The sequence below is a fragment of the Sarcophilus harrisii genome, chromosome 1, assembly GCF_902635505.1.
Source record: "Sarcophilus harrisii chromosome 1, mSarHar1.11, whole genome shotgun sequence".
In the NCBI taxonomy this organism is placed as follows: domain Eukaryota; kingdom Metazoa; phylum Chordata; class Mammalia; order Dasyuromorphia; family Dasyuridae; genus Sarcophilus; species Sarcophilus harrisii.
In genome coordinates, this window is record NC_045426.1 from 181,568,775 (window position 1) to 181,712,953 (window position 144,179).

The 144,179-nt window shown below is 33.4% G+C and overlaps 1 long non-coding RNA gene across 2 annotated transcripts; it reads left to right on the plus strand.

The window, feature by feature from the left end:
* The first annotated feature begins 28,789 nt into the window (after window positions 1–28,789).
* Window positions 28,790–81,551, plus strand: LOC116423414. Of its 2 annotated transcripts, XR_004234024.1 has the most exons (7): window positions 28,790–28,917; window positions 44,899–45,287; window positions 47,358–47,491; window positions 69,559–69,675; window positions 70,062–70,204; window positions 80,359–80,415; window positions 81,147–81,551. It is a non-coding gene; the product is annotated as an uncharacterized LOC116423414 (long non-coding RNA). The 2 variants fall into 2 exon arrangements; XR_004234025.1 differs by lacking the exons at window positions 28,790–28,917; window positions 44,899–45,287 and adding an exon at window positions 46,678–46,788.
* The last annotated feature ends 62,628 nt before the right edge of the window (window positions 81,552–144,179 follow it).

The window sequence follows — 144,179 nt, forward strand, 5'->3', positions numbered from 1 at the left end:
GTGAGAATATGGCAGGTGATTTCCCTAAACTGAAGCAGATTGAAGTTTTAAGTGGCATTGGTAAACAGAAATAATATGCTCATGGTTGGTGAATGAATACTCAGAAGGGAATATTTTATTTAAGAATAATATCATTAGAAGTTGGCAAAATTCATTAATTACTAATATGCAAAATCAATCAATGAACAGGATAATCTAATTTCTGGCAAACGGGTGTATGGGTAAATATTGTGTTGTTCAGAAGGAAAATACTCATTTCTGGATAACAATTGAGTTTTGAGAGACCTTTGATAAAGCAGAGTGCTTTCAACCATGCCTTGGTGTGCTGTTTTGATTAAAAAAGTAGCCCCTAAGGTAAAATTTAAATATATTTTTCATTTAGAAAAAACCCACCTTGTTAGTATATTTTCTAGCAAAAGCAAACAGTTCTTAAGAAGCACAGTCAACAATATTAGCAATAATTAGTAATAATGGCTATGAAATATTTATGTGAACAATGAACACAATTATTTCCCTTTAAAATTTACTTTGTAATCAAGCAAACATACTCTAAACCTGATCTTAAATAGTGTACTGGTGAGTGAACATTTTTCCATTTAATATCCTTGTTCGTTCTTCTAGATGCTTATTTGTATATTTCTATCGATGTAATAGTTTGCAAGAAAAAGAGCTCATGTTGCTGCCCGAAGGTGGAAGCTTATGAATATGCAAATAATGTTTTGATGTGATGAAGTTTTTCTTTGGAATGGAGCTGGGCCTTCGTACATACGTTGTACTGAATATTAGCCACGGCTAGGAAGGGCACAAAGCCAATGAAGAGCTAAGTTTTAAAAGAGGAAATATCTGAGAAATAGTTGCTTTTCTGGTTAAAAAATACTGCATTGTTGAAGCTGGTCTTCCTATTTAGATAAATGCTTTGTTGTTTAAAAAAAATAACTGCTATTTAATTTGTATTATACGAAAGGACTAGTGAACCAGCAATGTGAAAAAGTGTATGCATTGTCTGCACTGTTTGTTATAGTGCACTTCTTAAAATGCAAATTCTGGGGCACTTCTTTGAACATTTTTAATTTAACTTGGTGCCTATGTCCTTAGGATTTTAAAATGCTCTCTTGGTGAACTATACAGAATAAGCCAGATTTTTATAATACCAAATCATTTTATATGCTAAATAATAATTTTGTTAAAGATATATATATATATATATATATATATATATATATATATATATATAATAGACAATTAACTTTTACAGTATTAAATGCTGAGAAAATTTTCTAAATTCTTCATGTCACACATACCAGCAAGATACAAATATTTGACAAATAATATGTGATGGCACAGTAGACAGAGCACTGAGTTTGGAGTCAAATGACCTGAGTTTAAAATTGGCTTTAGAAATTTACTAGCTGTGTGAACTTGGGCAAGTCACTTAATCCTATTTGCCTCAATTTTCTCATCCATGGAATGAGCTGGAGATGGAAATGGCAAACCACTGGCAACCAAATGGTAAACCACTCCAATATCTTTGTCAAAAAAACCCCATATGGAGTAATAAAGAGTCAGGTAGGACTGAAAATGACTGAATGTCGACAACAATTGCTATGATACACAGAGAGTACTTACAAAGATTCACTATGCTCTCAGGCTCTTTTTAAGTTCTGGAATCATACTGTGGCTGAAAGAGCTAAATGGAAAACAGGACCTGGAGTCAGAAAGAGTAGATAATTACTTTATGATCTCAAGCAAGCCACTTTACTTCAGTTTCTTTATCTATAAAATGGAGATAATAAAAGAATCTACATTTTTCAAGCCATTGGATATTATGAAGCGCCTTTCTTCAAAGGTTTGTTGTAAAGATCAAATGATATGACATATATAGTGTTCTGCAAACAAAAAAGCGTTATGTAAATTGAATTTTTAAAAAATGTATGGACAGGGAGCAACTAGGTGATGCAATGGACCAGCCCTGAAGTCAGGAGGACCTGAGTTCAAATCTGTACTCAACACTTAACACTTCCAAGCTGTGTGACCCTGGGCAAGTCATTTAACCCCAAGTCTCTCAGAAAAAAATGGACAGGGCCAAAGAATCCATTTCCAAATGACTTTCCTACTTACCATCCTCCATAGAGATGCTCCCCAAAGCCCACAAAACACAGTTTGAATTCCTGCTAAAAATTTCAGCGACTCCCTTTTCCTTGTAAGAAAAGGTACTAGCTATTTAGCCTAATATTTAACATTTTCCATAATCATTCTGTCTTTCTTTACATTAAAATCATGCATTACTACAGTCTCATATAGCTCATTCTCCTCTAGATAATACATATTCTAGACATGATGGCTTATTTGCCATTCCTCAAACTATGATTACATCTCATGCCCCTGCATCTTTGTACAAGCTGTTCTTCATACCTGGAATTCTGTACCTCCTTGCCTTGAGCTTTCTAGAATCCTTAGCTTCATTTGTTACCCATTTCAGGTGCTTCCTTCTTGTGAAACCTTTTTTGGATCTGTTAGTTAATAGTACTCTACCCTTCTGCAAAATTTACACACAGACATAAAGAGATAGACAAAGAGAGATTGATAGATGTATACATACACACACAGATATGTATATCTATTTACATGGTAAATAGCAGCCCCTATTTTTTTAAAAAAAGGGATGCCTTCAATATATGCTTGCTATAGTTATAATACTTTTATCTAAGAGGGAGAGAGAGGAATAAACATTAAGTGCCTACTTTGTGCCAGGCACTTAATAATTCTATTATCATTTGACCCTTACAACAACCATGTAATGTAGATTCTATTATTATGCCTATTTTACAGATTGAAAAATTAAATGACTTATTCAGCATCACATAGGGATTAAATGTCTGAGAACAGACATAAATTCATGAAACTGCATTACTGATGGTATTTCCCACAACAATGAGATCACAAAACCTTTCAAATATTTGAGTCTCCCTTATTGGTCTTTAAACTCCTTCAGGACTGGGATTTTTTTTTCTCTATCCCCACTGCTTAAGAAGAGTTTGCTGAGTTGCGAGTTATATTGGGTTTCTAGGTATAGTAGTGTATTTCATTCTTCTTCCAAACTATAGTCACATTGAGAGAGAGACAGAGACAGAGATAGAGAGACAAAGAGAGAGAGACAGAGAGATAGAGACAGACAGAGACAGAGAGAGAGAGAGACAGAGAGAAGAAAAAAAGAGAAAGGAGTAAAACTCATAAATAAGATAAAGGAATTCTTTAAATGGCTTTTATGCCATATGTAGGGTATCAAGGCAGTTTTCCTTGATGATTTCCTGAAAGATAATGTCTAGGCTCTTTTTTCCATCATGGTTTTCAGGAAGTCCAACAATCTTTGTATTGCCTCTCCTAGAAATCTAGAAATAGATTTCTATTTTCCAGGTCAGTTGTTTTTCCAATGAGGTATTTCATATTTTCTTCTATTTTTTCATATTTTTGGTTTTGTTTGACTGATTCTTGATGTCTCATTGAGTCATTCATTTCCATTTGTTTGGTTCTAATTTTTAGTGAATTATTTTCTTCAGTTACCTTTTTTAACCCCTTTTGTATTTGACCAATTGAATTTTTAAATGAGTTTTGTTTTTTTGTTTGTTCTATGGATTTTTTTTTTCATTTCATTATTTCTGTTTTTCAAGGAGTTGTTTTCTTTTTCCATTTCATCAAATGTATTTTGTAAGGAATTATATGCTTTTTTCCATTTCATCAGATCTATTTTTTTAGGAGTTATTTGCTTTTTTTCTATTTCACTAAATCATTTTTGTAAGGAGTTTTCTTTGGATAATTTCTGTTTCCTTTTCCAAACCCTGTTGCAAAGTTATCATTTCCTTTCCCCATTTCCTTCTAACTCTTTTTTTAAGATCCTTTTTTAATTCTTCCAAGAGAGCCTTGTGAAATGGGAACCAACTCTTATCACCCTTTGGGACTTCATCTGGAAATGATCTGCTTTTAGTTTCCTCAGGGTTTGCAATCTGTTCTTCTCTTTCTTCATACAAACTATTTATGATCATAGCTCTTTTTGCTTTTTTTGCTCATTTTCTTAAAGGTTGAGGTCTGCTTTTAGGGCAAAGGGGAGATTATCCTAGCTTCCTCTATAGGCGACAGTGGCTGTGCTGGGTCAGTGCTGATCAACTTCTGCTGCTGGGTGGGTGTGGCCAGGTCCCTCAATCTTCGGGGTTCAGGAGCTCACTATTGCCTTTTTAAAATTTTTTTTCTATTTGCCTTTTATATTTGTGTTGGAGTTCTCACAGCTAATCTGCTGATCTACTGGCTTGCATCCAGGACAGAGCAGCTGACACTACTGTAGATTCCTCCTAGTAGATTCTTCAGTGCTTAGGGCCCACAATGCCCTGGGTCTCTACACTGCCTGCGCTTGCTGCCTCCCTCTGTGCCTGATTGAAACAGACCTTTTCTGAAGATTTTCCAAATTATCTTCTGCTAGAAATTTGTTACACTCCAAATATTTGTGGGTTCTATGACTCCAAAACCAGTTTGGAGGCATGATTTGCTATTAATTTGAGGGACATTGGGAAGAGCTCAGATAAAGAGTGTGTCCTCACTACTAGTAATCTTGGCTCTGCACCCCATCTTTTCCATTTTTCAACTGAAAAGATTAAAGCCCAGAGTGATTAAATAAATTGTCAAGAATCATTCAGGGTTAAGATTTAAAGTGGTGTGAAACATGCCATCTGGAAAAATCTAGACTCAGAAAAAAAGTTAGGACAGTCATGTATGTGAAAGAAAATAGATGCATAGTCCACATGTAGAGCTGGTAAACACAGAACATTAAAAAAACCAGAGGAAGGCCTGAAGCAGGGTGGGTTTACGAAAGGACATGAACTAAGGTCAGATAAAAAGGTAAGGGTGCATTATGAAACCAGAGATCTATTAAAGCACTGAAAAAGAATATTGGATTGCTTCTTTAGCTGTCACATAAAGCTGCTAAATTGAGATTACAATCCCCTTGTTCCTTTTCACATGAACTACGCTATCTAGTCACATCTTCCCCCATCACATTTTTACAGTTGATTTTTTAATATACTAATTTCATACAACTTTTACTTATCCCTATGAAATTTTAACTTTTTGGGTGTAAAATTTCAGCTTCCTTCACTGAAGTTCTACTCTGATATCTCATTGTATAAGAGATTGCCCTACCAGTTCATCAGTTAATAGAATAGTAGTAGAGCAGCTCATCAAAGGAATTTTTGTGACTTAGTGATGTATTTTCACAGCAACTAATAAAATCATTAACTGTTAATTAACATTTCTGAGTAGATATCTTTCTAATAGACCTCTCAAATTCATCATACCCCAGTTTTTACTCATTATCTTCTCTCCCACCCCAACCCATCTCTTTTCCAAACATCACTGTTTCTTTCAAAGGCACAACTTCTATTCTTCCAATCATCCAGGTTCACAATCCCAGTGCCATCTTCAACTTCACAATCTCACTCATCTCATATATTAATTCATTTGCTAAATCCAATTTTTATCTTTATCACATTCTTTGTATCCATCTCTCTCCACTCACAAAACTCCTATACTTCTTCAGATTTTTATTACTTCTTGACTACACTATTCTGACAGTCACTCTACATCAAACCTCTACTCTCTCTATCCATCTTTTTCACAACCGATTTTTCCCAAAGTTTCCCAAATTTAATGATGTCACTTTCTTAATTAGTAAACTCTAGTAGTGCCTTAGAACTTTTGAATCAAAAAATTCCATTTGACACTTAAAGTCCAAACAGCCTCCTACTCTTCTTGACTTATTTATACACTATTCTCCTCCAAATACATTATGATCCATCCAATTTGGCCTTTTTTTTTAAGCATTTTTTTTTTATGTCAAGTTCCAAATTCTCTCTGTCTCACAAGCCTTCCCTCACCCATTGAGAAGACAAGCAATATAATACCCATTACATATATATATATATATATATATATATATTTAAATCATGCAAAACATATTTTCATATTAGTCTCATTGGAACAAAACCAAGAAACATAAAGAAAATGAAAAAAAAATTATGTTTCAGTCTGTATTCAGAGTTCATCATTTCTTTCTCTGCAGGTAAACAACATTTTTCATTATGGATCCTTTAGAATAGTCTTGGATCATTGTATTGATCAGAGTAGCTAAGACTTTCACAGTTGATCATCATTACAATATTGCTATTACTGTATGTAATATTGTATTGGTTTTGCTCATGTCACTTTGCATGAATTTTTATGTTTTCCCAAGTTTGCTTTGAATTTTATTTTGCTTTGTTTTTGTCTTTTCATTTTTTTGGTAAATTTTTTAGTTTTAAACTTAAAATGAGAAAAGAAAAAAGACATTGCTATGTACACAGCAAACAATAAGAAAAGATTGAATATAAAATAATAAATTTCCATTTCAAGAAAACACATATAATAAATACCATGCATTGCTTTCAAAGCTGCCCAGCTTTTCATTACTTCCTTATTAGTTTTCTTTTGTTTTCGGCTGTGAAGCTTTTACTTTATTTTCTCCTCCCTCACTCCTAAAGAAGGCTACAATTAAGTGTGTAGGTGTGTATGTATGTGTGTGTGTGTATGTATATATACACACACACACATATACATAGATATCTATAAACACACACATACATACTCAGAGGCCTGTGTAAAGACTATGCTCATTTCCTCCTATTATGTTTCTCTGAAGATGGATAGCATCTTCTTTCATAAGTCCAAGTCTTTCAATGTTTTTCTTAAGCAAACAGTTCACCACAGCAATATTCCAGCCCCATCATATTTTATCTGAGAGACTATGAAAAATCCGCCCCCCCAATTTTCTGTATTCCTTCTTGCTGTTCTTGACTACATAGGTTTTATTCAATAATATTTTAATTTAAAACAATTGAAATTATCCTTTTTACATTTCAACAGTGCTCTAGTAGTATAATATATTTTAAGGTCTTATACTGCTGAATCTATTTCCCTTACAGCTTTCCCTCCTACTTTCTTTGAAGTTTCTGATCTTTTGTTCCTCCAAATGAACTTGGTTATTATTTTTTTCTAACTGAATAACATAATTTTTAATAATAGAATTGGGTTAACATTGAATAAACAGATTAGTTAGGTAAACTTTCCATTTAAAAAGGCTTTATCTTTATTGGCTTTATCTACCCATGAAAAATAAATATTACTTCAATTATTTAGATCTGAATTTATCTGTATAAAATATTTTATGTTTATGTTCATATAGTTTCTGTATTTATTTTGTCAGGTACATGCTTAGGTATTTTATACTTCTAGTTATTTTTATATCTCAGTATTTCAAGATGTCCACAATTTTATCTGTGTAGGAGCTCCTTTGACCAGTGAAGTTTGTAAGAATAAAAGTAGAGGTTAAAAATAATAGATTCTACTTTTCAGAGATGTTATAGAGGAATTCCTTTTTCAGATACAGTTTGAATTAAGTGACCCTGAGTTCCCTTCCTATTAAGATGCAGTGAATTTGTCAGTACTATCTTCAATCAATCAGCAAGCATTGATTAAGTACTTACTATGTATCAGAATTCTGTGCTAAGTGTTAAGAGATTTAAAAAGAGAAGCAAAAACATCACCTAGCTTACATTATTCTCCCGAGTTTAATGTTCAGCAAAAGGATAGACTGTATCCTATGGTCAAAGATTATAAAAGAGAAGTTAACCCAAAATAGACAAGAAGTTTTCAAGTACAGAATTAGGAATAAAATAAGGAAGTATAAGGCAATTCTCTTATAACACCAAAATATCTGCAAGAAAAGTCTCAATGAAAAAACATAGATTGGGCATAAATTTAACTAGAATTCCTGGGAGAGATAACACAAGAGTTTAAAAATGTTTCTACAAATTAATTGAGAGCACTAGAATAAAAAAAAAAACGAGACTGTCAAGTATAGAATTATGATTATAATGAGGAGAATAAAAAAATTATCTTATGCTCCAACATCTACAAACATAATGTCCTCAAAGAATAACATAGTTTGGGTACAAATTTATCTAGAATTTCTGGAAAAGATGAATCAAGAGTTTTAAAAAACCCAACAAATTCTGAAGACCAATAACATACCAATTCATCAATAAACTGAGATCTAAAGAATTTAAATAACTTGTCAAAGATCACTGAGGTAGTATCAGAAGAAATAGTTGAATACTAGTCAAATGGGCAGAAATTGGAAGATAATGACCTCTGTCTACCTCGGTTTCTGCTTTTGTAAAATAGGGATAGCAAAAATAGCCACCTCCCAGGGTTATTCTGATGATAAAATGATGTAATATTTCTAAAATACATTGTAATCCTTAAAGTGATTGCAACTACACCTATTATGATTTTAAGGTTTAGAAGATTGAGTTGACTTCTATTCTGAGCCTTTTCGGAAGAAATATGCACTGAAAACCATTAACAAGGCTTCATATTCAGAGACAATTTCTGCTCTAAAGAGTAGGTTCTATAAGATCACAGATTTAGAGCTTGAAGGAATCTTAGAAATCATGGAGATCAAAAGTTTCTAAGCCTAAATTCAAGCCCGGTCCAGGGGTCCTCAAACTTTTTAAATAGGGGGCCAGTTCATTGTCCCTCAGACTGTTGGAGGGCCGGACTATAGTAAAAACAAAAACTTTATTTTGTGGGCCTTTAAATAAAGAAACTTCATAGCCCTGGATGAGGGGGATAATCGTCCTCAGAGGCTGCCGCATCTGGCCCGCGGGCAGTAGTTTGAGGACCCCTGCTTACACCATTGCTTTTTATTCACTATTAAACTTATATAAATTCTACTTTGGTTAAAATTTATTTTTTCATTTTATTTTTTTAAGGATATAAACAGTTATTTTTTAAGGAATCTCTTACGGTTTTCTCCCTTCTTTCACTTGTTTATCCATGTCTGTATCTTTTTTTTTTTTTTTTTTTAATAATTATAACTTTTTATCGACAGAACCCATGCCTGGGTAATTTTTTTACAACATATCCCTTGCATTCACTTCTGTTCCAATTTTTCCCCTCCCTCCCTCCCTCTACCCCATCCCCCAGATGGCAAGCAGTCCTATCTATACATGTTAAATATGTCACAGGATATCCTAGATACAATATATGTGTGCAGAACTGAACAGTTCTCTTGTTGCACAGGAAGAATTGGATTCAGAAGGTAAAAATAACCCGGGAAGAAAAACAAAAATGCAAACAGTTTACATTCATTTCCCAGTGTTCTTTCTTTGGGTGTAACTGCTTCTGAACATTCTTGATCAATTGAAACTGAGTTGGATCTTCTCTTTGTCGAAGAAATCCACTTCCATCAGAATACATCCTCATATAGTATCGTTGTTGAAGTATATAATGATCTCCTGGTTCTGCTCATTTCACTTAGCATCAGTTCATGTAAGTCTCTCCAAGCCTCTCTGTATTCAGCCTGCTGGTCATTTCTTACCGAACAATAATATTCCATAACATTCATATACCATAATTTATTTTGGTTAAAATTTAAATAAACACCATAAATAAACCATCAACTGATAGTGGTTTTGGAGCACAGTAACCCATGACGAATTGTACTTAAGTGGAGAGCCAAAGTGATTATACACACACACACACACACACACACACATAATCTCTTGTTCAGTCTTTTAATATTGCTTAATTCTATGTGATACTATGGATTTTGGTGTTCTTGGCAAGGTACTAGAGAAGTTTGTCATTTCCTTTTCCATTGTGTCCCCATTTTACAAATAAGGAACTGAGGCAAAGAGATGTTAAGTGACTTGTCTAGGATCATACAACTAGCATGTGTTTGAAGCCATATTTGAACTCAGTTCTTCTCAAAATGACAGATTTGGAGCTAGAAACTATCTAATCCCTTCATTTTACAGAAAAGGAAACAACCAAAGAAGTTATGACTTTTCCAAGGTCAAACAAGTAAGTGACAATGAACATTCATTATGCCCTTGAAATCTTATCATCCTACAAGATCATATCAACTTTGAAACTCATATCTCCTCAGCACACCCTGCCTCTGTGGCCTCTTGCCTCTGAATGAAGAGGGAGGAAGATGAACAGTGAAGAGTTCCTTCCAGATCTTCTATTTAAGGAAGGGGCTCAAAGTAGTCATCTCTTCATTTCCCATCAGCTTCACTCATTCACGCTTTCATCATCCTTCCTCTCCATTCTCATTCTCTTCAACTTCTTTTTAAGAATTGTCTTCTCCCATTTACTTGTGAACTCTTTGAAAGTAGACTCTATCTTTTGCCTCTCTTTGTAATCCTAGCACTTAGCACAATGACTGGCAGATAATGGGAACTTAATGTTTATTGCCTTTGTGAAACAAAATACTGAACTCAAAGTCCATTATACCCCACTGCACCTCTTTATCTGACTGTGAGATGAAGCTAATTTCAAATACCACAAAATGTGCCTGTTTATCTGTCTATCTATCTATTTACCTACCTACCTACCTACCTATTTACCCACCTACTTACCTATTTACCTATATACCTACATACCTACGTAGACTGTGAAGTGTAGAAGTTCCTCTCTTCCTCACCCATTTATAGTAAAACTCCTAACTGCTTTGCTCCTCATCATGAAAGAAAAAAGCAGAATCCCACAGCACCTCTTTTGTATCAATACTAGATTAGGCATTATAAGAAGTGATATTAAACATGATCCCCATTCAGTATCATGATTTCAGGTGTCTCATTTGCTATAGGTCCTGTTTGAGGGCAAATCATACAGATAATCAGATTACATTTTTCAGCCTTAAATATTCTCTGATAATGAAGTCAATTAATCTATTGTGTGCCTATGCTAAGAACAGAGGACACCAAGAAAGGCAGGATATAGTCCCTGTTTTCAAGGAGCTCATTGTTTAATTGGGAAGATAATGTGCAAAGTATACACCATCTACAAATGGAATAAATTGGAGATAATCAACAAAGAGAAAGAGTTAAAAGCTGCATCTGATACTCATCCTGGTTTCAACTCCACAAAACAAGATACTCCCAGATTAAGCACCCCTTTTCCTTCCTCCTTTGGTAAACTGTCTTCTTCTATCAGATTGTAAACTTCTTGAGAGTAAGACTATTTGTTAATTGTATCCCCAGTGGTTAGCACAGTGACTGGCACTTAGTAGGCACTTAATAAATGTTTATTGAGTTGGATCAAGGGAGATGAGGATAGGCTTCTGGTAGAAGGTTAGAATTGGGCCAAAATTTGAAGAAAACCAGAGAAGCGATGATATGAGCATTTCAGATATGGGCAAAAATCAGTGAAGATTCCTGAAAGCTGGATACTGAGTGTCATGGCTGAGGAATAATAGATTTAACAGAAGTAGAAGAGATTAAGAAGAGGTAGCAAGAATCTATGAAAAAATATACAAGAAAGATCTTAACTTCATCAATAACCATGATCTATAGCCAAACATCCTGGAAAAAATAAAGTAGACCTTAGAAAACATTGCTAATAATAAGATTGGTAGAGGTGATGGATTCCATCTGAGCTATTTGCAATCCTAAGGTGATGCTGTTAAAGTGCTGTACTCAGTATTCCAGAAAATTTGGAAAACTCAGCAGTGCACTGGATTAGAAAAGATCAGTTTATGTCTCAATCCTAAAGAAAGACAATGCCATCAAATGTTCAAATTACCAAACAACTGTGCTTATTCCACACACCATTAAAGTTATGCATAAAATTCTGCAAAGTAGGCTTTAGCAATACGTGAACCAAAAATTACCAAAAAAGCAGGTTGGTTTTCAAAGAGACAGAGGTAAGAGACACCAAATAACAAAAAATTTCTGCATTATGAAGAAAACAAGGAAGTTCAGAAAAAAAAAAGCATCTACTTTTGCTTCATTGACTACACCAAGCCTTTGACTGTGTGGATCACAACAAAATATGGCAAATCCTCAAAGACATGAGAGCACCAGATCATTTTGCTTGTCTTTTGAGGAACCTGTATGTGGGTCAAATAACAATAGTTAAAATGGAAAGTGGAACAACTGGTTGGTCTAAGATTGGAAAAAGAGTATGAAAAGACTGTATACTGTTAACCTTACTTATATAACTTACACGCATAGTATACCTTGTGAAATGCCAGACTGGATAAATCAAAAGGTTAAATGTAGGCTGCTGAAAGAATATTAACACATATGCAGATAATACCATGTTGGTGGCAAAAAGTGATCAAAATTTATATTCTTTTGGACAGAGCACCCACATGTAAGGGTATGACTTCCTACATAGATGAAGAGAAGGAAGAGGAGGAGAAAGCCTCTAATTGGAGCTGGAACTAGTTTGTTGGCTCTCCTGTGGAGCAGCTACTATTACAGATTGTTGTTTGTCCTTTGTTCTCAGAGGATCATCAACATTAGGAGGGTAATACTTTGACTTGCAAGTGGATTTAAGGGCACACTGTACCTTGATGCTGTCATAGTGATATTTTGGTCCTCTTTGAGCCCAAAAGACAGCAATCAGATAGTAAGTGACAGAATTAGTATTTACACATAGAATTAGTGCTTTCCAAATTGCCTTCTTTACAAAAGCATGTTATAGGGGATAGTGTGCTAAATTTGGAATCAGAAGTTCTGGTTTGAATCCTGATTCTCCAAGTTAGTACATTCATTATTTTGAGCAAATCACAACTTCTCTGGGCCTCAGATCTTCATCTGTAAAATGAGGGAATTTAACTAGATGGCTTCTAAAATCCCTTCTAAATCTAGAAGTAAGATTCTGTGAATATATTGAGAATTGTAATGATTCTATGAATATATTGAGAAATGTAATACAAGCATTATTATATTCATTTAATAGATGAAGAAACTGAAATTCAGATAGACAAAGAAAAAATTTTTTTCAGCTCATATAGCTAGGAAATAGTAGATCTGGGACTTAGATGCATTTCTCTTGACTTCTAATCAAATGTCCTTTTAATAACATCACATTGCTTTATAAAGGTTAAGTGGTTTATATCTCTATATGTGTATCTAACTAAAACAATACTTTGGATTCTATGGGTAGTCCAAATAATTACATTACTAAAGGAATAGTCAAATCTGGTCTATCAGAGAAACATCCTTAATTTTTTCTCAGAGAATTTTGACTCCAAAATCAGTAAATTGACAAAACAATTTTTAATAATGGTTCTTTCCTCTGGGGGAGGTGAAGGAACATTTATTTGTCAATAAATATATGAACTCTGAAAGAAGTAAATGCCTTCTCACTGATTAATTTTCCATGCTTACACTTTGACCTGCACTGGGATGCTTTGAAAGGTTACAATTTAAGGTAGTAATTCTGTACTTTTAAAAAACTGGTACCAAATTATCGTTTGATTGCACAATCAAATCAAAAAGGTATTTGAAAATGTGGGTTGAGATCTAGCTTCAGCCACATCTTTATTTTTTATTTTTTGGTACCTGTCCACAAAGAAATCATCTGAGGCTAAATAAATCTAAACACCTTTATAGATATAATAAGGGTTTTTTATCACACTGTTAGCAACTATTCCCTTAAAAATTGTCCAATAAATTTAGTAAGTTCTGGAGTGGGAATATAATGGGGAAACTTTTTAAAAAATCTTTTTTTTTTTTGCTATTAAACTTCATGTTCAACAATAATGAGTCTAATAAGTTCTAGGTATACTTTACAATTACCTATCCGAATCAATTACTAAATTGTGTTGTTTCTACATTTGCATTTGTCTATTTCAAGCACAGCTATGATGTAGTACAGGTCCTTATCACCTGTAGCCCAGATCACATAATACTCTCCTAATAGCAAAGTGGCACAAAGGAGGCACTTAAAAAATACTTGTTGATTTCACTTAGCTAATTGGGGTTTCTGCTTTTTACCACTCCACACATATCCTATAAACAACTGGCAAAGTAATTTTCCTTAAGCACAGACTGGGCCATGTGACTCCTCTATTTAATCAACTTCAATTGCTTCTGATTCAGCTGGCTCCAACCTAAACCTATCTGTCTTGTTGAGGGGATCCCTATCAATTGAAAAATGGCTGAACAAGTTGTGGTATCTGATATGGAATATTATTATGCTATAAGAAATGTTGAAGACGGTAGCTTCATAAAAACCTGAGAAAACATATAACCTCATATAAAGTGAAGTGAGCAGAACCAGGAGAACATAGTACATAGTACATTACCAGCAATAATGCAAGAATAATTAACTGTTAAGGACCTAGCTACTTCAATTAGTTCAATGATCCAAGACAATTCCAAAGGACCCATGATGAAAAATGCTCTCTACCTCTAGAGAGAGAGTGGATGAATTCTGAATGAAGATTGAAGCATATTTTTCCCTTTCTTTATTTTTCTTGGAGTATTTTGGTTTCTTTTATTTTGCAATAACCCTATTTTGTTAGGGTTACAAATATAGCTAATATGGAAACATTTTTTGCATGACTTTACATGCATAAGCAACATAAAATTGATCGCCTCTATCAGGAGAGACGCAAAGGGCAAGGAGAACAAAAGAATTTGGAACTCAAATTTTAAAAAGAATGAATGATAATTTTTTTTACAGATAATTGAGACATTTTAGCAAAATAAATAGAAACATAATAATAGTTTTATTGGTTCGATTTTTTCAAACCCCTTTATTTTTTATATAAAGTTTCATTTGTTGCTTTGTTTTTGCATTGTAAATATTTCTAGATTAATCACACTTCTTAAGAAATCTCTTGTAACAAAGTAAAACAGTTAAGTAAAACTAATAATAAAATGACCTCATCTAAAAGTACATGAAAAATTGTGCACATGTGGTACTCCCTTCTATTTTTTTAATGAATACAAACCTATTTTCTCTTCTTCTTAACCCTATCTATTGAGAAAGAAAAAAATTCTTGTAAAAACAATATATAGTCAAGTAAAACAAATTCCCCTTAATGGCTATACAGAAAAAAAATATATTGCTCATTCTACATCCTAAGTCCATGACCTCTCTGCAATACAATATCATGTTTCCTCAAGAATCGTGAATGGTCATTGTATTAATCATAGTATTTATAGCTTTCACAGTTGCTTGTTTTTAGTGTTACTGTAAAATTTTTCTGATGGTCCTGCTAATTTCTTTCTTCATCCATTTGTAAAAGTCTTCAAAATTGTTCACTTTTTGTAATACTGATGTTACAATATAAATTGTTTTTCTGGTCCTGCTTATTTTAGCTCATAAATAAAATTTCCATGTCTTTTTGAAACCATTAATCTCTTTATTTCTTACAGAATAATAGTATTCTATAACATCCATACACAACTTGTTTAGTCATTCTGTATTCCTTTATTTTCCTGTTTTTTTTCTACCACAAAAAAAACAGCTATAAATATTTTTGCATATTTCTCCTCTGCCTTTGATAACTCTTTGGGGCATAGGACTAGCAGTAGTATAACTGGGTCAAAGAGCACATATTGTTTAGTAACTTTTGGTGTATAATTCCAAATTGTTTTCTGAAATAGTTGTACCTAATCACAGGTCCACCAGCAGTGCATTAAAGTTCCTGTTTTCCTACATCCCTTTCAACATTTATCATTTTCCATTTTTTGTCACCTTTGCCAATTTGATGGATATGAGATGAAATCTCACAATTGCTTTAATTTGCATTTCTCTAATTAGTAGTATTTTGGAGCATTTTCTCACATTGCTATAGACAGCTCAGGTGTCTTCCCTTGAGAATTGCCTGTTCACATCCTTAGGCCATTTACCAATTGGAGAATATCACTTAGTGGAGAATTTTTATTCTTAAAAATTTTAATCAGTTCCTTCTATGACTTGGAAATGACACCTTTATACATTACGAAAATCAAAGAAGAGGTTAATAAAATTGAAAACAACAACAACAAAACCCATTGAATTAAATAAAACTGGAAGCTATTTAAAAATAAAATAGATGAATCATTAATTAAAAAGAACAGGAAAACCAAATTACCAGTACTAAAAATGAAAAAGAAAATCCCAAAGAAAGGAAGAAGAAATAAAGAATGCTATTAGAAACTATTCTGACCAATTATATGACTATAAAATCATCACATTAAATTAAATAAATGAATATTTCAAAAATACCACATTAACACAAGAAGATATAGAAATTTTAAGCAATTCATTTTCAGAGGAAGAAAATGAATAAGCTATAGATGAAATTGCCAAAGTTGGGGGGGGGGAAGAATCACAAATTAATGCTATTGCAAAAGAATAATTTCAATATTTTATAAGTTATTTTTTGATACTAGCAAAAGAAGTGATCCTACTAAATTCCTTCTATCATATAGATATGATCTTGGTACATAAACCAAGGCGACCTAAACCAGGAAAAGAAAACGACAAATTATGAACATTTATATAACTATCAATGGAAATTTTTTTAAATAAAATATTATCAAAGTCTAAAGCAACATCATAATGATTTATTTGTGAGCAGTTTGGATTCATACTAAAATACAAGATTAATTTAATATTAGATTGTAATTTTAATTAATCATGTTAATAAAAATGAGCAAAAATTATATGATTATATCAATAGATGGAAAAAAAAGCTCAACAAAATACATCAATTTCTGTTTAAAAGAAAAAACCACTAGAAAGCATGAAAAAAGGGACTTTTCCCTAAAATGATAAATAGTTCATCTATAAAACTAAAAGCTACTATTTTTATTAATGGAGACAATAGAATCCTTTCTAAAAAATATCAAGTATGAAAAAAGGATGTCCATTGTCTTATGTATTACTATCATTACCTTCCTATTTCCCACTCACAATTTCTTCCACCTGCAAACAGAAATCATCTCTTGTAGCTAATTGTTAAGCAAAACAAATCCATATCTGGAAATGTAAGTTTTGTGCTACATCTCTAATTCATCATTTAACTACGAAGAGATGGAAATACTCTGCCTCTCCAAATTCATTTCAGCAGCTGAAATAGTCAATACAATGGTGGAATCACTGAACAGAAAATAAATTCCCCTGGTCTTTTTGATCAGGCTTTATGTTAGTACTATTACTTAGTGGATGGCAAGGTAGAAAGTACCAAGTATCAGAAACTAAACAGTTGCCTTGAATTATATTAAATGGAGTATCTCTTACTATATCAAAGTGGCATATTTCATCTTTAGTTCTCAAAAATGTTTTTGGTCATAATACTGATAAGAGTTCCTACTTCTTTCAAAATTGTTTGCCTTTAATATATTGCTGTAATTTTACAAAATGTTCTCTTAGTTCTTTTCACATTCCTTTGCATCAATTCATATAAGTCTTCTCATTTTTCTCTGAAACCATCTTTATCAGGAAGATATTGGCCATGGTGAGCTCCTTTATAATTCTCTAACATTTAAGGGAGGGATCCTTAAGAAAATGACCTTATCATTTCCCATCCAGCTGATCTTCTGGATTTCAGCAAAAAATTATCCTTTTGCAAGATGAATCAACTCTATAACTCAAACCTCCTCAGATCATTTCCCAGTCCTATTGCAGGACTTCAACTTTTCCCACATTACTGGGTATTCTCCTTAAAATTTCCAACTTATTTTTATGTGTTGTCTTTCCACATTAGATTGTGAGCTCCTTGAGAATAGGAGCATCTAATCCCTTTCTTTGTTTCCCCAGCGCTTAAAATAGTATCTGACGTGTAGTAAATACTTAATAAATGTTTGTTGACTACTGATCATTAATTCATTTATTAATTTTATATTTGCTTACTTATATATTAATTTATTCATCTATTTATTTATTTGTTGATTTGTTTTTACAAGTACTTATCTTTCCCTTTCACTGCTACACTCTCCTCCCCCACCCCCCCCAAATGAACAATTATAAATAGCGACAACAATAATGACACAACCCTTCGGTAACTAGCTGGTCCAGTGGATAGAACAACAGCCAGGAGGGAGGAAGACCTGAATTCAAATGACTTCAGACGTTTACTAGTTATATGAGCCTGCAAGCCGTTTAATCCTGTTTGTCTCTCTTTTTTGAATTGTAAAATGAACTGGAGAAGGAAATGGCAAACCACTTCAAGTATCTTTGCCAAGAAAATCCCAAATGGGATCATGAAGAATCAACAACTAAACAACCCCCACCTTTGGAGCAAATATTCAGAGTTAAGCAAAACAAATGCCTATATATATTACTTTGCAATTAAATTCATCACTTCTTTTGGCAGTAGAGGGGTACTATACTTCACGTGGTACTGAGAGTTTATCATCATGCTCATCAGAATTTTACCATTTTATATGCACATTCTATCTCCACAGTACCTAATGCAGCACAATGTAAATAGCAAATGCTCCATAGAAGTTTAATGAATTGAATATTAGGCATCTTTTAATTTTTATATTCTCTTACTTTCACTGTCTTTCACTGACTGATTTTCTACTCCCACCTTGGAAACTTTTTCATATTGTCTTAGACCAGTTAATCAAGGTTCCTGCCACCTTTGCCACTTCAAATTTTTAGGTAAACTTATATTAAATTGACTATTATAAGAAAGAAACCCAAAATGTCATAAATGGAGTTTATTGTACAAGTCTCAACTGAGATACAGTATAAAGGTAATATTAAAGATATAAAGCATATAATTGCAAGGTGTTATCTTTAATGAACAGTGCTTTATATTTCAACTTGCCATCATTCATCCTGAGATCATCTATGTTCTGGGTCAACCTTAAACACACAAAACCAGTACAGGCTGGAAATTCAGAGAATATTCATAACATAAGTAGTGAAAATGGAAAAATTTGAACTATAAGATATCCTACAAGTGATATTGTCTCACCTGTCCTTTCTTTTCCTCCTAATTTTCCTCCTATTTGTTCTCTTCTTCCTTTGGAAAATCCTTGCCCTTGAAGGAGTCTAAGACACAGATATAAAAATAGAACTTGGAAAGTGATGAAGTATTGACTCAGTGGGCAAAGAAGGAGATTGATTATATAACTGTATGGAAAAATATATGAAGACAGAAAAGGAATAAAAAAGTAATACCACTACTTTTTTTTTTTTTATTTAATAGCCTTTTATTTACAGGATATATGCATGGGTAACTTTACAGCATTAACAACTGCCAAACCTCTTGTTCCAATTTTTCACCTCTTCCCCCCCCACTCCCTCCCCTAGATGGCAGGATGACCAGTAGATGTTAAATATATTAAAATATAAATTAGATACACAATAAGTATACATGACCAAAACATTATTTTGCTGTACAAAAAGAATCAGACTCTGAAATATTGTACAATTAGCTTGTGAAGGAAATCAAAAATGCAAGTGTGCATAAATATAGGGATTGGGAATTCAATGTAATGGTTTTTAGTCATCTCCCAGAGTTCTTTTTCTGGGCATAGCTGGTTCAGTTCATTACTGCTCCATTGGAAATGATTTGGTTGATCTCGTTGCTGAGGATGGCCTGGTCCATCAGAACTGGTCATCATATAGTATTGTTGTTGAAGTATATAATGATCTCCTGGTCCTGCTCATTTCACTCAGCATCAGTTCGTGTAAGTCTCTCCAGGCCTTTCTGAAATTATCCTGTTGGTCATTTCTTACAGAACAGTAATATTCCATAATATTCATATACTACAACTTATTCAGCCATTCTCCAACTGATGGACATCCATTCAGTTTCCAGTTTTTAGCCACTACAAAAAGGGATGCCACAAACATTCGTGCACATACAGGTCCCTTTCCCTTCTTTATAATCTCTTTGGGATATAATCCCAGTAGTAACGCTGCTGGATCAAAGGGTATGCACAGTTTGATAACTTTTTGAGCATAGTTTCAAACTACTCTCCAGAATGGTTGGATTCGTTCACAACTCCACCAACAATGCATCAATGTCCCAGTTTTCCTGCATCCCCTCCAACAATCATCATTATTTTTTCCTGTCATCTTAGCCAATCTGACAGGTGTGTAGTGGTATCTTAGAGTTGTCTTAATTTGCATTTCTCTGATTAATAATGATTTGGAGCATCTTTTCATATGACTAGAAATAGTTTCAATTTCTTCATCTGAGAATTGTCTGTTCATATCCTTACTTTGAACAGGAAAAAAAATCTTAACACTTCATTCTTTGCTCTGACTTTTTTTCCTTGCCTGGGCATCTGAATTCCTCAGATACTTTTCTGGATTTCACATCCTTTCTGCCCTTTCATTATTGTTCTTCCTAGCACCACCACTATCCAAAGGAGTTGGTATAGTGGAGGTAAAATAACCTGAATAAAAATGTCATAAGAATGAAGAAATAAATGTATTCCTTATAGTTCTGCCCCTTAATAATGATAGGATCTTGAGTAAACTCTCTCAGTCTCAGTTTTTTCATCCATAAAATAATGGAGATAATATTTATTTTCATTGATGTCACAGGAATATTTGAAAAATAAATGAAACAATCAGTGTTTGGAAAAATGTGAAGTGTTCTTCACTTGTGAGGTATTATTCTTATCTGTACCTGCTTCTCATAACCTTTTTGTTTTTAATCTTTGTCACATGTCTTAGTTCAATTTCTTTGAATCCACGGTCTCATTCTTTTTTGAAGCATGTAGCACAACTTTCTCAACTTCTTTCCCCTTTAAAAAAATCATCTTATTATAATTTACCATTTTTAAACATCCCATCCTTTCCAGGTTTCTTAGTATTTTAGGTGTACTGGCACATATTCCATCAATATCTATAACACCTAAATGAACAGTCAGCGTTTTTCTTAAATACATGTGATATTAAGCATAATTTTGCTGAGAACATATCAGTTTCTAGTATCTCAGTATGTAAAAATATCCTTCAAAAAGAAAAAAAAATCCTTAAATTGAGATTATATTGGGTTTTCTAGAAATTCTGTTAAATTTATTTTAAAAAATCTTAGTTTGAATATTTATTCGAACTTTAAATATTTAAAAAATAAAGTCCACGGCTGAAGTCAGGATTGTGCAGGAGAGGAAGCACTAAAGCTGATCTTTTTCAATTATTTTCCTCCAAACAACTTTAAAATAATGCCACAAATTGGAGCAACAGAGTCAACAAAAGGTTAGAGTAAGACATTCTTCCAGCCCAAGATAATTTAAAAGGTTAGAAGAAGAGATTTGTATCACAGGGATAAAGACTGAACCAGAGACTACATGAATGCAATACTAGTAGTGGATATTGGTGGGGTTGACAACAGCAACAGCAGCTTTGAGAACTCTCGAGCCAGAGGAGATAAAATGATTACAGAAGACCACTGTGCCATCCCTGGGCTCAGGACTTGATGTGTTTGGCAACCACATTACCCATACTGACTTCTACGTCACCGTTAAAAGGCAGAGGAGAGCACTTTCAGTCACAAGGGAGCAGGGGCCCTGTAAAAAAGTATCACTTGTTAACCTAAGGGAATATGGTACCAGCTTAGAATAGAAAAGCAATGATCACACTTCTCTCTAGATGGTATCACCATTAAAGCACCCCAAATTTCCAAACCCTAGAACTGACTCTGAAAACAGCAGTGCAAAAAAGTCTAAAGGATAGTATCCCCTCTCTCACCCTAATGCCAGGAACAGAAAGTTCAAAGCTAAGAAATGGTTTGGGGAAATGAGCAAACAACAACAAAAAGAATCTTACCATAAAAAGTTACTATACTGACAGGGAAGATCAAGACACGAACTCAGGAGAAGACAGTAATGTTTAAACAAATTTAAGCAAAGCCTCAAAGGGAAAAAATGTGATTTGGATTTATAAGCCCAACAAAAATCACTCAAAGATGATTTTTCAAATCAAATAAGAGTAGTAGAAGAAAAAAATGGGTTATAAAATGAGAGTTAGGGGAGAAAAGTGTAAAAAGACAATAGCTTAGTTTTTTTTTAAAGATATAAAAACACTCAAGACCATACCTTAAAGACTAAAATTAGTCAAATAGTAAAAGAGATACAGAAAATTACTGATGAAAATGCTTCTTTAAAAACAAAATTTGCCAAATGGATAAAGAGGTAAAAAAAAAAAAAAATCTACCCACTCTGATTTATTTGTAAATAAAACAATTCTAGAAAACACCACATTTATTTTTCAATTCAACTTATAGTTATTATCATTTAATATGTGACAGGGGCTGTCTTAAGGGTTAGTGTTACAAAGATTTAAGAAAGATAGTCCTTGCCCTCAAGGATCTTACATTCTATTAATTTTGAATATTTGTGCAATTAATTAGAATTAGGAATAAATATTCAAAACTATAGTTTCATATATATACATATATGTATGTATGTATATATGTATATGTGTATATACATATGTGTATGTATATGTGTATATATGTTGTTAATGTTATTTATCTTTTGACTAATTCATGAATTTTCTATTATGCTTCTGCTATAGTAATAATGTGATGTGACAAAATTAATTAGAAAAGTTTTTTAAATGCTTGCACTTTTTTTCTATCAATAATGATTCTATAATGCTTCTAGTATTCTTATAATGTCACCAAGTCTTTTTCTTTCATTTACATGTCCTTTATATAAAGACAAAACCTAAAAAAGGAAGTCCTGTACTAATTATTTTAACAAATCCCCATAGCACTCTTAGGAGTTAAAACACAATTTCCTGTGGGCAGTGGGATCTTAGCATTTGTCCTCTATCATGTTCAATCATCATTCTTGTCTTATTCTTCAAAATTATTTTTAAAGGAAAGTAGATTAAACAAAGCATAGAACCGAATACTTATGATACCAGGGAACTACAGGCAGAGAGGCAGTGTGGTCTGGCGGATTGTATGCTGGATTTGGAATCTGGACACATGTTATAATCCTTTTTTTTCCTGATATTTGCTTAGTTGTGGGCAAGTCATTTAACCTCGATGGACCTCAGTTTTTTTATCTGTAAGCAGAGAAGGTGGGAGCTGGGTGGCAAAGTGAATAGAGTCAGGAAGACTCTAGCCTCAGACACTTACCAGCTGTGTGAGCCTGGGAAAGTCATTTAGCTCTGTTTGCCATAGTTTCCTTATCAGTAAAATGGGTTGAAGAAAATGGCAAATCATTCCACTATCTTTGTCCAAAAAACCCAAAAAATCACGCACCAAATAGAGCACAAAGAATCAGACAGGATTGAAATGATTGAACAATAAAGCAGAGGAGACTAATAGAATAATAAAAGAGAATAAGATTTATTATACCCTGTTGATAAGGTGTTTTGTGATGCTCTATTAATGATTTATTATATGCAATGTACTATTTAAATCAGTAGTTATTATATATTTACTATATCCTTTAGATATGGCACACTTGTTTGCTATTTTACATAAATCTTAACTAAACGTTTGCAGAATAAAATAGAGGTTTTAGCATGTACTATCCTGCTCAGAAAGTTCTGTGGTCTCCCTATTATTGCTGATCTTTTGGACTTATTACATATGACTCTCCTTTATGTATCTTAGGTTGGAACCAGACTGGTATACTCTTTGTAAATACTTTAAAAAATGAATCTAATATTGTTTCTAAGGTAATAGTTTTCCAATCTTCTTTTCATTCATTCAAGAAATATTTATTATGTGCCTATTTGTGTGATGAGACACTGTGTTAACCAAGTGTTGGGAATATAAAGCTATAAGTAAAAATTTACATAATAAGGCAAACTCCCCTCAAGAAACTTATGTTATACTTGGGAAAAATACACAGATATGCAGAAAATTAAAATAAAACATATTCAAAGTAATTTGTGGGGACTGGGAGAGGGGAAGGAATAGAAGCTATGGAAAATAAAGAACATAAAAGGCCTTCTTTAACAGGTGACCCTTCAACTGTTGTGTGTAGCTACTGATATTCAATGAATTTGAGCACATCTTATAAAAGGAAATAGAAATGACTGGATTTGGGCCTTACTTCACTACCAGAACAATTCTGTTGAATTTGACAGTGGGACACCTTGGGTATTAATGCCCTACTTGGAAGAGCTGACATGTTGAAAATGAGATTAACACCTTCCTGTTTTTACATTAACTAAGGCTAAAGTGTCATTTGCCTTATCAGGAGAATAAATTCAAAAGAGAAAAGATGAGTTATGAGCAAGATATGTTTTTTTTTAATGTTAAATATTAAGTACATATCTTTTTTTTTTTTGGTTCTTTGAAGATAAATGCATTATGCAAATGAAAGCCACAATAATCTAGATGAATGAAAAGCTACATAGAAACACATGTAACCTAGCAGTTCTTTTCTGGCCAATGCTAATTGACATTTGGCTCAGTGTAAACAACAAGTAGGAGCATAAAAAAAAAATCTTAAATGAAAACAACATTTCAAAGAGTTTGTGATACTTTCCTGCTTGTTGCCAATTTCTAACTGTTCCAGAAATAGGAAGAAGCTAATACCAATGATTTATTCATTCAGATATAAAATAGCACTTTTTAATTTTCAGACTTCACAAGTCATCTAGTCATGTATTTACTAAAGATGACCATTTACATGAAAAAATATTGAAAATTCCAGAGCAGGTCAGTCAAAATCTAGAATTAAATAAATGGGAAATGATGGGGAGTAGGAAAGGAGGAGTTCAAAGTGGGTTAAGAGAGATGACTACCCTTCTTTAGAGAGGAAAATGATATCTTGACTTTACACAGGCATAGGATGCTGAGTTTCATTTGTCTGCTAGTAAATGTTTAACAACCAGCTCTTTGAAGAAAAAAACAACTGTGCATGGCACACTTTAAAATTTAATCTGCATTATTAATACTTTTAATCACTTTAAATTTGGTTTAGTAACAAAAAATAAATCAAACCCTGATTCTCAGTGTTTGCCAATTTTCATGATATGAAGATTTAACTATTGTCTACTTTATTAGCTGGCTTGAGCAAGCTTCTGCAAACCCTGTTTACCTTAGTCCTCAATTGTCTTCATGGATATGTCTTCTTTATTTTTTCATTTGCATATTGGGAATAACAACAGTCATTCATTTTTAAGAAAAAAAGAATTGCTGATGTATTGTGTTTCGACAATGTACCTGTATATATTTTTGTATATAAGTGATAGTGGAAAGAGCAATGGACTAGTGGGTGAGTTCTGGTTCTACCCTGAGATCTGCCTCCTTGCCAATTCCTTTAACTTCTCTGGATTTCAGCCAGCTTTCTTCTTCTGAAAAATAAGAACAATGGACTAAAGATTTTCAGGGTCCAACCTAGCTCAAAACCCTGTGATATATAAAATATTTCACTACTTCTTAAAGTCTCATCTGAAAGCCAGTATATTTTATATATGTCATATATCTTTGTATGAACTAAAAATACATCTTTTGTGTCTGAGTATTTAGTCATCAATGCCTTACACACAGTAGGCACATAGTAAAATATTTGTTGAATTGAATTAATTGTAGAAAAAGAAACAAAGATAGATGACCACATATAAACTTCCGAATAAAAACAAATTGGTTGATAGTTCTTTATTTAGGTAAGGGCATCTACTCCATTGTTTGTGTAAATAGTCTCCACAAGAAGTTGAAAAAGGGTAAAGGAACTTCAGGTATATCAGTGAGATGAGTTTGAGGGTTCCAGAGATAATTCCAGCCCATGATGTTGAGAAAAGTATGAGGACAAACAGGTTAGAGGGAGCGCAGGGAGGGAAACCTAATGCTTCCCCAAGGAGAAACTGCAGAGGGATATGCCAGTGATAAGAATAGCTATTGCAATAAAAACAATAAAATTGAGTGTGGGGGAGGAAGGAAGGAGAAGAAGGAGGATAGCTTTGGGGTTGGAGAGAGGGTAAAAAAACAACCCTAACAGGTTATCTAGAAAATGATTCTGTAAGCAATGTGAAGAATTAAAATTCTGGAGCTGTGGCATAGGAGAAGGCAACATAACAAGAGACCTCCTAGGAATAATAAAGTGTATGTATTGCATCACCAGGATCCTAGAGACCCTAGCTCACTTGGGATGTCATGTCTTTTTGTATGAGATGTTTTGAAGATGAGGTGAGGTGGGGAGGGTGAAAGAGGAGGAGAATACACGAAGAAGAATTAAGGAGTCTGAAAGGAATGTAAGATTATGAAGATAAATGTTTACCTCTCAGATGTATTGTATCTCTTGAAATGAAACTGTTTATGAATAGTGCTGCATCAGTACTGCAAGAATGTGGGCATTGTCAGCAAATTGACTGTCACAGATGATTTGACACATTCTGATTTCCGTTTAGGAAAATATCTGTTAATCCTATTAGAGAGAAAGAGAAGGAGAGAGTCTTGAGCAGTAGCTGTGAAAGATCGAATCACTCACCGATCTGACTTATTCTCCCAACTTCAATCCCCCTAAGTGTCAATGATTTTCAAGAGTCCCAAAGCCATACTTCTGACCAGCCCAGCATCCTACCTCAGTTGGACTTTAAACATTACACTGGCTTCATTGCTGGATAGAAGCAGGTCAAAATCAAGGGGCTGATCTTTTCTTAATTGAAAGGAAATCTTCTAAAACTCTACATATTTCTTTCCTTAGCTTGTTCATGGGTTTTGCTCTTTCCTACCATCCAGGTTCAGAGTGTTCAATGTATCTGGCAGGAAAAAAAAAAAAAAAAAAAAAAAAAAAAAAAAAAAGCAGTGTTAAATCTCCCCAGCAGTATTTACTGCATCCACTCTTCCCTGTAGAGGAAAAGGGTCTCAAGGCAGTACAGGAAACACCCCACATTTAGAAAAATCAAAATGAAAAAAAAAAAACCAGGATAAAAGAAATAGAAATACTGAATTTCAGATCATCAGGAAAGGACCTAGAATGAATTTAGTTCAATATCTACTTGCAAATTTTACAGATGAGGAAAATGAGGTCTTGAACATTGCACATCTAATAATTGATATCTATTTATATTTTTTTAGAAGACCTTAAGGTTTTTTTTAACCTTTAAGGTTTATTTACTTAAGGTAGTTGTTGACCTGTCTACATAGGGATCTAATACTGTTTGGAAAAATGAAGCTCCTTTATGCATTCAAAACAGTTCTGGAAAGCCATTTTTTCCAACTCAAGATACATATTCTCACCTAGAAAACTATTCTTTCTTAAAGCTTAATGTCACTGTTAAGGTTCCCTTAAAAATGAGAAACTAAAATAAAGAGGATGGGACTAAAGTGGAATAAGAAATCTGCACATGTTTAGGAATTTTTTTTAAAAAAGAAAAAAAAAACAGTATTTTCTTTTCTTTCTTTCTTTCTTTTTTTTCTTTTTTCTTTTTTTTTTTTTTTTTTTTTTAACATTTTTATTGTTATTCAGAGTTGTCCAGATTCTGTGGAGAAACACTTGAGAAAGCATTTGGGCTTTTCATTACTCATAGCATTTTCTATACTTTGGGTAAGAGCAATATGTCAAATGGGAATTTAGTGATAGCATCAAATGATATTCAAATTATGGCAGTTATTTCTGCATTTTCTGTTGTTGTTTCTCTCTATATGCAGAGATATATCCTCTCTGAAAATTCCTTGAAAAAAAATAATCAGTATATTGTTGGTGAGATTTGGTGCCTGCCTAGTAATTATATGGATATTAGTTAGTGTCTGCCCAAGTGTGGGCTTGTCTGAAGTTCACAAGTCCATATCCAAAGAAAGTCCATTTTAAATAAGAATGTTGACCATTTGAATGAGTGGGGAACTTCTTCCTCTTCTTTCTTCTTCGTCTTCTTCTTCTATCTCCTCCTCCTCTTCCTCTTCTTGTTTTGTTTTCTAGAGGTTTGATTTTGAACCGGGGGTGGGGACATTGCAGTTGTCTTGTCACTTAATATGATTTGAAAGTGAGAGTCTGTGTAGTGCTTTAGCCTGCCCTCAGCAATCAGGCTTTACACTCAGGAGGCTTTGATTGTAGGAGTTGCCTTATTTGCATTGATGAGGATGAGCCAGCTGCTAGAGCATACAGAACTGCACCTGACACAATCACGAGTTCAGGATTAGCGCAGGGAATCAGGAATCCACTACGCTATGTGGCAATCTCAGCCCTACATTAGAATCACTCATGCAAAATGACCCAAATTTGCAATGAGCACAATTAGCAATCCAAAGATGCATGTTAATTTGGGGGTCGCATATTTTCTTACATTTTTCCTTATTAAATATAATGATAATATGCACTTTATTAGAATAGCCTGAGCAAGAAAAGGATCCAGAGGATTGTAAAAAATGTTCAGGCTCAGAATCTGTGGGTTACTCAGAATCTGTGTTTTCTTTTGCTTTGTTTTTGAAACTGGATATCTTAAGTTTGGCATTCTGTATGGCAAGGGGTTTTGAGATGTCATCCCCTTTAGGAATAATTGGAAGCCCACCCTTAACAAATAGGAAAATGAGAAAAATGATAATAATGCTGTGTTACTAGAGAGGAATATGGGAATTTCAGATATATACATTGTATATTGCATGGATAATATATGCCATGTTATATATTATATATATTTGTAATACATATAACACTTATAGGGTATTTTGGTGTTTCTCTTCATCTTCCTAAGGTTAGTAAGGATCAGACATAGCCACACACAGAGCTATTTTACAGTTCTTTAAAAGTGCAAATGATTGTGTTGAATTTTGATAAAGATAGTTTATAAATCAAATGACTGAACAAAATCAAACCCTGGATTGTGTTTTTCATATGTTTGCACTCTATAGGTATTGAAATGCTCACCTATACTTTGAAAAAAAAACATTTTGCAAAAATTGAATAAATGATCATTCGAAGCAAAAGCATGCAGTTCAAAAGCTAAACCTCCCATTGGAGAACAGAAAATTTAATGAGCTTTTAATGGAATGCAATGCTCAGAGTAGTAAATTATTTGTTAGTTGACGATGCAATCAGCATGCTGATTAAGGTTGCTTGGTTTTTTACTAAACATTAACTGAATGAAAACGGGTACTGCTTGTTCTGCTTGGGGGGCTTTAAGGAAGCAAATGGACTTTCAGAACAGAGATTGTCAATAAAGGTGAGTGCACTCCAGGTGTCATTTGAATATGATGATAAAATACTTCTGATAAATATTTAAAAGCATTTTAAATCCACAATGTTCGCCTAGTGTATTGTGGACTCTGTTTAAAGAAACAGTGGGCCTTAGCAGGCCTTACAACAATCCTTCTATCTCTCTGTAGTAAGAAATATCTAGATTTGCTTTCTTCTGCTGCAAAGAAAAAAAAAAGTGTGTGTGGGGGGGAGAGAATATAGGCTTTGAAAATACAAGCTAGGTATAGGCTTGGGGACCAGGAATTGTTTGAGAGTTTAAAATGTAAACCGACACTAGACAAAACAAAACAAAAAATTCAAAACAGAGAGAAAAAAAAAATACTGTGACAGCAGAGAAAAAGAGGGATGCCTGTATCTCTGACTAGATTAAGATAAAAAATATAATTAAGTGGGTTTCAGTTTTCCTGTATTAGGAAGTTGTGCCAATAATTGCGATTAAAAAATAACTGTTCATGAATGTATAAAAGATGGCATTGTGGGGCAAGACATATTTTAATAGTGGTGCTACAGTTTGTCTGATTTGGGAGTCCTGTGGGGGTGTAGGAGCACTAGAAGCACAATGAAGAAGGGGGCTTGTGACTGCTTATTTATTATTTTCAGACTGTAAATATTGAATCTACATATGACGACATTAGTCACGTATTCTGCTAATCAATCTGTGTGTTGGTTACATATGTTTCTGTTTAGAAGACAGTGCACAATATTTTGTTCCTAAATCTGTTTAAATTGGTAGATTTATATACAAAAAGGGTGGGGGGATTTTTTTCCCTAAGAATTAAAGAATTATAGGTTCGGGATTTCATTTTGTCTGAACAGCTACAAGTTCTATAAATCCCAATTAGTTTCATCATCGGTGATCCTCTGACAATGATCAGGTACTCTTAAAATCCGATAAATAACTATCTCTCAGTTTTAACTATTCCTGTTTATGACCCAAGAGGTTAAAAGCCTTTGACTGGCATTTGACTTCTGACCTCATATAAATGTTATCTTATCAGTTCTTGCTTGTTAACTTGTATTGAGTGCTTGTCCCTGATGGCTTTTAGATAAAGGGTTTTTTTTTTTTTTTTTTTAATATATTTCCTAGTGGAACTGAACCATTTGCTTTGTTCTTTGCCTGCACCCTAAGCAAAATAACCTGCTAACCAGTTATATTGAATGGTGTAAACTCCCCCAATATAGCTTTATTTATTCAGTATATTCTTTTCGGTTTAGCTTTATGGGTGAAATCTTGTGATTTAAAAAAAATACACTATTATCATAAATAATAGCAGTAATTATTAGCCATCAACCCTTTACTATGTTTGTCAGGGAAACTGAGCCATTGATATTCTATCTTAAAAAAAATAAACCACACACATAAAATTCAATTTTAGCTTTGCATTTTGCACCAGCGTGAGATGAGTTACAGAGATAATTTATGGAAATCTTGTCTCCCCAGACCTCAGAAGTCTGCCTAATGAGAGAGTCATCAGTAAGATATATCTTTAAAAAAAATCAAATCTAGACTATGAGCACTGCATTTTCTAACCTTTGGGGAGGAAGGTAGTGGCCCTGGCATTCTGTTTTGCCCTTCTGTCCTAAGAATTAAGTAGGATTTCTGTCTTTTATTCTGTGTTGCAGCTGTATGTGTGTTTCGCACATGCAAGTTGTATATGTGGGTCTGTTCACTGTGTACACATCTAAATATATTTGAATGTTTGCATTTTAATCTCTCTATACCATGATTATAGTATTGTAGTATTCTAGGCATCTGTGGGTGTCACTTGTGCTACTTCATTTGCAAATGACCTACAATGTGATTTCTAAACAAAATATTACATGAATTTTTATGTGGAAACTGGGGAGTAAGGAGGGAGAAGAAGGAAAGGCAGCCATCTTGGAGTCATTTTGCTTTTTAATCCTTAGTCTTTCTAATCCTAGGTCTCTGTTTATAAAATAGTGTCTTTTGCTTTAATTTGTCCCACCTAAAATAGAGAGGATATAGGAAGAGATGTAAATATAAATATACCTTTATAAAAGTTGTTGTCCATTGTGGGCTATAAATATTAACCGTGGCTAGAGACAGTGTACATATCTTATTTTCTATCTTCTTAAATAAATACACACCTAAAAGAAGCATATGCCACAGATTGGAAGAGACCAGTAAATAACCAATTCAGAGAAATAAATATCTATATGAACTGGTTCTGTATTCCTGTGTACAATTCCAGAATTGTTATTTACCCTCTCTCCCCAGCCCCCAACCTTCATGCCTAGAAATGGCAACATTGCAAACTTTTTTTTTCTTTTTACTCAGTACCCTCCTTCCCCCTTTTCATTTGGAACTAGGATGTTTTAGAAAGAGTGAAGAGATTTGGGAAAGGGGGGTACTAACGGAGGGAGGAAAGGAGGAGGCTTTCTGTGAAGAACTGATCAATCTCCATGATGTCACAGACCTGCTATTCATCAAGCTCATATTCTTGAAACATGTAGGTTTAATGTAATTCATCCTAACTTTACATTTTAGCTATTTCTTTTCTCCAAGTGGCCAAAATTTAAAGACTGCAAAAGCAATAGGGGAAAAAATAATACCACGGATAGGGAAAAACAAACCAACCCCCAAACTGATGCTGGCATTCACTACACTGACACATTCTCAAATGTTTTCTCTGTAGTCATAACACAAAAGCTCTTTCTTTCCTGTTTTGATGTATTAAAGACAGGAAAGAGAGAGAAGATACTTCCAAGTGTTAGAATAAGCAGTTGGAAAGCCTTGTGAAGGCATTTCTTCTTTGAATCTCTTGTGTATTATATTATTATAATATACATATATATACTATTACCATATAGACAACATATAGTTGGGCAGCTGTTAAAAGAAAAAAATTAAAAATTAAAAATTACTTTTGAAATGACTTATGCATTTAAAACTTTTAACTCTTTATGTATTTAAAAAGTAGATGTTAAGATGAATAATCATTCTGCTATCCCAATGAAAACAGTGCTAACAATGATTCTGAGAAGAGAAGACACCTCTGAAAGGGGTGTGAGGAGATCAATAACAAATTATAGTCTGATTCTGACATTTGTTAGAACAAACCTCAAACTTCTGCCTCTTCAATGTCAGAGATCCAGACTAATTTTTTTCTTGCTATATTATGCCCCATTATTATTTGCAGAAAATTAACAAAGGACTTGAATGACAAATAGTGATCTGATTTCTAAATATCTTATCACATCAAAAAATTACCAAGTTACACCCATGTCCTTTTCCCTGCGTAATCAACTACTGTGATTTATCTAAAAACAAGTTTCAGAATTTTTAAACAGAAGAAACTGAGCTTGACAAAAGTTACACTTCTTAGAACAGATCTCATTTCTTGTTAATTTCTAGTGAAGGTGCAAAATACTTGGCATAAATATAGAGAAAGGACATCTGTGATTGAGAAAAAAAAATGATTGCTTAAAAGTCTGTCTGTGCCAAACCACACTCATAGAAAGTCTTTTTTTATGTAGTATTTTAAATGAGTGTAGTCACAGCAGCAGATAGATAAGGGGAAACTAAGGCATTTCAGTTTCTTTGGATAGACTGACTATATTAACAACCTTTACAGAGTTACTTTAAGAATCTATTGAAATAAATATTTGATTTCCCTCCTTCCTATCCCCAACCTACAAACTGAATATCTATTTCTAGGAAAAAAGCCTAGACCCCTCTAAAATCATAGACTTTTTCATGTTTTCCTGAGTGTAGGGTTGGACTACAAAGAAAAAATACAGCAAATATCACTGTCTTCAACTTGTTTTGCAATATTACCATTTTCTGGACTACCCTTGGGAAGACATATCTGGTAGGATTTTTAGTTGTTTTTTTTTTTTTTTTAACTTCTCCCTTTTGCTCCATTTGATTTTCTTTCTTAACATAAGCACATCTTACCCTTGAAAATGGAATATATTTTCTTAGAAGGATGATTAATGTATTTGCAGTCTCCCTCTTACATTTTTCTTTGGGAGGAGTATTTATTTATTTACATAGCATTTTTTTTTTTTTTTTTTTTTTTTTTTTTTTTTTTTTTTTTTTTTAGATTCATTGGATATAAGTCCTCTTTCTGGCCATCCGGACAGATTTAAAGCACCCATCTGAGAGCACAAGTCACGTACAGAGCCTTGTAGCAGCAGCACGAATTTGATCCTAGGGACATGGCCTGAGCATACTATACCCTCTGACTCTCTTTCCTCTGCCCTAGAAAATGAACACACCCATTCTCAAAATTGATGCTTTGAGATGACTAGTGAAATTCTAACAACCAAACTGGGGGTCAACTTTCCCACTGGACAAAGTACACATAAATCGTGGTGGTGTTGCCTGGGTTGAAAGAGTAAGATAGTCTCAAATCAAGAAGGGAAGACATGGATTTAGCACCCCTACCTCCTCCCCCACCCCCAGCTTTGTCTGGAGTAAGGGAAGGGGGTGAGGTCTGGGGTTGAAGCTCCATTCTCAATAACTCCAAGTCTATAGAGTGTTATTAATGCCCTAGCCCCCTGCAGTGGGTGCTAACTTGTGGGCCACTACCACCCTTCCCAAGCACCGGGCAGTTTGGAAAAGTCAAGGATGGCTGAGGCCCTGATTTTCATTTAATAGTCAAAACCAAGATGCATTTGGGCTATTATGATAGGACAGCTCCCTTGAAAAGATTATTTGAACTACAAAGGCATTCATTTAGGGCTAGCGATGTTGCAAAAAGGGCCTGCTAGAAATTAGCAGCCTGTCCTGGTATTTGGAGAGCAAGAGTGACAACTTATTGGAAGTTCTCAAGGAATCATTTATATTTCACACTCCACTAGGCAGCTGATTTGAGATTGTCTGTTAGCATAACAAAGGATCTGAGCCTGTGAACTTCAGAAACCTTTCGACCTCTTAGCTACTGGCATGAATAGCCCCCAGCCCTGCCTATAGAGATCTCCCAAAGCTCCCCTGTTCGTGGCTAAATTGTTAATCAGGGTAATTTAATATAGTTTTCAATATGCCTCATCTCTTATTGGGAAAGGTATTCACAGCTTCCCCCACCCCAGAAAAAAAAAGTTCTTTTATTCAAGTGTGAGAGGGGCAGCTGCAGACAGGCCCCTACCCTTCCCTCCCACCTCCCTCCCCCAGCAATGTTCCAAGCAGCAGCAACCCCAATGAAGAGCAGAAAGAGGAACTAACATCAACAATCCTTTTCCATGCACTCCAACCTGAACCTGAAACTCCAGCCTATTTACCCCCGGAATCTACAAAACAAAAACCTGGGGCCCCAGCCATAACTGAAGCCACCGCGCCAACACATATACGCACGCCATACCTCCCCTTCTCCCCCCTCTACCCCTAGCCTTCCCTGGTCCTGTTCCCCACCCCCATGCGTCTCTCATGGTACCCAACAAAACCCACCAGACACACACAGGCCTGCTAATTTTCATTTCTCTCATTCTCTGTCTCTCTGTCTCTGTCTCTCTCTGTCTCTCTGTCTCTGTCTCTCTCTCTCTTTCTCTCTCTCTCTCTCTCTTTCTCTCTCTCTCTCTCTCTCTCTCTCTCTCTCTCTCTCTCTCTCTCTCTCTCTCTCTCTCTCTCTCTCTCTCTCTCTCTCTCTCTCTCTCTCTCTCTCTCTCTCTCTCTCTCTCTCATTTTTCTCCCCACTTCTCTTTCCCGTAGTCACACTCAGCCTGCACCCCACACCCACTCTTACAGTCACCTACGGTTGCTCTCACACCCTCTCTCTGACACATACTATCAATTCACATGCACATTAGTTAGTTGAAAAGAGCTCTAGCACAAATATATTCATTTTAATCCAGTTAAGACCTAAGAGATCTCATAGGACATTATTCAATAGTTTGAAAATCAAGTATAAAACTCAGATTTTGCAACACTGGTGATCTCAAAGGAACCTTATCCAATGCCTTTCTCTCACTTTCTACCAATGCAGCTCCTAAAAAAGAAGGGGAAAAAAATTAAACAAAACAATCCAGCTTGAGGCAGACACTGTTTGATCACATTATTATATGATAATATGTGGCCTTTTAAATAGTGAATTGTTTCTAGTACACATTAAGCTAACGTAGAAAGCCAGCTTCATTACAAAAAACAACAAAAAACAAAGACAACAGAACAACCTATATTTGTATTTTTGAAATTAAAATAATAAACCACTTATTTTTCACAATTCTTGCCATTTTGGAATTTAAAACTATATTAATCGGGGTTTCTTGGAGTAGTATCTTAAGTTTGGTGATGCTTTGTGTGCTGATGATGTCCCTAAGTTGAATGGAAACCCAGTGGATCTTGCTTGTCAGGGTTTTCCAGGGACGGTTACCTTATTCCTTTCCTGGTTTTCCTTGGTTCCTTTGTGTCCCAGTTTCTGGAAAATGGGCAAAAACCCTACATATAGAGATTTCTTTAATTTTGTTTTCTCTAGCCAAAAGGGTCATTGATGGGGTGGAAGGTGGGGAAAGAGGAATTTCCTCTCTTACTTGGTCTACTAAGCCATCTCCTCAGGTCTGATGGGAGATGATAGAAGACAATTTTCTATTTATAGAAAAAAGAATTTTTCTCCCCAAAATCTGAAGCCCAAATGTTAATCCATATTTAATGAAACAAAACAAAACGGATGCCTTTTCCTAGAACTTCTTTCTCAATGTAATATTTCTTAGGGAGGAAAAGAAGCCAGGGAGAAAAGGGGGGGGAGTCATGATCTAGTTTAATCTCTAAACAATGCAAAGCACAGAGGTGACTTTGAAGTAGGGTGAAAAACATTTCTGATGAATGTATTACATAGAGATCCAAAAATATACCTTTGCATCTTACTTTTTTAGAACTAGTTTGACAGCTTCTATATTAATTCCAATGTTGTGGAAGTTTTGGGATTGTAAATGCTTTGTGGCTAATGTACACAATGATAATATCAAGGAAGTCTCTTTTAATCTGCTTGTTTTATTTTTTTCCTCTTTGTTATTAGAGGTTTGGATTTTTAAAAAATGTCTTATAATACTAGCTTACAGTAAAAAAGCATTAATTGAGAATAAGTAACTGGAAAAATATTTCTATCTATAAAATATAACCTAGAAAATATTTTAAAAATCCATATCTGAATAAAGAGAATTGTAACTCAGGCTAAATTTAATAGAGAAAAATATTATTCCTTTTAAAGCTTGGAGGGTGAAATAACATAATTTACATTTTTCAGTGCTTTTGCTTGTTATCACTTTCCCTTTTTTCATTAGCCTTTTCTTCATTAGAATTTATGATCCATGCCCATCATTATACTTTCACATCTCTGATTTCTGTTAAATTTTCTTTAGAGGTTAATAAATGTAAAAGGAGAAAAGACATATTTGCTTTTATCCAAGGTGCTCAGTATTTTAGGAATGCTTGTATTTGCATTCTAAATTGTTTCCAGGTTTTTAATTAAAATCATTGCAATTTGACCAAAATTAATTCTGGTTTGTAACAGGAGAATTTCCCAGGAATTAAACAGTATGATTTTGCTAAATTGTTATGTTTCCTTGGGGTCAGGTCATCTAGAAGCTCTTTGCAAAGTGGTACAGTTAGTTTGGGCCTCATTTTTGAAGATGAAGAAGGAGAGGGGAGGAAAGGGGGGGTTATAAGAAAGGATGTATCTTTGGAATGGTGTTTGACAGGGGGAATGAACGCAGACACCAGAACAATTATATTACTATCCCATTGGGAATGCCAGCACCAAATTTAGCCAGACTGATGGGGCACTGTCTAGACGGTCCCTTTTGTGTATCAGCTGTTTTTTCTCTGCTTTATTGCCCTGCCTGAATGTGTGAGTTGAACATGCATATGGATCCCCAAACATAACCATCCCTTTACCCATACATTGCTATTAAACATCTTATCATTGAGTGCTATGCTATGTATTTCTACTATATTCCTTTTTAAAAAAAAAAATCAACATTTGGCAATTAAAAATGCAGCTTGATGGAATTAGTGGTTAAGTAGAGGTCAGTAGATAAATTTACAAGGTACCTAGTCTGATTCCTCTTAAGAAAAACGTGGTAGAGAAACAGTTCTATCTCATGTGCCCCACCTCTTCCTAATACAAGAAGGAAAAGAAAGGAAGGGAGAGGGAAAGGAATAAAATAATCAGGTTACATGAAGTCATAGTACATGTAAATTACAACCTTTCATTTTTGAAAAGGGCAAAGGATAAAAGGAAGGAATATTTATTAAATGTTTACAATGTAATTAACAGCAGAGACTTATGCTCTTTTTTTTTTAGCCTAGTAAATCAAATAGAATTCAGTAATCAGAACTGTTTTCAAAGACTTGGAAATAGACAAACAAACTCTTACAAATACTCACTTCTATGTTGGCTTTAGTCTTCTCTGGCAGGTAGCAATTTCCAGTTAAATTTAAGGTACTATGAGCTGTTACTGGCTTTTTGTTTGTTTGTTTTGTTTGTCAAGATGGTGACAGAAAAGAATAACTTATCTATGTAAAATATTGATTATCCAAGAGGGCAAGAATGGAACCAGACAGTGTCCAAACTTTGAGTGAAGGACCCATAATGCTGAATTGTACCAGCAGACTATTGAGAATGAAAAAAAGGGTGGGTGGGGAGACATGTTTCCAATCAAAACATTAGAAATGTTACATGGGGAACATTAGAAATAGGAAAGGACTTTAATGGTAAATAAAACAGGTGTCTTAACCTCTCTGTGCCCCAGCAGAATATGTTTCTGAGAATCTTTCTTCTTACGCCTACCAAAAAGAAAAGGTAAAAAGAGTTAGATTCCACGAGTTCTAAGTCCTAATTATGGGCTGAAAAAATAATTTCACCTTTAGAAAGAACTTGAATCAAACAAGTCTATTGTTTTAAAAAAAAATCCATATCTCACTTCACAGTTCCCTTCCTATCTAAATAGTCATGAACTTTACTTTGGGGAGAGCATTTCTGTTTTCCACTTGCTAGATTTATTTTTATTTTAATGATGGTATAGTTTTGTAAAGTCACAGTTGTAATCAGTGATAAGGAAGAAGACTCAAGGATCTAAAATGAGAACATTTTGGTTTTCCACTTGGTCAGGGTTTAAGAAGAGGACTTTGGGTTTAAAGTCCTGATTATCCATGTCTTCTTTCCACTCCTGGGGTTTAACACAGTACCTCCTGCTGTGGGCAATTACAATTTTATCCATCTTTGGGGGTTAGACAAGATAGGGAATGAGCATGATGGCTAATTTTAATGAACAAGAAAAGATGAGGTGTGATGTTCTATAACTTGGAAATTGAGGGCATATTTACCCCTAGCCCTCCATCCACCCCAAGCCCATGAAGAAGCGCTGGAGAGGTGAATCCAGGCATTTGGTGTTAGATACTTCTCAGGCCTGACTTAGTTATAAGAAGAAAAATAGATCCAGAGAGAGACAAGCATTGTAAAAGAAATTGAGAAACATGGTGGGGGGAGGGGGGTGAATCGAGGAGGAAAGATGGAGGGGGACACGTTTGCTGCTCAGAGAATGAATATTCTAAGCATTGTTTTAATCTAAAGCACAGAAGCTTCCAGGAGAATGAATTTCAATGGAGCTGAGCCAAAAATAATTATAGAGATTTTCTTGTTTTGTTTTGTGAATGAAGAGCATCTCTTTTCTCTGGGGATGCAAGAGTAAAGAGAGCCAGAGCCAAGAGATTGGAGTGATGCCCCTTTGCCCCTTTCCTTCCACATAGCACAGTGGCAGACTTTTTTTTTTTCTCTTTCCTTTTCCGAAAGACATTGGCACATGGAATTGAGCGAGGATGAGAGGAAAGTGGTTGTAGCCTTCAAACTTGACTGGATTGTGTATTCTAACAATAGCTTGGCTCACTTTGATTAAGCTCAAAGTATTAAAATCAAGGGAAGAATTTTTAGGGATGTAGTTTTAAATGATTAGAAATAAAATTTAGTTATTTATAGGCAAAAATTATTTCTGTATCTGAGGGTGATGGTAGCTCTGGTTTCTTTGTGATGTTATTTTATTTTTATATTTGCTTTTCTGTTTCTAGCCATTTGCAAATGCCCTCCATTTTCCTTCAGTTAGTCTATAGTAAATGCATTCGGGAAAACATTCACCTGAAAACTTTTTTTTTTTTTTTTTTTTAAAGGAGGGAATTCTTGAGTTATCACTGGATTTTTGCATATGTATTAAATGCTCTACAAAACCATAGGGGGAAAAATCTTTGTATGTAGCTGAAATCCAGAAAAGTGGGACATCTTAGTAGTGATCAAATTTGGGGAGAAAATACCACGACAAACAGCTCAGTAATAATACACAAACACCCTTACTCACTAAAATCTGCTTGAATACAAAATGATTATGTGAAGTACAGGCTAAGACTCAATGTTCCCTACATCTCATTAACTTAGGAGTTGTGGCATTTGGCATGTGATATGCTAGAAATTCTGTTTCTATCCTTACCATTCACAATTTGTTCTACATGCATTTTAAATATGGAAGACATCTGGGCTACTGTAATTACCTGGGTGACTTCTGTTTTCAGATAACCTACCAAATCTACAAATCAGTTCCTTTCCATCATCTCTGATTTCATATTTTATAAGAAGTAACTTGTTCCCCAAGCCAGTTTACCTGTGTGTTTCAACCTGCTCACATTATTCTTTCTCAAGACCTGGAATAAGTTTGTGGGTTTTGAAAGTGGTAAAAGAAATAGAACATTTTATTAAAATCCAGAAAATTTTTGAAATAGTTTTAGAAACAGACATTTAGGTCATTGTTAATAACCAGATGTAGAAAATAATATCTCAACAAAAGATAAAATTTCAAATTTAACAGTTTCTTCCATAACTTTTGTCCTACTTAAAAAACAAGTTCTATTTTTAAAATACTTGTTTGAAAACAGTTCCCCAGCCCAGATATATAATGGGGACAGTAACAGGTATTTGATTTGCTTCTACAATTTTTTCAAATACTTTGTAAAAAGGAAAATGCTTCAATTTATTCTGATTTTATTTTATTATTGATATTTTATGTGAATCTGTGAAAAATAGTTTTTATATCCTTAACTTAATTAAGCATACCAATTTATTTGACATTTTTCTAAATGAAAAGTCTTCAATTTTTTTAATCTACCAAAAGCAATTCAGTTATACTGTTAGGCTAATTTTTGATGTGGGTTTTTACAAAATCAAATGTATAGTTTTGAAAAAACTTGAATCAAGCTTGGTTTCATTTAACTTAAATGTAACATGTCTTTGGAAATATGGTTGTTCATGTCTGTAATTAAAATTTTTAATATCTATTAAGATTGGTTCAATTGGGTTCTTTCCACTCTTAAAAGAAATAAGGAACACAAATCCAAAATTTATATTCCTTTAAATCAATATTCTCATAATTAATTGTCACAATTAATATACACATATAAGTTTATGAAATTTAACAGTTATCACTTTCCCCTTATACTGGAAAAAATTCTCTTTTAACAAAAATAGTACAAGTTTTAAAATATTTTTCAGTATTTAAACTGTAATAACTCCAATTTAAGAAATTGAATTAGGTTATACCATTTAATTTTTATTTACTTCATTAGAGAAGGTTTCATTCAAAATGATACAGCATTAAAATAAATGTTCTTTTAAAATCTTTCATCATTGCTGGTATCACAGCATTGTAATTTTTCAGGTATTTATCAGCTAACAATCTCTATTAAAAAAGGGATGTATATTTTTTTTAGAGAAAATATTGACAGTAAAATACCACTCCAGAGAAATGATAATAGCCCAATCAAAAATAGTTTGTATTTCCTTGATAAACACTAAGAAGATCTGTATAAATCCAAATTTGTGATACATATCCTTCTTTTTGGTGGAGAGGAGAGCTCCCACCTGTGATTTCCTATGTTAATAGGAGACTCTTGGTGAGAAAACTTCTTCTACCAAGGAACATTTGAAACAGTATATCACATAATTTTAGAGTTACCTGGGGGTTAAAGGTTAAGTGATTTGCCCATGATCACATATGTTGTCTCCTCCATTAGACTGTGAGCTCTGTAAGAGATAGGATTAGCTTTTATCTTTTCTTGTACCCCCAGTGCTTAACACAGTGCCTGGTACATAGTATATACTTAATAAAATGTTTATTGACTGCTGGACAATCCTCATAGGACATCAACCTGTTTTCCTTCCCTCTGTCTGTTTTCTATCTACTATCACATGCTTCCTTTTACACACACACACACACACATATTTCCATGAACATGTATAGATAAATATATATACATGTATAACACATACATGTATATATGTATGCTTATTTTATGTTAGAACTGGAAGGATCTAAGAACTTATCTAAGTCTAACATCCTCATTTCATTCATAGGGTTACAGGCCCAGAGAAATTAAGAGAATTGGTAGTAAGTAGCATTTGGGATTTATACTTATAGTTTTCAATGTTCTTCAAATTATATAACATTTTGCTCTGTGTGTATACTTGCCCACCTGTCCTCCTTTCATTTGTTTCCATTGCTTATATAAAGAGATTAGATTAGTTTTCTGTTTGTTTGTTTTTTAATGGAAAAAACAAGCACCCTCTCCTATTTTCATAAAGTCTGTTTTCACTGTACAATGTTGAACCAATTTTAGACTTTTGTCTGGAAAAGTTACATTTTAGCTAAAACCAACCATAGAATTTCATCTCCCTTCCCAGTACCTAATTTAAGGCTCCAAAGATATTTTTCTTACTTGTTTGTTTATTTGGTTTCTGAAGTAGGTATAGGAGAGCTATATAGGTAGGTATGGAAAAGGAGGTAGCAGCAGGAAGCAAATGAAAATAAAAGATTAGGATGGGAAAGCTTCTGACTTGTTTGCTAGCCACAGATGCCCTTATAGTGGCTAGATAAGATAGGTTTAGTATTAAGACTTTGAAAAGAGCCATCACACCCTGGAAAATTCAGAGTAAAAGCCTTAACTGCCTTTAACCCATATATTTCAATACTTTTGATACAGCAAGGCCAGTTAAAGATAGTTTCATCCTGCTCATATATATGGGTTTTGTCACTTTGTGTCATAACCTCAACATTACTTAAATGTAGTTTTAAAATGTGGTAACAGAAATGCTGATATAAGCTTAAATGTAGCTGTACTTGCTGTCTCTACTCTAAGTTTATTCATCTTAGTAGAGTAAGTTAAAGACCCCCAAATAGTTATGCTTATAGTTAAGGAAACAAAATCCTTTGAGTTTCAATAAGAGGTAGGTGCATGTCAGAGCTGGGTGAACACATAGAAGATATTTAAATAAATCTCTTCTGTGGAAGTCCTCAAATTTCTTTGATCCCTTTAAGAACAGATTCCTATTTTGGATACTATATTTACCAGCAAGGCCATCAGATTTTTGTTTCTTTTAAATGAAAGTCTTTTTTTTTTTTTTATCGGCTCCACATGTAGACTGTGTAGTCATTTTTATGATCAAAATAAGTGACTCCAAATAGGACCTGATAATGATCTTAGGTGTCTATTTAGTCATAATTAAGGTCTATCTAGTAAACATTAAGAGATAATAAATAGTATTCTTGATAAAACATTAGATGAATTGATAAGGAAGAAAATGGTCACTTTGACAAAAAATCAACAGAAAATAGCAGTAATTATATTTGCCATGTATGGCAGGTATACTGTATTATACCCAGGATACAATGTGCTATTATAGATAAGTGTGTTATCTCAGCTTGATGATACTTCTATCCTAAGACGTTGTATAGGCAGGCTTTCTTTCCAGAAAATTCTACATCACTCTCCTAGGTGTCCTAGATGATAATTTTTTTCCTCCTCCCTTTCCTGTTAAAAAATACTGTTTTCGTTGGCCAGGTACATACCTATTTTTCTTTGGCTAACTATGAGGATGAGAGAGAGAGAGAGAGAGAGAGAGAGAGAGAGAGAGAGAGAGAGAGAGAGAGAGAAAGAGAGAGCGCCAGTGTTTTGTATTCCACACTGAAGTTGTTTCTATGTATAAGATGAATGTGAAAAGGAATGTTGATCACATTTATACTCTATGTAGGAAGTAGGATAGAAATTCTTTTCTGCATAAAGACACAAAAATCCATGTTGGTTTGAGTTTAAGCATCATCATTGTTATGTGAGTTTTCTCTCCAGTATAAAACTAGAGATAGCTAGAGACAAGAAACCTCGTGGAAATTACCCAGTGCACAAAGAAATTCCCTCTCATATAGCTATACAATGGGTAACTGAATAAAAAAGGGCTGTTAGAGGGGATTTGTTGATAGTGCCATCATAGAAAAGCCTGGAATCAGTGTTTGTGAGATTTGTCACACCAAAAAACAAACATGGATTTCAGTGCATTCAAAAAATCTAATCATTTTATACCATCCACAAAGCTTCCTCTAAATGAAAATTACGCAGACTCCCTCTTGCCACCCTTCTTTCATCTTCCAGCAGTGCATTTTCTTTCTTTTCCTTCCAACTCCTGTTTGTCTCTGTCTTTCTCCTTTCTTTCAAGTTCTCTTTACTCCTCACTTTCCCATGCCCTGCTCAAGTCCCGTTCACCACCATGCCAACAAAAATAAACAAACAGTCTGTTTAAAACAAATGAGCCAGTGCCAAAAGAGAAGTGCTTATTTTCAATAGCCCTACACCTGTGGCACTACCTCATTTCCCTTCTCTTTATTTCTTTAAAAAAGCAGAAATGTATGAAAAACAGGCTATCACTGATCTCTGGTTTAATGTCTCTGCATTTATTTATACATATGTGTAATGTTAAATGCAGTGAGACCCTTCTGAGACTACTTTTGTGCTCACTGATCCCAGGGCACCAGAAGAATTAGCTTATCCAGGAAAACTCAAAGTCATAATTAGTCTTGTGAATTATAATAATCGGGCCTCATCCTACATTTCTTTCTCATGTGGTACTCCCAGTGGGAGTTCTGCTTGTGGAAAGACTACAGGATTGGGCATTAATAATGGTATACCTGTGAAATATGAGCATTTTCCTACAGTGCCAATCAGTGAAATTAAAAATTGGCCTGATCCTAGACCCATATTCTTTAAGTAATTAAAAGGACAACATCAGCAGATTTTTCATAATTTCAAAAAATTATTTCATTCTTAATTTGGAAAAAACAAACCACAGAAATAGTGGGATGAAAAGATATTTTCTTATTGGCTTTCACTTCTGCAATGTATGGCACAATTAAGAACAGGGCTACAGACATATGGTTGATAATTATTTTATGCTTCAAACTTCTTGTGGTCTTTAAACTATAGATTAAAAAATTATACATCAAAAATACATAAAAATGACCAGTTCTTAAACTGTATTAAGTTTTCTAAAAGAAAGTAAGTCACTAAATAAAAAATTATGTTCAGATCCAAGACTTCCAGATTAATAATTTTGATTCAACTGTAAAAAAAAATTCTTGAGTTCTAACTTAGAATTCTTATCCTATTGCTGACCAGTTTCAAGACCTTAGCCAATGCATGGATCCTACCAGTTCTAGTTTTCTCATTAGTGAAATAGGAATTATTAAGTCTTACCTTTTAAAGACAAATTATTGAAAATGGTTAATTAAAAAAGTAAAGGATGGAAGACAATAGTTGTTTTTTTTTAAGACAAACTATGTGACCCAGAGTACCTTGAAAATTCAGACAAAAGATTCTTAAATTATCTGAATAATTGGGGTCATTAATAGTTGGATTTAGAGTAGCATTTAAGGAGGATTTTGTGACTCACATTAGCCTTCTCTTTCTGTAGGAAATGCCTAAGACCCCTGATTTAACTTTTTTTTTTTTTTTTTTTTTTTTTTTTTTTTTTTTTTTTTTTTTTTTTTTTTTTTTTTTTTTTTTTTTTTGCTCTTTCCATTTCTTGAGGCTTTGTTTTTGTCCTTTGTTTTGAAGAGGACCAATGACATCATGATGTTGGGGTAAAATAGTGCATGATGAGTAATGTTTTGACTTTTGTTCCAGATGCAATAGATGACCTTGACATCTTCTACATCTGACCATGATCTAAGTACTCCATAGAGCCTTCAACTTCAACCATCTTCATGACCATTGGAACAAATTATTCTCAAGGCTTAGTGGATAGAATACAGAACCAGGAATCAGTCAAAAAACTTGTTATCTCATCAGTGATGCAAATAGTGTGATCTTTGGCAGTGAGTGAACTAGTGTCAACACCCCAAGAAACAAATGTGAGAAAAGGAAAATTAGTGAAAATGAATCTGTGAAGTAGTTTCTTTATAACAAAACTCAGTCCACCTACCAAATAGTTCACAAGAATATTTGTTTCAAACTAACACAGTTTCTCGTTTTGACCCAGATTTTTTCCTTTCAATTTCTTATTTACTATACAGGTAAGCAAAGAGTTTTCTGTTCTGTTTCTTTTATGCCATATAGTTAAAGAATTGGGGAGGGGAGGAAAAATGTTTTTAATCAAACCATAATCAGATATATTTAACTCATGAAGATAGATCTAAATCAACAGGTTAGTTGCTTCACATGGAATGTGGGATTTAAAATAACTATCCAAAGCACAGAAATGATGTAAGAATAATTGAGTAACCCATATTACAATGGTTTGAACTTTTCAGAGTAAATAATTTATATAAATATAAGGTAAGAATTTTACTGTTTTATTTTGATCAAGTCAAAACTTCATTTATCTATCTATAATTAAATCCTCAGATTCATAAATTGCCACATCAGTCATCATTAAATAGAAAAAAAGGACTGATTTTCGAGCTATGTTTTTATTAATATATTTCATTTTTATGGGAAAAAAGCTCTTCGTGTAATAAAATCTCCATATTCTGTTTATTGTATATTACTTTCATTTGCCCTAATACATATATACTGAATTAAAATAAATTTTGAGAACTAAATTTAAAGCTAATAGACATATGAAAATAAAGTAGCAAATTTCATATATTTTTTGCTGAGGATATTGTTAAAACTTTGGACTTTCTTATATTCAGTTGATAATATAATTAAAATGTCTCAAGCCAAATATAAATAAAAAATGAAAACTTTGAAATTCTTTAATTTCTTTAAATTTAAATATTTCCACATTATTTTAACTTTAGATGATAATTCTGGGTTTACAGAAATACCATTTTAACATTTTGTTATAGAGTACATTTTAATATAGAGACATTAGGTCCTTTATATTTTTATTTTTAATTGTGTATGTTTTTTCTTCTAGATAAATAGATGTTGTTGTTGTTGTTGAGTTGTTGTGTCTGATTCTTTGTGATCCCATTTGAAGTTTTCTTGGCAAAGATATTAGAGTAGTTTGTCATTTCTTTTTCCAGCTCAATTTACAATGAGGAAAGTAAGGCAAGTAGGGATTAAATGACCTTCCCATTGTCACACAGTTAGTGTTAGAGGTCACACTTGAACTCAGATTTTTCCTGCTCTGGGCCTGGTCTGCTCTCTGCTGTGTTACCTAGCTGGAAATGTCGCCTATTTAGATTTCCACATAAAAGATTCATAATATGACATAAGTTCTATTTATCTTAGAGGTAAACAAACAGCTAATTTTATTTTGGAAAATAGCTGCCCATTGATATTTTAATATCTTTTTGTAATAGATATAGGTATCATCATCCTGTTTTCAGGGATTTTATAACAAGCATCTTGAAGAAATTTTCCCTTTTCTGTCTTTTCCATCTTCTTTCCCTTCTCAGTCTGTTTCTCTATAGCTGTCTCTCTCCCTTCTCTCCGCCCCCTCTCCTCTTGGCCCTGTCCTCCTTCTTTGCTACTGAGCCAATAACAGTTTCTTCTGTTATGCTGAGTCCCTGCTGTTGCTCTCGCCACAGGAATAGAGCAGGACATTGTCACATACTGTAGTTTCAGGTACGTTTTGGCAAGGCCCCATTACTATTTCCTGACTCTATCCAGGGCAAAAAGTGGTCCAGGAAAAAGGACATCAGTGTTTCTTTGGTCTGTTCATTTAGCTTGTTTTCTCTTAGGATTTAGGGTACTTTTATCTCAGGATTCTAACTTTAACAACATACTATTTTATGATACTATCTAGAAATAGAAGTTACAAGGTTTCTGCCTTTGCTTTCCCCAATCTTCAATCCTGATGACCCATGAAGCTGGGAAAGGATTCAGATTAAGCCAGGTGGAAATGAATATAGAGAGAGGTAAAGTCCTGCTGTTTATGAAAATGCAAATTAAGCAGAGCCTGTCCTGCCCTCCTGGAACTGGCTTTTCTTCTGATTAGTGAATTTTAATCTTTCTAGAAGCTCATTTATTTTTTACTGAAAAATTTCCTCTAGGAGTGAAATTGTACCTATTCTTGAATAATATTTAGTAATAGATCTTTTCTGATTTCCCTTTATTTCAGAACTAAGATTTAACGTCACATTTTATTTATGATGCTTTCTGTTCATATTTTAAACTATTGGGTTTTTCCATAGGACCTCACCTACATCTCATCCAATTGGGTTTGCAGAACCAACTTTCACAGATTCACTGGGTCATAGAACTGTGGAACTAAAAGGGACTTCAGTCAAACAACCAAAAGTCCAGAGTCACATGGTTAGTGTCAAAGGTGAGATTTAATTCCTTTTTGATTTCAAATTCAATGTTCTATCCACTGTATAACAATGCTGCCACACAAGTAATAAACATCAGAATTGAAATTTGAACTCAGATACTGAGCTTCAGAATCAATGGTGTTTCCAATTGTTTTTATTGACTATGACTCACAGTTTATCTCCTCAGAAAGAAAAAAAAAATTCAAAATTCTGTAGTTGAAAGGATACTGAATTTAGAGTCATAAGCTGTGGAATCAGATCCTGCCTCTACAGCTTACTTCTCTGGTCATTAGTTGTCATATTTAAAGATAAAGGATTGGGTAAAGCAACCTTCATAATACTTAAATCAACTCTAAATATAGAACCTATTTGTCCTTGAGACTCAGCTAATGAAACATTACAAGTCAGAGACAAGAATAGTTTCAATATTTTGTTGTACAAACTGAAGAATATCTAAGATCCATTACACACTATCTATTTGTGGTTATTTTTAGGTATTTTTAGGTAGTAATTACAAATATATTGAACAAACTGATACTTATCAATTTCAAAGACTAGCAGAATAAAGTAATGAAGTAATTTTGGATGGATAGTCAGCAAGATTTAGTAAGTATAAGGCCCTATGCTAAACCCTAAACATGCAAAGATAGGTTAAAAACACAACCCCTACTTTCAAAGATCTCACATTATAAAGGGGGGGAAGACAAGGTACCATAACCTATGTACCTACATAGAAAAGGTATACAGAATAAGTGGGATATTTAAGATAAAGGTAATAGGAAGTTGATATAATTTTATTCAGAATCTTGTGAAATTATTCAGAATCTTTAGTAGATAAGATAGTTTTTTGGTGTGAGTTCAATAAATTTGGGAATTGAGGATAGTAATATATAAAATTATGCAAAATGTTGCAAAAAACCAGATAACTGATAAAAATACTTTTGTTATTTATTTATTATGTAAACTTTTTTCCTAAGAAATTGTCTGAAATACATAAATGTTAAATGATTTCCTAAGGATCACAGAACTCTTTTTCCTGACTCTTAAGCCCAGAACTATGCCAAGCTGCATTTTAATACATGGTAAGGGATAAAGATTAGATTTGTGATGTCATTTATGCAGAAAACTCCCAGGTAAGGAAAGTACTTCTGCAGATTTGTCTTTCTTTGCAAATTTCAGTCTTAACAGTCTAGAGATTGAGAGAAACAGCTAGTTGTATCAGAAGCAGAACTTGAATCTTGGTCTTTTGGAGGCCAGGTCTCTATCACCTACACTATGGTGCTTAATATGTGAGCCATTTGCCTTTTAATATATGAATAGTTTTAAAAAAAGCTCTATCATTAGCTTGATGTAATCAATAAAAGCCATTGATTGATGGCCTGGCCTATTTGTGAGGCCAAAGATAATTATTTCATCTTTATTATTATTTGGCATATTTTTTGGCATCAGGATGTGAGATGATTCTGCTTTCTCAGTCTCCAGAAGTCACTTTGGTAACCTGCCCATGCCTCATACTAGTATCACTTAGTAACTCCTAAGAGTAGAGAAGTCAATTTATCCACAATTATGAATGACTTCTGCATTCAGCATTACTCATCAAAAACATTTATACAGAAACTCTGGCCAGAACTTGGCATTTGAGACTCTGAGAAATTATTATTTAAAGAGATTGAAGGAGGAGGGAAGAGGGAGGGCAAAGTGATAGGTCAAACTTCAATATTTGCACCAGCAATATTTTCCCTAAATACAAAGTTAAGAGTACGTTCTTTTTTTATTTTAAAGTCTCAAAGACGAAATCTTTATAGTCAGTAAAAGACCGAAAAAACCCTACTCTAAGAAAATTCTTGAAAAAAATTTAGGATATGTTAGGTTCTATGCAATTGGTGTATTCTAAAATTACATACCTTGAGTCAAGCATTTATTTATTTAAATTGAATGATTAATTTGACTCCCTCAATTACATTCAAAACAATTTTTTTATTTTTAAGATTTTTGAGTTCTAGGTTTTCTCCCTTATGCACACCCACAATTAAGAAACCACATATGAAGTTATGCAAAACATTTCCATTAAAGTCAAGATGTGAAAGAAAACATAGATCTCCCAACCTAATGAAAATTAAAACTCTCAAGAAAAATTAAGTTAAAAATAGAGAGCTAGAAAGAGAAATAGAGAATGCTTCAATAAGTTCTTCAAAGTAGTTGTGGATGATTGTACTACTGAGAATAACAAAGTCATTTACAGCTGGTCATCCTGGAACATTGCTCTTACTTTGTATACAGGATATTTCATTTTGTCTTTCCATAGAGGGCATTACAGTTGTTTTTTTTTTTTTTTTTTTTCTGAGAGCATCTTGCTCATCATTTCCCAGAGAACAATAATATTTCATGAGAAAAACTTGCTTAAAATTTTTTTTTAACAATTGCTATTACTAATTGTATTTTTCCCTATTTATTCTCTCTCTCCTTTTACCCTGTCCCTCCTCAAAAGTGTTTTGCTACTGACCACTCCCTCCCCTTCAAATGCCCTCTATTTTATTACCCTCCCCACTTCCCTTATCCCATTCCCCTCTTATTTTCCTACAGGATATGTTATACCCCTATTAAGTATGTATATTATTTCCTATTTGAGCTAATTCTGATGAGAGTAAGGTTCACTCACTCACCTCTCTTCCCTCTCTCCCCCTTCATTGTAAAAGTTTTGTCTTCCTTTTTTTAATGGCAGATAATTTGCACCATTCCACTTCTCCCTTTTCCTTTCTCTGTGTACATTCTTCTTTCACCCCTTATTTTCATTATTTAAAAAAAATTTACCCTTTTACATTCAATTCACATCTGTAGCCTCTGTTTATATATACTCCTTCTAACTGTTACAATAATGAAAACATTCTAAAGAATTACAAGTATCATTCTCCCTTGTAGGAATAGAAATAGATAAATCTTATTAAGTCCCTTATGATATCACTTTCCTGATTATCTCTGTATGCTTCTCCAAAGTCCTATGTTTGAAAATCAAGTTTTCCATTCAGCCCTGATCTTTTCATCACAAATGCTTGAAAATCCTCCATTTCATTGAATGACCACCTTTTTCTTTGAAGGATTACACTCAATTTTCCTGGGTAAGTGGTTCTTGGTTGTAATCCTAGATTCTTTGCTCCCTGGAATATCATATTTCAAGCCCTTCAGTTCTTTAATGTAGAAGCTGCTTAATTTTGTGTTAGTCTGACTGTAGCTCCACTATATTTGAATTTTTTCTTTTTGGATGGTTGCAATATTTTCTCTTTGACCTGGGTATTCCATTGGCTATAATATTCCTGGAAGTTTTTATTTTGTGATCTCTTTTAGGTAGTAATTGGTGGATTTTTTTCAATTCCTATTTTACCTTTAGAATATCAAGTTTTCCTTGATAATTTCTTGAAAGATGCTGTCTAGCCTCTTTTTTTTTTTGATTATGACTTTTAGATAGACCAATAATTTTTAAATTATCTCTCCTCAATCTATTTTCTAGGCCAGTTGTTTTTCCAATGAGATATTTTACATTTTTTCTATTTTTCCCATTTTTTTGCTTTTGCTTTATTGTATCTTGATTTCTCATAAAGTCATTAGTTCCCATTAGCTACATTCTATTTTTTAAGAATTATTTTCCTCAGTGAGCTTTTGTACTTTCTTTCCCAATTGGTCAATTTTGCTTTTTAAGGCATTCTTCTCCTCATTAGCTTTTTGTATTTCCTTTTGTACCTCTTTCAATTCTTTCCCTGATTTTTCCTCTATCTCTCTTACTTGATTTTCAAAGACCCTTTTGAGTTCTTCCATGGCCTGAACCCAATTCCTATTTTTCTTGGAGGTTTTGGATGTAGGAGCTTTGACTTTGCTACTATCTTCTGAGTGTGTGTTTTAATCCTTCTTGTCACCATAATAACTTTCAATCGTCAGAAACGTTTTTTTTTGTTTGTTTGTTTTCTGCTCATTTTCCTAACCTATTACTGTGCTTTTAACTCTTTGTTAATGCAGGGTTCTGTTTTCAGGATGGGTGATGCACTGTCCCAAGCTCCAGGAGTTTTGTGCATCTGTTTCCAGAAATCCTTTTAGGAATTTGACTGCAAGCACTCTTTTGTGCCCTGGAGCTATTGGATGTGTCCCCATCCCACTGTAGCTGTAATACAGATGGGGCTCCAATGACCCCACCAGCATTGGGATTGCACACCAGACTCCCACCCCATTGCCTCAGACCCTCTTCACTGACCTTCTGAGTCCTCCCTGGTGTCCCCATTCTGAAAGATCCAGAAGCTTCAGCACTGCTGATTCAGAGGTCCTAACTCGTTGGTGCTGGGGTCAGGGCCAGGCCTGGGGTCAGGGCCAGAGTGGGTCTGCACTGGAACTGTTTGCAGGCCTCCCACTCTGGTTCCATAGACCTTTTCTGCTGAGCTTCTAAGTTGCCCTCAGCTGGAAAATGTTCTACTCTGTCTTTTTGGTTGTTTGAATTTTCTAAAATTTGTTTAGTCATTATTTAAAGGAATCTCTGGTTGTACCTTAAAGTGCATCAAACATTTCTTTAACTCCTTTTTCTATTACAGATCAATGTTTTCACCAGTGTGAAAAATTCCCACTAGGAAAACTTCTTTGAGTTAATGCAGATCAGCAACTCATATGGAATTTATAGTTTTAGAAAATTGTTTAGTGTACTGAGAAATTTAGTTGCCTTGCCCAACTATTATGTGTTAGAGGCAGGGCTGAACTCAGGACTTGGGTTCAGGTCTTCCTGATTGTCTGATGATCATACTTTTTCTCAAATAATTATAACTTACTGATGCTAATTCCATTAACACCAGGTTCCATTTAGTCATGTTCCCATCTTAGTTCAAAGACTAACTCATTGTGTTGGTTGCTTTCCTAATAGTCCAGTTTTACAAAGTACTACTTCAAAAACAAGTTTGAATGTAATACAGATTACTGGGGAAATGATTAATGAGCTATCACAGGCACCTCTTCAGAGTCTATACTGGGTTAAGAGGAAAAGTTCCTCAAAATCACACAAAATGAAGGAGACTTATTCTAATTTGTTGCACTGAAGTGATCGTAGAACAAAAAAGATAGATCTTCATCTTCTGCAAATCTTAAGTACAATATAAATTTTAATTACAATGATTTTCATTAGTGCATTGGTTTTATGTATTGAAAAATAAAAATAATGAAATGAAAAAGACACTATTTGACCAAAAGTGTCTATGTCAGCCAGGTGGCATAATAGAGAATAGCCCTGGAGTCAAGAAGAACTGAGTTCAAATCCTCCCTCAGGTACTCATTAGCTATTAGAGACTGGACAAATTATTTAACCTTTCTCAGCCTGTTTTCTCATTTGTAAAAAGGGGTTAATAATAGTGCCTGTCTCATAGGGATCAAATGAGATATTAGGCTCTTGTTCAAACCTTACAGTACTATATAAAGACTAGCTATTATTATTTATCATCATCATCATCATCATCATTATCATCATCACTTTTTCCATGAATGGCAGTTTAGTGTCAATCAATGGCAAAATAATGGCAAATTAAATGTCAATTAAATTGAAATGGCAAAATAAAGCAAAAGTATTTTTTAATATGGAGAAAAGAAAAGCTGAGGAAAAAAGGTTTTTCATGCAAAATGAAGCTTGGGAAATACATCAGATGATCTATAAGAGAAAATGAATAGTCGTGATCCTGTCAATCCTTGGTCAATAGCACACTTTTCCCCCTAGATTCAGCCCTCTGCTCTATTCCATGCAACTAAGGCTAAAGCAGGAGCCAAAAAGCTGCTACTACCACAGTGATAGAATGAACATTGGTTGTCTAAGAACCACTCTAGCTCAATTTGGAGAAACTCATTATCACCATATTTGCCACAGTAATTCTCAAAGATCACTTAGTAAATGATAAAGCAGTTGAAATCTGTAATTCATGGAGGGAGTATGGCTATTACCAAAATCATATATGTTTGCTGATTTGAAATTAAAAATGTATAGGAGATTTCAGTGAGGAAAACAGAGTTTAAAGAAGATTACACTGGCAACTGTATTTGACAGAAAATAGTCTTGAGTCAGAATAATGAGTTAAGAACCTGAGTTAGTGCTTGAATTGTGATAATGGAGCCCTAGACTAGGGTTGTAGGTGTGAAAGCAGAGAGAAAGAGGGTGGAATTTAATATTGCCAAGGAAATATTGAAAGGTCTTAATGATAAGTTGATATGTAAGATAAATGGGAAAGTATAATTAAAGATACATCAGAGTTATAACTTTGAGTGTGTGGGAGCTGGAAACAAGATGGTTATGCTGACAACACAGGGAATGTTAAGAAGGAGCTTGGAAGAGAGATAATAAGTTCAGTCTTTGACATAGTATCTAAGATCTTGATAGGTTATTGAAGTGGATGAAGTGGATAGGTTATTGAAGTGGAAAGTTATACTCAATAAGGATAACTACAGATATAAAGAAGTCTGTCTTTACCTCCATCAGGAATTCATACTGTACTTTGGACAGATATGAACTGAGGGAACCTGGGTAAGTAACTTTATCTTTCAATGTACCCAAAAGCTCTCTAAGACTATAAGTTTACTAGGAGATGTCTATCTGTATTGATCAGAGTTTCCTCACCTAGGAATTCCCTGAATTAAGCGAATCACAGACCTAGTCTCTAGACTATTAAAAGAACTTTCATTGTAGATCTTTACATAGCCAACTTTTTGTAATCATGAGGAGTAACCCAAAAACTTTATTTTAGCTAATAATTTTCATTTCTTTTTCCACTACGTATTTTTTCAGAACTATTCTCAAAGAAAGTCTAAGTCTTTCATTTCACCTATTCTTTTTCCCTATGTCTCTTCTACTAGAAATGCTGGTGGGCTATGTAAGTCCTTGAAAGAGGCAGACAAAAAGAGAAAGAGGCAATCCAGGGAATGACTAATACACAAGTAAGATAATCAGTCAGAAGTTAAATAAAGAAGGAAGTTTGGTTATGTCTTAGTACCATTTGACCAAAAAATCTTGAGCATCTAGGAAGAGATGTAGTATTTTCCTAAGAAAGCATTTAACTATGGAGGAGAAATTAAGGCACAGCCTAGTCTTCTTGGGAAGAGGGGGCACAGAAAAAGAAATGTAGATCCAGTATTATGAATTCCATGTCTTCTTTTATATTTGTAAGAGAAGACATATTTGGATTCTGAACTAGGACTCTAATCATTTGTAATGGAGAAGGGACTGTAGGGCTTTTGTTTGTTTTTTTTAAAGACTTCAACCTACCTAGCATCAGAAAAAGAAATATGATAAATGAGCACAGAATCATTACATGGGGTGAGGGAGACTAGATGAGAAGCCAACTCCAACAATGTTACTTCCCATTATTGAAATAAATGACCCGCAAAACTCTGACTCATTCAGTCAGTAAGCAAGTCCTATGTGCATATACTGTGCTACATTGAGAATGTAAAGCTAATAATTAATGGATTAAATTTATGGGTTAAATAGAAAAATAGATACATATACTATGGTTTTGACAATGTGCTTGAATAACTCAGATGTTGATTTTTGAATATAGATCATAGAATCAGATTATTATCAAAATGTCAAGAGTTTAATGAACAGCAGTTGAGGAGCATTCTCTCTCTCTCTCTCTCTCTCTCTCTCTCTCTCTCTCTCTCCCCCCCCCTCTCTGTGTCTCTCTCTCTTTCTCCAGATTTGGATTGTTCTGATTCATGCTCTTCCCTCAAAGTCTGATGTAGTATTATATTGGGCTGGCCATTGACAGGCATTTTAATACTGTAATTGTTTTGTGATTGTCTATATGTGTTTGTTTCTGTGATAAATGTTTCATTGCTACTATCCTCTAGGGTATTCACATAAAGGAAGGTATTTATCTCAATGGAGTTTTAGCCATGCTACGATTAAAGTAAAATGCAACCAATAAAAATTAACATAGTTATGTTTGAAAATTAACTACTTGATGGCTTCTCAGACCTTGATGACTGTCTGGATATTTGGGAGTCATTATGAAACCAAAATAATTTAAATAAGAAATAAGAGGTTCAGTTCCTGTAGACTTTAATTGAAGGTCTTTTTAACTTTCTCCAGAGGAATTTGACTTCCTTGGTAGGACCTGACATTAATTGGTAAGATTTGACATCAGATCCTGTCAGTAGTCTTTTCTCCCAATTTTGGCTATTCCTTTGAAATATATAATCATTGGGTGACATATTTAATGACAGATATTCATGCAGAGAATGCACATGAAGTAAAAATTTGGGGATAGTTCCCTAAACAAATTCTTAGCCCAGAATCTTTATACTGCCTGTCCCCCACCTGTAATGAATTCCCTCCTTACCTCTGCCCCTTAGAGTCCCTTTCTTCTTTAAAAATTCAACTCAAAGATCAATGTCTTGCAAAGATCAAGAAATCTTTTTCAGATGATAGTGATCCTCTCCCCATCCCTCTTCATGTCTCTGGATATACCTTTATGTATATGTTTCCCTTGACAGAATGAAAGTTCTTTGAGGACACTTTAATTTTTGACTCTGTAGCCCCAATGTCTAGCAATGTCTGGCATATGGTAGCACTTAACAAATGTTAGTTGATTATTTAGGTGCTGACTAGGTCTTTTTTACATGTCTGTCAAGGGGGAAAGAAAAAAGATGAGGAAACTAAGGAATATACATCCATGCTACTGCCCTGAGTGCATCATGGAAATCTGTTCAGTTTCCTTTGGGTAGAAGTAGCTTGATCCTGCTTTACTCTCTCAATCACTAACTCAGAAATGCCAGTCAGGAATTGGAAGGTAGCTCATAGAAACATCAAGTTACTGAGTTGGAATAGACCTTAAGAATCACCTAATCATTTTGATTTCAAATCCAGTGTTTTTTCTACTACACCACTAAATACTAAGAATTAGAAAAGGCAGTTGATGGACCTAAGGATCCAGGGAATTTGCAATATATCCAACTGAACTTTGGCAAAGTGCATTAATAATCAAAGCATAATATTTTCACATTTTTTTGGTTGTTGTTTGACTGCTTGTGTGTTTTTTCCCCTTTTGATCTGATTACATATGGAAATATGTTTAAAAGAATTGCACATGTTTAACCTATATTGGACTTCTTGTTGTCTAGGGGAAGGGAATGGGGAAAGAGAGAAAACTGGGAATACAAGGTTTTGCAAAGATAAATGTTGAAAACTATCTTTTCATGTATTTTGAAAAATAAAATATTATTTTAAAAACTAAAAAAAGTGGATCAATGAAAGAAACTAATACTTTAAGGGCCATTTTGGTTTTCTATGTTGGCAAACAAGTTTTTGCAAGTGTTATTTAATAATGCATTGAATTGGGGCAGATAGGTGGTACAGTGGATGGAGCAATAGCTCTGGAGTCAGAAGGACTTGAATTTGAATTTTGACTCAGACTTTTGAAACTTACTAGCTGTGTGACCCTGGGCAAGTCACTTAATCCAAGTTACTCTCCAAAAAAACCAAACAAACAAAAAATAGAGCACTGATTTCACAATTTTTACTTGAATGAAAGAATATAGAGAATATAAGATTTCATTGAACTTATTTTTTATTACAAAAAATAACATTTGATGTAATAGAGCAAAATGTTATACTGAAGGCTCTTTTCCAATAAGATAGAATTCATCTGTACTTCAAAATCATGCAATATTCCTTGAGAGCTATAGTTTCAGAGGCAACCGGGTGGGTGCTAGATCTTGATTTGGCCTCAGTCATTTACTAGTTCTGTGTCCCTAAGTAAGGGCAGCTAAATGGCCCAATGGATAGAGTTCTAGGCTTGGAGTCAGGAAGGTGTTTGTTGTTGAGCCATTTCAATCATGGCTGACTCTTTGTGACCCTGTTTTGGACTTTTCTTGGTAAAAATGGTGAAATAGTTTGTCATTTCTTTCTTTATTTTTGTTTTATGAATATAATCATGAACTCATGAAGATGAGTTTTCTTATTTCAAGCACAGTGCTCTATCCAGTGTGCCACCTAGTTCCCTGAATTCAAATCCAGCCTTAAATACTTACTAGCTGTGTGATCCTTGGCAATTCATCGAACCCTGTTTGCCTGGGTTCCTTCATCTATAAAATAAGCTGCAGAAAGAAATGACAAACTACTTGAGTATCTTTGCCATGAAAACCCCCAAATGGGGTCATGAAAAAAAATCAGAGAGGTGAAATGACTGAAGAGCAACATGCACCCCTAAGTACATCACTTAATCTCTATAAGATTCCTCAATTGTAAAATGTGAATAATAATAGCAAAGTTGTTGTGAGAATCAAATGAAATAATACTTGCAAAGTGCTTAGCATGGCACCTGTCATAATGTACTTATTAAATATTTGTTTCCTTCCTTCTTCCTTCTTTTAGAAATCATTTTGTCAATGCAATGATCTTAAATACCACGTGTTGCATAAAACAGGGAAATATATGCCATCCAAAAGTATTTGCTAGTGTTGACAGAGATCTGTGTAGAGTACCAACTGAATAGTAATTCTATATAGATGGTGAGATTCTCTAGATGATGGCTTTTTAAATTGCATTTAATCACAAGCAATTATGGAGTCTTTTGGAAGAGAACTAAAATCACTCAAATGAGTTGACATAAACATCTATATAGAGAAGACCAAGTGGATGATGAAGAATGTATCCTACCACAATTGTGACATGCATTTGAATAAATAATCTATAGAGTTTATCCACCAGTGCTGGTTATGTATGTAATTGTACATGTACATACATGTAAAACACACTAATACATATAAATAATACATATGCATATATATATTTTGTGGGTATATATACATATATATTCATGAATACAATGCAATTGGACAATGAATTTGAACCAAAGATGGACAAAAGGAGGAAAAAGAAACTTGATCATATTTGAGAACTTGCCAATTTCCATCAATGACCTTCAATCTTCTCAAGGAAACAAAGGCTCATATTGTTAGCACCCATATCTTAACACTTTTTCTGTATGACATCAAGACACAAAATACAATGGTCTCTGAAAAACTGAAAATGGATGTAAGACAGAAGGCAACAGAGAGGTTCACTTTTGAATGTGAGCAGGATAGGCTGTAACATATGACCAATTAGGAACTCTCAAAAAATTCCACCAGGGAAATTCACAGTAAAAAAAAAAAAAAGTCATTTAATCACATGGCAAGGGTAAAGAGAAGGAGAAGAGATAATAAATGAATAGCAGGAGGGATTCATTGATTCCTTTGTGGTATTAGTACAAAATGAGGAAAAACTCCAGCACATTGGTAGACTCCCTTTGATGAATTTATGAAAGGTTATGAGAGACTATTCCACATGATGATTAGACATACATTAGTTGCAATGTGTATATTAGAGGAATTTCTAAATCTATGAGAACACATATCCATTTGAGTCTAGTCAAGTCAAATCAATGTAGTAAGTATTACTACATTGTAATTACTACATTGTAAAGTTACTATGTAACTGACTCTGCTAAGTCCTGGAAAGACAAAAGTGAGAAAAACAATCCCTGCCATCAAGGAGCTTACTATTCTAATGGGGAAGGCAATATGTCCAAAGAAAGTTAAAAAGGGTAGGGAGAAAGAGAAGAAATGAAGATACCTAGTGTGGGAGTTTTGTAGAAAAAGTCCTGGCTAGTTAAAAATGTAGCTTAAAGAAGAATGAAATTGTGGCTGGTCTGGTTATATTCCTAAAATGATGGTTCTGTTTGAAACCAGCTGATCAGAAGGAGAAGCCATAGAGATGGGAGGAACTTTAAGGTGTAAAATTTTGAAGTAGAATGGTCTTTTAGGATGAAGAAATTTCTAAGCATGATGGAGAAAGACCAGGAAAGGAGGAAGTGACAACAGCAGTTGGAATTGTGCTGAATGCTCTCTCTAATTTTCTTCATCATCCACTTGGTCTTATCTGTATAAAAGTTTATGTCAATTCATTTGAGTGATCTTAGTTCTCTTTCAAGAGGCTCCATAATTGCATGTGATTAAATGCAATAAAAAAATCATCTGGAGAATTTTACCATTTACATAGAATTCCTGTTCAGCTGGTATTCTACAATGAATCTCTTTCAGCACTAGCAATGAGTTAAACAATTCTTTGTTTTGCCAGATACTGAGCACAAGAATCATTAGAAATAGATTTTTTTTTGCCCTATTCCCTAGTCTAGTAGCTTTCTCCATAATCAGGAAAGTGGTCTTTCTGGTGCTACAAGTCAGCAGTCACTTCTTTTGTGGCATGTTTTCACTACTTCCAAAAATGTGTCTAATAGTACAACCTTGTGTACTTAATTGTATTACAATTTAAGAATCATCACTCATCAACTAACAAACATTTATATATCAAGCAATGTCTTAAGTTCTAAGGATGCAAAAAAAAGTTCCTACTTTCAATGAATATATTTTATCTGAAATATATATGTATATATTAGTATTTCCAAAATAAATATGAGCAGAATAAATGCAAAAGAAATATAAGGTAGCTAGTGATAGAAGGCATTAACAGTTGCCAGACAAAGCAAAACTTTATGGAGAAGGTGGTACTTAAACTGATTCTTGGAAGAAGATAAAGAATCTATGAACTAATAGTGGAGGGAGAACATTCCAGGAATAGGAGACAGATAGTGCAAAGTACAGACATAGATAAAAGATGGAGTACCATGTGTGAGGAACAGGGAAAGAGTACTGGGGACTGAATAATGGAGTGCAATAAAGGAGAACCATATAAAATGTTGTAAGTTGGACTTCTGGTCAAGTCATGAAAGCTTTAAAAGCCAAACATTTTTATCTAAGATTCAGTAGGGAGGCACTAGAGTTGACTGAGCAGGAAAATGATCTGATACTGCTTAATGAGAAAAGGTCAAATGGAAGAGATTTTGTGGAGTTAGAGAAAGGCAAGATTTGACAACTGATTGGTTATATGGATGGTTGGTTGTTGTCCATTCTCAGAGAGGATCAAAATGACATCATTTTTAGAGTCAGATTAATGTGTGTGACTGTGGTTGATCAGACCAATTTGAGCTCGGAATGCTCTGCCACAGGTCAGATACAAATAATCCTTATGAAAATTTGGGGTGACTCCTCTAACTTTGTGCATATTGCATTTCTCCTGAGCTAATTCAATTCTGCTTTGCTCATAGAGCACAGCACCTTCTCTGATGAGGGCATGCCATGCTGAGTGGTCCTGTGCCAGGGTCTCTCATATCATATACTCAGTTCTAAAGTTCTTAAGAGAGACCTTGAGAGTGTCCTTGTATCACTTTTTCTGGCCACCTTGTGAGCATTTGCCCTGTGTGAGTTTTCCATAAAATAGTCTTTGTCAAGCATACATCTAGCATTCAAATAATGTGCTTTTTTTTTTTTAACAGTTGTGCTTTCTGCAGTAGAGTTTGAATGCTTGGCAGTTTAGTTTGAGAAAGGATCTCAGCATCTGGTATCTTATTCTGACAGGGGATCTTTACAATCTTCCTAATATAATAAAGGAGAGTTATGAAAAATTTTTGGAACATCTAATTTGAAATGTTCAATAGGCAGTTGATGATGTAGGAGTAGAATTGAGGAGAAGGTTTTGGGCTGCATATATACATCTGGGAATTGTCTGCATTGACTCATGAAGTCCATGTAACCAAGAGGGAGAATATATAGAGGATTTAGGAATAAACCCTATAGTACTCCAATTGTTATGATGGATACTGTGGATGAAGATCCAACAAAAGAGACTGAGAGAAGCTGTCAGATATGTAGCTTAGAGCAGTGCTATGAAAGCCCAGGAGTAGAGAGTTTTCCTGAGAGGAAACTCTTCATTAATTTGTATCTGTGAAACTGACTTGTCAAATTCAATTTAGTGTTCAACTGTGTCCATCTCCCAGATAGTTAATGGTGAAACTTTAATTAGCATCCAAGTCTCCATCTACCACAGCATTCTGTTCTTCCTAAGTAGGCAAAAATGAACCTTTCCCTCCAACTTGACTCATTCATTCTCTACCATTGGAATAAGTATAAAACACTTATTAAGTGTGACATTGAAGTCCCTTTGCAAACAACGATTTTGTCTTAATTTCTTCATCTCCTTAATATGTCAATAACATTAACTTTATAGGATTATTGGAAAAGAAATGAAACAAATAATTTCAAATGTGAAATATATGGATGTATTATTAGGAACAATATTGGAGATATTAAAAAAGCTAAATCACTTTAAAACCGTAAAGATATTTAGTGAACAGAAAGAAGAAAAAATAATTTTCCCAGTGTAGACGCTTTAAACTCATAGTTGAATTTGAACCTCTTTTTCCCCACGGAGGCCATTTTGTCTAAGCAAATCACAGTGTGTTTTGTTTTGTTTTAAATTTACATGTCTTAGATTCTTGGAAACATGGCAAGAATAACTTTCTAACCAATAATTTAATTTTTTTACATGTACAGGCTTTCATTGAATTACAAAAACTGAAATCCTGCTAGAAAAAGAAAGGTTTAAATAAAGGGAAAATTATGTGTCTTACAAATCTCAAAAATGATAATTAAGGCTGAGGGTTGAAATAAAGAAATCTAGAGGGTTTTTTTTTGAAATCCAATGACTCCCTGAAAAAAAAATAATGTGTTTGTATGAGATCTTTAAGGGATGTAGAGATAACTTCTTCCTATTCCTGGGTTACAAGATTTCTTCCCAATTTCATTAGGCCTGCTCTAGTCAACTAAGATTTTAGAGGACAAAGAATTACATTTTAGAATGACAGAAGGATCATCAGCTTCCTACTGACTTATTTTTACTTTATATCCTGTATTCCTGTGTACTTTCTAAGGGACAAAAAGAATAGACTACCCTGTGCATTGGGGAGGAATGGGAGGTGACACTGGAAGTAGAATTGGAGGGAGGTATGATTATAGGTGTTTGTGCTGCTAAAGCTAACATAGTCATCTTGGTAAAATAGTGAATAAATATATGTGATTATATATATATATATGCATATATATAAATATAATAAAATTTAGCCTCTCTTTCCTTGGTTTCTGTGATGTATTTTCATGAATCCCTTTATACATTTCTGATCACTTTCTGCCTTTTTTGATAGCTCATCATCTTTCTCTAGCATCTTAAAGAATAGATGTTTCCCAAAGTTCCAGTTGTATCTTATCCCACATTCTCATCCTTGTTCATCTTCTCCTATGGTTTCAATTATTGTCTTTATACAAATGACTTCTAAATCTGTAATTTCAACATTGTCTTCTCCTCTGCTTTCTAGTACTGCATTTCCAACTACATACTAGCTACAATATCTCTGAATAGATGTCCCACCAATTCATCAAACTCAACATATTCAAAATGGAATTTTTTATCCCTTTAATTTTATATTTCTATTGATAGAAGACATTGTCCTAGGGATGCAGGCTCATACTCTTGGAATGATCTTTGAATCTTCTCTATTGTCACATCTGCATCTAATCAGTTATCAAACTATATCAATTTTACCATCTTAACTGTCTTTTTTTTAGGTCTTTATTTCTTCTCCAATAGATTATTTTGATAGAGGATACTATATCTTCTGCAATTCATCCTTCATGTCAATGCTAAAGCAATACCTAATAACCTCACTTTGATCACACTATTCTTTCATTACAAAATCTTTTGTGGCTCCCTAATGTTCCAGTTTTTTAAGAATTCTGAGACTTTTGGGTTTTTGTTGTTGTTGTTGACAAACTTATGAGCAGACCAATCTTAGATACATTGGTTACTCTCAGGAAGAGTATATTATAATGTAAAATGGCTGATATAATACCTTGATATTTAAATGAATATATGTTCCCTGGCATATCCCTTCCATGGATTTTGTAACCCACCCATTAATGTCCATCTTGTGTGATTCTTGTCCATGTCCTCCCTAAATTCTCTAAATTCTCCAAAGGTATCCCACCCAAATTATTAGAAACTTTTTTTTTTTTTTTTTTTTTTGCTAAGGAAATTAGGGTTAAATAACTTGCTCCGTGTCACATATCCAGGAAGTGATTTGAACTCATATCCTTCTGATTTCAGGGCTGGTGCTCTATCTACTACATCAGCTAGCTGCCCCCATTATTATCTAGTTCTTATGGTGTTAGTTACCAGCGTAGCATGCATATTGACTGTTAGTTAAGTCTTACATTCATTATCTGATGTGATTTTTTCCCAATAATATATTTCTTTGAATTCTTTTTTTGTACCAGTTTTCCCATATATTTCTTCATCTGTAATGTATTATAACCTCTCCTTATCTGATATGAAACTCTCTATTGCTTTAGTGATGACACAACTTTAATTTCTTATATATTGACATTCCATGAATCATTGCCATATAGCATCACTGGAAGAATATTGTTGGGAATTTTATTAAAGGAGAAGATTGGGATCATTAAAAGAACTTCATAATTTGCCAAAGACAATCTATTCTTCTTCTTCTCATTCAATTCTAAGTATGGCTTATTCTCTCTTTGCATTGTATCTCCAGGACCCATATAGTGACAAATTTATGAGTTGTCCATCCAACTCAATATCATAGTCTTACAATAGACATTCTACATCCACTTGGTTTTTCCAGTGTAGAGAATTAGTCCAAATACTTTTGAGTAATTATGGATATCATTTAAGATGCTTGGCCATATTTTGAGGCTTGAAACATTTAAAATAATTTTAACACATACACAGACACAGACATACACAGACACACACACAGACACACACATTGAAGCTCTTAACTGATAAAGAATCTCTATGCCATTTGGACTTTTGGCTGAATTTCTTTGATGAAAGTAGCAAAAAAAACCCTCAAGATACTTGATTAGAAAGAAGTGGAAAAATTATTTCTGTAATGTATTTTGAGGAATTAACATTATTTCTTGTGATTTCAAAATATGTGTGAGAGACAATCTGTTGGAGGAAAGCCTTTAAGGCAGATTTTCAGCTCTGCCAAATCAAATGGTTTTGTAATAGTCTTCAAAGAAGCATAGCAATATCATATGCTCCCTAGACTTTTCAGTAAATTAAGTGACTATAAAAATGTAGTCAAAGTAAAATATTTTTGCCAAAGCCAGCCTCTTGAACCTTCATCAAGGATGCCTCAATGCACAAATAGATTAGTCTCAACTATTTTTTTAAAAACAGGAAAGCAAACATGAGCCAGTAGTTATTCTTACTCATTAAAAAAAATAAAGTACAAGATTTTTCTCATATCTTTTGTATCCTTCCCTCTTTTATACATTTTGTAAACTGATCCTCAATGTAACCAAAGTCATTTTTTTCTCTAGTATCAATTTCCTTTCCTCACATTTAGTTTAAGAGAACTATTCATCACATCTTTGTTTCATCCAGTACTATTTCCAACTCATTGACCAGCACATCATAGGTCTGTGATGTTAGAAATCAAACACAATTGTTTTGTGGCTATTTATGGGGGAAAAAATCTTTACAGATCTTTGACATTTTTCTTCTATTTGTTGACTTTCATCCAGTTTTATCCCAAGGTGACAAAAGGATGACTTTTCTTAATTGGATTTCTTGCTAGGATTTTTGGAGATTTGTTTTTCTAAATACTGCTGCTTTATGAGGCAAGGAGATCAAGTGTTGTTGACTGAAACAGTTTCTAGGCCCTTTCAGTCTTCTTGTTATGATGATTATTTTACCAGTTAAGCTTTTTGTTTTTAATACAAAATGAATTTTTAATTAATGTCTTTTGTTTTTCTTTTTGTATCATCACCATTTTCCCTATTGCAACACTCTCTCCTCCTTGTAGCAAGATACTCTCTATAATATTTTTAAAGGCAAAAAAAGAAGTAAAACTATCAGCATAAAATCTGAAATCTGAAAATATGTGAAATATACCATACTTGTGGACCTTCTACCTCTGGAAAAAGGTTTTTAGTGTCTCTTCTTTTAAATTAAGTTTTTTCTTTTTTAAAAATTTTACAACATTCATTTTTGATTTTTGTGTGTGTGGTTGTTTTTTTTTTTTTTCATTAACATTGCTGTATATTGTTTTCTTGTCTCTGCTTACTTCACTTTGTATCAATTCATATAGATGTTTCTGTTTTTCTCTATGGTAATTATTTCTTAGAGTAGAGTAGTATTCTATTCTATTTATGTACCATAATTGACATAGTTATTCTCTACTCAATGGATAGCTTTTGTTTACAACTCTTTGATATTACAACAAATGTTGCTATAACCAAGAACTTTCTTCTTATTAGCAGCCTTCTTGGTATATTAGCTTACTAGTGGACTGTCTGAATAAAATGATATAGATATTTTACTTACTTAGTTTTAATAATTCCAAATTTATTTCCAAAATGTTTGCATGGCTCTCAATTCCACTAACAAAGCACTTACATCCCCTACCTTCCTATAATCCTTCCTTTTAACTTTAATATATTCCATCTTTTGTCATCTTTGCCTATTTATAGAGCATGAGATAAAACCCAGGGTTATTATGACATACATTTCTCTTAATATTAATTATGTAGAAAATTCTTCCATAACGTTGTTAATGGTTTGTAATTTATTCTTTAGGAACTGTTTATGCATATCCTTTGATCACTTAGCTATTTGAGAATGACTTTAGTATAGATATAGTAATCCCTGTTTACATACAAATATATACACACAGAGAGAAGTTACTTGTTAATAAATAATATAGGATACAAAATCCTTCTCAGAAAAATTTGATACAAAGAGTTTTCCCCCCATTCATCTGCTTCTCTTCTCATCTCCAGGTCATTAATTTGGTTTGTGAAAAAGCTTTTCACATTCCATGTAACCACAGTTATCTTTTTTTATCTTTTGTAATTGCCTCTATCCATTGTTTGGGTAAGAATATATGTCCTACCCATAGCTGTGAAACAACTTCTGAATTTTTTATAGTCTGATTTTAATATTAAGGTTATTATTTAAATGTACTGTGGATATGGTGTTTAAGATGTTTGTCTAAGCCTAATTTCTGTCAGAGGACTTTCTAGTTTTCCAGGCAGTTTTAATTAACTGAGGAGTTCTTTCCTATGTATTTATATTTTCCTGTTTTTCAATCACAGATTTATTGAGTCCCATTGTTTCTGATTCTTCCTTATCTAGACTATTTCATGCTCTACTTCTCTATTTATTAAACAATTCCAAATGGTTTTGACTATTCCAACTTTATAATATAGTTGGAGGTCTAGAAATGCTATTTCCTCTTTTTGCCTCTACCTAATTCCTTTGATAGTCTAAATATTTTAATTTTTCACACGAATTCTGTTATTATGTTATCAAGTTCCATATAGTATCCTTTGATAATTTCTTTGGTTCAGTTAAACTTCTTTATGAAATATTGATAATTTTTGTTGCTATTCTTTTCTCCACCATTTTTCATTTAAATAGCAGTATTTCCACTTCCAATCCCCACAATTTAGTAATCATCTTGAAGACCTTCAGTGGTAAGAAATAAACTGATTCAGAAGACAATCAATTTGATCTTTGGACAGTTTGGATGGCACTTTACAGTTATAACTGACTTAAAATACTTTATACACTCTTAGAGACAAAGACCAAGGCCAAAAAAGACAAATGGAAAAGCCAGAATTCAAACCTAGATTTTATAACTCCAAGTTAGATACTTTCTCTCATTCTGATTTTTATTTAAAAAATATTTCCTTAGACACACAGGAGTACATACATTTATACTACCATAGTTTCCAGATAAAATTAGAGGTCTCTCTTCTCTCAAAATAATCCCCAATAATCTTGACAATATCCAAGGCATGATAATTCTTATTTTAAAGATTAAAAAGTTGATTTATTTAGAGCTTCCTCCAAGAGTAAGGCAGCTCAGCTAGAACTATAATGTGTCTTCTTGATTCTCTTATGTGAATAGAAACTCATTTTTGATACCTATGTTTCAGACCAGGAGATCTTTTGCCGTTTGGTGTATTGGCTAACCATTCTATGTTTCTTATAGCTTCTCCTATTTATTGACCATAAGTCATGTCATATAGCTTACCTGAAATTACCTGGCAAACTTTCCATTGTATTCACCATCCATACAACTCGACACTTCAGGTATATAGATGGTGAATCCATATACAGAGATCACACAAGCTTTTGTGGAATTTTTTTTTACTATCTTTTAAGTGCTGAATTAAGCTGATTTCTAAAGGAAGGTGTTAAATAATTCTTCAAAGGGAGCCACTATCACTTGTGACTTTAATAATTCATTTGTAAAAAATTAAAAATTTGTAATAAGACATTATAAATTGAACAAGTTATTTGATCCTTCAGTTTCAGCATATTTACCAAGGAAATGACCAAAAGCTTTTTAGCTCTTCAAATGTTGACATCTCAGAGATATCTGATCATTATGAAGGGACCAAAAATCTCTGAATTGTTTTTGGCATCACACAGACTTAGTACAATGGATTTGCTATGGATATTCTTTCCTGTTATTGGTTAGTGCCACAAGCGGATAACTGGATTGTAGTTAAGTAGCCCCAGGATGTTGAGGATAAAATTAGCCTCAGTTAGTAATAATATGGTTGATTCTTGCCTTATCTCTGAGAGTACATGGTGATGGTTCCTCCTATGTGTACAGGATATGAAGAAAGAAAAGTGTTCTACAAAATCCCTGTGTGGAATAGTTGAGTTTTTAAATTCATATATCAATTTTATTTAGTATATCTTTAATAAATTTTAATGAAAATAATCAATGAACACATCAAGGACTTCCTAGATAAGACTATTAGTGATGGAGTAAGCAGAATTTTTTCAAATAATCTTTCACAATAATAGGCCATAGTTTTTCCAGAGATATAGATGGAGATAGATAGAGATATAAGGAATGAATAATCTTAATGTTGCATTTGGTTTACTAAAGTAAAAGCGTGCCTTAAAAGCTCTCTTCCAAAAAGATGTCTCCTATAGATACATCAAAATTATTCAAGATTCTTAGAAATTCATAGCTACTATAAACCTTATTGATGAATGCCCTAGTTATTATTATCTGATAGGACATAAAACAAATTATCTGCTTGCCAATATCAGGAGATCCAGAGCAGAGTTGAAATAGAAGAGACATTCCCTGTAGACAGTTAAATTCTCAATTTCCTCTGCCAAGTTCTCTAAGATGTTCTTTGTGGGTGATCTTAAACTGGTTACATCAGAGATCAAAATATTTCACGGACTCTTGGATAAAATTTTCTCTATGCACTTGATCTTATGGATGTATTTTCTTCTTAAAGGATAAAGTATTATATAAATGCAAGTGACAATAACATTTCACTTGTCCAGAGTTCATTTTCCCCTGTTCCATTTGCCTATTATATACAAAGCATTTTGCTAGGGATTGATAAGAGGTTAAAAGAAATTGAAAATACTGTCCTTGATTAGTGTGAATAGAACCTAGGGCCTGTTGTCAGGATGACAAATTCAAATCCAACCTCAGATACTTAATATGACTCTGAGCAAGTCATTCAATCCTGTCTGCCTCAGTTTCCTCAACTATAAAATGAGGATAATATTAGTACCTATATCTCAGAGTTGTTAGGAGCAAATAAAAATTTATAAAAAGCACTTTGCACATTGTCTGGCATACAGTAAATAAGATATACTTATTCTCTTCCCTCCCTTCCCATGCTTGTAGGAAGTTTAAAGACTAAATAGGGCAAGTACATATATAGAAATACCTACCTTGCAAAATAAAATAAGAAAAGGGTACAAGAGCTGTACAGAATGTTGTGTAATATCAGGAAGAAAAGATCACTTTTGATCAGATAGTGACATTTCAAAGGATATATAGAATTTCCAAAGAAACAGTTGAGGTTAGAAGTAGGATTTAGATATCTGGAATGGCATAAGCAAAAGTCATGTAGGTAAATATGTCTAGCTTGTACTAGATATGATTGTAGTAGCTCTGATTGACTAAAGTAAAGAATTTGTAGTCTGAATTCCATTGACGAAAATAAGGAGCTTTGCAGAACAATTAGACCCACTAGTCTAATACTAATCTAATATGACATTTTATTTGGTTTTCATAACAGAATACCATTTCATTCTAATTTGGCTATTCATAAATAGTCTATTAATAGGATCACTACATCAAGAGAAAGTGAGGAAGACCTCCAATATGTTGGATAGACCCCATACAGCAAATTTCTGGAAAGACATGGACGACAATTACATAAGCAGGACCAGGTATGGATGGATGGATAGTGATCTGCATCATTGAAGGCTATGTCCCTGAGATCAAAGATCCATTTATATATTTGGATATTAAAATTGACATACTCCTATGGTCAATAGACTGAGTATCTAGAGGAGTTGGTTGGATTTTTGCGAGATTTCTTAGAGTGAAAAGAATCATCTTTCTTCATTCATTGAAGCCAGAATTGCTATCTCTGCTATGGTGACAGTATAGTTACCTCAGAGGATATGCCACGGAATTTGAGTTGATTTTCAAATGATTTTTTTTAAATTAGTGAATGATTGGATGAATTAAAAAAAAACACATTTATTAAGTGCTGCAATTTTCATTGAGAAATGATATGATAACCAAGCTTACAATAACTTCCATCTTACAGGATCCTCCAACCAGAATCTTTCTCTGTGTGGGCATGAGGAAAGAGATGAAGAAATACTCTCTGAGTTAGGAAAGATGAATGGATACTGGATTGATAGCTCCCTCCCCTCAAAAACCAGAGTTCAGAGACAAACCTGATACAAGGTAATAAATCTTGAACAATAGTAGCATAGACGATATTGCAAAATTGTGCATGGTTTGTAAATAAGAATAGTGTCAATGGGTCCTAACCTTGGAGATAAGAAAGATTTGGTGATTCATATAGAAAAGTGACTATGGTGTCAGGAGGTAGCACTAATGTGTGTGAGTCAGGAGGCAGCATTCATGTATGTGAACCAGTTGGGAGGCATTATTTTTCCATAAAGAGTTTTGTAGAATGTTATGTTGTCTCAAAAGGTACCCTATATTTTTTGGTCTATTTACCACTAAACTCCCTTATTTTTTTTCAGGGATAATTTAATCTGAATAAAGTATTGACTATGGCTTTTAAAAAATCAGTAGAATTCATGCATTTCCTCTTTCCTTATAATCTTGAGTCTGTGTTTCTTTCATAATATATAGAACCACCAAAAGCATCCCCTTTTATTACATCCTAAGTTGGTGAGGCATATGCCAGTCTACCAAAGGAAAACCTGTCAAATTCATTTTATTTTCTCAAAGTATTGGTTATAGACTTAGAGCCACGTTATATGGACTATAATAGAACATGATCAGAGCTGAAAGCACTGATTCAAATAAGATACCACACACTGTAAAAAGCCACTGAAATCCCATCTCCTCTAGAACGTTCATACTCCCTCTATAGAACTATTCAGAACTACCTTTCAATGTCATTCAATCAATCAATCAAATTCAGGTTTGCTTTTATATCACATTTCTTTAGAGTAAACAAAGAATCTTAGGTCTAGTGAACAACTACATGAGTGCCACTATTAGAAAAATGTTTCAACCCATTCACCACTGCCACATGATAAGAGCCCTACTTGCTATCTGACCAATGCACTTCAGTTTTCTCCTACAAGCATAAATATGGAACCTTCTACTGCTTTTGATATGATCCTAGATAAGTTACAACATTTTTTATTTATTTATAGTCAAATGATTCAGTGATTTTACTGATTCAGGCCAACTCTCCAGTGAGGCTGGGAATAGTTCATCTATATTTGCCTAAACTGTGGTAATTCTTATTCTCCCAAAATTTCAACAACCACTTAAGAATTTTGGAAATTTTCTTTGCTTTCTCTTGATAGAACCAGTGGAATACTCCAGCTATCCAACTGTCATCCCTCTCTAGTGCCATGTATTAGCTGATCTCTTCGTTTTATAGTTTCCTGATTCCTTTATTTCTTCAGCATTCCTTAGTGGCTGTATATTGTAATGCTCACACCTATCATGTCACTTTACATTGTCTTCTGTGGCCGATTAATCACCTTTAGTTCTTCAGAAGCAGTGGTTTTCCACTTCTAGCTATGATAGAACAACAAAGATAAAATTGAAAAGATAGTCTTTTCCTTTTGTGGGAATCTTGTGGTCAGTAAAAGAGCTTTGCAATTTCCAGAAAGCATTATAGCCTATTATATACTCCTCATCCCGTGCAATTCTGGGCTTAACTTACTATTTGTACTATATCACAGGTATACATACTATTCCACAAGCTCTCTAGAGTATTCATTCCAATATATATTGGGTAGCTAGGTGATACAATGGATATGAGTGCTAGACCTGGAGTCTGGAAGACTTGAGTTTAAATCAGCCATTTACTAACGGTGATCAGGGCAAATTATTTACACTTTCAGCCTCTGTTTCCTTATCTCTAAAAATTAGGATAGTAAAAGCACTTATTTCTTAGAGTTGTAGTAAAGGTCAAATGAGATAACATATGCACAGTTCTTTTCAAACCTCAAAACTATTTATTTGCCTTTTTACACTATTTAAAAGCTATTATCTATGTTATCTTAGCTGTTGAGCTGGAAATATAGGTAATAGACATTCTTCTATTTCATGTTTCCTGTGTCATTGGACTAACCAAACTTCTCATTTATATCACCAATAATGACTAGTTAATAAAAGAAATAAAAGTATAAACATTATCATTTTAAAAATACAAAACAGGTTATAATCCCCCTGAAGGCAGAAAAATGTTGTTCTTTAAAAAAAAAAAAAAAAGCAGAAAACAAGATAATGTATTTAAAATTCTTTGCAAACTTTGTCCTAAATAGGGTATTGTGTTATTATTACTCAGAACCCATCATACATAGCATCTCACATGTGATAGGTGCTTAATAGGCCATCTAAAATATCTTTATTGACCACCAGAGGTCTATGGATAATATTTTGAGAACCCTGCCTTAGTGCAGTTTGTGTTTATGCTATTTAAATAGTCATTTATGTCTGGGAAATATGGATGGTGGTCAGATTTATCATTGGAGCACAAATTTGAGCCTGTACTTGGTAATAGCAATGGTGTATCCCTAGGTTTAGTCTAGGACTAATAGCTGTTCTATCTACGATGAGCAGCTTTAAAAAGGTTTAAAGATGGGGGGTATGCATAATTTAAAACCATTTCATTGATAGAATTATTTTGAAGTTGCTTGGGTTGTGATGGATATTTTAGGAAAGTTGTATGTATGTGGGGAGACTTTTTCTATACCACTAATATCCCAGTCTCCCAGGAGCAGAAAGAGACCCCTTGTCCCACTAAAATGCTTTATCATGTTTTAATATTTTATTTTATAGGAAACCCAAAATGAATTTGGATTTGACAGGGATTTGGTAATGAGAATAAATCTGTGGTATAAAGAATGTCCATTGCATATTATATTTGCATTTTTTGTTTTCTTTTTTTTTCCCCTTAGTATTTAAAGGCAGATATTTCTGAAAGTCTAGTATCACTTCTTTTTGATTTTCGGGCTCAACAAAGGTGTCTATCAGACAGGGAAATACACACCTGTTCTCCTTTATCATCAGTTTTTCTTCAGATTTCCTCAATGAATATAAGGTTTAGTAGGTTTGTCATTTTAATTTTCACATGTTGAAGTTCAGAATTAAAAAATAATGAAGTGTGTTGAAAAAAACTCAGTTTTCTTCTTTCCCCTTCCAATATCCCACCCTTGGCTCCAAGAAATGTATGCTTAATGTGAAAAATAGTGGTGAGAAAGACTAGATTTCATGTCTTGTTGGAAGATTTAGAGTCTGAATAAGATATCAGGCAATGAACCAATAGGATACTCCATTGTGATTCAGTTAAAAAAGGGAAGGGAGGAAGGAGAACATGGTACAGAATCCATAAGCCATTATTTAAATGCTTGTGTAAATGTGGTTTAATTCATCATCACTTTTTCAAATTATGTTTATGTTCAATTCTAAAGTATACTTTGGAAGAAGCTCTGCTTCCTTATTTGAAATGCCACTGACTGAACCAGCATTTTCATTAATTCAAAAAGTGTTCACCACACCAAAAAATGGTCTTTTATCTCCAGTGTAGATAGACTTCAGTTAAAAGTTCCATTTTGCTTCATGACTCAAGTCACTTAAAATATTTCTTAAATTCTATCTAATAGCTGTACCTTTCCATAATAATTAGTCTGATTATGTTAAGCATAATTCAAATAAAACTAAAGGTAGTATTAATCACAATGTAATTTAACTATGCAGAATATTCTGAAGGTCAGTGATTGGACACATTAAATACTTTGAAGGAAGACTTAACTTTGTAATGATGTCTTTTTTTTTTGGTGAAGTTTATACCATTTTACCTGTAATACTTACATGAACACATGAAACTATATAATGACAAATAATGACTGAAAGAAGGGGAGAATATATGTGTGTATATATATATATATATATAGTTCCAGTGGTGTCTTCAAGATTAAACTGTATCTACCCATTGAAATGTTTCATCAACATTTTAGAAATATTTGAGAAATTATGTATTTTGCTGTTTAAAGAGGAAGTTTTCAGTTAAATTAGTTAACAATTTTAGACTGAGCATGTCAGAAAAACAATCAGCCATAGTTAATTCATTAGTTATGGTGGCAATGTTCAGGGTAATAACTTCCTAATTTTAAAAAATTGCATTTTCAAATAATCTTTAATGGTTTTGATTAGATGTTCTAAATTGATCTGGTTACCTCTTCTGGTTTATGCATCTTAACAAATGGTAGTCAATAGCTGCAATGAGTCCTCTTATATATCCCTCAGATCTTTCCTTCTAAGATCAATATAAACAGTATAAAATTCATCATAATACAAATAGTATAAGTCAGTCACATAAAAAGCATAGTCACTGGGACCAATTGTGCAGCTTTTCACAAATGTGGAGAAGAAATTTAGCATTCAACAAGAGCATTGAAAAATCTAATAATTGTCAGGGGAAGTGAGGATCTTCCTAAAGCACATGTTATCTTTCCAATTAGGATGTGAACTACTTGTGGGGAGGGGCCTTGGTTTGCCTTTCTCTATATCCTCGGAGTTTAGAACTGTCCTTATTCTTAGGAAGCATTTAATAAATATTCATTTACTGCCTGAATTAGGCCAGGAAACCAAGCCATAAGTGGAAATGTTTAAACTCGGGGAAATTGCCAGAAATGATGATTGGGGTCATCAGTATGAAGGCAGTGTGGAGGCAGGACACCACTTCTTAAGTGGGTGGGTGAGACTGAGCCCTCAGGGTTCTGGCACAAGGCTACTGCTGAGGAGGACACTTTTCTGGAGGAAGAAGAGCCAATCATCTGGAAGCATCTTATTTTAACCATTTTTCATTCAACCTAAACTGCTCTTTCCAAAGTTATTAATGATCTCTTCATTGCTAAATCGAATGTCCTTTACTCAGATCCTATCCTTCTTGACCTCTCTGCAGCCTTTTGTCATTGCTAATTATGCTCTTCTCCATAATACTATCTTTTCTCTAGGTTCTGATTTGCTCTCTTATTTTTCATCCTACCTTTTCAATTATCCCCTTGTCTTCTTTGCTGGATCTTCATCCAGGGATACTCACTCACTGTAGGAATCCCTCAACCTCTCTCCTTCCTTCCCTTTCCCTCTTTTTTCCTTTCCTCTTCTCTCCTCTCTTTTTCTTTCTTTTTCTTCTTCTCTCTCCCCTCTCCTCTCCTCTCCTCTCCTCTGTTAACCACTTATCCAAGGAAACAGGACCAAGATCAGTAAGCAAGCCAGCAAGCATGTCAGTAAGATAACAGAAACCCCAAAGACAAATCCGTGGGCCATTTATCATTGTTCTAAGGGTAGGAGCAAAGATGGACTGGCTGTTCATATTGAATGAGCATATGCTACCATTTATTTTTGCTCACAAATCTTTTTTATATGTTCCATGTAGGCATATGTGAAGAAATAAAAATAAAATAAAATAATGAATTAAATAAAATAAATAATTCAAAGCAAGCAAATAAATAATAAATGAGGCAAATAAAATAAATACATGAAATGAAAAGTTAAAAAAAAAACACATTTTATTCAAAATTGCAAATCAAAAACAAAAAAAATCCTACCAAAAATAATCCAGTCAGAAAACTTTCATTGTGTATATGCATTATCATTGTCTTCTAAAGTAGGCATTCCACCTTTTATTTCAGCATGCACTGTTGTATAAGCAATAGTAACAGGTTCTGTCACTGGTTATTTATCCTCAGTACAAATGCTTATAAGAAGCAAAATAAAGAAGAAGGTGACAGTTAAAGCAAAACAATTTTATTCTTCCATCAAAGCCCTATATTAATATGATAGTTAATTTTAAATTTCACAAAATGTATTCTAGGGATCAAGCCATGGGCTTTGGAAGGAAGAGGAAGAAGAGGAGATAAGCTCTATTCTTAGCTCTTTTTTGCCTATTGAGAAATGTGTTTATTGCCCCCTGCTTTGCTCTTCACATATTGTATCCCTGTTGGAAGTGCTATTGCTATTATTTTTCTAGTCTTCCAAGCTCATACATTTGACATTTGCCTCTCTTCCTCCCACATTTAGCTGCCAGCCAATTTGGTCATTTTTTTTCTTCCTTCATTTCTATAATTTCTCAAGACCATCTTTTCTTCTTCAACCTACACTTGGGTCATTTTTGTCTTTCATCTTTGTACTCTCATTCTTGTTGTTCCCTGCTATTTCTCACCTTGCAGAGACTCAAAAAGAGAAGATGAAAAAAATGAAAGGAAAATGTGTGAGTGCCTTCTCACCTGGGCTTTTGGACTTAGCTGTCCTATTTGTAATCTCTCTCACTAGGGAAAAAACTATTTCATTTGTGTTATACTGGGCTGTGTGCTCTGCTTCTTTTAAATTACTAATGATGAGAGTTCAATTTTTTATTGGTTTATATTAAAAGAGTTTAGGAAAAGGGAAGATTTTGCAGATACATTGGTCTGATCTTACAGCTCTAAGTTGCAGAGACTGAGGTATGGCAAAAGCAGGAATCAAACTTCTCTGGATCTGGGATAGATTTATAGAAGCTTTAATTCCTAAGTAACTCCTGGATTATATTTTTTTCTTTTTTCATTGTGTCATCAGAGTCAGATAAAGTCTTTTTAAATTGTTTCTCTGTTGTTGTCATTGCATAAATTGTTTTAGTTTCACTCACTTCACTGTGCACAGTGTGCATCAGATCATAAGTTCTTCCCAGTTTATTCTGAAAGTGTCCATTGAACAGTTTCTTTTAGCATAATAATATTCCCTTACATTCATATACCACAAGTTGTTTACTCCCATATAGTAAGATATTCCTTAGTTTTCAATTTTCATCTTCCATGAAAAGAATTGTTATCAATATTTTCTGTACATATAAGTCGTTTCCCCCTTTTATGGATTTTTGGGGGCATAGGCCTAGTAGTAGTATAATGGAGGCAAGGGTCATTGACAACTATGTAGATATCAGGTCATAGTTCCGAATCACTTTCAAGAAGGGATAGACCAATTCATACTACCATCAACAGTGTACTAGTATAATAGGCTAGAACTCTGGAGAAATATACTTGAGGCAAGGATTCTTACAACAAGGTGCTAACTCAGTGGAATTGATAATACAATGGTTATCTAGTTTAGCATGGTGATTAATAGTTCTCTAGTTTAGTATGATTGATTTAATCTTACAACAAATAATGGTTCCCTAGTGATATAATAATTGGCTTATACTCAGTATGATGAATTGATTTAATTGTAATAGAGTATATAAACTGGGGACAAACTCAGCCACAGAAGAGAAGACTTGACCAGTTTTGTGGTGACTCTCCTGCCTTCATTACTTCTTCACTAAGACCAAGGATTCGGGCTATTCCCAAGATCCTCCAGAGAGCTAGTCTGGACACTATATTTTAAACCACCCCAGTGTGGAGGCTCTAGAAAGCAATGGTACTTTTTGATATCCCAAATTGGGGGCTCTAGAAAGCAGGACATTACATTTGGATGTGCAGACTGCTGCTGGGTTGTCCGAAGGCCCTCCAGAAAGCTAGTCAGAACATTACATACTAGTGTGCTCACTTTTTCACAGGGTCTCCAGTACTTGTTATTTTTCTCTTTTATTATCTTTGCCAATTTGATAGGCATGAGTTTGAATGTTTAAAGTGATTTAAAATTAAATTCTCTATTTGTTGGTGATTTAGAATTTTTTAATATGATTATTGATAACTTGAATTTCTTCTTTTGAAAACTGTTTCTGTCTTTTGACCCTTTATTGAAGAATGGCTCTTAGTTTAAAGAATTTGAATTGATTCCTTTTATATCTGGGAAATTAGGCTTTTATCAAAGAAACTTGCTTCAAAGATTTTTTCCCCCAGTTTACCTGTTTTCTATTTCATTTTAACCACATAAGATCTAATAATAAATTCTCAAAGAAGCCAGAGACCTTTCATTTATTCATTCAATCAAAAAAACATAAGTCTACCTCTCACATCTGTGGGGAAGGAAGGAATTTATGACCAAAGAAGAATTAGAGAACATCAGATACAAAATGGATAATTTTGATTACATTAAATTAAAAAGGTTTTGTACAAACAAAATCAATGTAGCCACGATTAGAGTGGAAGCAGAAAACTGGGGAAAATTTTTTTTACTATCCAAGGGTTCTGATAAAGGCTTCATTTCTGAAATGTATAGAGAATTGGCTCAAATTTATAAGAATACAAGCCATTCTCCAATTGATAATGATCAATTATCATTATTTGATATTTTGATATCAATTTGATTAAACGATCACAAAATACAAACAATTTTCAGATGAAGAAATTAAGTCATATGAAAAAATGCTCTAAATTGCTATTGATTAAAGAAATTCAAATTAAGTTAATTCTGAGAAACCCCTATATAGCTCTCAGATTGGCTAAGGTACCAGGAAAAAAATAATGATAGATATTGGAGGGGATGTGAGAAAACTGGGTTACTGATACATTGTTGGTGGAATTGTGAACTGATCCAACCATTTTGAATAGCCATTTGGGACTATGCCCAAAGGGCTATCATAATGTGCATATCCTTTGATCTGGCAGTGTGTCTACTGGGTCTGTATCCCAAAGAGATCTTAAAAGAGGGAAAGGGACCCTATGTGCAAAAATGTTTATAGCAGCCATTTTTGTGGTGGAAAGAAACTGGAAATTAAATGGATGCCCATCAGTTGGAGAATGGCTGAATAAATCATGGTATATGAATATTATAGAATATTATTGTTGCATAAGAAATGATCAGCAGGATGATTTCTTTTCTTTTTTTCATTATAATAATTTTTTATTGACAGAACCCATGCCAGGATAATTTTTTTACATTATCCCTTGCACTCACTTCTGTTCTGATTTTTCCCTCCCACCCTCCACCTCCTCCTCTAGATTGCAAGCAGTCCTTTATATGTTGAATATGTCGTGGTATATCCTAGATACAATATATGTGTGCAGAACCAAACAGTTTTCTTGTTGCACAGGGAAAATTGGATTCAGAAGGTAAAAAATAACCTGGGAAGAAAAACAAAAATGCAAACAGTTTACATTCATTTCCCAGTGTTTTTTTCTTTGCGTGTAGCTGCTTCTGTCCATCATTGAGCAATTGAAACTGAATTAGGTCTCTTTGTCAAAGAAATCCACTTCCATCAGAATACATCTTCATACAGTATCATTGTTGATGTATATAATGATATCCTGGTTCTGCTCATTTCACTTAGCATCAGTTCACGTAAGTCTCTCCAAGCCTCTCTGTATTCATCCAGCAGGATGATTTCAACGAGGCCTAGAGAGACTTACATAAACTGATGGTAAACAAAGTGAGTAAAACCAAGAAAACATTGTATACAGTGACAACAAAATTGTGAGACGATCAACTCTGATGGATATAGCTCTTTTTAACAATGAGGTGATTCAGGCCAATTCCAATGGACTTGTAATGGAGAGAATCCATTATATATGAATCCAGAAAGAGAACTATGTGACTAAAAATGGATCACAACATAGTATTTGCACTATTTTTGTTGTTGCTTGTGTTTTTTTTTCTTTCTTTCCTTCTACTGTGCAACATGATAAATGTGGAAATATGTATAGAAGAACTGCACATGTTTAACATATATTGGATTGCTTGCTGTCTAGGGAAGGGGATGGGAGGAAGGAAAGAAGAAAAACTTGGGCCACAGGATTTTGCAAAGGTGAATGTTAAAAACTATCTTTGCATGTATTTTGAAAATTAAAAATTATTATTTAAAAAAAAAAGAAAAAAAAAGAATACTTGAAAATCCTTTTTAAAAAAAAATTATCAAGTGTCCAAAATAATCCTGGGAACTGTGTGGGGCTTTCTGAGGGATAATAAAAGTGTCCATAGCTCCTGTCCTCAGGGAATTTTTCATCTAGGAGAATGTATTTCTTTATTTCTTACTTCTGTTTAGCAGATACTGACCATGATATGGTTCTGACTATTAAGTCAAAAGAAAACGAAGTCTGACCATAGAAAAGGCAAACAGGTTCCTTAGCTCAATCATGTGTCAAAGACAAGTACCTTGCCTAAGAAAAATGGATAAAGATTTCTTTTTTAGACTTGCTAAACATTTTTTTAAGTTTTTTTTTTCCTATTTCTTACATTGTGTAGATGATGCTTCTATACTCCTGCATTCCTGTGTCAGACTTCATGTGCTCTTTCATGGTACAGGAATTCCTGATTTAATATCATAAACCAATTCCATTAAAACTTAAATAATACTTTGAGATTATTTAGTTCCACAGGAATAAGTTGTTTGTTTTGCTTGTTTTTCATTGTATCTGATTCTTTATGATCCTGTTTGGGGTTTTCTTTGCAAAGATACCGGAGTGGTTTACTGTTTCCTTCTTTAGGTCATTCGAGAACTGAGGAAAACATGGTTAAATGACTTGCCAAGGATAACACAGCTAGTAAGTATTCGAGACCAAATATAAACTCTCAACAATGAGACTTCCTGGCTATAGGCCCAGGACTCTTCTCATTGTACCACCTATCACTGGACAACTGGCTGAATTATATGAATAGAATTTCATAGCTTTATAGTGGGGTTTGGTTATAAATGAATTTGTTAAACATTTATTAAAAGCTTACTATAAACAAACCACTATGCTATATGCATTATATAATAAATTTTTTATATAACAATGCTATTATGATATTGCTGAGATAATATTGTTCAGGAAAACCTCCATATGGTGTTCCTGTAATTAATTTAATTTAGTGTCTTCTAGACAAGGCTTTTAAATAGTCTATCCATGGAGCAGATGATGTAATAATATTTACTGCTATGGAAATAACCACCAAAAATGCTGATGTTTTTCTTTGCTAATTCGTGTACTTTATGTAAGTAAATAATTTTAGTGGTATATTTTTTTTTAACTTAATTGCAAGGTAACTCTAACACTTTAAAGACTTTGTGGACACTTTCAATTTGCTTATAGAATGTGTAACTAAATTAATAATCATTGCCCTTAAGGCTAATCAGTCACAAGATATTAAAAAAGGAGGTCAGGAGCCTCATTTAGGCTGAGTCAACACAATACCAACAAATTAAGTTTAAAAGAGTAACAAGCAGCCCTCCTCTTCTAAGGCTGATGTTCTGTCTGGTGCTTTAATAGTTGCTCTTCTTCTCTGGGCCTAGGTCAACCAATTGTGAACTCCAGATGTGGCTTTTGAGAATGCATCTGTGGTAAAGCCAGCATCCTGTGCCAATGCTGTATCTTTGAGGCAATAATCAAGAGCAACTAAACATGAGAGAAGATGAGTGAATTTCTCAACACTGAGCTGCCTGTCTGGTGTCCAGCCCTTTGAAGATCTAGTCAAGACTATTTCTGTGTTAGAACCTTGAGAGATGTCACATTAATTCAAAGAAAAGTCTTTCCTTGTTGAGACACTTGCTTAATGACATCTTTATTCATGTGAAAATACAGGATGATTTTCTACTATATGATTATGTTTTTGTTCATCAGAAATGTTATTTTTCTTTACAGAGTCTGGTTTCAACGAACCAGCTATGTAATAGATATTAAATAAACATGGAATTTTATACATCCAGAATATTTGATTTCTTCTTATGATTTTGATGAACTACATGTCAAGCACTGTTGGTTCATCCTTATTTACAAACTAAACATTTGCTTGTAGCTGAGTAATATAGTGACTAGCTTATTTTAAGATAAGTTAACTTTTGTTTTCAATGTTTAATGTGAAACTGACTAAATTTTTCTTCAAGCGCACACATATTTCTTTTTTGATAGCATGCATTCTGGTATTTTTAACTTACTGCTATGAGTTATATAAACTATTAGTATTTTTGCTTTTAATAAGTTTTTTCTGAGATAAATAATTTATAATATTCTAATGAGACTAAGTAGCTCATATTAAAAGACAAGATCATTTTTATAGTCAGCTGAAATTGATCTATGGTAAATAACTCTTAAAAATAATTTTTGAGGAAATCATTTTGGGCAAGGTTGATCTTCTTGTATGAAATTTGGCAATGGTGAATTTATAAAACTCCTCCCTTCCCTTTTAATATACATAAAAAAGAAAGAATTGAAAACAGAATACATTTTTTCTTTTGTGATCTGTTTCCTATAATTAAGTCTTAATTCTAGTGTCTTTCCTCTGCTTTATTTTATTCTGTATATGGCTTACTTATTGTTATTTGTATATGAACCCCCCATTTGATTTTGAGCTTCTTGAGAGCAGGGACTATCTTTTACATTTAAACATTTAACCTGATGCCTGACACATAGTAGGCATTTAATATTTATTGATTGGCTGACTATAAAAAGAAATCCAATGAAAAAAGAAATTTAAATTATTTATATATGTGATGTGCAAGGAATTTAGTTCAGAGACTTTAGGTAATGATCAACAAGTATTCTATTCAACTTCAGCAACGTGAGTGTGATAAGATCCCCTCACCTGTGGGATGTCCTCAATAATGAAACCTTGTGTTTGCTTTCATTTAAAAATAGCATCATACACCCCTTTATAGTCTTTGATTCCACTTTTATATACCTACCTAAAAGGAAACAGTCACCAGCCAGTTAATCCTAATAAGATGAGACTGCCTTTGGCCCCCTGATAAATGCCATTTCATTCTCCCAATGTGCACTTCTTCTAGATCTATGGAAGACAGCTAAAGACTCTATGTCTACCTCCATTGTTTTATATTTTTGAGTTGCTGTCTCTGAATCTTTTTACTTTATCACTACTTTCAGCTCTCTGGCATTTTAGCTGGTAGGGAAATGATAATATCTTTACTTATAGTTTCTGAACCTTCACTTTGAGATCTTTGTCCTTTGCTTAAAGCTTTAGTTATGGGATGGTTCCTTGGAATGATTAATTTGTATGGCTTTAGTCACAACTTAAGCTTTGTAGCAGCCTCTCTGAATTTATTGTCTTAACTTCCACTTATCTTGATCAACAATAAGTCCTATCCCAAGTCTCACTTGGTCATTATTTGGATTTTGATGACTCAGAGTGAGTGTAAATAGTAATTGTTTTTCTTTTGACCAGAAACCCTGACAGTCTTCCCCTCCCAAACTGATTTTTTTTTTTTTTTGAGTAGATAAAATAGGCCAATCTTTTAGCCTCATTTCTTACCTAGCCTTAATCACTGAATGGATTTTGCCTCAGACAAATGGAAACCTTAGGAAAGGCCTTAGATGAAAGAGACCAAAATTTCCCACTGCATCTGGAGCCATCGCCAGTAGTCCTGATCTATATATACCCTGTCACTGAATCCAGGTAACTCCAAAGGAGATACCATAGGTCAACACAGATGATAGCCCTGTATCACTTAAATTTAATTCTTTTGCAAGTCAAGACACCATCCTCCTGATGACATTGGTCCTCTTTGAGAATGAAGGGCAAACCACAGCAACAATTTCTCTTGGCAGGTTGGGTCCCCCAAAAAAGCAGCTAGAGCTGCCCCTGAGAGGGTAAGGATTTTCTAGTACTGTTGCTCACTGGAGTGTTCTCCATTGATTATAAGCTAGACTTACTTCTTAGAAAGAGTATTTAATAAGCAGGTATACTAAAAACAATTGCGACAGAAATATGCCTCCAAACAGGGGCTGCCCTCTGTTTCACAAACAAAATCCTTGAAAGAATAGGTTTAAACTTGAAGATCATATGTGACCAAAGAGTAAGGTAACAGTTCTTATGACCTGGTTAGTACAAGTCCTTTTCTTCTTTCAGGGAGTCATCATAAAGTTCTCCTTACAAAGGAGTTCTGGAGTCAGCTTATCTCAAAAAAGCTGATTATTTTCAGTGTGAGCATTTACATCTCAGAAATCAGAACTGGAAATATTGTTTTATTGATTGTCTAGACTTTAGAAAGAGATAGAAAAAAATGTTAATAATGAAGATTAAACTTAAAAGTCCTGCATTTACTATGCCCTCTACACACCCAGTCTAGTTGTTAAACAAATTTTGCCAGCAAGCTTCTGCTTAGGTGTTGCTCTCTGCTGGGCCTTTGTGGTGTTCTAAAGCTAACTCTCTTTGTTGCATATTGTTTGTCCTTTTTTGTTCTCTCAGCCTCCCATACTTAAGCTGCCATTATCATGCCATTGCATCAGGTATTGCAATTTAAAAAAAACTGCTGTTTTTGCTGATAGGAACTTTAAAACTGACATTTTGATATTCATAAGATTACTTTATTTGGCCAGCTGGATGGTACTGTGGGTAGAGTGCTGGACCTTGAGTCAAGAAGACCTGAGTTCAAGGTGTGTGACCTTGTAAAAGTCATTTAATTATGTTTGCTTTGGTTTCCCCATCTGTAAAACGAGCTGGAGAGGAAAATGGCAAACCACTCCAGTGTCTTTGCCAAGGTAAAAAAATCCAAAAGGGGTCACAAGAAGTTTGAGAGTCAGACATTAGTAAAAAGGGGCTAAAAGGTTACTTAGTCAAGGTGGGAAAGAGAGGGAAGCTCAGTCCTTCCTTCAGAACAATTCTTTTTCAGGGGTCCTTAACCACTCACCACAACTTGACTCAATGTACTAGGATGTGCTATTGTGAATTTGACTTGCAATGTTATATACAGTGCCAGAGGTGTGTCTAAATCTTTTAGTCATGGGAGATATGGTACCATCTCCCTATACTATGATCAAAAACTTAACTTCTTCCAAATTGAGGATTTGTTCAAACCTAGATAGATCCTTGATCTACTGACAGATTGATTAGATTGGTGATTAATTTGATTTATTCTTCTGGGAGAATTTGGAGATTACATTAATTGGGTGAGGGTTTTTACCCCTTTACATATGTTCTTTTCAATGGGAGGAGAGGAGGAATACATTCATTTTATCAAACAAGACAAAGTTTTCAAAAAATTTGGGTTAGAATAGTGTGTTTATACAGACAGCTATTCAGGGAATAGCTACAGAAAGATTTTGGGGTCCAAAATCTTTCTACCTCCCACTCCCCAAATCCCATCTTCAACTTTTGAAATCCTACTCAACTTTCAAAGGGCAGGGATCCAGTGATTTCACTAATACAAGAATTTCCCCAGTGAGATTCTTCCAATAAAGGTTATCCATAATATAATCTTAGAGAAATAGTGTCAAACTCACATAGAGGGGTGGGTAGTTGGCACAGTGAATAAAGTATCAGCCTGAATTCAGGAGGACCTGAGTTCAAATCTAGCTTCAGACACTTAACAGTTCCTAGCTGTGTTATCCTATGTCACACTTAACTCAATCACCTTGAAAAAAACAAAAACAAAAACAAACCAAAAAATACACACACACACACACACACACACACACATAAAATCTCACAGAGGAATAAGAGATACTAGTCCATACATAAGGATTTCTGTGGGCCACATGTTGATTTAATTTTAAATTGTAATGTTATCCATGTTTTATTATATTACATTTTCCATTTTAATTTGGTTCTCAGACTGTTGAAAACCCTGTTTGACATTTCTCATCTTATAGGGTTGTTTGGGGTATAGATAGGTTAAGTGACTTAGAGTCACATAGCTAATATATGTTAGAGGCAGGACTCAAATCCAGATCTTACTGAATTGACTAGTTTTTCCTTTCACTATATAACTTTGCTTTTTATTTTATACTATATTGCATAGTTTTTTAAAAATATACTTCAGTAATCTGTGCTCTCATCCAGTGTGCTTTTTGTCTAAGTAAATGGACTTCATGAGTTACTCTGGCAAAAAAACAAAACAAAACAAAACAAAACAAAAACCTGTCAACTGTTGGCTCACCTTCTTTTGATGAGCCTTTGACTTTAATCAAAGGAGTATTCCTATGCCAGGTACAGTTCTTTATTGGTCCTTTACTCAAAGTTCTATCAGCTTTAATTCCAGCTTTTGATTTGTGCAGCCCAGCATCTTACATGTGGTAGTCTGCATATAATTTAAATAAATAAAGAGGCAATATATAGTTTTGTCATACTCATTTTAAAATCTTACAATCAGTCACTCCATGTTTGGTAATAATAGTTTCTTCTTTGCCCACATACAGGTCCTCAGAAGGCAAGTAAGATGATCTGATCTTCCCATCTCTTGGAAGTCTTGCCACATTTTGTTGTTATCTACACAGTCAAAAGCTTTAGTACAGCAATAAAGCAGAAATAGATATTTATCTGGAACTCCCTTGTTTCTCCATAATTCTGGGAATATTGATAATTTGGTCTTGAATTTCTGTCTCTTCCAAAACCTGTCTGCCCTTCTGGTAATTCTTGGTTTATAATTGTTGAAGTTTAGCTTGGAGAATCTTAAGCAAAATCTTGCTGGCCTGTGAAAGGAATACAGTTGTTCAGTAATTTGAACATTTATTACATTGCCTTTCTTTAGGATTGGGACATAAACTGATCTTTTCCAATTCAGTGGCCACTGTTAAGTTTTCCAAATTTGCTGACATATTGAGTGCAGCACTTTAACAGTATCATCTTTTAGGATTTTAAATAGCTCAGTTGGAATTCATCATTCCCACTAGTCATATTGATAGTAATGCTTCCTAAGGCTCACCTGACTTCATTCTCCTAGATGTGTGATTCTAGTATAGTGACCACAGCTATGTGGTTATTGGAAATGTTACGTTCTTTCTTGTATAGGTCTTTTGTGCATCTTTGCCATTTCTTAATTTTTTCTGCTTCTATTAAGTTCTCTGTAATATCTAATTTTCAAGAATTCTCTCTCACTGGCTTTCCTCCATGCCTGGGATATTCTCTCTTCTCACTTCCCTGGATTCCTTCAAGTCCCAATGAAAATCTAACGTTTTATAGAAAGACTTTCCTGATCCCCCTTAAACCAATCCAATCCAACAAACGCTTATTAAATGCCTATTAAATTCCAGGCACAATGCTAACCAGTGGGGATAAAATTAATAAGGAGAAATAATACAGTAAATGTTGACAATTTGGTCTTTAGTTCCTATGCTTCTTTGAAAATAAGTCTGCTTTTCAGGTTTTTTTTTTTTTTGTTCACATATTTCTAAAGCCTAGCTTGCAGGTTGTTAAATCTAATGCAGCTGGTATGTAAAAATGAGTGCAGTTGTTCAGTGTGCCTTTCTTATGTTAAGAACTGACACAAGGAAAGGCAAGAGAGATAGTCCCTCCCCTCAAGGGACTTACATGCAAAAAGAGGCAAGAAAGGCGTGGGGTAGGGTGGAGAAACCTGGAAGTACGGGGCCTGAGAGTTGAAACCATGTATATGAGCAGATGAAGATGCAGTGTCTTCTCTTTGTTGATTATCTCCAATTTATTCTGTATATAGATGGTACATAGTTTCCACATTATCTTCCCAACTAAACTGTGAGTTCCTAGAGAGCAGAGACTATCTCTTGTTTTTCTTGATTGATTGACTCCAATAGTAAGGTCGAAAAATATAATCCAATCAGCTGTGTGATTTGCTCTTAAAAAGAACCTATATAAAATAGGCCATCTGCTGTCATGATACTGAATGGGGGAGCATGTTTACTATCATTCCATTAGTGCCTAAAAGTGTTGCCACAAAGAATTGCTATTGGGCCCCACTATTTTTTATCATGATCAGGAGCAAAGCAACTGGGTGCTTTTCTGTCAATGAGTGAGGGAGATATCTCTGCGCTTCACAGTCAATAGGTAAATAGATAGATAGATAGCTAGATAGATAGATTTTGTTGTATTTAAAATTAGCTTCATTTCACATTCAGATAAAGAGATGTAGTGTGATATAATGGATTTTGTGTCAGAGGACTTGGGTTTCATATTCTGCTTCACAAAGTCAATAAACATTTTTAAGTGCTTATTATCTGCCATTCACAATGTTGGGCTTACCAAGAAAAGCAAATATATTTCCTACCTTCAAGGATCTCACAACTGAATGGGAGAAGACAACTCATAAAAAGAAGCTGAAGGGGTAGGAATGGGGAGGGAAGATGATCAAAGTATGGATGAATGAAGTTGGGTAGGAAATGAGACAACTGCCCTGAGCCTACTCCTTACACTGAAAATCTGGAAGGACTTTTTGACCTTCTATCCTCTCCATTAGAGGGGAGGGACTCCAGGGGCAGGGAATATGAAAGAGGTATGAGTTTTAAAGTTTTTATTATCTTGCAGGATTTTGAGATTTTAAAAGCATGATGAACATTCACTATCACTCCTTACTTGACCTTGGGGAAATCACAATTTCTTGTGTCTTTAATTTCCTTTTCTATAATATGAGGGCATTAGATGGTTTCTAGCTCCAAATTTTTCATCCTAGACTTCATTCAATGTGTCTGTGTGTGTGTATGAATGCATGCATGTTTACATGTATTGGGACAACTAAATGGTACAGAGAATAGACCACAAAGACTAAGTCAGGAAGATCTGAGTTCAAATTAGTGTCAGACACTTGCTAGCTATGTGATCCTGGACAATTCTGGATTTAAATCCTACTTGCTTCAGTTCCTTATTTGTAAAATGATGACATATTGCAGAAGGAAATAGCAAACCAACCCAGTATCCTTGCCAAAAAAACCTTTGGGCAAAAATCCAAGGAATTATATAGAGTTGGATAGTATTGAAACACTGAACAACATATTCATGTATGACTTCTGTTCTCCATTTAAGTAAAGGTCATCATGGGTTACTAAGTCTCCAAATCACATCAGCTGGTGACATATTTATGTGATAAATCTCTCAGACTTTAGCCATGGTGGAATTTACATAAATTAATAGTACATACATCTATGGTAGGAGAGCTTAGATTTAGGCTTAAAGGCTTTTAAAAAAATCTTTATTTATTTATTTAAATTAAAAAAAAACTTAAATATAAAAAAGAAAAAGAAAAAATGAACATCATTTTGTGAAAAACAGAATATGAGAGGATTCAAAATATGAAACAATAAATTTCCATTTCAATAAAGCATATATAATAAAACTACACCTTGTATTTGGAACCGAGCATCTTTGCTTCCTTGTAGGTTATCTTTTGTTCTCTGCTGTGCACTTTTTATTTTATTCTTTTTTTCCTCTTGCCAATCTTCACTTCTCCCAAGCAGGCTACAGGTAGTTCTGGAAGGCTACTCACATTGGGATTGTGTTGGAGAGAGAACAATATATATATTGGGATTAATTAATTATTGGGATTAATGGGAATAGGATAAAATTTGTAAATTAATGGGAACGATATAAAGATGGAGGGAAATGGTGAAAGGAAAGGATGGGGGAGAAGATAAGGGAAGGAATCCTTGGGTGTGAGATATAGTAATAGTAATGCAAGGTAGTAGGTAAAAGTAAAGTAGAAGAGTCAGCAGGGACAGAAAACAAGAGATACACATAAACATAATAATAATGATCAGGAGTAGAATGTATTAGAAAAAAAGTAGGGATAATTATCAACCTCAGATAAAGTTAAAATGGATTCAATCAAAAAGACAAAAAAATAGGAAACCATACTATATGTCAATCATATTAACTGATATTGTTTTAGACTATTTAAAACAACTAGATGGTATAAGATGGGAATATTGTTGTGGTATGGGAAATGATAAATTGGTGAATTTAGAAAAATATGGAAAGACTTAAACCTAAGAAGGACAATATTATCTACCTTCAGAGAAACAGAGGACAAACGACTGTACAATCATAAGTAGATGCATATGAATGGATATATGTATATATATGTATGATTATAAATTTCTATATATGTGTATGTATATCTGTATGTGTATATGTGTATATATGTTGCTGTTTTTTGTCCTATGTTCTCAAAGAAGGAGATGACATCATAACATGCAAGTGAATAAAATTTAAGTGAGGGAGGCTGTGCAAAGTCACCTGCCTCACTTTCCCCTCCAGAGCCATCTGGGTCCAGAAGCCAGATAGATCAAAACAGCTAGAGATTGCCTGAATGTAATAGGAGACCTCTGCCTTTTTAAGCTAAGGTCTTCAACAGGTATCAGCTTGAACCTATTCAGTAATTAAGACCAGGTAGCAATTGAGACAAAGAATGGCCTTTTTCACCTACTCAAAAAAGAGAAAAAAATCTAAATAAATAAGTAAATCTGGTTGGGGAAGACCCACAGTTTCTGTTCAAAACAGAAATGATTGTTATTTATATTTACTGAATCAATCAGGACCCTAACAAGGACCAACTGGGGTTTGTGTATGTATGTAAGCATGCATGCTTGCACCCCCAAGGATTCCCTCCCTTCTCTTCCCCCCACATCCTTTCCTTTAACCATTTCCCTCCACCTTTATATCGTTCCCATTAATCTACAAATTTTATCCCATTCCCATTAATCTACAGTCCCTTCTATACTACCCCTTATCATACACACACACACACACACACACACACACACTCTCCAACACAATCCCAATGTGAGTAGCCTTCTAGAACTACCAGCCCTCCCCCTCCATCTAATTCCTCCATCGGTTCTTGTTGTCACACCTTATTTGTATGATCTAATTGCTATTTTTTTTTTTTTTACCTTTTCCTATATGATTTTGATTTTTAGAATCAGATCATGCTCAGCTCTACTCTAATCTTTCTTTCAAACTACCCACTTACTAATGACAATTTTAAACATATGGTTTATATTTCCACACATAAAGCATAAACAGTTTGTACTTATTGAGTTCTTAGAAATTAATCTTTGATGTTTACCTAGTATTTTTCTTGGATCTTATATGTCAAATTTTCTATTAAGTTCAGGTCTTTTTGCAACAAAGTCTTGAAATTCTGACAATTTATTGAATGCCTTTTTTTTTTTTTCCATTTAAGATTATGTTTAATTTTTCTAGGTCAGATTCTTTTGGCTGCAACCCTAGCTCTTTGGCTTTTTAATACATAGTGTTCCAAGACCTACAGTTTTTTAATGTAGCCACTGTTAGGTCTCGTGTTATTCTAATTGTAGCTCTGTTGCATTTGAATAGTTTTTTCTTGTTCCTAATATTTTCTCCTTGATAGGGGGCTTTGGAATTTAGGTATGATGCTCCTGTAGGATTTCCTCATAGGATCTCTTTTAAAGATAATGATAATTGATTTTTTTTCTTTTTCTATTGTTGTATTATAATAGCAATATTCTTTTTTTAGTCATAGCTTTCAAGTCATCCAATTATTCATATATTTTCTCTTCTTGATCTGCTTTTCTTATAAAATGTCTCACATTCTCTAATTTTTTTTAAATATTTATATTTTGTTTTATACACATAGCTTTGCTGGATTCCACTTGCCTAATTCTATCAAGAAGTCATTTTCCTCCTTAAGATTCAGGATTTCCTTTTTTAGTTAGTTGCCTTTCTTTACATAATCTTGTTTTTTCTTGGATTGTTCTTTTTTTCTTTTAGCTTTCTCTTCATCTCTCATTTGATTTTAAAAGTCTTTTTTTTTTTTTTTTTGAGTTCTTCTATGAATTCTTTTTGTGAAGGTAACCATTTGACATTACTCTTTGGAGTAAGAGAGGTTTTTTTTTTTTAATTTCAGTATTCTCCTCTGAAGATGAACCCTGTTCTTCCCTATTCCCATGGTAATTTTCTGTTACCTCAGGCTGTTCATTTTTTTTTTTTTAATAAGAGCTTGTTAGTGTAATCATTTTTAGTGATTTCAGATCCCTGACTTCCCATAGTACTTGTGGCTGGGGGCTACTTCCCAACCTAGCTAGCTCCTGGGCTCCCTTCTTGCTGTTTCAGGAGATGTTTGAACTTCATATGGACCAAACCTAGGTCCTAGTATCTTTCTTTAGATCTTCTTTGATAGTCCCAGGAAGACCACTGTTTTGCCTCAATTCTTATTTGTTTTTAACTATTTTATATTTGCCTGAGGTGTAATTTTGTCTTGTTTGTGGGGGAAATCTGGAGAGTTTGGAATTTTATTCTGTCATCTTCCCAGAATCTTCTCATTCTTAGAGACTTTGATCTATATGATTTCTAAGATTCCTTCCAGCTCCAAATATATGTTTCTATGGACCCTACTCCTTTAGAGCAGAAACTATCTGTGAACACAAAGCCTTATTAATAGTTTTCAGTGAATATACTAATATTTCCTCAAAAAATAGCTCAGATTGAAAGCCAGCACAGTCTTCCAAGCCTTGAAATCATAATAGTAATCAGCATTTTAAAATTTGCAAAGTAATTTATAAATATTATATTATTTTTATCCTTGCAACAATTCTAGGAGATAGATACTTTTTTTTTTAATCTTTATTTTTACAAATACAGAAACAGTGGCAAATTGGGGAAAAGTGACTTGCCTAGAGTCAGTCACATCATAATTGTCTGAGGCTGTAGTTAAATTCAGGTTAGTGTCAGGTCCAGTGTTTTATTTACTATACCACCTTGTTGCCTTCCCAGGTCTTCCTTAATCTTTGGACTTTCCACCTGAGATTATCACTAATTTACCCTCAACATAGCTTGCTTGTACATTTGTATGTTGTCTTTCCATTTGACTGTGAACTCCTTGGGAGTAGGGACTGTTTTTTGCCTTTCTGTTTATCCTTGGTACTCCAGCTGGCATATAGTAAGTGCTTGATAAGTGCTTGTCCACTTGATTTGAAATAGCAATAATAGTTATAAAACTTTTATTTCTAAATGTTTCCTTCTCTTTCCTCAGTCAGAGATCATTAATGACTAGATTGTCTAAACTGACTAAAACCACATGGACAGCCTTGTAGATATACCAGTGAGACAGTTGTTCCTGATATATCACTGGAGGACTGCTATTTTTTTTTTTTTTAAGAATGGTTAGTCTTAATTTTCAGATAAAGAAATTGAAACCATTTTTAGTCATATGAAAAGTGCTCTAAATCATTATTCATGAGAGAAATGCAAATTAAGACAACTCTGAGGTATCACTATTCACTTCTCAGATTGGCTAAAATGATAGGAAAAGATTGTGACAAATGTTGGAGGGAATGTGGGAAAACTGGGACACTAATATGTGGTTGGTGGAGTTGTAACCAATCCAACCATTCTGGAGAGCAGTTTGGAACTATGCTCAAAAAGTTGTCAAACTGTTCATACCCTTTGAACCAGCAGTGTTTCCACTAGGCTTTTGTCCCAAAGAGATCTTAAAGGAGGGAAAGGGACCCACATGTGCAAAAATGTTTGTGGTGGTCCTTTTTGTAGTAACTAGAAACTGGAAACTGAGTGCATGCCCATCAATTGGAGAATAAATTATGGTATATGAATGCTATGGAATATTATTGTTCTGTAAGAAAGGACCAGCAGGATGATTTCACAGAGGCCTGGAGAGACTTATGTGAACTGATGCTGAGTGAAATGAGAGAACCAGAAGATCATTATACACGGCAACAACAAAACTATATGATGATCAATTCTGATGGACGTGGCTCTCTTCAACAATGAGATATCTCAGACCAGTTCCAATGATCTTGTGATGAAGAGAGCCATCTGTATCCAGAGAGAAGACTGAGGGAACTGAGAGTGGATCACAACATAGCATTTTCATTTTTTTTTATTGTTGTTAGCTTGCATTTTGTTTTCTTTCTCATTTTTTTCCTTTTTGATTTGATTTTTCTTGTGCAGAAAGATAATTGTGTAAATATGTATGCATATATTTGATTTAGCATATATTTTTTACCATGTTTAACATATATTGGATTACTTGCCGGGAGAGGGGATGAGGGGAAGGGAGGGAAAAATTGGAACACAAAGTTTTGCAAGGGTTAATGTTGAAAAACTTTCAATGTATATGTTTTGAAAATTAAAAAGCTTTAATTAAAAAAATAAAAAAAAGAATAGTTGATCTGACCAAAAGAGCAGTATGATGGGTCAAGAATGTAGCTTCTACAATGAAACCACCTAGCCTGCCAGCTGGTCCCTTTTGAATAAAGTCAATGTATGTGATATTGACAGTTTCTAACAATTTTTCTTTATATTTTTTACTTGCTCCCATTCTATAAATGTCTGCATTAAAAATTATAGCAAAATGAAAGCTCTTGATAGCTAATAAGAAGTATTATGTTCATTCCTTACCTTGCCAACCAAACTTTGTCAGTGCTTTGGAAGGTAGTGCTTCAAATTATTTTTCAAATAAATGTCTTACACTTTGGACATTTAATTAGAACCTAGAAAAGAAAAGTAAAATTTTAATATCATTTTGCTATGCAAAGTACTTGTGAATATTTACACCATATTAGGTAATTCTATATCAAATGTATTTGTGATTCCAAATGGCTTGGCAGTATTTCAACAAAATGTAACCATCAGTCAGTGTTAGCGCCTTGTAGGTCGTATTGTTCCCAGTGTGTTCTAAAGCAATCAAATGATTCGGCAAATGTTCTTCAAAGAATACATCTCAAATGTTACTTCATTAAACATCTCCTTGGCATTCATTCTATTTTCCACTTTGAATTGCTGCATTTAGTTTTGTAATGACCTTCTATAGCAGGGAGGTTTTACTAACTCTTTGATCTTCTGGCTTTGGGATGAAAACAAAGAAGATAGAAACGAACATTTTGTACACTGTCTTAATATCAGAGAAGGTGGGGCAAAGGGAGGGAAGAAAAATATGTTTTCCTCAAAAAGATTAGACTTTAAGTCTTTTCCTTCTCTCCTCCCCACCTCCCTCCTTTAAGCAAAATGCTTATCAATTTTAGACATGTGTTTGTTTTAATGTCTTCTGCACAATGCAAGCTTTGTTTCATTCTAGTCTAACTGCAGTTGCTGGGGTTAGTTTGGAAAAAAATTCTCTCTGGGGTTTTATTTGAAGTCCTTTCTCTATTCTGTTTTCCTCTAACCTTTGGTTCAGCTTTTGAAGAAATCTATTATTATATTTAAGAGATGGTGGTTGTCCTGCCATGTCTAATTATGCTTTCTTCTGAATTATATGTGTTGTTAACAAAGGTGAGGAATTGGGTTGGGTAAGGATTAACTTTGTCATTTTCCAGTAATTTCTGACTCTTTCTAACCCTCTCTTGGGGTGTTTTCTTGACAAAATTACTAGAGTGTTTTGTAATTTTCTTTTCCAGCTCATTTCATAGATGAGGAATCAAGGCAAATGGGAGTAAATGACTTGCTCAGGGTCATACAGCTAGTAAGTGTCCAAGGTCATATTTGAACTAAAAAAAAAATTAGTCTTCTTAACTGCAGACCTGACACTTTATCCATTATACTACCTAGAATCTGGGTAAGGATTAAGGGAACTACAAATCAGTTAACATACTCTACCTCAGTGCTGAGAACAGGACTGAAAATTCTCTATGCCCCAAATTTAGCCCTGTACTTCCTTGTGTGATGGGGAGATACTCTGTTTTATAATCAGCAAGTCGTGTACTTAATAAGGTACTAGCCTTATAATTTTATTACACAAGGGAGCCATTGCCATTGAAAACAAATAAATATGTCATTATTGTTAAATATTCATGAAAATATGGACCTTTATGTATCAACTGAAGTCAGGAAAACCTCACTTCAAATCCTGTCTTAGATGCTTATCACTTCTGTGACCCTGGACAAGTCATTATACCTCTCTCAGCCTGTTTTCTTATCTATAAAATAGGGAATTTGGACTTGATGCTATCCCAGATCTCTCCTATTTCTACATCTAGGATCCCATGACTCAGTCATGTATCTCTTGGTTAGCTACCAGGTAGTAAAATGGTTTGCTTTACTGGGGGAAATGTTGACATTCAAGTGTTTTAAATTGCTTAAATTCCAAAGAGTGTATTTAAATATTTGTTAATCAAAGATAGCATTTTTTTTACTACCTATTATTTAGATAAACATAGTTGATAATGAAAACGTTTTGTTGCCAGGACCTTGTAACTTGGGCTTCTTTTTTTTGATACTTTAGTGATGCAAGTCCTAGTACTTTTTTGGGCTCCTTTGAGCATAAGACAGCAGAAAGTAAGTTTATCTACCTGTTAGTATTGCAACTAAATGAAGGTGAGATCTATTGTCTTTCCAAATCAATTTGTTTTATTTGGACTATAATTGAAGGACTACAAAATTCTTCTTTTGCTTGAATCTGTTAATCATCTTAGTATTGGTTTGCTTTTATAATATGTCATTCTAAGGATCTCACTTTGTTGATAAAAAAAAACTGAGTTATAAGTTATTTACATGATTTGCCTTCATTAACAGAACTATAATTAGCACTTAAAATTTTCAATTTTTCAGCTGATCTTAATTTGCTTTTTGGACCAGTCAATTGGCCAATATCGTATATCTTTCAAAATGGAAGGAAGCAGTGGACTAGAAAACATTTCATTATTTTTTTTTGTTATTTTTTTCAAAATATTTATCTTATCTGAAAGAATTTACCAGTTTGGCAAATATTCTCTCATAGTCCTACTCTAAGGCTTTCAGTTGTATTACAACTCTGATAACACTCATTCCTCACGTTGTTGTATGCTTACTTGTCATGTCATTTTTTAGATTATAAGCTCTCTAAGCTGAAAACTTAGCTTATTTATGGTCTAGAATATGTTCTATAAATATTTTGCAATAATATTAATAATTTTAAATTGCTAAAAATGTGTATTTGCTTTGTTGGAAAATTTAAAATTATATATCAATAAATAACTTGGAAATGATGTCAGTTTGCCAATTTTGAAAAGAAAATTATTCAAGGCTATCACACTGATTTAATATATTTCTAAAAATTTTATTTAAATATTTTTATTAAATTAAAATGAGTAATAAAGAAATTAATGCTTACATAATATGAATTATTTAAGCCTTGGCTAGACAGGGAGAAGACAATCATAAATCAAGAACAAATTGAGGTATTAGAGCTCCATGCCATCATTACAGAGATTTCAGAAATACTTACACTATGGCATTAAAGGACTAATTATTTGTGTAATAGAGCCCTTTTTTTGTGTTGGCTTAGATCACCTAATATGGAGGCACCCTCCTTCTCTACAGCCAGGATGGGTTTTAAAACTGGAAGAACTAGTACAGTTTTACCTTCTTTATATACTTCCTTTCCTGCTTCAGTCAGAGAGCAAAGATCACAGACAGTTCATCTACAGTATGGGCACCATGAACTGCATTGGGAAAGGGGAAATGTTTCCTTCTACCATCTCTTTTTAGAGAAAATGCATTGAGGTATTTGTTTCTATTCTGTTTAATTTGTATCTCTTAGTTTTTAGATACTAATCCCCACCAGACACAGGATTCCACTACCTTGAAGCCAGGCAGCACAGAAAAAAAGCCCTGAGAAACCAGGCTACCTGAGATTTGAAGCCAAAAGGGGAGCTCTGGACTTGGAACTGGGACTGTGCTCAATAAGAACTGAGCTAAACTATGGACCTAATCTTCCTCTCCCAAGAGAATGAAGTGGTTTGGATCAGAGAGGGATTTTGCTTCCCAAATATTATGAAATATAATTCTATATTCTTTATTATTCCTTTGAAATAGTATTCCTTTGTAAAATATTAATCTGATGTAATACTTAAGTGGAACTGAGGCATTCATCTCTACAGTCTACTTTTGATGGGGCTAGAGCCAATGACAATGATTAGAAACCCCAAATTTCCTTAAGAGTACCAGAGAACCCTAAGGGATAGGAAAACAATATACATAGCCTTCAGGAAATGGGGACCAGCTTAGTTGGTGTTACATTTTAAACATTCATAGATAAGTTGAAATTATTAGAAACAACCTATTTTTAAATTTCTACTTTACTTTAAAAGTAAGATGATCTTGCAATTAAAAAATACACAACTTAAATCAACATGGAAACATTTATTTAATGAGAATACTTTCAAATGGATGTGATATTTTATTTTTCCTCTAGACATTTCAAAATGCAAACAATAAACATCTATTAAGTGTTCATTATGTGCCATGCACTGTTCTTCCAAGTTGCCTGTCCTCAAAGAACTTAGAATCTTATAGTACTAATATCAGTGCCTGCAATGTACAAATATAATGTTAGATTTGGACCACATGTAGAAATGAAAAAAATGTGGGAAGTGGCTGAAAAGACAGGGGGTCCTTTAATGCCAACCAAAGGAGTTTTACATAGAAATAAAGGGAATTATGGATTTTTTTTTTGAGCACAGAAGTGATTTGACCAGATCCATGAAAAGAAAAAAAATTCTCTGAAAGTGGTATAAATGACAGATTGTAGGAAAAGTAAAGGATGGAAATGAAAAGATTTGTAAAAAAATCTATTATAATAGTTCAAGTGGGTACTATCATCAGAAAATATATCTCAATCATCTTTAGAGTATTTTAAAGAGAGAACATATTTCCATGAAGAGTATCTAGAGGAAAAACCTTAAGAACTGGCTAAATTTTTATTCTTATAGTGAATATCCAATGGTTGGAAAATAAGTAGAAAAATGAATTCCAGACACACTGATCTCTCAAAAAAATACTCAGTGTACTGATTGACCAACCAGACTAGAAGATATTACCTCAGCAGGATAAATTGTACAAGAAACATTCATTAAGTAGTAAAGTTTCTAATCTCTCTATGGACATCATATGTGATGTCTGGATGCCTGGCACAAACAGAATTCTTAGTGAATTGATTACTGAAGTATCTGAAGCTGATTCAGGTTTAGCCAAAGTATCTGAAGTTGAGTAAAGACTTATTCAAATCAGACCATGCGCAGAATCAAATCAAATGAGACCATGGTTATTCCCAATATGACAGATCCAGAAGAGATCAGAATGACTCTAACCCTTATCTTAGGCTTATAACAATCTTCAAGAAATAATGACATGGGATATCCACAGGACACTGTGGAAAAGATCAGAAGATGGTTGACTGGGTGGAGGTTGGCACTAAGGTGAATAGAATAAAAAAGGAATATAAAAAGATGGCTAGGGTCTAAAAAGTCTTGGTGATTATGTCAGTGGATTAATTTAACTTGGAATCTTTGGGACCCTTCAGAATCATCAAAGACCAACTATTCAGTGAGTGAGCAAAGAACTAAAGTGTTCAAAAAATAAAAACGAAATAAAAATAAAAATAAAAAGCAAAGAGTTCAAATAGAGCTACTCCAATTATGGGTATGAAATAAGCTAGACAACAACTTGATGTAGGAATCCTAAGTCTAATTCCATGGAGCCATCATTGCTGAAAGGTAATTTATTCAACATATCCTAGCATCTCCCATAAAAGTATGTTTTATATTTGAATTGTATTTTGATTATTTTTCATGACATGCTTATGCTTGACAATTGTATGTCCCAAGAAGGTGCATCATCTGATATGTGTTTATCAAAGGAATAATGGTAAAAAAAAATTTGGGACTCTGAAAAGGAAAGGCCTACATATCAAATGAATAAATTGTTCATTAGCATGATATGAGTTCTTCCTGATAGGAACAGAGCCAGCCTGTAATCATTTATTTCACTTTCTGCAAATGAACTGAGCCTTGTATATAACAGCCTTCCATATAATTATGAACAATTTTACAGGGTCACAAAAAGAATGCTTGCCAATCCTCTGTCCTCTCTTCCCAGCTTTTCCAAGCTGTAGATCTTTTGCTATGCAGAGAATAAAATCAATTCAATTAACATCATTTGCTATGATGCTGTCATGAATTATTAGTGCTCCCTTTCTTCCTTACCCACTGCCCTACCATTTAGACTTGGGCAGGTGGCCATCTATCAGGACATAACCATCACATGGTTAACAGTAGCAAAAATAGTTGATTGTTCTGTAAACTAGAATCTTTCACACCTCCCAGAGAAAATCATCTTCTCAAATATCTCATATAATTCCACAATTATTTGATAATTTTGAAAGCATAATCATAGTATGAATTTTTCACATTAAAATAAACTTTTCTTTGTTAAGCATCTTCTTTTTCTTATCATGTGACTGTCAAAAGGTATGCCAGAGGTAAAATATGAATCTCCAAAAGTGAAATCTTAAGAAATAAATAAGAGAAACAATTTTACATTTTTATAGTGATTACTGTTGACTGTAACTGTTCAATTTGGGAATACTTATGTCCTCAAATTCATCTGTAATGATTGACAAGCACCATCTGGATTTTTCTTTTTTTATATATTTCATAGGTTTCATCTTTAAAATTGGGAATATTTATCCTTCAATGTGTCTTGTTAGGAAGAAGCCATGTTGCATTTAAAAATCATCATCTGGAGGGGAAAAAGGATTTAACCTTTATTAACTGCAAAAAAGGCAAATGACAAGCATTATACTGTTCTTTGTAGTCTAAGCAATGACTCAAAGCTGCCATTATATCCAAGTCTGCTTGATCTCACATTTTTTTTTTAACAAAAAATTGTGAGAAACACCTAAATGATGATGTTTGAGTTTATGGATATTTTTGTTATACCTTCCTCCCATCACATTCTCTTTCTCAAATTAAGAAAAACAAAGCAATTTTGCAATCAGTCTCCAATTTATGAACAATTTATGTTCCAAAATTAATTTGTAAACTGATTGTTCAGAAATCAAAGTGTAATTTTCCATGGGGGGAAAAATGTTATCTTCTTAGTTACTTAAATCCCAGGCTAGCTCACATAAGCATATGTAATGCATATTGCAACTGGAGTATAATTAAGAGCATTACACAACACAACTATCATGTACAATGTTTTTACTAGAAAATATTTTCAGAATTCCAGTTTGGGATGCCAAGAGACTCAAGGCTATTTCAGAAGAATTTGGAAAGATAAGAAAAGGGTTTTTAGATCATTGGAGATGAAGGTTATGGAGCAGCCAAGCCAAAGCCTCCTGCTGGTGTAATATCCCCTCTGTTCACTCCACTTTGTGACAATTCTCATCAAGGTTCCTATTCATCCCTCATCCGCCATCATTCCCTATTCAACTCTTCTCCTCTGCATACAACCTTAACTGTTCCACTTGGAATCTCTAGTCCATTGTTAACAATACCTCTTCCTTTTTCTTTTCTTCCCTTTATATTACCTACGTCACCTCAAAATTCCAATGAATTGAAAATTGGTTTTCTCCTATAGGACTTGTCTCTCTTATTTGTTCAATGCTATTTTAATGTTGTCATCTCCCTCCCCCCCCCCCCATTTGACTTTGAGCTCCTTAACAGCAAAAACTGTTTTTGCTTTTCTTTTTATGCCCAGTGCTTAGCAGAGTGACCGACAAATAGGAAGTGTTTAATAAATACTTGCTGCCTTGACATGACTCTAGAAGTCTTCCAATGACAGTCTCCTTAACATTGTGCCATCAGACTTTAAGCACTCTTTCTTAATCCTTATTGCTGGCTTCTGTTGTCAGGATACAATTCCTCCAAATCTTAAATATACTCTTTGATTATCTATTTTAAATTGTGTTCTCAGTTCTTAGAATTCAACTCAGAGGATTTCTGTTCACCTTAACTGTTCTTAAGCAATTCACTAAGGGAGATCTTATCATCACACATAATTCCTCTACCACTAAAATACTCCAATCTAACATTTCCCTCTCATTAGTTTCCTACTTTTTCACCTCTATCACTTCCTTATTCTCTTAATATTTTATTCTCATCAAGATGTTCAGTTCCTGGAACTTGAGTGGATGTCCATCATCAGTTAGGGAATGGCTGAATAAGTTATAATACATGAATGGAAAATGATATTCTATAAAAAATGATTGAGAGGCTAATTTCATAAAAAGCCTGGAAAGATTTACATGAACTATGCAAAGTGAAGTGAGCAGAAACAAAAGTTCTGTACACAGTTCTGTACACAAGAGTATTGTACACAGTAATAACAAGATTACATAATGATTAATTGTTATGGATTTGGCTCTTTTCAACAATGAGGTGATTCAAGGCAATTCCAATAGACTTGTGATGGAAAATGCTATCTACATCCAGAGAGAAGTATGGAGGCTAAATGTGCAACAAAGCACAGTGTTTGCACCTTTTTGTTGTTTATTTGTTTGTTTTCTTTCTCATTTTCCCTCCTTTTGATCTGATTTTTCTTGTGCAGCATGGTGAATATGGAAATATATTTAGAACAATTACATGTTTGACCTATATTGGATTACTTGCTCTCTTAGAGAGTGGGGGTAGGGAGAAGGAGAAAAAATTGGAACACAAGGTTTGTCAAAGATAAATTTTGAAAACTATCTTTGTATGTATTTTGAAAAATAAAATATTATTAAAATAATAATTAAAAAGAAGAAATTTTAAAAAGCTATTCTGTTCCTTCATTTCTCTCATTTCCTTAAATGTTTTCTGACTTGTCTTATTTCCCCCCTAAAGTGTTAATAAGTACCTCTTTTCTACCTTTGAATTCATTCCATCCCTCATCCTATTTACATTAATAGCCTTCACTTGCACTTTTTATGGACCTACATTGTCTTATGTTAAGATGATATTAGAGAATTTGGCTTATGAAATTTTAAACCCTAGTGATTGGAAATCTATAGCAAGGGCATGTTTAGAACCTGGACAAAACTTGTGACTTTTGGAGTATAGTGAACTATGTAGAATATAAGACCAATGAAATAGGCAAACTAGAGTTAATATACAAATTCACCTTTGACCAACTATCAGGTAAAGGTCAGTATGCATATGCTTTTTAGCACAGATTAATTACCTATAAAGAGATATGACTATATAAGAGATATGACTCCTTCCCAACAACACTGATTCCTCAGGCATCCATTTATAGCCCTGCCTACACCTTCTCTCATTTTTGCCAACTCAGTGATAGTGAAGAGAGAGATAACTGGAATACTCCTTGCTTCTCACTGCCACAACTATTTCTTCTTTTGTCATCTTCACTAAGAAACATCTTCTGAGATTCAAACTACCCAAGATTATCACCTAATCCAGACCTAGGTGGCAGTTATCTATTGAATACCAGGAAATTTTCCTTTCTGTTTTAATAAGTTTGATTCCTGGCTCACAATTTTGCCATCCTCCCCATCTTCTATCTTTACATATGGAACTTCAACATAAATATCGATATTGATATCCCCTTAAACACTGTACTTCCCAGTTGCTCAAATGTATTCATTTCTCATGAACTACTCTCTCATTCTACCTGTGATACACACAGAGATTGTCACCTCCTTGACCCTGCATTACCTACAACTCTTTTATTTCCATGTCCATGAACTCTGAAATTCTTTTGTCTCACCCAATTTTTCATTAGTCCATCTTTTCCTGTACCTTCTCATCTTTCATCTTCATCATGACTTACAGTCCCTTTATCCTACAGTTCTTTCCTGAGTCATCCTTTTTTCACTGATAACATTTTCCCTTTCATATTTTGAACTCTTAGTGAACTAACTCAATTTTATCTTTCATGCAGGTTCCCTCGACTCATCACACTATCACTATTAAAGTCTTGCCAAAACTCAATACTGAATTATTTCCACCATTAGCCTCCTTTGCTATTATTCATGTGTTTCAAGAATTCATAAAACTCAATGGATTCATTGCACTAGAAATTAATGTTTTGTAATTTCAATTTATTTTTTTTTACTAAATATTCTATTCCTCTTTCTTTGATTTGCTATCCCACTTCTATAGTAGCTATTTCAAATTTATCTTTCCTCAACACTCTAATAACACACCTCCCTTTTTATCATCTATGCTTAGGTCTTCACCTACTATTACAATAAAAAAAAAATTGAGACCAACATCAGAGTTCTCTCTTCTTTCCCTCCTTTCTAGGATATATTCAAATGTTATTTTCTTCTTCACTCAGATAAAAAAGTAATCTTTTCATTTGCAAAGGGAAACCCTTTATGTTCACCCTTGATCCAATCCCTTCTTTAGTTCTACAACAAATTGTTTCCACTATCATCCATATCTTCTCCCTTATATTCTAGCTTTCTATGTTTTGTCTCCTTCCCTACTATATACAAATGCACTCATGTCTCTCCCATTCCTAAAATAACTCTTATTTGATCTGACATGTCCTATTAACTATATCACTTCTCCATTTCGTGGTTAAATTCCATGAGAAAATTGGCACCTTCATTTGTTTTCTTACCATTAGTTTTTAAATTCTCTACATTTAGGCTTCTGAATTCATCATTCAACTGAAATAGTCTTTTCCAAAGTTACTACAATGAAAAATTTCAGTCTCCATCCTTCTTAAATTCTCTGCAGTATTTGACACCATCTATCACCATTCCTTTCTGGATATTTTCTCTTTTCTGGATTTTGGTGACACTGATTTTTGCTGACCATTCTTCAGTCCCTTTTGCTGATTGTGTTATATTGGTGACTCTGGGCATACCCTAAGACTTTGTTCTGGATCTTCTCTTTTCACTCTATACTACTTTTCTTGATAATCTCATCAGCCACTTGGATTCAATTATCAAAATGTAGATGCTTTCAAGTTTTATAAATATACTCAACTCAGTGTTGGGTTATATACAGTTATATATTTCCAATTTATTCTTGGACATCTTTAAGATGTCTCATAGGCATCTCAACATCACTCAGGTCTGAAGAGAACTCATTATCTTTCCCTGAAAGTTATTCATTTCTATTTCCATACTCCCAGTCATCCAGCTTTGTAACTGTGGTATCATTTTAGAATCTTCTCTTTCTCTATATTTTCATTCCATTGCCAATTTTTGGGTTTTTTCCTACTTTTACCTTATCTCTCTCATCTGCTTGCTTCTTTCCACTCATTTATCACATTTTTAGTTAGAATTCTCATTATCTCTCATTTGGGTTGTTACAATAGCCTTCTAACTGGTCTTCCTTCCTCAAAGGTCTTTCTCCATTCCAATCCATTTTCAACTACAAAGAAATATTTTTTAATTAAAGCTTTTTATGTTCAATATGTATGAAAGATAATTTTTCCACATTGACCTTTGCAAAATTTTGTGTTCCAAATTTTCCTCTCCTTCCCCTTCCTCCTTCCTTAGATGGCAAGTAATCCAATATATGTTAAACATATTAAAATATATGTTAAATCCAACATATGCATACATATTTATGCAATTATCTTGCTGCACAAGAAAAATCAGATCAAAAAGGGAAAAATGAGAAAGAAAACAAAATGCAAGGAAACAACAACAAAAAGAGCAAAAATACTATGTTGTGATCCACACTCAGTTCCCATAGTCCTCTCTCTGGGTGTAGATAGCTCTCTTCATCACAAGATCATTGGGACTGGCATCAATCATCTCATTGTTGGAAAGAGTCATATCCATCAGAATTGATCATCATATAATATTGCTGTTTCTGTGTACAATAATATCCTGGTTCTGCTCACTTCACTTAACATCAGTTCATGTAAGTCTCTCCAGGCTTTTCTAAAATCATCCTCCTGATCATTTCTTATAGAACAATAATATTCCATAACATTCATATACCATAACTTATTCAGCCATTTTCCAACTGATGGGCATCTACTCAATTTCTAGTTTCTTGCCACTATGAAAAGGGCTGCTACACAGATTTTTGCACATGTGGGTCTCTTTCCTTCCTTTAGGATCTCTTTGGGATATAAGACCAATAGAAACATGGCTGGCTCAAAGGATATACACAGTGTGATAACCTTTTGAGCATAGTTCCAAATTCCTCTCCAGAATGGCTGGATCCATTCACAATTATACCAACAATGCATCAGTGTCCCAATTTTTCCACATCCTCTCCAACATTTGTCATTGTCTTTTCCTGTCAGCCAATGTGAGAGGTGTGTAGTGGTACCTAAGAGTTGTCTTAATTTGCATTTCTCTGATCAATAGTGATTTGGAACACCTTTTCATATGACTAGAAATAGTTTCAATTTCTTCATCTGAAAATTGTCTGTTCATATCCTTTGACCATTTATCAATTGGAGAATGGCTTGATTTCTTATAAATTTGAGTCAATTCTCTATATAATTTGGAAATGAGGCCTTTATCAGAATCTTTGAATGTAAAAAATGTTTTCCCAATTTATTGCTTCTTAACTTAAGATAATCAAAATTATCTATTTTGTGATCAATAATGATCTCTAGTTCTTTTTTGGTCACAAATTCCTTCTGCCTCCACAGGTCTGAGAGATAAACTATCCTATGTTCTTCTAATTTATTTATAATCTCATTCTTTATGTCTAGATCATGAACCTATTTTGACCTTATCTACGTAAATGGTGTTAAGTATGGGTCAATGCCTGGTTTCTGTCATACTAGTTTCCAATTTTCCCAGCAGTTTTGTGAATTCTTATCCCCAAAGCTGAGGTCTTTGGGCTTGTCAAACACTAGATTGCTATAATTATTGATTATTTTGTCCTGTGAACCTAACCTATTCTACTGATCAACTAGTCTATTTCTTAGTCAGTACCAGATGGTTTTGATGACTGTTGCTTTATAATATTGTTTTAGATCTGGTACAGCTAGACCACCTTCATTTGATTTTTTTTTCATAGTTCCCTTGAAATTCTTGACTTGTTGTTCTTCCAGATGAATTTTGTTGTTATTTTTTTCTAGGTCAGTAATATAGTTTCTTGGGAGTCTGATTGGTATAGTGCTAAATAAATAGATTAATTAATTTATTATATTCACTCAACCTATCCAAGAGCACTTAATATTTTTTTCAATTGTTTAGATCTGACTTTATTTGTGTGGAAAGTGTTTTGTAGTTTTGCTCATATAGTTTCTGACTTTCCTTTGGCAGAGAGATTCCCAAATATTTTATACTATCAACAATTATTTTAAATGGAATTTATCTTTGTATCTCTTGTTGTTGGATTTTGTTAGTGATGTATAAAAATGCTGATGATTTATGTGGACTTATTTTGTATCCTGCAACTTTGCTAAGGTTGTGGATTATTTCTAATAGCTTCTTAGCAGAATCTCTGGGGTTATCTAAGTATACCATCATATCATCTGCAAAGAGTGATAATTTGGTTTCCTCATTACCTGCTCTAATTCCTTTAATCTCTTTCTCATCTCTTATTGCCAAAGCCAGCAATTGTAATACAATATTGAATAGTATAGTGGGCAACCTTGTTTCACTCTTAATCTTATTGGGAATGGTTCCTGTTTATTCCCATTACATATGATGCTTACTGATGGTTTTAGATAGATGCTACTGACTATTTCAAGGAAGAGTCCATTTATATCTATACTCTGTAGTGTTTTTAATAGGAATGGGTGTCGGATTTTATCAAATGCTTCTTCTCCCTCTATTGAGATGATCATATGTTTTTTGTTAATTTGATTATTGACATATTCAATTATGGTAATAGTTTTCCTAATATTGAATCAGCCCTGCATTTCTGATATAAATCCTACTTAATCTGTAATCTCTTTGATAATATTTTATTTAAGATTTTTGCATCAATATTCATTAGGGAGATTAGTCTATAATTTTCTTTCTCTATTTTCAATCTATCTGGTTTAGATATCAGTACTATGTTTGTGTCATAAAATGAATTTGGTAGGACTCCTTCATTCCCTATTTTTTCAAATAGTTTATATAGCATTGGAGTTAATTGTTCTTTGAATGTTTAGTAGAATTCACATGTAAATCCATCTGGTCCTGGAGCTTTTTTCTTAGGGAGTTGATTAATAGTTTGTTCTATTTCCTTTTCTAAAATGGGACTATTTAAGCAATTTACTTTCTCTGTTAACCTGGGCAACCTATATTTTTGTAGGTATTCCTCCATTTCACTTAGGTTATCAAATTTATTGGCATAGAGTTGGGCAAAGTAACTCCTGATTATTGCTCTAATTTGCTCTTCGTTAGTGGAAAGTTCTCCCTTTTCATTTTTAAGACTAACAATTTGATTTTTCTCTTTCCTTTTTCTAATGAAATTATCTATTTTGTTATTTTTCATAAAACCAACTCTTAGTTTTATTTATTAATTAATAGGTTTTTTTCTTTTAATTTTATTAATCTCTCCTTTTATTTTTAGAATTCCAAGTTTATTATTTGTTTGGGGTTTTTTAATTTGCTCTTTTTTTCTAGCTTTTTTAGTTGTAAGCCCAATTCCTTGATTTTTTCTTTCTCTATTTTATGGAAGTAAGCCTTTAGAGATATAAAGTTTCCTCTTATTACTGCTTTGGCTATATCTCCCAAATTTTGGTATGTTGTCTCATTGTCATTCTCTTGGATGAAATTATTAATTGTGTCTATGATATGCTGTTTCAACCATTCATTCTGGATGAGTGATGAGATTATTTAGTTTCCAATTACTTTTTGGTCTATTTTCCCCTGGCTTTTTATTGAATGTAGTTTTTATTGCATCATGATCTGAAAAGAATGCCTTTACTATTTCTGCCTTTCTGCATTTTATTTTGAGGCCTTTATGTCCTAATATATAGTGAATTTTTGTATAGGTTCCATGAACTGCCAAGAAGAAAGTGTACTCCTTTCTGTCTCCATTCAATTTTCTCCAAAGATCTATCATACCTAACTTTTCTAATATTCTATTTAGTTCTTTAACTTCTTTCTCATTTATTTAGTGGGTTGATTTATCTAGTTCTGAGAGTGAAAGATTGAGATCTCCCACTATTATAGTTTTGCTGTCTATTTCTTCTTGCAGCTCTCTTAACTTCTCCTTTAAAAATTTAGATGCTACACCACTTGGTGCATATATGTTTAATACGGATATTGCTTGCTTATTAACTATGGTACCCTTTAGCAAGATATAGTTTCCTTTGCTTTTGCTTGATTTGAGATTAGAATGGCTATCCATGCTATTTTTTAACCTCACCTGAAGCATAATAGATCCTGCTCTAGCCTTTTATCTTTACTCTGTATTTATCACCCTGCTTTAAATGTTTCCTATAAATAACATATTGTAGAATTCTGGCTTTTAATCTAGTCTGCTATCTGCCTCTGCTTTATGGGTGAGTTCACCCCATTCACATTTACAGTTAAAACTACTAATTCTGTATGTCCTGCCATCTTATTATCCCCAGATTATACTTATATCTTTCCTTTTCCCCTTACTCCCCTCCCCAGTATTTAACTTATGGGCAACACTTGACTCAAGCAGCTCTCCCTCTTTAGAGTCTCTTCCCTTTTCTTATACTGTTCCCCTACTATTTCTATATTACCTTCTATTTATGCTATCCCTTCCCTTTTCTCTTTCCCCTCCCACTTTTCTATAAGGTGAGAGAAATTTCTTGGTAAACCAAATAGTCTAATATTTTCTCTTTGAGACAAATCTGATGAGAATAAGATTCACACAATCTTCATCCCTCTACCTTCTTTCCCTCAAATACAAATAGGTTTCCTTTTTCTCCTCGTGAGATGTAATTCCGCTTTTTACCTCCACTTTTTCCTTTTTTTGATACAATCCTCTTTCCATTTCTAGTTCCTTTTTTATATTATAACAGTAAAATTAAATTGTACATGCACTCTCTATGTATGTCCATAAAAGAAATACAGTTCTCAAGAGTTCTTTTTACCTTTTTATGCTTCTCTGGAGTTCTAAATTTGGAGGTCAGATTTTTTTATTTAGCTCTGGTTTTTTTTTTTTTTTTCCCATCAAAACACAGGAATTCATCTGTTTCTTTGAATGTCTTTTTCCCTGGAAGAAAATGCTCAGTTTAGCTTGGTAGTTTATTCTTGGCTGCATTCCAAGTTCCCTTGACTTTCAGAATAACAGATTCCAGGGCCTTCAATCCTTTAATGTGGAAGCTGCTAGATTCTGGGTAATCCTTATTGTGATTTCTCAGTATTTGAATTGTTTTTTTCTAGTTGCTTGTAATATTTTTTCCTTGGTCCAATAGTTATGAAATTTAGCCACAATATTCCTTGGAGTTTTAATTTTGGAGTCTCTTTCAGGAGGTGTTTGATGAATTCTTTCAGTGATCAATTCTTTCAAAAAGGGCTATTTTACCTTCTGATTCTATGACATGTGGTCAGTTCTCTTTAATGATTTCCCGAAAAATAGTGTCTAGGCTCTTTTTTTCATCATGGTTTTCAGGGAGTCAAATACTCCTCAGATTATCTCTCCTAGATCTATTTTCCAGCTCTGTTGTTTTCCCAAGTATGTATTTAACTTTTTTTCTATTTCTTCATTTTTTTGGTTTTGCTTGACTGATTCTTGATGTCTCATCGAGTCATTCATTTCCATTGTTCAGTTCTGATTTTTAATGAATTATTTTCATTTACTTTTTTTTTGACTTCTTTTTGTATTTGTCCAATTGAGTTTTTAAATGAGTTGTTTTTTTCTATGGAATTTTTTTTCCATTTCACAATTTTTTAAAGTAGTTATTTTCTTTTTTTCCCCACAAATTCTGTTTTCCTGGGAGTTCTTTACATTTTCCATTTCACATATTCTGTGGAATTTGTTTTCTTTTTCTTTTTTAAATTTATCTTTTAATAAATTATATGCCTTTTCCAAATCATCTTAAAGAGTTTTCCTTTTCTTTCCCTATTTTTCTTCTAGCTCTCTTTGGAGATCTTTTAAAAAATTTCTTCTAGGAGAGTGTGGTGGGGAGATTATATCACACTTTAGGGTTTCATTGGGAGACAATTTACTTTTAGTCTCCTCAGGGTTTGGAATTTGTTCTTCTCTTTCACTATAGAAGCTATCTATAGTTAGAGCTCACTTTGCCTCATTTTTTAAAAAAGTTGGGATCTGTCTTTAGGGGAAGAGAATTTTTCCAACCTTCCCCTATAGACCAGGAAGGGACAGCAGCTGTGCTGGGATCGGGCTGACTCAATCCTGGTGCTGGGTAGGTATGGCCAGGTCCCGTGAGACTCTGGCATGTTGGGATTCCCTCTTTACCTTTTGTTTTTGTGTTGGATATTTTATAACTTCTCTGCTGATCTACTGGCTTGCAACCAGGGCAGAGTAACCAACACTGTGATAGAGTCCTCCCTAGAGATTCTCCACTGCATGTAGTCTCCACTGCCCTGCGGAGACTGCAACCTGTCCTGGGTCTACACAGTGTGTACTGGGTCCTGTACCTGGCTTCCCTCCATGTGTGACCAAAACAGACCTTTTCTGGTGATCTTTGAAATTATCTTCTGCTGTTAATTTGCTGCACTCCCAATATTTGTGAATTCTGGCAGTCTAGAACTACTGCAGAAGCTGAATTTGGTAATTAGTGTGAGGCCAGTAGGAGAGCTCAGAAAGAAGTGTGTGTCCTCTCTTCCATCTTGGCTACACCCCTATCAACAATTATTTTTTTTTTTTGATGTGCTAACAAATCCTATTTATTTTATTTTTTATTTATTTATTTATTTATTTTTTAATTTTTATTATTATTTTTTTAAATAACTTTTTATTGACAGAACCCATGCCAGGGTAATTTTTTTACAACATTATCCCTTGCACTCACTTCTGTTCCGATTTTTCCCCTCCCTCCCTCCACCCTCTCCCTCAGATGGCAAGCAGTCCTATACATGTTAAATAGATTACAGTAGGTCTTGGATACAATATATGTGTGCAGAACCAAACAGTTTTCTTGTTGCTCAGGGAGAATTGGATTTAGAAGGTATAAATAACCTGGGAAGAAGAACAAAAATGCAAGCAGTTTACAATCATTTCCTAGTGTTCTTTCTTTGGGTGTAGCTGCTTCTGTCCATCCTTGATCAATTGAAACTAAGTTAGATCTTGTCTTTGTTGAAGAAATCCACTTCCATCAGAATACATCCTCATACAGTATCGTTGTTGAGGTATATAATGATTTCCTGGTTCTGCTCATTTCGCTCAGCATCAGTTCATGTAAGTCTTGCCAATCCTCTCTGTATTCGTCCTGCTGGTCATTTCTTACAGAACAATAATATTCCATAACATTCATATACCACAATTTACTCAACCATTCTCCAATTGATGGGCATCCATTCATTTTCCAGTTTCTAGCCACTACAAACAGGGCTGCCACAAACATTTTGGCACATACAGGTCCCTTTCCCTTTTTTAGTATCTCTTTGGGGTATAAGCCCAGTAGAGACACTGCTGGATCAAAGGGTATGCACAGTTTGATAACTTTTTGGGCATAGTTCCAAATTGCTCTCCAGAATGGCTGGATGTGTTCACAATTCCACCAACAATGTATCAGTGTCCCTGTTTTCCCACATCCCCTCCAACATTCTTCATTATCTTTCCCTGTCATTCTGGCCAATCTGACAGGTGTATAGTGGTATCTCAGAGTTGTCTTAATTTGCATTTCTCTGATTAATAGTGATTTGGAACACTTTCATATGAGTAGTAATAGTTTTAATTTCATCATCTGAAAATTGTCTGTTCATATCCTTTGACCATTTATCAATTGGAGAATGGTTTGATTTTTTATAAATTAGAGTCAATTCTCTATATATTTTGGAAATGAGTCCTTTATCAGAACCTTTGACTGTAAAAATGTTTTTCCAGCTTATTGTTTCCCTTCTAATCTTATCTGCATTAGTTTTGTTTGTACAAAAACTTTTCAATTTGATATAATCAAAATTTTCAATTTTGTAGTCAATAGTGATCTCTAGTTCTTCTTTGGTCATAAATTCCTTCCTCTTCCACAGGTCTGAGAGGTAAACTATCCTATGCTCTTCCAATTTATTTATGATCTCATTCTTTATGCCTAGATCATGAACCCATTTTGACCTTATCTTGGTGTACGGTGTTAAGTGTGGGTTAATGCCTTGTTTCTGCCATACTAATTTCCAATTTTCCCAGCAATTTTTGTCAAATAATGCATTCTTATCCCAAAAACTGGGATCTTTGGGTTTGTCAAACACTAGATAATTAAAGTGATTGGCTGTTTTGTCCTTTGAACCTAACCTATTCCATTGATCAACTATCTATTTCTTGGCCAATACCAGATAGTTTTAAGAACCGCTGCCTTAAAATATAATTTTAGATCTGGTACAGCTAGGCCACCTTCATTTGATTTTTTTTTCATTAATTCCCTTGAAATTCTTGAGCTTTTGTTTTTCCATATGAACTTTGTTGTTATTTTTTCTAGGTCATCAAAATAGTTTTTGGGAAGTCTGATTAATATAGTGCTAAATAAATAGATTAGTTTAGGTAGTATTGTCATCTTTATTATATTTGCTCATGTCCAAGAGATCTTAATATTTTCCAGTTGGTTAGATCAGACTTAATTTGTGTGGAAAGTGTTTTGTAGTTTTGCTCATAAAGTTTCTGATTTTCCCTTGGCAGATAGATTCTTAAATATTTTATACTATCAGTAGTTACTTTAAATGGGATTTCCCTTTATAACTCTGACTGTTGGATTTTGTTAGTGATATATAAGAATGCTGATGACTTATGTGGGTTTATTTTATAACCAGCAACTTTGCTAAAATTGTGGATTATTTCTAATAACTTTTTAATAGAATCTCTGGGGTTCTCTAAGTATACCATCATATCATCAGCAAAGAATGATAATTTGGTTTCCTCATTGCCTATTCTTATTCCTTTAATATCTTTCTCAGCTCTTATTGCCAAAGCTAGCATTTCTAATACAATATTAAATAGTAACGGTTATAGTGGGCAACCTTGTTTCATTCCTGATCTTATTGGGAATGGTTGCAGTTTGTCCCCATTACATATGATGCTTACTGCTGGTTTTAAATAGATGCTACTGATTATTTTAAGGAAAAGTCCATTTATTCCTATACTCTCAAGTATTTTAATAGGAATGGATGTTGGATTTTATCAAATGCTTTTTCTGGATCTATTGAGATGATCATATGGTTTTTGTTAATTTGGTTATTAATATGGCCAATTATGCTGATAGTTTTCCTAATATTGAACCAGCCCTGCATTCCTGGTATAAATCCTACCTGATCATGGTGAATTATCCTGGGGATGATTTTCTGTAGTCTTTTTGCTAATATTTTATTTAAGATTTTAGCATCAATATTCATTAGGGAGATTGGTCTATAATTTTCTTTCTCTGTTTTCAACCTACCTGGTTTAGTATCAGTACCATGTCTGTGTCATAAAAGAATTTGGTAGGACTCTTCATTCCCTAACTTTTTCAAATAGTTTATAAAGCATTGGGACTAATTGTTCTTTGAATGTTTGGTAGAATTCACATGTAAATCCATCTGGTCCTGGGGATTTTTTTTTAGGGAGTTGATTAATAGCTTGTTCTATTTCTTTTTCTGAAATGGGACTATTTAAGCAATTTACTTCCTCCTCTGATAATCTGGGAAGCCTATATTTTTGGAGATAGTCATCCATTTCGCTTAGGTTATCAAATTTATTAGCATAAAGTTGCAAAAGTAACCCCTTATTATTTCTTTAATTTCTCTTCATTGGTGGGAAGTTCTTCCTTTTCATTTTTAAGACTACTAATTTGATTTTCCTCTCTCCTTTTTCTAATCAGATTTACCAAAGGTTTATCAATTTTATTGGTTTTTTCATAAAACCAATTCTTAGTTTTATTTATTAGTTCAATAGTTTTTTTAGTTTCAATATTATTAATTTCTCCTTTTAATTTTAGAATTTCAAGTTCAGTAATTGATTGGGGGTTTTTAATTTGGTCTTTTTCTAGCTTTTTAAGTTGCAAGCCCAATTCCTTGACCTTCTCTTTCTCTATTTTGTTCAAGTAAGCCTCTAAGGATATAAAGTTTCCCCTTATTACCGCTTTGGCTGCATCCCACAAATTTTGGTATGATGTTTCACCATTGTCATTATCTTGAGTGAAGTTATTAATTGTGTCTATAATTTGCTGTTTCACCCAATCATTCTTTAAGATGAGATTATTTAGTTTCCAATTACTTTTTGATTTATTTACACCAAACTTTTTTCAACAATTATTTTGAATGGAATTTCTCTTTGTATTTTTTATTACTGGGCTTTGTTGGTGATATAAAAATGCTGTTGATTTATGGGGATTTATTTTGTATCCTGCAACTTTGCTAAAGTTGTGGATTGTTTCTATTAGTTTTTAAAATTTTTTTTTTTTTTAGTTTTTAATTTTGATTCTCTAGAGTTCTCTAAGAATAACATCACTTCATTACCTATTGTAATTCCTTTAATTTCTTTTTCTTCTCTTGCTGCCAAAACCTACATTTCTAATACAACATTGAACAGTAATGGTGATAGTGAGCAACCTTGTTTAACCTCGATCTTATTGGGAATGGTTCCAATTTGTTTCCATTACATATGATGCTTGCTGATGGTTTTAGATAAATGTTACTGATTATTTTAAGGAGAAGTCCATTTATTCCTATATTCTCTAATGGTTTTAATAGGAATGGGTGTTGGGTTTTATTAAATGTTTTTTCTGCATCTATTGAGATAATTATATGATTTTTGTTAGTTTGGTCATTGATATAGTCAATTATGCTAATAGTTAATATTGAATCAACCCTGCATTCCTGGTATAAATCCTACTTGGTCATACTACACTATGACTTTGTGTAGTCTCTTTGCTAATATTTTATTTAAGATTTTTGCATCAATATTCATTAGGGAGATTGGTCTATAATTTTCTTCTCTGTTTTCACCCTACCTGGTTTAGATATCAGCACCAAAACTTTGTCATAAAAGGAATTTGGTAGTGTAGAGGGCTGAAGCTCCATAAAGGTATGCTTATAAGACAACAGAGCACTTAAGGCTAATTATCTGTTTGATGTGAGACAATGACTTTATTAGCATATATTTGGATAAATGGCTCTTCTCACCTTTGGTGCTTGCTGAATGTTGGGTATTAAGATAATCGTAGGCAAAGATTGGGGGGTGGAGGGAGAGAGGCAATTGGCAGCAGGAGGAGGAGGAGAGAGGCTAGTGACTCTGGACTCCAAAATCCAGGATTTTGATTGTCTGCCTCCTTCACTTCTCCCCCTAAAGACCAAGGACTTCAATTTATTCTGATGCTGGCTGACCCTGAGGCCCTCCAGGGAGCTAGTGCATACATTACATGGTAGGACTCCTTCTTTCCCTATTTTTTCAAATATTGGAACTAATTGTTCTTTAAATGCTTGGTAGAATTCACATGTAAATCCATCTGGCCCTAGAGATTTTTTTCTTAGGGAGTTGATTAATAGTTTTTTCTATTTCTTTTTCTAAAATGGGACTACTTAAATAATTTATTTCCTTCTGTTAACCTGGGAAATCTATATTTTTGTAGATATTCCTCCATTCAGGTAGATTATCAAATTTATTGACATATAGTTGAGCAAAATAATTTCTAGTTATTATTCTAATTTCTTCTTCATTGATGGAAAGTTCTCCCTTTTCATTTTTGAGACTAACAATTTTATTTTCTTCCTTTTTCTAATCAAATTAACTAAAAGTTTATTTATTTTGTTGGGTTTTTCATAAAACCAACTCTTAGTTTTATTTATTAATTCAATAATTTTCTTACTTTCAATTTTATTAATCTCCCCTTTTATTTTCAGAAGTTCAAATTTGGTATTTAATTGTGTTTTTAATTTGTTTTTTTTTTTCTAGCTTTTTTAGTTGTAAGTCCAATTCATTGATCTTCTCTTTCTCTATTTTATGCAAGTAAGCATCTAGAGATATTAAATTTCCCCTAATTACCTCTTTGGCTGAATCCCACAAATTTTAGCATGTTGTCTCATTATTGTCTTCTCTCAGATGAAGTTATTGTGTCTATGATTCATTCATTCTTTAGGATTAGATTATTTAGTTTCTAATTAATTTTTGGTCTATTTTCCCTTGGCTCAAAAGGTAATTTTTTAAAAAAGTTTAAGTATAAATGTGTCATTCCTGCTCAGTGAATTCTGGTGGTTCTTTAACATCTTCCAGATCAAACAAAAAATCTTCTATTTGTCCCTGAAAGCCCTTCAGAACTTTTTTCTTCCTATCTTTTCTAGATTTATCATATATTCATAGCATATATTCCTCTTTTCCACACACTACAATCTAGTTTCTATGGTCATATTTACGATTTTTCAAAAACAGCACTATACCTCTTTTTTGTGTGTGTCTTTGTACTTGTTGTTTCCCATTCCCAGAATTTTCTATCCTCTCACCTCTACCTCAACCTTATCTCATAGTCACCTTTGAAAACACTATGCTATGTTCCTGCAAAACTTTACCACTATCTCTGGTTCTCATTTTGTTCTTTTCAATCTCCCATGTTTTTGCTACATTTTCCCTGTTGCCTATAATGGGCTTTTCCCCATCCATCCAGTTTTTCCATTCTTTTCAGATCTAACTCAAATAAGCCACCTTATTTTAGAAGTCTTTCCTGATTCTATCACCTGAATTTGACTTCTCCTCCTTAACATTTCTTATAACGTATTGTCTTCATTTCTTTATATTTATCACCTTTCCTTTTCTATCATAGCAAATAATTGTAACTTGAAATGAATTGACTCGTGATGTTCTTAGTGACTGGTCTTTCTTGTCTCCTCTTTCAGTTTACTATCTATTATTTCTTAGCAAGGTTTTCCTTCTTCCCTGACCCCCCAAAAGAGTAGTTCTCTCCCTGTAACTTCTCCCAAATTCTGCTATCCCTCAAGAAAACAAATAGCACTTCTGAGTTTTTCTAGTCTCTTCACTCCCAGAATAGTTGGAAAACAAACAAAACTCCTGCTAACATACTTTAACGTGCTATTTTATTTTTTGTCTCTTAAAGTCTAAAGTTTTGCTTGTTATTCTGCAACCTGGCTGTGCATGAACTTAATCCTAAGAAGATCAACAGTAGAGAGAAGAAAAGGTAATTAATTAATGAAGTAGAGACAGATCTATATCAGACATCCCTAGGAGGTTGCTTTGATATAAGTCAAGGTTTGCTGGCATTTGATCCTACAGTTACAAAGGAAAGAGCAGGGATATTTTGGATTGTTATTTTTGTGGGTTTACCAATTTAAATGTAGGTTTTCTTCATGAAAAATTCTTATTAATTGATGTTGATATACTAAGAAAAAAATTATAAAACCAGAAAAAAAAGATATGGGAATCATAAATAAGGAATATGAATCTGATTTTGAGTTTGGCACATTTCCAACCCCACAAATCCTTCCTTAGCCTCAAAAAACCACAGATATAGAATTGGAAAGGATTGAAAAGATGATTTGGATGAACTCTTTCATTTTGTAGATAAGAAAACTGTAGGTGATTTAGGTTTAGGACTTGTCCAAGGGTGAGACACACAGAAGCCAAGGGTGAGAGTCAGTGAAACATTGCCCTCTGATTCCAGAGAGATTATTCCTTCCACCATTTTATGCTATTTTAGCTTATGGAAGGACATGAAGAAAAGTCCTTCAGAATATAGAGACATCAGTAAATTGGAACCTGCATCATTGGAGGGACTATCCAAATCAAGGAGGTCACAGGTCTCTGAATGTGTGGAAAAGAAATGTATCTTATTTGGTTGCTTCCTTTAATAGTTGAAATAGTTGTAGAAACTTAAGAGAGTCTTTCTTCCCTTTAGACAATAACTGAAAATAATGAGAATGGAAAACAAATAATATTTATTTTTTATAACAAAAATATTAATAATCTAAAATCAAAACAGGAAAACATTAAGAGAAGAGAGAACAAAACCAAACCCATCAATTGGTAGTTTATAGTTAATACTTTGATGTAAAAATATAAAACTAAGTTAAAATGAAGATCTTAGTCTAAACTATTGTGCAACTTGTTCAAAATTCAAAGAAACAGGGATGACAATAATAGCATCTAATAAAATAGAATCAAATTTTAAAACATTATAATCAAATATTGGTAAAATGGGAAATAAATATATATGCAACAGTCTCAATTCATATGTACCAAATAATCTGATAGTTAAATTCATAAAAGAAACATTATTAAAATATAAGAAGAAATGGATGGAAACATAATGTTATTAGGGGATCTCAACACTTCATTATCAGAATGTGACAAACGAAGACAAGATTAAGTCTTGTTAATTTTACCAAATAAATATTCTTATCTTTAAGGAAAAAAACCTCATAAATTTCCTCAATTGGTCCTGTATCAGATAACCTTCAACCTAGTTGTCTATTATTAAAAGAAAAAAATGATAGACAAGAAGAATACATTATTTGTTATTCTTGAACATTACAATGACTTTTTAATAAAGCCTATCTTATTATGGTTATATGATGTATGTTAATTTATTAGGCTTATGATATCATAAGCTTTTTGAGGGTCAACAACTATGTTCTTTTTCATTGTTACATCTTCTATAGTCAAGACAACTTGTAGTTAATCAATTTCTGTTAAACTGAATTAAGTTGAGAAGTTATTATCTTAATGTTACATATAGAGAAACTACAGCAGAAAATAGTTGACCAATTTTCATAAGTATCATAATGAAAAACATTGAAATAGAATAAAACCTAGGTTCCAGACTATGAAACTGAACAATTTTTTTTACTGGAGCAATCTCATTCCTTTTATGAGTCAATTTTATTTCTAATAGCTACAGATTTTTTTTTTTTGCTTATAGATAGGGGAGAGATAAGACTTCCAGAATGGGGTGGGGCAAAATGAAAAGTAAAAGATGGAGTAGAAAATATATTAGGAAGAAGATTCTTTTTGAGCTAAAATGCCAGCTGGGTGACTGTAGAATTCAGTCAACCATAAGGTATAAAATTAATATGGTATATTAGTATGCTATAAATTTAATATAGCCAGACTTTATTTCAGTCAAAATAATAATTTTAAATAGTGAGAGTATATCTCATGATACATAAATAAAATTGATAGGCATAAGATTTCTTAAAAACTTCAAACTATATTGTATTAGACTGTACTCTATTGGTATTGTAAAACATAGTAGATTTTTTAAAAAGAAATTTAGAGGCATTAACTTGTTTGAAAATATTTTATATATAATATGCTCAGTTGGATCATTACTCCTTTTGATATTTGTTATTTAACATTGTTCAATTATAAATATTGCTTCCTGCACATATATTCAGCTCATCTATTTTTATGTATTTACAAGAATGAAACAAGAAAAAACACACTACTTTTTTAAACTATGCATAGTATTTGCAAGATATAGCAAAATTATACAAAAATTGAGATACTTTTAAAAAAGCTCTGTGCTTATGATTGAAGAAATTGTCAACTATAATGTCTTTGAAATCAATAAATATATAATTAGAATACTAGTGCCATAAAATATGCTTTAGAACTAGTTGAGGGTTATCTGAACTTCTGCCTGAATAGTCATAGAGAGACTCTTGTTCAAAGCATCTGCAATTGTATTTTCATGGTGAAGGATATGCCATTCTAAAAACTCATACCAGCATTGTGTCCCCAAATGGAGAGTAAATACAACTAGAATATTTTTCATAATTTTAATATTGTAGTAGTGCTGACTTCATTATCCAATGGTCATGTTAATCTGAAAATGCAGTGTATTTGTACTATCTGTATAATGCAGAAGTATTCAAGACTGTGATAATGTAGAGCTTAGTTTCAGTATTTATTATCAGATTATCTATAATGTGCATCAGCTATAAAGAATCTGATTTTGAAAACAATATGCACTTTGTCTTCTAATATCCTTCTATACAATGTGCTGGATGTGACTACAGAGAATTCTCTGTATTTCCAGTGTCTATGTAAAACCTCTATGTAGCTAACCAATGAAATCAAAGGAAAAGCTGTAAACAGCTGGTTTATATAGCTTTCTCAAAAGGCTCGTGTATGAGCTATAATATGTGGAAATTTGTATTAGGTTTTGAGAAAGAAAAATGGAAGTTCCTACAGCTGTGTGTCAAGAAATTAATTCCAAGAAAAAGAAATAATATTTCCTTTCCTAAAAGATAGCAACAAAATATGTGTTCTTGGTTTGGAGACGTTTCTTGATTTTGTGTTATTGGGCATGAAATATACCTGCCCTGAAGAGCAATATCACCTAATATGAAATTATTAACCTATTTCATAACTCTAATATGGGAACATCCCCACTCATAATGTTCTAGTTTATAAAGATAATTGACTGTTGTGGAACCCTTGAAGGTAGGAAAGAAAGGTTTTATAGACTTACAGGAATATATTTTTTTGGTTTGTTTTTTGAGTCATTATACCTTAGCATTCATGAAAACTGGAACTAAAAAAAGAATTCTTTTTTTTTCCTAGGATAGAAAAAGTACAAGCTTATTTTAAAATATAGTAAAAACCCATAAGAAAAAGGTCTGGTCATCCATAAATACAGTTATTCTAAAGATGAAATCAGGTCACCAGTGTTCACAGCAACTCTTTCTGTAATAGAAGCCCTTTTTACATAGGTGTAATTCCCATTATAATGGCATTTTCTTATATGTTGTTTTTAGTTAGGAAGCAGTTTAAATTCTATCTTTTTTTGTAATTTTTGAATTTAAAAAATTCAATTTTAGTAAACTTTAAGATTTTTTGTAATAAAAAATAGTAAGGAACTCACTTGATTTTACTGAGGGCACAAAACCATAAGATTCTGTAATTAGTAGATAATTTTAAATAAGGAACAACAAATTCATATTGATATAACACTTTAAATTTTGTGAAGCATGTTTTTCATAACTATGAGATAGTGGGAATATTTTTATACCAATTATATTTATACCAATTTTTATACCAAAGATGAAGAAATGGGGGGTTAGAGAGAGACTAAGTGATTTGCTCATGGTCACATTGGAAATGACTATGTATGGGAGAAAGGGCTCTAAGGTCTGACACTAAGTAGTACAACATGTTATCCTACCACTCAGCTTTATCCTCAATTCTTCCCATAAAATATCACTAGTTAAAGAAGTTTCTTAAACAAATTTTGTAAATATCAGCAAAAGTGACAACTTTTTAACAAAGCACATGTAGACTTTTAAAAGACATTTTAAATATTTATTAAAGTCATAACTAATATTTTCAAATGGCCATTTCCCTGAAGATCTGAATAACTAATTGCTACCTAATGTAGTTCCTTGCTTTTAATAAATAATAAATATTTGTTGAATGCATAAAAAATTTAGCATCAAACATTCTTGATTTAATCAATCATCAAATAAGTATTTATTAAGTGCCTACTAGGTACCAGGTGCTCTGCTAGGCATTTAGGGAACAAAACTGAAAGAATATTTGCCACAAGGAGCAAGTAGTAATATGGCAAACAACATATAAATATAAAATCATATAGTAACTAAATACAAGGGAATTTTGTGGTCCTTATACCTGAGGGATTAAGAAAAGTCTCATGTACAAAGTAACATCTGAACTAAGAATTGAAGGGAGGGAGAGTTGAAACATTTCCAACAATCCAGTCATGGAAGAGAGCTTGTGTAAAGGCACATAAATAGGAGGTGGAATGGTGTGGTCAGGGAAAAGTAAAATGATTAGTCTGGCTGGATTGAAGAATTTTTAGAAAACAGTAAAATATTATAAACCTTGAAAGGTAGTTTGGACACTTATCTATGAAGCATATTAAATAGCAAACAGAAAATTTTGTATTTGATTTCAGGTACTGTGAGATCACTGGAATTTGTTGAGTAGGAGAGCAACATGGACAGATCTGTGCTTCAGGAATAACATTTTAGTGTTTGTGAGAAAGATAAGAAGGGGAGAATGTGAGGTAGAGAAACCAATTAGGAGGCTATTCCAAAAGAGTAGAAGGTTAAGAGAGTCTGATCTAGTTAGTCGCAGTGTGAAAATGCAAAAGGTAATAGTACCTACAAGAGATAATATGGTTTTTTTTTAGTCTTATGGCAAAGTGAAACTAAAATAAATGAAAAATCTTTTATTTTTATGGGTTTGTAATGGATTTCCATACACTAACTATGAATTAATAATAATAATAATGAAAATAATAATATTGGATAATAATGGTTAGATAATACTACTAATAATAACTGTAACAATACTGTCTTTCATATAAGCATGGCGCAGATAATAAAGCATCCTTTCTTAAGCAGCAACATGGCACATTGAGAAAAGCTTTGGATTCAGTAGATTTGATTGAAATTCTGATTACCTGTGTGATTTTGGGCAAATAAACTACTTTGGGATTTAGTATCTTCATATGCAAAATGAGATTGTAATAGAAGAAATCATTACCAGTTCCAAATTCTACAATACCAGGACTGGAATATTGTAGAATAATCATGTGTAAAAGTGGCCTGAGATTTCAGAAGTCATCTTATTCCTCTACTCAATAAACTCTAGTGGCTCCTTATTTCCTTCGGCATTAAATACAAGTTCTCTGTTTGGCATTCAAAGCTTTCTTCAGTACCTACCCCCTTCCTATCTTTCTAGTCTTCTTACACCCTACTCCCCACTGTGTACTTTTTGATCCTAGATTCTGGCTATTCCATGAACAAGACTCTATATCTATATTACAGGCTTTTCCAAATGCCTGGAATGTTCTTTCCCTTTAACCTAGCCTACTGACTTGACTTTTTTTTTTTTTTTTTTAAGTTCCTACTAAGATTTTCTCTCTGTTATTTCCTATTTGTCTGTGTGTAGCTTGCTTTGTTGGCTTGTTATCTCCCTCAACTGATTGTAAGCTCTTGAGGGCAGGGACTGTCTTCCTCTTTTTTGCATCTCCAGAGCTTAGCCTAGTTTCTGGCACATAATAGGTCCTTAATAACTCATATTAATTGATTGATACAGATGAGGAAGCTGAAGTCTAGACAAGTGAAGTATCATAATTTCTGGTTAAGCTAAACAGAGGTCATAAACATGCTGGTCTATTTTCATCTCTTTCAGTCCTTTAAAGTTGGTGTTTATTAGCAAAATCATCTTCTGTTCTATGATTACTTGTTGTAACTCTGCAATAAGATGGGGGAAAGGGAGATTGAATTTTATGCACATTAAAATACAGAAGATAATAAAAAATTAATATTTGTCTTGTGAGAAGCTTAGAGCATTTTCAAATTTTCAAGTCTCAGGACTTTCGATCTAGTACTCTTTTCAACACGTTGTCTCTCCAGTATCTTCTGAATCAGAATCAGTTATTTTTTTTTAAACTTGGTTCACTTCACTTTAAAAGGGAAATTGATATTTTAAAGAATGAAAACATATATATTCTGTTCTTATATGAAAATGGTACTCCATTCTTTTTCTTTGTCACCCATTGTTCTCTTACCAGTAAGAATGCTGGATTTATGTTAATTCACGCACATTATCTTGTTCACCTCCCTTTTTTTGTTTTTCACAATGACTGGGTTGATTAGGGCTAACCTTAGAGAATGACCATAGAATGAAGTAAAGTTAGCTAGTCCATTTGGTAATGAATTATGTCCTTTCCCTTATTAGCACTATCCTATCAATCAATCTCATCCATAACAAAGAACTCATAAATAAGTTTATGTGATACTTGCTTGTCAGCTCAATAGCTGTAGTTTCTGTTTGTTTTTTCAGTTTGGTGACTTTAATCTTTCACTGAGTACTAGATCAGATTTCTCTAAATAGGCTCTTTCACTGCTAGAGATTATCTGATAAAAATTATTGTGTTTGATGTGACTACAAAGTAACAAAAAGACTTCTTCTAGATACAAAGAACATGATCCTTTAGGATCACACCACAAAAAGTTACAAAACCAATTTTAATTCTTTTTGAAAAGGAAGAAGAAAAGAAGTGTCTACTTGGCTTCTATCCTTTCTTGAGATTAAACCATGTTGAGTTTTTGTCATGTCTTCATGTCTGACATTTCCTGCAGGTTGTAAATGCTGATTCTATTTGGTCATCTGACAAAGAAGGATCAGGGTAAGTTACTGCTTCAAAATCCCAACACATCTAAAAGAAATAAAGATATGTATATAATTATGATGCTATACTACAAGGAAATAAATTTCTTTCAGGTAATGCCACAGAAATTTTGTAATCTGTTTTTTAGACTGGTACTTCACAAATTGTACAGGTAAACCCAAAAGTCCTTGGAAAAGCAGCATCTCTTAGACTATCTTAGAATACTCATTTGGCTTCAAGCCTCATCCTCCCAGTCATTATTGAGAGGGACAACCCTTGGGGAAAAGAGACCCCCTACTACTGACAACAACTCTTGGATAACTGCCACTAATGAGGCAGGAGCTAGTTTGGTTAGAGCATTAAAGTGTCCAGGGGGGGAGACTGGGAGGATACATATGCCAGGAAGTTCAAACCACTTCTAATACCCAGATTATCACCTACACTCAAACTTAGCCACCTTATACTCTATGTAGATGAACCCATCTTATATCAGCTCTGCTTCTTGATCCCGGCAGCCATCAGAAGGGACAGAAACCCTTGTGAAAATATGACCTATCATCATTTGTATGTCATATTGTGTCCAATGCCTCAGTAACCAAACATCCTGAAGACCAGAAAAGAGAGTTCATATGATCAAAAGATAATGAACACTACAAATGACTCAAAGTCAGAAATGGATATATCATTTTATGAATGGAAATGCTACTAATGAAGAAGTATTTCCATCTGCTTTGCTATTATACTTGGATGACCATTAGACTTTTCCATCCAATTTGTAGCTAAAATTTCCTGTGAGAATAAAAGTTCCTTGAGGAAAGGTATTGTTTTGCTTTTCTGACTCTGCTCTGTAATCCATCAATATGGGAGGCATTACACATAGTTACATAAGCACATAGCAATATAACACAGGCTAGTAGTAGTATAACAAACAACATGAATTACCATGAGAATTTACACATTTACACATTGTCCATTAGTTCATGTGCCAGGAATCCAATGATTCCTGTAAGCTTTGAGGTAAACAATTTTTCATATACAACATCATACATGTCCATAACTCCTAAAAATAGTCCAAAAGGAACCCATTGTCCATCAATATAACACAGTCTAGTAGCAATGTAACAAATAACATGAATCAACATGAGAATTTGTACATGTCCATAAGTCCTAGAAATAGTCCCAAAGAAATCCATTGTCCATCAATGTGCCAAGAATCCAATATCAACCATGCTCTTTCAGTATCAGATGTTTCTTGAATCTTCTCCTTTGTTTTGAAGAACTTGAAACAGTCTCTTCTTGTGTTAATACTGCCCTGTTTGATTAAAAGGCCTGTATTCTCCCCAACTGTAATCCTGATTGCTTTTCTGTTGGTTGATGACATCAGAGTCCTGAATTTCTAAAGACTCTCTGGGTGTAACCTCAGCTGCTATCATGCCCTACCTGTCTTTTGATTGAAACTTAGGAACTGGGCTCTGCCCCTCATTTCTCTGAGTCAATCTACATTCAGAGGACCCTGTCTTTCCATGTTCATCATAGTTTGGGTATAATAAGCGTTTGTGCCCACTGTGGCACAGCGTCTTATGATCTCCTCTAAAGGAGCATCTTTGTCTAGTCCCCATATAATTCTTTTGCAAATCTCATTGGCATTTTCCTTAGCCAGATGTCTCATCATTATTTCTGTAGCAGCATTATCTCCAGTGGTTCTTATTACAGCTGTTTGCAAACGTCCCACAAAATCTGCAAAAGGTTCATTGGGGACCTTGCTCTATTTTTGTGAAAGCTTCCCCTCGATCTTTTTGTCCCAGGAGGGAACACCAAGCCTTTATTGCAGCCTTAGAAATCTGCTCATACACTGTTATAGGATAATAAATCTGTTCTAAATTCTCTGCATACTGACCTTCACCAGCTAGTTGGTCAAAAGTGATTTGTCCAATAGTTCCTGTTTGCCTATTGCGTTGAGCTTGAATCCTACATAATTCATGAAACTCCAAAAGCCACAACAAATTTTGTCCCAGTTCTAAGCATGTTTTCGCTATGGATTTCCAATCACTGGGGGTTAAGATTTCATAAGACAAATTATCTAGCAACAGCTTCACATAAGATGATGTAGCCCCATAAAGAGTGCAACCCTTTTTCAAATCTTTAAGTTTTTCCAAATTAAAAGGAGTGTATTGTCTTTCTTTTTGATCTGAAGAGTCAATCTTTTCAATCACGGGATATGCATTGATAAAATCAGATATATCTTCTCCTTTATTTTTTGCTTTAATTAATGCTTCTTCTAATCTTGTCATATTCTGCTTCACAGGAGAAGCTGACTGTGTTTCTGCCTCTCTCTCTTCCTCTTCTTCCTGAGATGAGGAATGATTTAATTCCTCCTGCTGTGAAGTATCACACTCAGAATTGTACTTAACTCCATTATCTGAATTTTCCTTCTTATCACCTAGTTTAGTTGGCACTTTCTTCTTTTTCATTTTAACACTTAAATAACTTCTTATAGCCAGTTGTATTAAATTATATGTATTAAATATGTCTTTAGAAATTGAGTTAGGGCCATTTTTTTTTATTTAAAATGAAATCATTGATGAGTTTTGTTTTTACAATCATTTGCATTTCCCATTGTAGTACCTTCTTTACCTCCTCCCAGAAATTCATACCTTATAATTAAGAATAGAAAAAAAGGAAGAACAAACTTTTACAAAACTAAACAAGATATGAAAAAGTCTAATGTTATATAGTTTCCCCTGCTTATGAACTCCTACTATTGCAAAGAAGCAGACTTATCTTTTTTTTGCAGCCAAACTTGGTCATTAGTATTTTGTAGCTTGCAATTTCAATTATTTTATTTTTATTTTTCTCATATCCATTGCCAGTCAACAAGCATTTCTTAAGTTCCCAATATGTCCTAGGTATTGGATAATTACAAATTTCTTGCCCAAATGGTTGGACCAGTTCACAGCTTCACCAAAATTGTCTCTTTGTGCCCATCTTATTACAATGTCTCTAATATTGACTAGTCCCAGTTTTTTTTATCCTTACTAATTTTCTAGGTCTGAGGTAAAACCATGCTTATTTTGATTTGCATTCTTTTCATTAGTGATGTTGAACCTTCTTTCACATGTTTGTTAAAAAATTTGCAGTTCTGAAAATATTCATACCTTTGACCACTTATTTATTGGGGGAATGGATTATGGACTTATATATTCCTGATTAATTCTTTACATAATATAAATACAAGACAGTTAAAACGATATTTAATATAATAATTTTTTCTTTTCAATTTATATCAATGAAATGATTAATTTATTTCTCTTATATTACTGCTATTGTTTAGTATTTTTAGATCTCTGTCATTAACATCAGGGAAAGGAGTCATTCTTGCCTTACTACTGATTTTATTGAGAAAGCATTAGTTTGAAAGCTAGGTTTTGATTTTATAAATATATATCTATATATATATAGATATATATTTAAACACATTACAACTATGATCTATCTATGCCTATATTTCAAAGGTTTTGGTTTTTTAGATAAATTAGTGTTATATTAATGTGGTTTGGGATTTTTTAAAAACGTGATTATATTGTTTTCTTATGTTGAACCATCTTTTCATACTCAGTATGAATTCAACTTGATCATAGTGAATTATGTTTTTGATGAAATTATTATTTTTTGGCTAGGATTTTATTGAACATTTAAAAATTGATATTTGCTAATTATGTTGTCATTTATTTCTCTTTCTTTGTTTTATCCTTTTCCAGTTTAGTATGAGGACTATATTTGTCTCATAAAATTAGCTTAGTAGTTTCCTCTCTCAATTGTTGAGATTACTTTATATCATATGGATGTTAATGTCCTTTAAAAATTTGATAAAATTCTCCATAAATTCATTTGGGCTACATTATTTTTTTCTTTGATAGTTTCTTTTTGGCTAGTTTAGATTTCTTTTTGGTGACTGGAGTCACACCAAACCAGATAACAAATGGAAAGCACTTTACAAACCTTAAAGCACTATATAAATGCTAGTTATTGTTATCGTTATTGTATTTTGTGAATTTGAGTATTTTTTTATGTAATCTACTTTTTCTTAGCATAGAATCATACAAAAGATTCTGACAATTCTTTTTATTTCTTTGCTATCATTTCACTTTGTTTATTGATATTTGCTTTTCTTCCCCCCGCCCCCCCCTTTTTAAAATCAGGTTGACTTAACTTCATCAGTTTTGTTAAGCTTTTCAAAAACCACTTTTATCAGTTCTATAGTCTTTTTGGTTTCCTTTGAACTATTCTTCCTCTAATTTTAAAGATTTCTTTCTGTATTCTTTTTTTTTTTTTTTTTTTTTTTGAGAGGGATGCAGGGGAATATCTGTTGGATTTTTTTTTTTATCTGTTAATTTTTTTTAATGTTTAAAATGTATATTCTATTTAATAGTCATCTTCTTGGCTTCCCCTTAATTTCATAATGTTTTGGGGGCAGCTAGGTGACACAGAGAATAGAGCAATGAGCCTGGATTCAGGAAGCCTTGAGTTCAAATATGGCCTCAGACACTTATTAGCTATGTGATCCTGGGCAAATCACTTAGCCCTGTTTGTCTCAGTTTCCTCATTTATAAAATGAGCTGGAGAAGGAAATGGGAAACCAATCAAACTAATCCAGTATCTTTGTTAAGAAATCCCAAATAACTTTAAGAAGACTTAGACACAATAACAACAACAATATTTTAAAGGATATACTTTTTCCTCTGAGGACTACATTAGTTTTTCTAAAAATATTGGTATATTGTCTCAGAATTATCATTGCATCTACACAGTATATTAGTTGTTTCTTTTGGTCTGCTCAATTTTAGTATTATATTATTGTCTCAATTTAGGTCTATGGCTTTCTTTTATATTCCCTGAATCAATTACTTTTTAAAATGAGATTATACCATTGAAAGTCTGTGCTTAGTATTTGCACATTTTTTGCATTAATTGCAATTTCTTTGTATGTGGACATTTTTTAAATGAGCCATTTTTTAAAAAGTGTCGTATGGTACTGAGATTTTTGGTTGTTCCTTAGTGGTCCCATTCAAAATATTTCATAAATCTTTTAGCTATATATTCTCCAATAGTTTGTTTAGTTTTATATGTTCTCTTCTAGTAATCTAGTTGTGGGAGATGAATTTTAAAATCTATTAATGTTGTGCTACTATATACATTTTTTTGCAATTCAGTTATTTTTTCTTTATTTAAATCAGATACATATATGTTTAATATCAATATTGGCTCATTGGCTATGAGTCCACTTAACAAAATGTTATTTATTTATTTTTGTTGTTGTGAATTTATATTTGTGCTTTGTCTGACACTGATCACAATGCCTCCTTTTTTATTTATTTTATGTACGTTTAATTGTGTTCAAACTTCTCATTTTCATTCTGTATGTGTCTTTGCTTTTTTGATGTGCTTCTTGTAGAAAAGATTGTGGGATTAAAAAAACTATTCTTCCACCCTTTTTATTGAATTATTGAATTGATTCAAATTAAATTTATTAATTAAATTTGTATTTTCCTCCACTCTTGTCATTACTTTTTAAAACCCCTTTTCCTTTTAAGTCAATACTTTGTTTAAGTGATAGGTTTAGTAAAATCTATTAAGTATGATCTACTTCAATGCTACTTATATCTCAGAGGCCTTCTTCCTTTTCTTCCCCTTCATGGTCCCATTTTTTTTTTTCAGATTTTCCCCTAGTTTGGGGGCTTTTATTTAGAGTTTTATCTTTTATTTCTTCATTTATTTAAATAGCTATTTCTTTACTTCCTACTCTTTCCCTTTTCTAGTTTTTTCTCTTTCTGAGTTAAGTGGCTAATAGAAAATTTCTTTTCTTCCCTTTTAATTATTCATGTTTACTAGATTTCTTTTACATACCTTTTCCTCAGAAGCTTTTTTTTTCATTATTTTCTTTGTTAATTTTCTTCCTTTTCAATTTGTTCTGAAATTTTATTCTCTTATCCACAAACTGTGCTCTTATTTTTTCCTTAATTTATCTTTTTTCCATTTGTGGTTAAAACTTCTGATGTATTGACCTTGAGCTCTGTTTTCTAATCAATTTCTGGTTTTGTTTTTATAAATCATGTCTCATTGTCCCTTTTCTCTTTTGGTACTCACTCCTAAAAATATATATATATATAAATTTTTTTGAGGAAAGTATTGTTGGGTAGAAACAGTGGTTAAAGTTAGAAGTTGCTGTGTCCCAAATGTATCTTCTCTTCCATTCTACTCCTTGTTTTTACCATGATTATCCTCTTACTCATTGGCTAGACCACCTCATCTTTGTGTCTGTGTCCTTCCTATATTTTTATGTACTTGCTACATTTTGGACGTGCATTTTGCTTTTCCTTGGCCAGGATGTTGTCCGTGGAAGCACAGCACTTTCTCATACCAATTCCTTTTCTTACCTCCTCACCCAAATTAAACATCTCATGAGTTTTCCATCTCTCTAATAGGCATAAAACCTTTAATTTACAGATATGCTGCTTTTTTAGTGGTACTCTTCCCTCTTCCTTTTTTAATTTTTTTAGATTCAGTCCCTATTTTCTTCTACCTTTTTCAGTTTCATGCAGTTTTTCTTTTTTTGGTGAGATTAGAAGGATCATAATCTTTTAATTATTTGCCTGTGGGTTTAGTAAAGTTACATTACCCATTTTCCATTTTCCCTGTTCTCACTACCTGTTTACATATCCTTCCATAATTCCATTTTGACTCGCAAAATATATTGATTCCCATAGGTAAGTTATGGGATTTGGTCCATGGTGCTTCAGTTCTACTTCTCCAGTTTCTTTAAGTTCTCCCTAAAAAAAAAATCTCTTGATGGGCCTTTATTGTTTGTTTGTTTTTGAATTTATAATTCAGTCTTTAATTTTTAAATGTGCAATAATTAATTATATTATTTCCTTGATTCTCTTTTGGGGGTTTCTATTTCTTACTGTGTGACCTGAAGCAAAACCTCCCCTGACTCTTTTTAGTTGAACATCCATTTCAAAAACATGTTTTGGATCTAGTTTGCAAATTATACTGTTTTGGGTTATAGCTTAAGCTCACTTATTTTTCATAATATATTTCCTTCTACTGTTTCTAATGAGTAAAAAATGTGTTCTTTGATTTCTTTTTCCTTTATATTTGAAAACCTTTTCTCTAGACTTGAATAATTTGTTGTTTGTTATTTGAATTGTTAAATTAAAAAAAAATTGGCTTGTAGTTTGAAATATTGGATTCTTTCCCCTTAGAGGCAATTCTTTCAATCAGTACTTTGCTTTCTATATTCACAGGTTCTCTGTAGTTTTCTTATATTGTTTCCTATATTATAGTATTCTGTTTGGTTTTTCTTTTTAATTTGTTATTTTCTTCTGGGAGACATGATCTTTAAGTTGATTCTGTGCATTCTATCTTCAAACTCAACAGCTCTGACTTCTTTAAAGATGCTTTTTTAAAGCATTGTTTCTTTGTTGCATCTTTTATGTCAGATATTTTTTCATTTGCAGAAATTTTTTATTACAAATCTTTTTCTTAAAGACATGCTACTATGAATTTCTACCCATCATGATTTTTTTGTTTCAGTCACTATTTCTTTTCTCAGGGATTTCTTTTAAAAAGAAAACATTGTGGACTTTCTTATTGTTGTTCCAAACTCTCTTAAGCTTTTTTATTTTATCAGGTTTACTTTATATTGTAATATTTCTTAATGGCTTTGTAATCCTTATGAGGATTTCAAACATCTGTCCTAGTTTTAAGATTTTCTCAGTTAATTGATCTACTTAGGCTTTGGTCTTTATTGAGTTTTCTTGCTCTGGAAATCTTTGATGTTTAGGCATTTTCCCCTCATATTATTCTGTCATTCATTTTTGACTCCTTTTTTTTTCTGATTTGTACACCTTAAAGGCTGGGGGTCACAGATACCTTAATCTATTCCAGAGGGATTTGGGGTTCGCTAGCCTGAGTTCCTGTATTGAGTATTCTTCAATGGTCAGAATACTGATCACAAATGAATTTAAGTCATATTTCCTTCAGACCCAATGTAGATATACAAGTAAGTCTCTGACCTACTTTCTTCTTTAGCTCTCCCTTTCTTCTTAAGATGAGATGAATCAAGGTCTGCTACTTTTTATATGGAGACAAGAGCACAGGAGTGATATTGTAAAAAGAGTCTCTTCAGCTTTAATAATCCATAAACTAGGAAAGAGTCTCTGCAGCTTTAATAATCCATAAACTAGGAAAAATTCTGGGAAGAGAGGAAACAACTCTCCCCTCCTCCTAATATGTTGAGTTGAATCAGTGACTGCTACTTTTTGTTGGGTACAAATTAGACAAGGAAGGAGATCCTCTGGGAAAGTGTCTGTAGTTGAAAGAAGTCACAATATGAATGTGAAATTCAAGCTCATGTATCAGTTTAAATGTTCTTAAAGTAAGCTCCTATAGGGCATCTGGATGACACAATAGAGAGAATGCCAAGTCTAGAGTAAGGAAGACTCAGATTTCAGAGTTCCAATCTAGTCTCAGACACTTACTTAGCTGTGTGACCCTGGGCAAGTCACTAAATCCTGTTTACCTTAGTTTCCTCATCTGTAAAATGATCTCGAGAAGGAAACAACAAGCTACTCAGTATCTCTATCAAGAAAACTCCAAATGGGGTCACAAAGACCTGAACGTGACTAAAAAACATTTTGTTGTTCAGTCATTTTTCAGTTGTGTCTGACTCTTCATGATATATGTAACATGGAGGTTGAAAAGTAAGGAGTATATGTCTATATTATCTGGAGATTCCTACATGTTTAAGAAGAATTTTCTAGCATGTTCATTTTCTGACTTTGGCTTAAGATGCTCTTTAATTCTATAAAAGAAGTTGTTTCTTCCATAGCTCAACTTCAACCTAACTCTGGTCTGTAATTATCACTGTATTTTTGTTTAGGGTTAGAGTATTTTAAATGTTAATATTATAGTATATCATGAAAGAGCATGGCTACAAAATAATATAGATGGATCTATTCTTAAAATATTTCCTGGCCATAGCAGATATAAATGTTTTATTTGAATTTCTATCAGTTAGGTAGGATTATAGATTAGTTACAAAGCTTCCTTCATTTTACAATTTAAAAAACGGCGGCAAAAGAAACTTAAATGAATTAACCTAAGTCATATAAGTAAGCATAAGAAAGATTTGAACCCAAGTCTTCACACTTGGAAACTATTGCTCTTTCCAATGTACAGTGGTTTTCATTAAATAGATTTCTCTAAATCAAACTAAATTTTAATAAAAAAAAATTCACTCTCCTCCGTTCATTGTCCCCAAAAGGAAAAAATGTTCATTTTTAAACTTCAATAGAATGCTTTTCAATAAAATCTCTTAAATTTATTATAACAATTCAGTACTATATCATTATACTTCTTAATCGGATGATCATGTTATAATCATGCTAGAAATCACCATTCCATATTATAGATTTGTGATAAATTCAGCAAACATTTATTTGACATATCTTCTAGAACTATGTGTTTCATTCTGACTGAATGAAGCCTATCCAATTAAGATACTTTTAAATGTAGAGATAATGTTCCACATTTTGTAGTTCATTGTTGATCAGATATATAATTAGACCAGAATTACTTCGTAAATTCTAATTTTTTCTCTTCTTGTTCTTTGTTCTGTTCCCTTCTCTCCCCCCAACAAAGAATGAGCAATCAGTTCTGTACATTTACCCACGATATAAAGATGTATAAGGTGTATAGAAGAAATACACCTATATAAATAAGTGTACTGGTGATAATCAAGGAAATAGAAGCTACAAAAGCTATATTGGCTATGAACAAGGAAGGAAAAAAATTATTCTAGGGGACTAATTCTTCCTTTTCTTTAGGTAATGTATTTTCTTATTGTTCTTTTAAAATGTCAAACAACTCTACATTAAAGTCATGAGCTCTTTTTTGAATGCACTGATTTTTCTTGTTATTTTCTTTCCCCTTTCCCTAGCATTAACATATATATATCTTTACCTTTAAAAACATTCCTTTCACTTTTGAACTTTTTACATTAAAAAAATTTTGTTATTATTTGACACTGATGTAATGGCTGGTGTTTATTATTTAATTGCTGTTTATTTTTTTCTTCATATTTCAAATAAATTTTTATATTCTTTTACTAAAAATACTCCAAAATAAAATATGAAAAGAAAATATAGATTTCTGACTATGATTTGAAAATAAAAACATGAACTTGGTTTTGATACAGTCAAATGAAAGCTACAATAATGATAAAAACATCATATTAAGAATCATGAATACATATAAGAATTTTGAACAAAATTAGAAAAAAATTCATACTCCATAACCTTTCCTTTATATTCTCTAAAAGCTTATTTGACTAAAACTGTGGTTTAAAGGTCAATTAAATTAAAATGAAAAATCTGATCAACTTATTATTTGGTCAACATAATAATAATTCACCTAAGACATTTCTACTTAATTAGCTAAATTATTTTAGTATCACTTTTTGGGGGGTACATAAGTATTATTTATATGTATCATAATTACTTGTAGCCTTTTATCTTCTTATTGGATGATCTTCTAATTTATATTTTGTGCCTTTCTCAGAACCTAGCAGAATGCACACCAAAAGGCATGAGTATATCAAATTCAATTGAAGGTAACCATAACCTCTCGGCTTGTAACCTTCCTCAATATTACCCAATTTTCTTCTAAATTATGGAGCTTCTCTTCATTCTGTAGGCTGTCTCCATTCTTCTATGGCATACTTTGTCATCTAGTTCCAAATTACTTTTTTTTTCTGTTTTTCTTTGTATTTTCAATGTTTAGCATAGTATCTGATACATAGTAGATGCTTAATCAGTGCTTGTTGACTAAACTTTCCAACTTTAATTCACCCTACTAAGTTTGTACACTCTACTTTAAAATATTTTAGCATAATTAGTATTTGACATGCCATATGCCCATCCCAACGAATTGTACACTCTTTGAGACTAAAATATTGTATCTTACATATTTATTTATTCTCAACATTTACTATGCTTGATAAATATTTGTCAAATTGTTTGATTTTCCATTCTATTCAATTACTTCTTGAATATTTCTAATGTACAAACAATGGGGCAGATGCCAAAGCATATATATCTAGAGGTAGACACTGGACCTATGATTTTAGTGTCATGGGAACTCCTACATAAGGAAGCTTGCTATACCAATTCAGGTTCCTATTTATTTTGAAACTTATAATCTTAGAAAGTTGCCTAGAACCAAAGAGAAAAGTTAAGTGGACTGCCCAAAGTTGTATAAACAGTATGTGTCAGAGACAGGATTTGGACCCAGGTGTTTCTGGCTCCAGGTTTAATGATCTATCCACTTTACCCATGTTATACATAAACCTAATTCTATATGAAGCCAATGAAAGGCACATTGTTCCTAATTGTCTCATTAGGACTAGATTCATTTATCATAAAATAAAATATTTCAAATTTACTTTCAGAAACAGATACATCTATGGGTATAAATTCACATAATACATTTATATATACACACGCATTTATACATATACACATATATATACTTATGTGTATACATTCACATAATACATACACATATAAATATATATACACATACATATATACGTTATTATTATTTTTCCTTCATTCTCAAAGAAGACCATGATATCAGGGAGGTGATGCTATAATATGCAAGTGAATTGAATTTGAATGAGGGAGGGCTATGCATATTTACCTGCCTCACTTTCCCCTCCAAAACCATCAGGATCTAGTGGCCAGATATAGATCAGGACTGGAGATAGCCCTGGATGCAGTGGAAAATTTTAGTCTTCTTAAAGTAAGGTCTTTAACACGTACATACATACATACAAACCTACACATAAACATATATACATATACATAAATACATCTACATATACTTACATATATATGTATGTATTTATCAGCTATAAATTGACAAAAAAAAAAAAAAAAAACCAAATATACCCAGGAAAAAAATGAAGGGATGGTAGGCATTATGAAAGGAACATTAAGAACTGGACTAACCATTTTTTTTAAAACAATATTTACCTAATCTTATTCTTGCTCTGGAATTGTCACCATGACTTCTGTTTTAGGATCATGAAGGCTATTGTTTTGGCCTGTTTTGAATAGAAAACTTTATCCATTTCTGATTAAGTTTCAGTTCGTTCATTTATACAGCAAAACTCCTCTAATGAAATGTGAAATGCAATATGTTACGCATGGTTAATAAAAACAGAAGCATTGAAGAACATAAATGTCTATTTTAAGAATCTGTTAAAAAAGACAGGAGAAAGTAATACTTTGTGTGTGTACAAAGGGTTATTTATTCTCTTAAAATGCTATTGTAACAGAGTGTATTTTTGCATTTTATATGATATCTACATGGGGAATATATATGTATATATATATATGTTATCATCATCACTTGAACAAACATATTACAGCTAAGGACTTTGAGGAAAGAAAGGGAAAGGATTTACATGTTAAGTAAAAGACAGAAGATGGGAAGAGTTGACATCAAGAATTTCTTTGTAAATAGTGATATTAAACCTCTGAATTTTAAATTAATAACAATTCAAACTTATGGAATTCTTTCCCTTTTAAACTATCTTGGTCTTATATGCATGCATACGTACATAAATGTGTGTATATTCATGTATATACATATTCATACGTATATACCCATATTCTTCTATATAGTTTTTAATTCTTTAATTATTTTATTTATATCATCCATCCAATCACAGGAATTTGGTGAGATAATCTAGGTGAATAGGGCCCAAATAAACTAGAACTTTTCATCTTTATTCTTTCTTTGAAGTGGTAAAATAATCTTTGCTTTTTACAAGAACTTATTGATAATCACATAAGTAAATGACCATTTGAAAAATCCTTCTTAAAATGAAAAAGGACATAAGAAACCATCATATGAATAAGCAGGAAACATGATCATATACTTAGAGTTGAAAGAAACTAGAGGTTGTCATGTCCAATCCTCTCATTTTACAGTTGAAAAAGCGAAGGCTCAGGTATGCAGAATGACTCCTTCATGATTCCACAGGTAATACGAGAAGAGTTGGGATCTAAACACAGGTCACCTGATTTAGAACCCCTGCATTCTTCCCATTGCTTCACATTACCTTGAACCTCTTCATTGCCCTCAAGAACAATAGGGAAGTTCAGAAGGGAAAGTGGGAAGAAAGATAAAAACACTCAGTATGATTAAAAGGCTTGATTGAGGTCACCCACAGAATTTGAAAACATTTTCTCAGACTCCAAATCCAACATTTTCTGCCACACCAAATGGAAGTCAATCCATTATAAACATTTATTAAGCACCTACTATGTTCAGGAACAGGACTCAGGAAGGGCTCAGGACTGGGAGATAGGATTACTCCAACTATGTACTTCACTGTCTCTGTTTACCAATCTTTCCTACAGTTACTTCATTTGTAAAATGAGGCACTTATCTTTTTCAGGGACTTCTTAGGTTCCTTCTAGCTCTACAACTATGATCTTATAAGAACTCTGCAAACATTTATAACTATACATTTGCATAGAAAATGATTTTCTTTATTCATTAGCTATTTAAGCCAGTATTCTATCAGAAAATTTCAATTAAGAGAGGACCAGTCCAGCCCTAAGCAAAATTATGAGGGAAGCAAAGTTTTCCTTTTTTTCTGGCTCACACTTCACTTTTCTGCTCTGTTTTCATCCTCCTTCCAACCTTTTTGGTGTCCTATCCTGCAAGACTTTGGCATCATTTAGCCTCTGCCAAGACACTCTTCATAACAGTTCCCCTTAAAGGAGTGCTTATGTTTCATTCAGAAACTTTTAAAACATTTAAAAAAAATCAAACCCCAAAGGAATGGCAAAATGTTAAATACTGACAGGTAGCTGGGGAAATTGAGAAAATAGGTTTTCCAAATTTTTTCCCTTCCTTCTTCCCCACCCCCACTCCCCTTTGAGAAGGCAAGTAATTCAATATAGTTTATACATGTGTAGTCACTCAAAACACCTCCATATTAGTCAAGTTCTGAAAAGAAAACATAGACCAAAAAATACCTCAAGAAAAATAAAGGAAAAAAAGTATGCTTCAATCTATATTCAGACACTAGCAATTCTTTCTCTGAGGATGTATAGCATTTTTCATTTTAAGTCCTTCAGAGTTGTCTTGGATCATTCTATTGCTGAGAATAGCCAAGTTATTCACAAATGATCATCTTAAAATATTGCTGTTACTTTGTCCATAGTACATTTCATTTTTTATCAGCTCAGGGAAGTCTTTAAAGGTTTTTCGAGAACCATCCTGCTCATTATTTCTTATACCACAATAGTGTTTCATCATAATCATATGGGTGCTATAAATATTATTTGTACCTCTAGGTGCTTTTACTTTTTGTTTTTTAATCTCTTTTGGGATACAGACCTAGAAGTAGTATTGCTTGGTCAAAGGGTATCCATGATTTTATGGCCTTTTAGGCATAACTCCAATTAACTCTAATGAACAGATGAATCTGTTTACAATTCCACCAACATTATATATTTATGTCTCATTTTTCCTATATCCTCTCCAACATTTATCATTTTCCTTCTCTGTCCATTAGCCAATCTAATAGTAGTACCTCAAACTTGTTTTAATTTTGATTTCTCTAATCAATAGTGAATTAGACATTTTTTCCTACAATAAAGATAGCTTTGATGACTATATCTGAAAACTATCATATCTTCTGATCACTTGTCAATTGGGGAATGGCTCTTATTTTTATCAGCTTTACAATTCTTTATTTGATAGTTTGAGAAATGAGGCATTTATCAGAAAAAAACTTGCTTCAAATTTTTTCTTTTACATTTACAATTGCTAACTGTATTTCCCTCCATCCTATCTCTTCCCCCTATTTATTCTCTTCTCTTGCTCAAGAGCTCTTATTGTCCTTCCCCCTTCTCAAAAGTGTTTTCTTTTGACTACCCCTTCCCCCAATCTGCCCTCCCTTCTATTGCCTCCCCTGTCTCCCTTATCCCTTTCTCTCCTACTTTCCTGTAGGGTAAGATAGATTTGTATCCCCAACTGATTATGTTATTTCTTCTTTGAATTCATTCTGATGAGAATAAGGTTCATTCACTTCCATTCATCTTCCCCCTCTTTTCTTCTAATGTAAAAGCTTTTTCTTACTCCTTTTATGCAAGATAATTTTCCCCATTCTACTTCTCTCCCCTTTTCCCAACACGTGCTTATCTCACCCCTTAATTTTATTTATTTTTTGAATATAATCATTTTATATTCTTATTCACATCTGTGCCCTCTCTCTACATATACTCTTCTAACTGTTCTAATAATGAGAACGTTCTTATCATCTTCCCATGTAAGAATTTAACACATTAATCTTATTAAGTCCCTTATTGTTTCCCTTTCCTGTTTCCCCTTTTATTCCTTTATTGAATCTTATATTTGAAAGTCAAATTTTACTTTCAGTTCTGTTTTTTTTTTCCATTAAAAAGTCCTCTATTTCATTGAATATTCATTTCCCCCTTGAAGGATTATATTTAGTTTTGTTGGGGAGGTGATTCTCCTTTGCCCTCTGGAATATCATATTCCAAGTTCTCCAGTTCTTTTAATGTAGAAGCTGCTAAATTTCATATTGTCCTTACTGTGGCTCCAAGATACCTGAATTGTTTCTTTCTGGTGCCTCAGACATGAAGCTCTGGAATGTGGCTATAATATTCCTGGGAGTTTTCATTTTGGTGTCTCTTTTAAGAGGTGATGAGTGTATTCTTTTCATTTTTATTTTAATTAATTAAACCAATTAATTTTGGTTCTAGAATATCAGAGCAGTTTTTTTGATAATTTCTTGAAAGATGAGATCTAGGCTCCTTTTTTTGCTCATGGCTTTCAGGTAGTCCAATAATTTTTAAATTATCTCTCTTAGATCTATTTTCCAGGTCGGTTATTTTTCCAATAAAATATTTCACATTGTCTTCTATTTTTTAATTCTTCTGGTTTTATTTTATTGTTTCTTGATTTCTCATTAATTTTGCTCAACTTTAGTTTTTTAAAGAATTACTTTCTTCAGTGAGCTTTTATATCTGTATTTCCATTTGGCTAATTCTACTTTTTAAGGAGTTTTATTCTTCAGTGTACTTATTTTTTCTGTTCTTCCAATTCTTCTTTTTTAAGGCATTCTTCTGCTCATTGGCTTTTTGTACCTCCTTTACCATTTGACCCAGTCTGTTTTTTAAGTGTTATTTCCTTCCATATTTTTTGGTTCTCCTTTATCAAGGTGTTAGTTTGTATTTCATGATTTTTCTTGTATGCACTTTAATATCTCTTCCCAATTTATCTTCTCCCACTCTTATTTGATTTTCAAATTCCCTTTTGAGCTCTTTCATGACCTGAGATCAAATTTTTTTTTTTTTTTTTTTTTTTTTACCTTGGAGGCTTTAGACACAGGAGCTTTGACTTTGTATTCTTCTGAATGTGTATTTTGACCTTCCTTGTCACCATAGTAACTTTCTATGGTCAGATTTTTGCTGTTGTTTGCTCATTTCCCCAGACTATTTCTTGAATTTAGACTCTCAACTGAGGTTAAGTGATTTGTCCAGGGTCACATAGCTAGGAAGTGTTAAATTTCTGGAGCCAAATTTAAACTCGGGTCCTCCTGATTTCAGGGCCACTTCTCTATCTACTATGCAGTCTAGATGTTTCAAATTTTAACTCTATTAAAGTGGGGTTTTGCTTCAGATTTGTACAACTGTTTTCAGAAATACTTCTTGGGATTTGTAAGTTTTTAGTTCTTTCATGGCAATATGATCTAAGTGGAATAATTTATTACTTTCCTGGCCTGTTCTCTGGTCTGTGAATGACCAACCACAAGCAGGAACTATGAAAAGGGTCCCTGCTCCACTGTGGCTGTAAGCTCTTATGCTTTAGTGCTCCTCCTTGTCCTGAGACTGTCATCTAGGGTTGCAACCTGGATCTGAGTATGGGAAAAGCAACAAAGTCCTACCTCAGTTCTAGCAAAAAGACCTGTGTAATATCCTTATGACAAACTGTCCAACTTTCTTATTATCTGTGGGCTGAGAGCTCCAGAGATGCTGCCACTTTTGATTCAGTAGCTCCCAAAGCCTGCTTCAGGTTTGCTGAAATCTGTTCTGCACTGGCACAGTCTGCACTGGACTGTTTTCCTCTCTTATCCAGGTACTATAGACCTTTTCTGCTGACTCAACTTGTCTTTGTCTGGAGAATTATTTATCCTGTTTTTTTTTTTGTTTGTTTGTTTTGTTTTTTTTTGTGAGTTCTGCTGCTTTAGGAAATGTAAATTTATGGCATCATGAAAAACATTTTTCTATGTTTTCAAATATATGTACTTTAATTCAGGAATTTTTAATCCCCATTTTACAATTGGCAACAGTGGTACTCAGGCAAGTTAAATGACTTGCTTAGTTTGGGTCCTATAGGAAAGAAAAGGCAGAACTAGAGCCCAAGTATTTCTGTTTTTTATATCATGCATTCCATTATGAAACTTTATATGCATACTACATTTTGCAATTAGCCTTATAGAATCTTTTAGAAAATATGGTGGTAGAAATTGCCAGTGTGAAAAGTCTGACTCTTATTGTGTCCTTCCAGTTATTACCATAACCAGTCCTTGCCTGGAGCTGTAGTCATTTTGATGTGCACACACTGCCTACCATCCTTTGATAGGCCAGGTAATTTTAGAATCTAGACTACCTGCATTGGCCCTCAAAAAGTAGCATTTAGTGAAGTTTTTAAAAAGCATCCTCTTTGTTCAGAAACTCTTCAGTCTGAAATGTGATCTCTCTGTGACTTCTTACCACTTGTGGCAGCAATTTTATCTTTAAGTAGAAAGCCAGCAATAATATGTCCTTGGAGGAATGTAAAAAAAAAAAAAACCCTGCTACCACAGTATAAAAAAAAAACTATCAAAAAATTAATGTAACAAAACCTTTCAAAAAGGCATTGAAATATATGCATAAAAATGTTCTTTTTCTTTTTTAAAGGGATGTTATTTATATTTTGTGGGAATCTATGAAGGAAGCAAGGAAAAATTCTTTCTTCTCAAATCTTTCCAACTCTTTCCAGTTAGCTGACAATTTAAAGTAGATTGACAGGAAGCTTTAGGATTTCAGAAGGCTATTGGGAATGAAGTGAGAGGTAGCAGGCAGTGAGCTAGAGTAATTCTATGACTCAATAACAACAACAAAACAGAACAAAAAATTTAGAAGTTTGGAAAAGGAAAATAATGGGGGTAGGGATGAACTGAAAACCTTTCACAAAGTTCAAAGTCTTTCTTTCCCTTTGCTAATGTACTACACAGATACTTGTATCAACTTTATGTTATCTTTAGTTCCTCTAAATTAGAAATACAATTTTTAGTCACAGTTAGAAATTGCTTTTGTAACAACAACAACAACAACACAGTTGCAAACAGAAGAATCAGGCTGGCTCCTGGCATTTGTTATAATAAGTTTATTGCCCAAAGCACGACATCTCAAGCACTAAAATAATAGTGAGCCCAAACTTTAACACTGGAAAATTGGTCAATCTCTCTGAGAAATGTTGAGCACTACATTTTAAGAGGAGCACTGACAAACTAGAGTATGTCCAGAGAAAAGCAACTAAGATCATATAGGATCTGAGAAACAGATTACATGAAGATTAGTTCACAAAATCATAGAATTTTAGAGTTGGAAGCAGAAATTTGATGAATCTAGCTCATATTGGTTCGTGAGAGCCAATTGTAAGCATTTTCCCTTGAAAATCAATATACTACAAATCAGGGCTTGATTTATTGATTTGTTGACTATCTAGATGGAAGAAAATGAGATAATATTAATAATAACTAAATTAAATTTTAAAAGTTTATTGAATAAACAACTCATATACTTCAGCCCTAGCTCCACCTGCCACAGAACCAGTTAAACATTTACTAGAACACCTTCTGTTGGAACAAAACTCAATGGCCATCTAGTCTAACCCATACATGAAAAACAATCCTCCTTGCAACATGTCTGGCAAGTGATTGTGTTCTGTCTGAAGATCTCCAGTGATCTTATTATCTCCCAACTCCCTCAGTCCAGCTACTCAAATCACTTTTGATAAGTGATTATTAGGAAACTTTCCTGCCATCCAACCTCTGTTTGCCACTTTTCAATTTCTATGTACTCCTAGACTCTGGAGTCAAATAAAAGAAGTTTAGTTTTTTGTTCACAAGACAATTCTCTCTTCAAATATTTGTCCCAACTGAATCTTCTCTTTGCTAAAAAAAACATTCCTAGCTCCTGTATGGTATGGACCAAAAACCTTCAACTATGCTGATCTACTTCCTCTGAATACTATATCTAATTCCTTGTAAAAAACTGTGACACTCATAACTGAATGCAATTCTTTATATATGATCTGATCTGCACAAGATGTAGTAGGACTACTATCTTAGTGTTGTTGTTGAATCATGTTTGACTCTTTTCTTTGCAAAGATTCTGGAATGATTTCCCATAACCTTTTCCAACTCCTTTTACAGATGAAGAAACTGAGGAAAGCAAGCTTAAGTGACTTGACCAGGATCATACTGCTAGCCAATATCTGAGGCTGAATTTGAATTCAAGAAAATGAGTCTTTTGACTTCAGGTTCCAGTACTCTACCCACTGTGCCATCTAGCTACCTGATTTGTTACAGGGGCCACTTTTTTTTTTTTTTTTTTTTTTTTTTTTTAAGAAAGTGGGACCA